Source organism: Haemaphysalis longicornis, unplaced genomic scaffold (genome assembly GCF_048455015.1).
Source record: "Haemaphysalis longicornis isolate Haplotype H1 unplaced genomic scaffold, Haemaphysalis longicornis Haplotype H1 scaffold_6, whole genome shotgun sequence".
Classification (NCBI taxonomy): Eukaryota; Metazoa; Arthropoda; class Arachnida; order Ixodida; family Ixodidae; genus Haemaphysalis; species Haemaphysalis longicornis.
Window position 1 is genome coordinate 88,415,601 of NW_027526407.1, and position 144,179 is coordinate 88,559,779.

General features: G+C 46.3%; 2 protein-coding genes across 2 annotated transcripts in view; both read right to left on the minus strand.

Moving 5' to 3' along the window:
• The window catches only part of LOC144143129 (uncharacterized), a 16,684-nt gene extending 10,879 nt beyond the window's left edge, over positions 1-5,805 (minus strand). Inside the window, exons 1-2 of the mRNA XM_077674935.1 lie at positions 5,418-5,805; positions 1,794-2,457 (exon numbers count right to left, since the gene is read on the minus strand). Of these exons, the coding sequence (XP_077531061.1) occupies positions 1,794-2,457; positions 5,418-5,770 (1,017 nt within the window). The 5' untranslated portion in view covers positions 5,771-5,805. The remainder of the gene's footprint in view (positions 1-1,793; positions 2,458-5,417) is intronic.
• A 39,038-nt stretch (positions 5,806-44,843) lies between these two features.
• LOC144143613 (prestin-like) lies at positions 44,844-119,823 on the minus strand. The gene is made up of 20 exons (XM_077675451.1): positions 119,522-119,823; positions 84,701-84,837; positions 78,505-78,685; positions 75,644-75,754; positions 73,642-73,754; positions 71,318-71,482; positions 70,720-70,875; positions 68,684-68,763; positions 64,890-65,043; positions 60,907-61,020; positions 59,992-60,069; positions 59,354-59,449; positions 58,820-58,926; positions 58,418-58,487; positions 55,099-55,208; positions 52,939-52,999; positions 48,756-48,977; positions 46,879-46,933; positions 45,815-45,927; positions 44,844-45,015 (listed from the first exon to the last, which is right to left on the minus strand). Exons 1-20 carry the CDS (start codon positions 119,550-119,552, stop codon positions 44,986-44,988), a joined length of 2,184 nt encoding a protein of 727 aa, XP_077531577.1. The 5' UTR covers positions 119,553-119,823; the 3' UTR covers positions 44,844-44,985.
• Positions 119,824-144,179: the final 24,356 nt, after the last annotated feature.

The following is a 144,179-nucleotide window of genomic DNA, read 5'->3' on the forward strand; positions in this document are numbered from 1 at the left end:
AACAGATTGCTTTACAATACTAACTGCCTGTTTAAAACTGGCCGGGACAGGTCGCGACTGCAACCTTCGTTTCCATGTGCCTGTCATTCATACGCGCGCTTTTTTAACAAAAAAAAGCAAGACGTATTTAAAAACTATCAAATTTTGCGTCACAGTGACGTGGTATGAGCGAGAATGACGTCATACGGGCCAACAACCCTGGGCTTACTGTGGGGTCAGCGGAAATATTCCGGTGGGAGCAATAGCGCATCAAAACTTCCTAATCGTAGGAGTCACAGTGAAGAAAACTTAACATTCTCACTTTAGAAATCTCACGAAAAAGTCTCACTTTCGAAACGTGCTTTAATGCTATCTAAGCGTTCAAAATATTGGTTTTCACATATTTTAATTTCGACTTTTTGCTTGTTCACGTACAGTTTTTTTCAAAATTTTCCAGGCCAAGGCATAGGTTTCTGCGCCACGAAGGATTCAGAGAATAAGCTTAACGCTTAACTCTGACAAAATTATTTTATGGCAATAGGAAACAAAAGTGTTTTGTCCAGCTTTGCGGTATAAAACATTTCAGCCTCTCTCTCAAGAGGTAAGTTCGACATTTTCGCCGATTATGCACTTTCGCCATTGCCTAGAAAAGTTTGACCAATACTTCACTTTTTGTACATAATAAAAGTACGCTAAGTTCGTTAAATTTAGCCCGGTGGACTTAACATTGTGTTTTTATGCCATAGTTGGCAAATTGGCTGGGTTATTTGACGGTGTGAAGAAAGCGGAGCTTTAAAATGCACTTCTGTTGCTAAAATAGTAGGCAAATGTGTCGGAAAAGCTATGAACATGGCTTGCGCATTGTAGATTATCGACCATCTTTAATACGTTTCTAAAAAAAAAAACGATTGAGTAATAAAATTCCAGACCACTAACAGGAGGTGTCTGGCCACATATACTGAGATTGGCGGGTTAATACATCTTTACAAAATTAGGTACACATCCCTAGAAAATTGTTGCAATTATCATGCCATCAGCTGTATTTTCTTTGGCAGTCCATCATTACTTCGTGTAGCCATTGTAAATGTTACCAAAAAAAGACAAGCGCCTGAATTTGCCGCAACTACTTCGGCAAATGTACCAACGCTGCTTTTCCCCGCGAACGCCCTACGTTTCTAGATGATTAGAAGAGCTACTAGAATGAAAATATCGTGCATGGCAACAGGGTTTAATGAATTCATGTGTGATGTCAGCAAGATGAAAGACGTTTGAAAGTTTTATTGCCTCTACTCAGTGATAAATCTGTACTCATATTCCCTCGCCATTGCAGACGTGTCAGTACAGCAGGACGTCATGTAAGCGAAACTGCACGCAAAGAACTTGTTGCACAATTTTGGCAGATTATCAGAATCATTAGTGATATGTTCAGAAAAACTCTAACTTTGACCACTAAAAATACAGAATGAAAGTTTGACGCCTGCCCCAATGCAGCGATACAGCTACAAAGGAAAGCTATACGGCTTTCTCAGAAACTTCGCAGTTGAAGAAAAATTCCTCTCGGCCCAGGATTCCTTCAACTGCGAAGTGTCTAAATAGGCTGTTTAGCTTTCCTTTGTAGCCGTATGGCTGCATCGAGGTGGATGTCAAACTTTCCTTCGCAGAAACGTACTTCACCTTAGAGATTTCCCCTAAATCTGGTCGATTAACACTGAAAAGACAATTCAGGACAAAATAAATTTCAACTGTGTCCTTACAGGACTTACAAGATAGCCTTTTACAGTCCACGTAAATGTTTAGCCGTCTATTGTACTTACCATATTAATCAAGTTTTGGCTGACGAAGGCCAGTTTCATGAACTCGTACGTGATGTAGGCGGCGTACAGGACAGTGCTTATGCGGTTCAGAAGGACGAACTCTTCTCGGCACACTTCATACATGCAGGAGCAGAGTACCAGCAGCACGCACACGCTGGACACGACCAGCGGCCACCGCCAGACGTCGTTTATCTCTTCTTTCAACTGGCGAATCGTGGAAAGGTTGAGCCGAACAGCTTCTAAGCGTTCCGGGAGGTCAACGCACCGGAAGCGACCAGTTCCCTGGATATTCACGCACTCTCGCAGGACACGCAGTTGGCTTCCGATGTACTCCGCAAGCACCTGACTTGAAGCCCTCAAGGAGACGGCGTGCACGCTGTCGTAGACGAAGTAGAAGAACATTGTGAACACGATCTTGGTCCACATGGAGGCCTGCGACAAGACGCTGCCTTTGGTAGAGGTCAGATCACGGGCCGTCAGTGTGAATACCATGCAGTAGAAGAAGCAAACGCAACCTCGTTGAACGTCGGACCATAGGAACCGCCTCGGGGCGCAGCAGTCACAAGACGCCATACGTATGTGCCTCTCAAAGGTTGATGCTCGGAGGTAGAAGGCTACCAGTTTGGATGAGCCGATAGACATGCAGAAGAAATTTATTATCATCCTGAAAAAAGAAAAAAAAAAACAAAAAACAACTTAGTTCAGCGTACCGTAACCTTGCGAAAAGAGATTGCCAGAAACCTCATATTGTTTCTTTTAGACTATCTCACCCGTTCTGGGAATTATACTAAAACATAATTGGACGTTTTTAGCAACTTTTCAGCCGCTTTTTAGCAACTTTTGTGCAAAAAAAAAGAACCGAACGTTTATTCAGTCCTTGCAAAGTAACAAAGTAAGCAACTGCTCCGGGACGTCATATTATAATTGTGTATTTTGTTTTCATTCTGCACGCAGTTGTTGGTATTGTATATGGGAATAAATACGATTGGTTCGGCCACCTGTGTTCATAGTCGCAGCCATAAGTCTAGCGTTCCTATTGGTCGCTCACGCAATGTTCATCCTTTAAGTTTTATCCGTGTCAACAGCAGACTACTTTTTTGTTGCGCGTGCTCATGGAGTAAAACTGTCTACCAGGCACAGGTCATAATTTATGTCACAAGGTAAGCCCACCTGGCAGGATTTCCTGAAGTTTGCTGAAACTACGCAAAAGAGATTGATTTTTTTTCAAACAAGTGGATGCTCATTCCGGGGTGTAGGTATAGAGGTCGAACTGATTCCCGGCTGGTGGCCGAAGTATAAGCCAAATGTAGGCATACAACTACAATGCACTTCCGCTCTGTGAACAACGATGCCCAGAAAACTGTAATGCCGAGCCTCAACGGGAGCGACAATATTCTTTCACCGGGTGGTAGCCCAAGGGGTGCACGAATCAAAACACGTTTGTAAGTTGCCATTGAGCGTACTTCCTGGTTAATTACCTGAATAAAACTTTGACGAACCAGGCTTTTATTCCAGTGGACAAAGAAAGGGCTGTCGGCTTCCCTCCCGTAGAAGCACATGTATCGACAGCAGGCGAGAATTCCACAATACTTACAAATTTACTGTGAAATTTGTAACTTTGAAAAGTCAAATAAACTCGGCATACTGTTAGAGTCGTCTTAATGTGCTAATGAACAGATGATTCTTTTTCGGACAGTTTCAATACAACACGAGTTAGAGCCACTTTCTGTAATGACTTCCCTCCGACGATAGACGTGCTTTACTGTGCAACTATTTATGTGGGGAAGCCATCTTGTGAAGACCACGCTTACAACGATTACCGTAAAGTTGGCTTCACCTCTAAAACGCAGATGCCTTACCGGGAATACATTTATTCAGAGAAATATACACCATCTTATATTAAAATATAATAAACCTAGAATTTTTTTGATTTTTTATGAACTTTGCTATACGCTGTAGGTGTGGCGCATGGTTTACGATCCAGGGGATCTCAGTGGGTGCCGAAACTGGCACTGCGCTCGCGTGCGATTACTGCCTACGTCACTCTGTTTCCGCAGACTAAGTGTTTCCGGAGTTATAGACATCTGTGCTGTAAAACGAAGGTCAAGAACAGACAAAAGAACACCGTAAGGCTGGCAGTGTCCCATCTGAGTTCTTCGTCCTCATACTCTGTTCAGCCGTAGATGATATTCACCGGAAAGTTTAGCGGTCAATTTCTTCGGTAGGCAACACTGGAAACGGCCACGGACATGGCCGAAGCGTCACGGCGCTGCGTGTGCAACTGCAGCCGCACGCTACAGAAAAAAAAACACCGACGTGCGTCTTCTGCTTCGTTTCAACCCGAATCTCAACGGTGGTGTCAACAGAGATGTTATTAATAGAACTCACGTTGGAGTCGAGGCATTACTGCGCGTTCGGCGGGGTAGAGTTGGGAACGTCCAACACACGCTGTGTGCTTAGCACGGACAAGTACCGCCATCGCGCGGAGCCCGACGTAACCAGTGACGGCGTAGTCACATGGATGCTTGCTGGCGTACCTCGCCAGTGAATACAACCTATATTTACCTAGTCATAACTTGTGCGAACCTACGTGTAGCGGGGGCGAGAAAGCCTTCAGGACTTTTGTCGAGTTAAGTCATTGCTACACTGGAAGGGTCTCATAAATCGCGCTTATTACCTTGGATATTTACTGTGTAGGAACAATGTATTTTGGGTAGGGCAGGACGCCGGTTAAAACGTTTAACCAAATTAACCGGCAGGCTTTATTCGGGTAATTGATCATTTAATGGGATGCATCGTTTTGTGAAGAAAATTCATAAACAACATTATTTTAGGTACAATCATAATATTATAATAATAAAATATTATCCATATGCTTCTCGTCCTGTTCACAGACATTCCAGATGAGGTAAGCAGTCACCATCATGGCGCTGATTCTGGCGAAACGCTTATCACTTCTTCAGTCATTCTCATTATTTCTTGAACACGCAAGATGATCAGCCCCCGCCGTGATTGCGGCATTGCGGGAAGCATCGAGTAAAAGTGGTATACTTGCGCCAGAGGTAGTTTACACAACGTTAAAACCGTGTGCTTGACTGCTCGCCGTTTTTTTGTATGCCGCGTATATTTTTGTTAAGAGCAGCCATATCCGCGTATGGCCTTTGTATCAGCTTCCGTTTTTAATCGCTATCATATCTGAAAATACTTGGTTCATTTCCTGTTCTGACGGAGGGCACGTTATGTGAATCCGAATATGATCCTCGACGCGCTTGCCCACAATTTCAACATTACAGTCTTGTTTCCTTCCGCTCACGTGACTTCAACCGATTAACCCGCTAAAAAAATTAATCGGGACTGAAGCCTTAATTGATCAATCGCCCAGCCCTAGTTTCAGAACATGGTGGATATCTGCCTCGGTTCTTCGCTTTAAATTGGGGGGAAATATGTGAGTGAGGGGGCATGGACTCGGGATGGACTCAGCATGGACTCGGATAGAACTCGATGGGCGTAGCTGGAGATCTTTGGGAGAGGCTTTCGTCCTGCAGTGGACAGAGGCAGGCTGATTATGGTGGTGATAATGATGATGATGATGATGATGATGATGATGATGATGGAGGAACGTACCTGATGAGGAGGATAGCATCCATGAAGACCCGGAGGGATATGTGAAGCTTGTCCCGCTTCCGAACCGCCTCCCGACCATTGATAATCAGCGGGCCTATGTCGAGCCACATGATGAAGGCGAGGCAGCCAGTGGCGTAGATTGTGTACCAGCTCTTCCAGACCACCTTCGGGCTCAGCCGGTCTTTGCGACCGTACAGGTTCTTGATGAAGAAGCATCCGCAGAGGCGACACAGCCACGAGTGGAACCTGAAGCTCCGTGCCATGAGTGAGTGACACTTGGAAGGCCTGTGCCTGCCCTCCTTGGTGCGGATTCGGATATCTCGCACCTTTCGGCCAAAGATCCAGTAAGGCATGCCTGCACTTTCAGCGGCCCCGGACTCCTCTTGGGGGCAATCCCAGGCTGTAACTGCAGATACCAGAAGAGAAAAAAATGAGACCCTTTATACAACAGACGCACGGGGTCGTTTTCGTTGGGGCACAGTGAGGATTAACAAACAAGAAAGTTTTGGTTGCTTCACTGTTTGGGAAAATGCGTAGCTATGAAAAAGTTAGAACCCGCCACGGTGGCTCAGTGGCTAATTCGTTGCGCTGCTGAGCACGAGGTCGCGGGTTCGATTCCCGGCCGCGGCGGGCGCTTTTCTGATGGAGGCGAAAAGCAAAAACGCCCGTGTGTACGAGACTTCGACGCACGTTAAAGATCCCCAGGTGGTCAAAATTAATCCTGAGCCCTCCACTACGGCGCGCCTCATCACCTGCGTTGCGCCTGCGAGTCAAACCCTAAAATCAATCAACCAATGAACACATTACAACCGCGGCGAAACTTTATTGAAGCGGCATATAGCTGTAAAATTGGCGAAAGTAAAGCTCATGTTTCTGACTGCTAACACTACTGCTTCCATAACCATGCAGCGTTTTCAGACAGCAGGAATTGTTTTGCTTTCTAAACGGGTAATAAAGGAAGAGTTTGCGGTCCATGTTTTTTATTGCCGGTTCCGCAATATAGCTAGCATCAGGTCCACGGCGTGAGGTAAGATAGCTTACCAAACATTTCGCTTTTTCCTCCACTTCTTTGTTTGGTGTTACTTTTACGCAAACTTCGCCGTGAGCACGAAGATGAACAGCCACGAATATCTATATTTCCGACAGCTGGTTGAAACAGAAATTTGGTAGCAGATGCATCGCGAAGTGACGGTAAAGGGCACGGTGACATAGCTTTTAGCAGATGTGCCGTCATTGATGTGATATAGCCTGAAGGTTTACGTGCAATCACCGTGGTAAGAATTACGGGAAGACCATAGAGAAAAAGCCTTCAATTTAGGGCTTAGGTCCTCTGTGTTAATAAATTATCGACACACAGAAGGCAAGTAATCTGCTGTCCCAAAGAACGAATTGTCCCTCGTATTTGTCAATAGCCGCTTACTAGTGCTCACGGCAATTCAATAAAATATTAAAGAGGCAAATATAACAAGGGTCATACGCAGCTCATACCGCCAGGCTATAATCTCGGTCTACAGTCTGAAACATGAAGCGTATTTGCCGTTTTACGCTAGTGAATGATTATTCTTATGATGATTATCCGAGATTTTTAAAGCGAAGTATTTTTGCCTCATTATGGCTACCGCCCACACCAACACGCACCGCAGAAAGCCCACTTTCTCTGACGATGATGATGATCTCGGGTGAAGTTAATGATGGTCGAAACTCTAAGCTTTCTCTGGTAGAAAGCCAATGCGTTCAAAGTCAAATGCAAAGTGCAAAGTCCAAATTGTTACACTTAAAAGTCACTAAAGAAAAGCCACCCTACAAAATGGCTCTCACAACAAGCGCTTCAAGAAAAATATGCTTCCCGTTGTAACAATGAAACGTGGGTCCGTCGCGTTATGAAGACGATGTCTATTCGATTACGCCATTCGGACACCCTCGAAGCAGTTTATTTTCTAGTGAATTTCGCTGAGGTTGTACGGGAGAAACCTTCGCGTTTTGACCACCTTTCTCTTAAAAATGGGGTTTATTCTTTTCTGAAACGGTGCATTACTTCGTTTTCTAAGTGACAATGAAATGTTGTAGCCGATACAAAGTATTTCTGCATAGAAGTTACAATATAAGGTGGGGTAATTCCGTACCGTAGGCTAGGTCCTTTAGAAAACTATGCTCTGTTCAGATATATCGTGGCGCAATGTTTTGTTTCCGTTATAACTTCTCAGGAGTTCTTTGCAAAAACATTATCTCGGGAACATCAACGATGGCGTTGAGGCCGAATTGTTTTCATTTCAGGTGTTTCTGAGGAAATATTTGTACACATTTCGAAAACATTTGTCATTTGGTACACTGTTGTAACAGTTTATTAAACTTGCAAAGGTAACTTTATCGACGTTGAATCAATGCCCCCAAACATAAGTTAAACGGAAGGAGATGTGTAATACCCCAAATCTGTTTGAACGAGCACTCACGGTACATTTGGCGTCAAAGTGGACAAATCGTGAACATCAGGCCAGGTCATCAGGTGCAACAGATGCATGAGACACTGTGGTATGACCCAGCATCAAAAGGGGTCGTTTTAGGAGATTAAAGAGTTTGTGGTGACATTTGGGGCCACGAAATGACAAACTCAGGTGTTTTGCGGCTCAGCTGCTTAACCTCTTTTGTTATTAATTTTCTTTTGATGTTCCGGTTTTTTTTTCTTTTTTTTTCCTTATTTAATTTTTTTTATTATTATTACTTTTTTCCCCTCCCACCTCTCCCCCCGACAGCCCCAACCTTGTGATCCACTCCTGCATAACCCGCTAACCAATGTATAATGCATACCTAGCACAACCGCCAACCAGTGTGTAACCCCTTCTCCAGTAGTTACAGTTCAGACTTAGCGACTGTTGCGGCGGCGGCACAGGCGTATTTACCCCCTCGGCTACCATCTGGTCTTGCGCTCGCGCCACTCGAGGCCCTCACAAACCGTCTGCTCACCTTCACAGTGACCCAATCTCGTGACCCAATTAGATTCCGAGTCACCAGATCCAACGCGTCACTAGATCCAACGAGTCATTACATCCATTCGTGGATCTACTGACTCGGTGGATCTAGTGACGCGTTGGATCTAGTGACTCGGTTGGATCTACTGACCTGTTGGATCTAGTGACGCGTTGGATCTAATGACTCGGATGGATGTACTGACCCTTTGGATCTTATGACTCGTTGGATCTAGTGACTCGGTGGGGCGGGCGGGAGAGGAGGATAGTTTGGGCAGAAATCTTTTTGCCTCCACCGCGTATTCTTCGCGCTTTATAAAATGAACAAAAGGGGTGCCCCTCAGCTTACTGCTTTGGTAGCAGGTATGCTTTCTAGCTCTGCACGTCTTTATTTATTCTTTTTCCACATGTCGTGGTGTGTTCGTAAGTGCACAATACACTTTCAAAAGAAAGGGGCAAAGACTTTTGCGAATGACCATGCTGCGAGCGCTCAGCTATCAGTCAGGGAGTAAGGAAAATGTACAAAAGTTAGGAAAAAGGGGCGCTTCTTCCACTTTAGGTTAGTCACGGGAAAGAGCGCCTTGCTACCGTGACATTTATGTCAAAGGTATGGGGGGGGGGGGGGGGGTGCGTGGCACTGCGGGACAGGAATATTTTGTGCACAGGTTCTCGGAAAGCAAGACTTTAAGGGGAAGGGTGCCTTACTGCTAATTTTAGTTCGCCGTGGCAGCCGCTAAGAGGACTGGTCCTGGAAAAAGTACATTCAGCCTTATAACGCAGGAGTCGTCGGTTTTCTCTCTCCTTTTTCTTTTGCATTTTCAGATATGGTTATAATGTTCACAGCTTAGGTTAGTTTTCGGTGTCCTAACTTTTTTTTAATTCGTTAGGTTGTGTTAGAGTCGTTTAACTAACGTTACTTTATTGGAAAGCGATGCAGTGCCAGACTTTTTCATCAAAGCAACGCCGGTGGGCGTCGCTTTAGCGAAGGGCTTATAATACTGTCGGACCGCATATAGACACAGCCTCATATAAATGAGTAAAATATGCTGTTGGGCTAGTTGGTTCATTGCTTAAGGAAAAATGAGCGCTGCTGAGCACGAGGTCGCGGGTTCGTTTCCCGGCCGCGGCGGCCGCTTTTCTGATGGAGGCGAAAAGCAAAAACGCCCGTGTGTACGAGATTTCGGCGCACGTTAAAGATCCCCAGGTGGTCAAAATTAATCCGGAGCCCTCCACTACGGCGCGCCTCATCGCCTGCGTTGCGTCGGCGCGTTAAACCCTACAATCATCAATCAAAAATGAGCGCTACAAACGAGGACAGAAAAACGAAGAAGGACGAGACAGATGCGCTACTTTTTCTTGTGAAATGCACTTTTCTCTTGTGAAATGAACTCGAATTCCTTGATACGATTTTTTGTGTAATTATTTGTTGAGAATCGTTCCTCCATCACGTTTTATTCTTTTTTGGTATCTCCGATTTCATTGGGGAAAAAATGTATTGATCCTGCAGTAAAGTCTGCATGCAGACTTCACACGTGGCCTACGCCGTCTTCTTGACCCCAACCGCGGCCTGAGCCCCGCTAGTCGTTCCCGGTCCGCCGGGCTTTTGATCTATTTCTCTGGAGCAGGGGTCTTAAACACGCTGCCCCATGGCCGCACGCGACCCTCTGACCTCTTGATTCGAACCTATTTATTACAAGTGTTCTTGTTCGCAATTCTGCGTTATTTTAGCCCAGCGGATGGTTATGCGGCATGGCCAAAAACTTTTGTTTATTTGTTGAATATTTGCTGGAATATTTGAACCTTCCGGAAGCTTCGCTTTAAAAACGCAGAAAGCCATAACGAACAACTTCCGCAGCGATGCGCACAGTTGGTAGCAAAAAACCAAATCTTCCTATAAAAACTGACCATCAGTCCTGCTCAGCTGATTAGACGGTGAAGTTGTTAGATAGCAATGAAAATGATGTTACGAAATGAGTTACAAAAGCGCTTTGAATTGCAATTGCGCAATACAGTTGACTACTATTAATACGAACTCCATGGGGACAGCAAAACGCTTCGAAGTAACACAACTTTCAAATAAGCAGAATCCCGCCGTGGTGGCTCAGTGGCTGTGGCGTTGTGCCGCTGAGCCCAAGGATGCGGGTTTGATTCCCGGCCGCGGCGGCCGCTCTTTCGATGGAAGCGAAAAGCGAAAACGCCGGTGTGTTCGAGATTTCGGCGCATGTTAAAGATTTCCATGTCTAATTTAATCCGGAGCCCTCCACTACGGCGCGCCTCATCGCCTGCATAGCGTCGGTGCGCTGGTATACCGACAGAACAGCACGGGACGAAAGGGCACGCGACAGAATAGCACCGACATAACAGCGCGGCGTCAAAAGGGCACGCGTCAAAACAGCACGCGTCAAAACAGCACAGCGACAAGAGCGCACAGCGACAAAACCGCACACGACAGAAGAGCACGGCGCCAAAACAGCACGGCGTTAAAACAGCACGCGACAGAAGAGCACGGCGACAAAACAGCACGGCGACGAAACAGCACGCGACAAAACAGCACACTGCAAGAGATGAGCACTGTAAAAGTTGGGTGCGGTGGCGTTGCTAGGTAGTATGGCATAGTGCACTCGCCGGAACGGAATCCAAATTCTGCGGCAAGTAAGGAATAGAAAAGCACATTCATTTGAACTTATTTTTACAAGACTTATCTGTGCAGGAACATATCAGTTCATGGACATTTAGGCACCCGCATATTCCAGTGGAGGGCGATTTCGGTACAGGAAGAGATTTAGGTGTGCCTGTGATAGGCTGAAGCAACACAACATAGTGAGCCGTTGATATCAATTACAGATTTTACTTGTTCGTATTACTTTCTTTTTCACGCATGGTTATATGTGCAATTATTTCTATGAAACGACTACTCCAGTAATTGCCTATTAAAGGTGGTTCCTCGATCCCGTTGTATTGATTGGTTTTTGGTCATGAATTCAGGGATCTATTTTTATGAAGACGGCATCTGTGCCCTTTTCGTGGTAATTTAACGCAGAGCCATGAATCTGCATATTTCGTGAACACTTTTTTCTGCGTTAATTTACTGAGGATTGTTCCTGGATCCTCTATTATTTAATTACTTTTCTTATAAATGTTGTTTGAATTATTCATTTGCTCATTGACGCCATTCTTTTGAAAACTTCGATGTATAGTGACGGTCTTTTTCACTAAAGTGAAGAATGTGAGCTGCCGGGTCACCAATGAGCCACGATCCACAGTAGCTCATATTCGCGGACGCTGCTTTGACGCGCAATATTGTTGCGGAAATATTTCTTACCCACTAAGAGCTCCTCTGTGCTGTTAAACAAATTAAACCCCCATGTATAAATTAGAATTAAGTGGTGTAGGACTTCAGTAAGAAGCAAATTACCCGTCAGAATAGTAGCGCTTAAGGATTACACTTCGGCTTTTCGCTTCCATCATATTCCAGGTGATTTGGGCTGCAGCGGCTCATGATAACCTGAGGCATGCCTATTTCAACTGGCACTTGTTCTTTTTTTACACTTTCGATAAAACAGCAGAAAAAGAAAACAGCAGCAAGAGAAGATCTTCTTGTGGGAGCCGAAAGATCACGGCCGCTGCAAAGCATGCCTCGGTACCGGGTTAAGGTCTTTTCTTGCCTTGATGCCGTTTTTTTTTGTATTCGCAGTGCGGACTCAATAAAAGAAGCACACAAAAGCTTTCATTTCTCTCATCTTTTTTAGGCTTCACAACCAGAACGCTAAATTTGGAATATGGGATGCTCCGCAGTGACGGACTTCACACTTCTTTCTCTTCGATTCCCGGCCGCGGCGGCCGCTTTTCTGATGGAGGCGAAAAGCCAAAACGCCCGTGTGTACGAGATTTCGGCGCACGTTAAAGATCCCCAGGTGGTCAAAATTAATCCGGAGCCCTCCACTACGGCGCGCCTCATCGCCTGCGTTGCGTCGGCGCGTTAAACCCTACAATCAATCAATCAATCACACTTCTTCGCGTGCATTTAAACGGCGACACTCCGGCGTGTTCGCTCTTCTCCTTCATTTGAAATGCAACCACCATTGCGGGAATCTAACTCGCTTTCTTTGGCTCAGCGGCTCAACGCTATCCGCTCTTTCCAGCCCATACAGGTGGCGCTGCGGAAAACGGCAATAGGAGAAGCGAGTTTAAAACCGGTAGGCGGAGGGCTAACCCGTTAGGGTAATAAAGGGTAGGTTTAATGAGTAGAGTAAGACAGGCAAGTTGGTTGGTGGCAACGGACGTCCCGATACAGATGGAGGGCTTCTAATCATCATCATCATAATCATCATATTAATCATCATGGCGTACCAGACTGTGATCCGCCCTTCATACCAACATGCGCGCCAGCATCAATAGAGGCCCAAAAGCCCGTAGCTCTACTAGAAACAATTACTTTATTAAAGATAAACGCAGGCATATGTTGCTAAATGCGAGAGAACGTTAAATTTGTTTCAGGGTGCCTGGTGCGGCGTAAAAAGAGCCGCGTTATACGCAATCCGCTGTGCATGGCTCCGGCCGCACGGAAGTGGTTCGCGAACACCCGCCTTATTGCGAAAAAAACTGCTATAGGATGCGCAACGCTAATCTCGTGGGGTGTTTGCTGTGTACGTCATCGCAGTGTACGTTAAACTTGAGGCGTGTTTGTTTTTTTCCTGTGTAACTGCTAAGCAGAAGACCATACGCACGATGTGCGGGCGATATGGTCCCGGCACAAATAATCCCGGAGCTACTGGCCCCGGAACTGATAGCCCCGGAACAAATGGTGCCGGAAAACATGTCCCAACTTCAAAGTAGGAAAAAAATGTCCCACCACTACTTCACCTATGCATGAGCGCCTGTATAAGGGAAGCAGGGAGGGGGTCAGTTTATTTGTCTTTACATGTTTGTATTTGTGCACAATGTATTTGCATCGGTCCGTACATAATATATTTGCTAAGGCTGAAATTATTTGAAATAAATGCTGCATGCGAATTTGTCGTCGTACGAGTATGTTCTCCCGTGCTTCCATTGCTGGTATCCTTTCGTTTATTAACGCTTGAGAAGCGAGTATCACGATTCAGGCTGTGCAGTGAGCGCTTTTACAGGCACAATATTATTTAGGTTACACGATGTATCGAAAATGGGAGTGGGCCGGCACCACTGAATATCAGACAACATGAAGCTGTGCTAGCGATCACGCTCGCCGATATCTCGCTATTTAAAAAAACGAACTTTACCCGATGAATGGTTTATTGCGTTACCTAAGCTGCGATACTGTGCTCTTCATCTGAAATGCTTCGATATCTGCAGTTAGAATCAAGCGAAGCGGCACTAAGGTTTTGGACCTTGATACTTTTGCAGCTTGCAGCTTCGATACTTTTGATTTTCCCCGAAAATATGACATATAGCTATTATCTATGACGCCTATTATCTTGCTGCAAGGCTTAGAAGACTGCTGGCTAACATGCTTTGTTCAATTTGCCGGCGTGTTGCGGGAGCCTAACAATTGCTGACGGCAGCAGGTGAGCTCATAAAAACAGGCCACCCACCATAAACAACAAACTCTGTTGTTGGGAACCGCATTTGTGCAGAAACATATGCAGTTCATTCGCTAAAATACATAAACATGTTCGTGTGCATCTTTCTGGCGGCTTTACTTTCCCAGAAATTGCGAGAATCAAAGACTGTCACTTGTCATGGTACAATGAAAAGCCAACGATTGATGCAACGATTGATGCAAGAACGGGTGGACCACGGAACAACCCGAACGCGTTTTGCCTGTTTCCAAGACCCGCTCTCAAAATAAACTGGCACGTGTTCAAAATCCCTCCACTCAATGCGCATGTTAGCAACTGCCCCCTCTAGTTTCCCCTAGACCTCCTCCCTCTCCTCAGCGAAAACGAGGGTTGGGTCGGCTTTTGTTGCCGCCAAGACGAACAAAGGGGCAGTGGCTGCTGTGGAACGCAGAGCGTACAATGCGCACGCGGAGACGTACAATGAGTTGCTCCCCTGCTATTCGCCCCGAGCGCGAACACAGTCGGCCCCTGGCGGCGGCGGTACGAACCGCTCCTAGTGTGGACGGCGCTCTCGCGTCGTCTGCTTTTTCACGTTGCGTGCGGCGCAAGGCGCGTGCTGCACACGACAAAACAACCAATATGTGTGCTCGTTTGGCAGTAAGCAATGACATAGTAACCTCTGCGTCCTCGTTTCCTCTAGAAACGCAATAATCAGCGGCCGTTGCGGGTTTATGCGCTGGTTTAATTCCACGAAACATCTTCGTTGTGGTCACCGTTTGAGTGCGAAACGTGTTATAAACATTGCTTCCACACATTGCACTTTCCTTATTGTTGAGTGCAGTCGTCTGCCGTTTCGGGAACGTCGAAGGGTGCTTTTTGAAGGTGGCGTGGTGATTATTTAAAGGATAAAAGTTTAGTACGCGAAACGGGTAAGAAGCGACAAGAACTGTGCATACGCGTGCAAATTCCACACCCTTGTAAAATTGCGCTGTGTCCTTATAGAAAGAAGAAACAAACAAAAACATTTACAGTGCACACGACCCGTGCGCTATCGCCCATACATTACCGGACACGTATTTTACACCCGCAAGCGTCTGTGTGATCGTGTCCTTCCCGTACCTTTTCTAAAATAAATACCATTTTTGGACCGTCGTTGGTTATACTCAGGAGGAGGAATAAACACTTATTCAACTGTATCGAGTTGCTAATTTTACGTATTATTTAAAATACGTTTCTATGGATGCGCAAGAGTATTTAGGGGGAATGTTTCGGTAAAATTAAGCAGTTGTGAGTTTGCGTCAGTCATGTGGCATTTTGTGTGTCATTTTCATATATATCATTTTCAAATCCGGCATGAATCACCTTGTCCAGAAACGTGTCTCACTCAGCATAACCAAATGCCTAATTTGGTCACGTCTTAACCTCTTAAGGTAGACCTAAGTTTAAAGAAAGAGGAAGAAACGCGTAATATATAATGCACATTGTTGCCCACATGTGTGTGGGGTGTGTGCCATGACTCTCTGGTATTTTTTTTTCCCCACAATGCTTGCTTTCAATACAATTTTGAAAAAGGCATCCCACAATTTCTGGACAATCTCGGACCGAAAGGGGGTTATACATTTTGGAAAATACGTGTACTGCTTTTTCACCGCTACAGAACACGACGCCTAGTGTAGTTTCGATTGTAAATAATACTGATAACCATAGTTTGGCTTTTCGCGCGCGTTACATGCGTTATCTTCTCGCTGCTCTAGCAACGTTGGCAGGACCCCCCCCCTCCCCCTTCCCGAAAAAAAATGAAATGCGCAGAATTTAATTCTTTACCAATCCTCAAGAATTAAATTCCAAGACAAAGGCGATATTCAGTTTACAAAACAAAGTAGTTACCGGGAACCCGTTACGCTGATTTGCAACGATAAATAAAAAGGAAATGTTTTACTACATCTGCAACAGCGCAACTTCATTTATTGCCGTCTTTAGGGTTCGTAAGCGACCTTATACGCAAGAATCCAAACACATCTCGCTGTTGCAGGCCCCTGTTAGATTCTAAAAGAACGCAAATCTTCAACAGAGCAGCCGTCACAGAAAATTTGTGCTCACTGTGAGGTCCCAGAAGCTTGGTTTGCACACTGTAAGCCTGCTTGTCACTTTGCGAAAACCTAGCTAAACATGAGATGTTGATTGTACGGCGTGCGTTGACAATTCAATTCGCAAGTTCACTTGCGACGAAAGCCGTAAATAGGTGATCCGAAACCGTTATTCATGAAACCTTCTTTCAGAGTCGCTAAAATTTCATTTAAAAGACCCGTTAGAGCGGTTACATTTATATCTCTGAGCTGATCAAAATTCAGTAATTTTATGTTGCCTTTTGAACACACAAACACAAAAAATATGGTAAGCTCTTAGAAGGAATTTCGGGGCAGTTAAGTTGTGCTACCATTTCAGAGCATCCCACAAATGCAAGAATGCGTCATGCTACCAGTGAAAGCGATTGAGATTGCCGTTGTAAACTGAATTTCAGAGATCGAGGCTTCCTGATTTCTTTCTATTTATGCTTTTATTGAAGGCTCAAAGCCATAGTCTGGAAAGATCGAGCTTGCTACGAGCCACAGCGTACAAGTTTATTGTCACAATTACGGCCATTCTGAGATTCCCGATGGGTCGTCGCGTTTTTTGGCGTAATAATTAAAACTGACTGCCGCTTCCATGCTATACATTGAACGTTGAGTAACCGAACCACAGCATACCACTCTTGTTTGCACCTGTCGTGCGCACATACGGCAAGAAAAAGGCACGAAGCGCGCCCATAGTGTGCATTCTTACGGGCCGCTCAGAGGAGCATCCACGTGCACTAGCAGCGCGACGCTGTCGCCACCTACATGTCGAGCTCGCGGCGGGGGCGATCAATGTTCACTGATAAGGCATCCCTGGCTTTCCCTCCATCTTAAGGCGCGGGAACACCGGAAACACAGGCTTCAGAGTGCTGTACAGATGAAGTACAGAAGTGACGAAACAATTAGGAACAATAGGATCGCAATAAAATTATTCTTCTTCTTCTTATTATTATTAATATTATTATTATTATTATCATAAAAATTGTAGGGCTACCTAAAAAGGAACAAAAGTTTTACCAAATGTCATCCCTGGCTTTTGCTTCTTTCATTTTGGATATCCCACATGCTGTAATAATTAAAGCCGTGGTATTTTTCCCGAGAAAGAGTAACGAAACGTCAAGAGAACCTCAGAGAGAGCAGTTTGCGCCCACTAAAGTGTTTTTATCCACGTTAAAATCAAAATATTTGCCCATTTAGGCGTTCCATAAAATCGTGCCGTTCTGTCGCTGTGCTGTTTTGACGCTGTGCTGTTTTGTCAACGTGCTTTTCCGTCGCGTGCGCTTTTGACGCCGTGCTGTTTTGTCGCGTGCTGTTTTGTCGGGTGCCCTTTTGACGCCGTGCTGTTATGTCGGTGCTCTTCTGTCGCGTGCCCTTTCGTCGTGTGCTGTTTTGACAGCGCCCCCGGTGCGCTATACCTCACAATCAATCAATCAATCAATCAATCAATCAATCAATCAATCAATCAATCAATCAATCAATCAATCAATCAATCAATCAATCAATCAATCAATCAATCAATCAATCAATCAATCAATCAATCAATCAATCAATCAAACATAAAGTACCAGGAAAGCATTGCCATAACTACGCTACACGTCTGCCTCCTTGATTTTGGTCACAACCTCGACATTCCTCGCCAATTCAAGCGCACGACATTGTTTTTCTGGATTGTTAAGGCTCATCGCTAAAGTTGAAGCCTGAAGCGCCCAGCGCGCAAACTGCTTACATGGAGTTGTGGGCAGCGAAGAACGTACAAAGAACGTGGGGATGCGTACGTTGGCGCGAGTTTCAACGGAACTGGCTGCACGCGGCCTCAGTTGTCATGGCGCCGACATAACACAGTGCTCGGTGCACAGTGCACGGCGCAGCGCACATAACACAGCGCCGAAAAATCTGAATTTCATCGAAAAATGACGGCCACCTGTATGTTTTTATTCAAAATACCTTCCAATTAACCGACACAATTGGTTTTGGCTTCGAATTATCGGTTTTTTTTTTCATTGTATAGCACGTATAATTGCCGAGGGGTAGCTAGAACATCCCTTCAAGTTGACCGAAAGTTCTAATAATGCGACTTTTCATTATTGAGAGTCGATTGTATCTTGTTTACGAGCGTATTCACCGCACGTAGTTCGAACGAGCCAAAGGAACACAATACGATTGTTATTTGTGATTTAAGCTATTTCTCAGTTCAATACATTAATCAAATTTGAAATGGCTGCAGTTTTATTCTAACAGACAAACACGAGGTTGCCTGCTTTACGTTGTTTTCGAGACGCTAATGGAATGTCTTAGGACCAGCGGCTTTAGGTTCGTTCTATCACAACTGCGACTGGTAATTACCCGTGATATCGCCTAAGCTAAAACTTCCAATCATCATGTAGCCGCATCAGCAGTCAGACTTCATTTATATGCTTCGGGGTCTCCTTACCAAAATAAGAGCTACAGCGATTTTCTGTAACCATTCTCATCCCGCAGATGTTCACATGTTTACAGCAAAAGAGAATTCCTCAACGCTTACCATTTTACTGTAGACCGCCTAATGACGAAAAGTAAATAAACTCGCAGTGTTGAAAGATCTGTCAGGCGGCACCGCGATCTTTCCCGAGATGTTTACGCTGGATTTAAAGCTACAGCAGTTTCCCCAATAAGTTGGGGTTTTGTCGCAAAGCGTAATCTGCTGAACGATCCTGCTGACATAACAGGGCAAAGTAGAAATGCACACGGACGAGCGACTTATAGAAAAATAACTTCATTGCCACCTAATCGCAAAAAATTGGGTATAACAAATAGTTGAATAAAAGAAAGACCAGGTGCAGCTTTCCGACTTACCGCAATTCTTCCAGTCGTTATTACTATAAAGTTATTGAGCGCAGTGCAATGACTTTTCGCACAGCCAATGATGAGGGCAAAAGCTTGCTTTGTGCGCAGTTTCAAGTGTATAACTTTGTTCTCCCAGGCTTCATGGCCTTTAGAATATCCTTTTGAAATGTTTGAATAGTAACTTTTGATATTTAATGACAGGCAAGCTATTCGGATTTTTATATCCAAGTCCACTCCTTGGTCCGTGCGAAATATCACTTTTCACTTGTGAATTAACTAGGTTCCCGTCCAGTTATATTTCCAGCAGGAAAGTTGGGGAGCAATCAATAGAGAGTTGTAGCACAGCGGAGAACCGGTTCCGGTACGGCACCCGGTACACCTGCGCATGCGCACAGCCAGTTTTTCGCCTCTCGGCACGCGCCGGTCGCCTAACGGGTAACGTACCGAAACTGGTTCTCCACTCTGCTATAACTCTCTATTAATAACAGAGTTATTGTTCTTTGATATTCCGTCTTGCACTCAAACTGTAGGTTGGGGTGGCTTTGCGCTCTCCGGGGGACTTATCGTTGTCAAAGTAAAATGAGGGCCATGAAGACGAAGTTTGCAACATGACAACGAAATTTATGCACGCATATTTACATTTGTGCAAGATAGTGAAACAGGGGAAAGCATCCATATTGACGACCTGGGATCAAATCAATGTTTGGCGAATCCGATAGTGCAGAGCGCCGTACACAAAAATACCAGAATGCTGAAATATTCGTCCACACGCGGGGAAGGATTTTTCACCTTCACCCTCGCGTCTCTCATCCCCCCCCTCGTCCGCTTCGGCGCGTTCTTGGAAAGCCGTGCCTTGAGCTCCTGAATGGGTTGCCTTTGCTAGCGGACACTGCAGCGCGTACTAAGCGACACGAATGATAGCGGTGTCCTGATCCAAGTGCAAGAGTTTTAGGCGCCGGCGCCACGCGCGCCCCTTCCCCCGTTCCCATGTAGGGAGAAAAATTCGGGCAGGGACAGGTGGCTGACCCTTAGGGCGAACGTCCATCGGGATTCCGAATACAAAATTTGCCGTACAAAAATAAAAAGGAATAACGCATATGTCTTGGGGGCATTTTTACAAGGCTTTTTCGATGAATGAACATTCCATTACACGAACTGTTAAGCGCCCACACGTTCCAGTGCAGGGCGATATCGGTACAAACAGGTGATTCATGAATTCATGATAGGAAAAAAAAAAACAGTGAAGCGTTGCAATCAATCACAGATTTTGTTATGTTAATAATATTTTCTTTATCCCGGCAAAATCATAAGTGCACTAAATTTCTTCGAAACGATTTCTTCAGTAATTGCGTATTAAAGACGGTTCCTCAATCACGTTGTATTTATTTGTCTTCAAGAAAATTAAAAAGAGCGCAAAGGACGAGGACAAAGAAACACAGTAGACGGGACGCGCGTCTACTGTGTTTCTTTGTCCTCGTCCTTTGCGCTCTTTTTAATTTTCTTGAAGCCATGAACCAACTCGCCCAACAATCCATTTTATTAAGTATTTATTTGTGTTTTGGCAGTATCTCAAGGACATATTTTTCTAAAAACGGCGTCTGTTCTCCTATTGTAATATTTACGCATAATTATGAATCGGCAAATTTTTTAAACGATTGAAATTGTAGTTATTTATTAAGGATCGTTCCTCAATCTTCTTTCATATAAAATACCTTTCTTGTAAACGTTCTTTGAACAGTAGCGCTATAAATTGCGAATTTATGACGACTTAGTTATGCCCTCTGTTTATTTTTTTATTGCGAAATGTATGAATATCTAATTCACGGTTAAGACCTAATTGTGGCCTGTACAAAATCAGTACCACTTCAATGATGAAAAAAGCCCCGCAGTCAATTCGTTCTTGGTTTCACACTTTGGAATTTAAAGAGCGCAAGTAGTTCATGAACCGATTATTCGCGGGGGCTAGTAAACAAACGCAAACCTATAAACACAATGACCACCCAATCCCAAGAAGCACAAGCACGCGCGGTTCCTCCCTTTGGATGTAATGGCTCGTTGGATCTAGTGACGCGTTGGATCTAGGGACTCGGTTGGATCTCATGACTCTTTGGATCTATTGACGCGTTAGATCTAGTGACTCGGTTGGATCTCATGACTCTTTGGATCTATTGACGCGTTAGATCTAGTGACTCGGTTGGATCTCATGACTCTTTGGATCTATTGACGCGTTAGATCTAGGGACTCGGTTGGATCTCATGACTCTTTGGATCTATTGACGCGTTAGATCTAGTGACTCGGTTGGATCTCATGACTCTTTGGATCTATTGACGCGTTAGATCTAGTGACTCGGTTGGATCTCATGACTCTTTGGATCTATTGACGCGTTAGATCTAGTGACTCGGTTGGATCTCATGACTCTTTGGATCTATTGACGCGTTAGATCTAGGGACTCGGTTGGATCTCATGACTCTTTGGATCTATTGACGCGTTAGATCTAGTGACTCGGTTGGATCTCATGACTCTTTGGATCTTCTGACTCGGGCATCACGTGACCCAGTGTATCTCCTGACTCGTTGGATCTAATGACCCGTTGGATCTAGTGACCATAAGCGACCCAATTACCGGGGTTCTGATCCCTTCCTGGCGCACCCCTGGGTTCGTGGTGATGTTCCCTGGGCGGGTTGCTGTGTGCCGCGCGTTTCCCCTGTCTGCAGGGACGGGTGCGTGCTACAAGGAAGAGTCGCGTGCCGAATTATTATTCTCCCTCTCTTCCTCCATCCCTCCTTCTCTACTCTTTTTACTGTCCCCCCTCTCGCTTCCGTTCGGCCGGTTGAGGTGTCGGCGAAACGCCAGACAGTTACCGGCCTCTATCTCCCCTTCCCCCACCCCCAACTACCACTTCCTCCTCCTTCCTCAGGTGTCATATTTGAGTGTTATTTTTCGATACACCGCTGTATAATAACAAACCGTTGGAATATTGTTTACGAGCTAAGTTTAGAAGGCTCAAGTATGCGTGTGAGTGATATATTCTACAAAGTGCAACTATTAGGAACACGCTCTGTGTGATCCACAGCAGCAACATACGTGACACATCCTGCCATGCAAAGCCTGAACGCCTGGAAAAATTTCATACAGGGCCGACGGCCTCTTCCTGCCGGAACGTAGAGGGAATTATGTGGGCTACATGGCGTCCGTGTTAAGCAAATCAGCTCACAAGGGGCAAAAGACGATGCTTTAGCGTCTAACTAAACCAGAAACAAGGTACTTTCGATACCAATCTCTAATGTTTTAATGAGGCAAGCGTGATAGAAAAAGTGTATCGTTTTGATAAAATGTGTCAGAAATGTTCCTCGCTTACCGCAGGAAATGGTGACAGCTTATGGGAAGTTTCCACCCAACTCCAAGCGGCCTATGTGAACTGGAGGGAGACGTATTTTTGTTAAAAAGTACGTGCCCCCTTTTTACGCTCCATAATAACGATCATTGCATCTATAACATGACATAAAGGGTCTTCTTTCACGCGCCGTCGCTGGCCATTGTGAATCCCGCTGCATTGTACTCATCGAAAGAAGCCGCGGAAATATTAAATTTCCCCGTTATTATCTGGTTTGAGAGTGCCAGAAGTTGGGAAAGAGGGTACTCAGGAATGCAAGAATGATTTATGCGCAAGGCCTTCACAGATATGTAATTGCCAAAATGCACGACAACCTTAAACCATTCAGTACTCCACCAGTATTATTTTCCAATTTTTAAAGCTTTTTTTTTTGTGGAAGGTCCAATCTCCGTTGAGACCAGAAGCAATTTGCATACATATTTATTGCGGCGCAGTCAATCGATGTACACTTTACGGTCCCATGGTTTAGATCTTATGGAACAGCACGGGGAGGTGTGGTTAAAAAGTTTAACAGTTCCCTCGATACTTTAGCGTTGATGTTACGGGCCTCATTCATAGCACTAATGGTATCAAAGGTAACATCAATGAATGCGGCTGTTTTAACCGAAGAACGTTATGCATTGTGAACACGCGTTTTCGGTCAGTAATAATTTACTCGCTTTTTTACTTTAGCCTATTTCATGCTGCTCACGCTTTCCGTATTGTGCCTCTGTTTCAGTTTAATGTCGGCAAAATGATATCATTGTGTATTACAGTATTTTTCCCCATCAGAGAGCCTGTTGCACGCTAACGGGGCCAGTGAGTGGTGGTACAATCACTACGTGTGAAGTCCCATTCGATAGTCGTGAGTTGCAGCGACGTAGCCACCGCGATGCCTCAGTGGCTAATGCGTTGCGCTGCTGAGCACAAGGACGCGGGTTCGATTCGCGGCCGCGGTGGCCGCTTTTTATATGGAGGCATAAAGCAAAAACGCCCGTGTGTACGATATTTCGGCGCACGTTGAAAATCCCTAGGTGGTCAACATTAATCCGGAGCCCTCCACTATGGCGCGTTTCATCGTCTGCGTTGCTTCGGTGCGTTAAACCCTAGAATCAATCAAATCAATCATTTGCAGTGGCGTGTAATTTAAATTTTAAGAGGGAGAAGACGCCAGCAGTCCCCTTCGTCCCACTTGCCGAGAGGTTTCACGGGCAGTGCCTAAATTGGGGGGGGGGGGGGGGGGTGGGAGGGTATGCTCAACCGACGGTCAGAAACATGAAAGGGCCATGAAAAGAAATAACAACTTTGGTTCATTACAAACACTGCTTTGTCTTGATAACAATGGGGCCCTTTTTGGTGAACTTGAAACAAGTAATAGAGATAAAACTGTGGTTGATTCCTCTGTCATACGAATCGGTAAAACACGAAAGAGAAATGTGCAGCGGAATCTGCAGCTGAGCATGATTTTCGGGTAGGCGGCTGTCTTGTGGGTGTGCTTAACGAGTGACACCCTTCTGGCGGGTCGCTTCAGCAAGGGTGTACTGGCGTCATTTCCGTGACGTAAATGACGTCAGTGATTGGTGTATCCGGGGATGAAACACTGTCGTGTTAAAATATAAAATCCGAAAACAAAAAACTCTAAGTATATTGTACTCTTTAGTACTAAAGGTTGCTTCTCCGCAAGAAGACCCTGTGTGCAGGGGTGCACCCTTTACAGGCTGCTTGCTTCGTTGCACTGGCGTCATTTCCGTGAGGTATATGACGTCAGCGAAACCTTGGTGTATCCGGGGATGAAGCACCTTCATGTTAATAAAAAAAAACACGTTGTACAGTACCGACTCGCTAACCGCTTTCCGGCAACTTTTTATGACGTCCTAAGCATCTTGTTTGTGTGGTTGGCGGTCGCCGACCGAAATCAGCGCTAGGAAACATGATTGAACGGTTGTAGTGGGGCCGTTTAATCGCATGACTTGAACGGAGACATGTAGTAAAGGCTCTTACAATTACGTGTTTAGTGATCGTCTGTATGGCGTCACTCGTTCCCATTTTACGTCGCTGTTGCGCGAAATATGACAGTTTTTCACGACTTTATTGTGTTTTTTTTTCGGTAAAAAACGTTTTTTGTTGCGACGGGAATAAAGCTGAGAGATGTACTGATGCCTAGTCATGTCAAATAAAACAAAGTCGTATTTTGCTTTGATGACCTGTGCGCGAGTTTTGAGAATTTTTTAACTTTTCTTGTGTAACGAGCAGAAGAACACTGCCAGCTAAGATGCAGCACAAATAGTTACAAGCACGAGTGGAAGGATGCTGCCAGATTTCTGAAGTCGTTCATGCTCCGGCCGGAACAAAATTCTTCGCCAATTTGTCACCACCTTAAACAGCGATGTTTGCGGACGGTTTGGCTGACAGCGGTTACCAAAAATTTAAAAAGTCCATCTCTTTATTCATATTGTTTTGATCTAACTGCAAAGAGAGCCCCGGTGACCCTGATAAGAATTAGCTGTGTCTCCGCATGCTCCGCGGCAAAGGACAACGAAAATAGTAGCATCTCTCCAGCGCCTGGCAACAACTCCCCTTTTCCCCCCTCTCCGCTTCTTTTCCTTTCCTCTTCACCCTCGAATTTCTCAAAATGCACCCATTCTGCAATTACCCTCGAATATTTTCTCGCCTGCAGTTCCTCCACTTTCCTACGCCCTCTTGCCCCTCAAAACTTCCTCTCTTCCTCTCTTTTATTCCCACTCACCCGAAATTTTGTGTTCATCATCATCATCATCATCATCATCCTGTCTACTCCCACTGAAGGGCAAAGGCCTCTCCCATGGATCTCCAATAATCTCGGTCCTTTGCTGACTGCGACCGATGTATTCTCGCAACCTTCTTGATCTCATCTGCCCACCTAATTCTGTACCGCCTCCCTGCCACGCTTGGCTTCTCGAGGGATTAACTACGCTGCCCTTAATAACCAACAGTTATCAGTGTGCTCTCTTATTCTTCTCCAACCTGTCCTTATACCCTAATCTCGTCCAATTCTGGTTTTATTTTTTTTTCAATCATTTCTTTCCCTTCCATGATTCATTCCGTCTTCTCTATACAAGCCCCTCTTGTCTTCTCCTCCTCCGCTTCACTTTTTTTCTTACCCTATATAGTCTTTTCTTCCGCTACCTTTCCTCTTTACTTTCCTTCACATTCTCTTCCGGAAGGTGCCCATTCCAATCCATTCCCATTTAAACCTCCTGTTGTGGTCGCTCCCGTTTAAACCCGATACAAAACGACCTACCCGTTTCGCCTGTCCCTGTTTAGCTCGTTCCCTAGGAAACCTACCCAGTTCGACTCAGCTAACCCATACTGAGGCGTGCGAATAACCTTTCCCCCGAATTTCGTGAGCCTGGAAATACCTGCAGCTCACGTGTGTTCAACTTCGAGAGAAGCGGGTCAGAGTCAGCTTGTAATGGCAGCGCTGTTGATAAGATATCACTGTACCAACTCGCCCGGCTCACCAGACCCGTATGGATCAGTCTAACCTCCGTCCCTTCCCCCCCCCCCCCCCTGCACCTCTCACACAAAAGCAATTGCAGTAATTCGGAGAATATTCAACTAATGCGTCATCGTTCTTATGCCGCTTGTTTTCATTATGTTTCTTCAAGTCGGTGGGGCTATGAGTAGCCAAAAAGATGTACATTTGCACTACTATACCGATTAAGTGCCGTAACTTCACCAATTATGTGTATTTGTGGTGGTGCAAGGCGTATATAGCGCAGGATTTATGCATTTTGACCACTTTTCGAGTTTCTGTTGTTACTTTCGGGGATTCCTTATTGATGTCTTCGTATTGTGGGGCAGGTGTATATGATAGACAATTTATATTTCGTTATCTCAATTTTATAACGATTATTTATTGATATTTCTTGTTTTAGTTTTTTATCAGTTTATTCGACCAGTCGTTCCGATGTGCCCCACCGTCACGATGAAGTGTGCTGACTCTGGCAATTATACGCCTTTTCGTGCAAATGCAGGTCGCTACACGGCTGAAGCTGGGGGAGTACTCGGCAAAGAATGTTGCACAATAAAATGTTCTTCCGGACAAGTCCCAAAAGATCTAATACGACTCTGTGGCTGATTTGCTAGCTACGTTGTTTTATTGATAATTCATTGAATTGAATTTTTTTTATTTTGACGCCGATGCTGCATTAAAATTGTTTGCTTAGGTTTTTCCAGAACATGCGTTAATTTCAGTGTCATTGTTGTGTTTCTTAGGGGAGCCATGAATGCACGAATAAATTGATTGATTCCGCACAGAGGTCCAACGACCGGGAAATGTGACTATATTGCCTCTTAGAAAGCTTTGCTGCATCAGCGCAAACAAAGTCACTTCTGAGATGCCTTCGCTTCAGGCAAGCAGGTGTTCTCAGGAAATAGTCAACAGGAAACAAAAGGCGAGCTTGTTGGGGGTTTCTTGACGTGGGTACAAAGTGGCACCCGACGGGACCCCGCTTTTGGCTCGCAGTTGTTCTTGAATTGGACGTACGGAGATGAAAGGGAACAGTCATGGCGGAAAGAATACTCCTTTTCTCCACGGGGCAGTTTCTGTGCTCAGAATTGAACACGGGGTCAAGTACGAACGCTTGAAAATACCTGAGAGCATGGCCCTTCCTACCTTGTTGCCTCATTTACTACAGTCGAGCCAATTGACTCCTTCACTTCTGACAGAATGTTTTCGGTTGTGTACCTCTGTGGGGATTTCCTCCCCCCCCCATTTAATCACAGTTCAGCGAAGTACCTTCTTGTTTTTAATATGTAGCATTATTTGCCGAGTACCTGCACAGCGCCATTTGCGTAACGCCCTACATTGGCACAAAAATGCCTAACTAACGGAGTTAACACATCCAATTGTTATAACAGCTTAAATAAATATAATTGGCCCAACAGAATTAAAAAGCAAAAAATACAAAAATAGAACCGTTACAAAAGTAAACTAACGAAATCGAAAATATGCATCTTTTACTCCGTTCCCGAAAAACGAGGACGGAATAAAAAGCTCAGAAAGGAGTGACGCAGAGACGAATAAAAATTGCCAAGAAGGACCAAACGTGTAACGCTACAAATCTGCCTAAAATGCATAGTTGGCGGACTTAATCTATTAATTCTTTAGAATACCGCGAATGTCCGCCATTGATGAAAAGAAACAAAGGCAAGCTATTAACTAAGAAAAAACCCAACGTGCTTGGCTACTGATAGCCTTATACGGCTATAAAAATCACACTGATGACATTTATCTGCACTTCTGCATATTTTTTTCTGCTTTTCCAGATGCTATTACAGATCACCCGAAGAGGAGTACAAAGCTATGCTCTAAACAATGAACGCCTGGGAGGCCGTTCATTTCAGCCACACCAGCGCTCACCAACTGCAGAAGAAACGAAGACTCTTAGGTATCTGTTTTGTTTTATGTATTTCTTGCATACATTCATAATATCGTAATTCATCATAATTGCATAATATCGCCTTCATACATTCGCAAACCTTTATCTGCCGCAAATATGTGTGGTATGCTCAATTCGCTAGAAGTCAATAGTATACAGAAGTGCAAGATCCGTTCCATGGTTATACACTTAGGGGAACACCTTCAAAAAATCCCCAAATCTCCACGAAGTGAATGATGATAAGAGGGGCGAAGCTAAAATGCTTACTGGTAAAACCGCGAAACGTTCGCCCACAGATCATATAAACACTCGACACGTCAAGCTTTCAACCGCTCCGTTGACAAGACCGTCGACGACGTCGATGTTTGTGGTGATTATGTAGGGCTTGTTTGGGACGATGGGAATCTCCATGGGTAAGTTGGCGAATTCGGTGTGTGACATTTTAACCCCCTTGGCCGTCGCCTCCTGCAGAGCGTCTTGTGTCGCGTATTCCAGGTACGTGTCTTCAGCTCGCAGGCGATGAACGACAATCACTTCTTCTTCCTCTCCTCCTTGTTCAGTAGCAACGAATGCGTTGAACGTTTTGACCTCTTCGACAAATCTTTGGTTGGCCAATCCTTAGGGGGATCCTGCCACAATCATCATCATTCCGCCGTGTATTGCAGCAAAGAGGGACGGGACAGGGCCCGAGCAAGAGTATTGAGCTCGCAGGCGACGAACGACAACCTCTTCTTCTTCCTCTCCTCCTTGTTGGGTAGCAACGAACGCGTTGAACGTTTTGACCTCTTCGGCCAATCTTTGGTTGGCCAATCCCTAGGGGGATCCTGCCACAATAATCATCAATGTGCCGTGTACGGCCGGGACAGGGCCCGAGCAAGAGGAGCTTCGCCCCTAAAATGGTAACGCATATTTTCAGGAATTGGAATGGGTGATCTGATAGCTCAAATGGGAAGGGAAAGTTGCGAATGAGATCAAACAGGGTGCGCTCAAACGGGAAGGTCCTGTTGGGAACGGGCGCGCACGGGACGGGTTAAAGGGGCAGGACGTTTCGGGAATAGGTTCAAACGGGACGGGCTCAAAAGGGAATGAGTTGGTTGGGGCAACACCCTCTCTCCCACCTGCCTCTACCCTCAGTCACGTGATCCACTCGTAGCTATTGGTTTGTGGGTCTCAGGCCACTATATAGTCCGTGACCAACCCGAGAGTCAAGTGTTCCATCAGTGATTCATGGGGGGATAACTAGTTTGCCATCACTGCTTCTGTTCACTTCAGTTCAGTTTTTATTTCCCAGAAACTGGAGGGGTTTCTCTGGTAAAAGCTGCCTTAGCAGCTTGACAAAGCCCTGGAAACCACATACAAGGCAATAGCAGCAATCACAGGAAAGTGTAATGAAATTTTGATTACTTAATCATGTAGAGTAGCACAAGAAGCATATCATACAAACTTTAAGAAAGTACCACGGACAATGAAGCATAAGCTATGCAAGATAACAAAATGTGCATAGATAACAGTGTATCTACATTGTGCCTACAGGTACTGTATAGGAAGAGAGAAATAGTAGTAGCGCGTATGGCATTCACAACGAAACAAAAAGAAATATGAACATAAACATTATGAGCAAACACACAGGACATACCTAAATTACGAGGTAACAATTACAAGTGCAGGATAGCAAAAACATCAACACCACAAAAAACAACTATGTACTTAAAATGCCAGTACAGCTGATTGAAAAAGCTCCGTAGTTTTTTTTGTCTATCTTTGTATACCACATGGAACAACTAAACTGGCAGATTCAGTGACTCACAAGCAAGGGGACAGACTCCTGTCTCCTGTCTTGTGAGTCACTGAATATGGCAGTCCACCAAATCACGCATTAAGGATATGATATCAGTAGTCTTAATGGCTCATTTGGTGGACAGACAGGCAGACCCAAGAAAATAGTCTTCTTCACGTTGGTAAAAAAAAAAAAAAACTCTTCAAAAATGAACGCGTGTTTACTTGTATCACTGAGCGTTCTGCCCAGAAGGGATAGTGTCCGACGAGCAAACGTTCGTGGAGGTCAACATCCGTACCAACCGCCATTTGCGTCCTTTCCGTCTTAGTAGTCGCCGTTGCGATCGCCGAGAGGTGGCATTAGCGGCCTGTAGCGTCTATCGTTGTTCGGCATTCTCGGTATTGCACGCTTGTTGTGCCCTTTTGCCCCTTATATCGTCTTTTGCCGGCTACTCGGCTCTGCCCTCGCTTTACAATCCATTTCACACTGCGCATCGAAGCGTTGAAACAGTCCCGAGTCATATGCTTGCGGAGCCAGCGAGCCACAGCTCTCGCTGCCTTGACTGACGTACTTTACCCCACGAAACTGACCGGTAGAGGCGCGGAAGCAGTGCGAGCTAGCGATGTGGTTTTTGGGATAGGGAACCTGGAGGAGAAAGAGACCCGAAACTGTTACATCCCCACCGCCACCTCAACTTGACATCACTCCTCGCCGCGCCCGTCTTTTAACTGTCTCTCAACTACGTCAGTCACCTTTGCATCAATAGTGAATCGCTCCGTTTAGCCTGTCTGCTCCGCCAGTTCCATGCTTCTCGCACCTTCTCTGTTCACCTCACCACGGCGATTACTTTTGTAGGGCGACACATAGACTGCTAATGCAATGAAACAAAGAGACCGTGGATCCATGGCCGATCTCAACCGATGGGCTACAGTAGTTCTGACGGCGACAAAATCCGGTGATGCCTTTACGAGAATTACTGGAGAAGGCATGTAGCATCTGCTTCGTTCACTCAAGCTTGGAGGAACAAGGTCAAGACGAAATGCGCCGAAGGAGAATGGTGCCGGGCGCCCAAGAAGAATGGTGCCGTGCGCAAAAAAAAGGATGTCTCTTGAGTTGGCGACTGGTATTTTTCAGGTCTTGATCTCATCTGCCCTTCTAACTTTCTACCACCCCCGGCCTCAATTGACTTCGTTAGGGATCCACTCTACTACCCTTAATGAATAACGGTGATCTTGCGTTCGCATTACACGCCCTGCCATCGCCAATTTTTTCTTCTTAATTTAGACTAATATGTCCTCAACAGGCGTTTGTTGCCTCACCGATTCCGCTGTGATCTTGTCCCTTAACGTTACCCCTATCATTGCTCGCATAAATTGGGATAAATTGGTCGCGGTAAGCACAGGACCGGGATAATTGGAGATCTATGAAAGAGGCATTTGCCCTGCAGAACGTAGACCGGCGGATGATGATGATGATGATGATGATGATTCTCCAGGTAGGTCCACTAGGCGAAAATGCACCAAAAGAAAAAAAAATTTCTCCGCAGAACATTAGCTACAATCATAAGCAAAGGCGTCTCTACTGAAAACGCCGCCTTTATAACATTGACTGCTGCGACAGCCGCTCTACAATGGGAGCAGCATGGATCGCTGGGACATGTCCGCCGGTGCGCGCCACACCACGGATCAGCGCAGAAACTAGGCATCGTAGAGTCCCTAAGCATTGAGGCGCAGGACCGCTGCCTTGCGAAGCGTGGGCGAACCCTGTAAATTTTCTTGTTGATTTCTTCAAACTGCGTTGCCCAGCAGATAGGGCTTTGTCCGGCAGCACGCAAAAGGGCTGGCGAGTACGGAAGGGCAGGAGAGAGTAACAGTAAAGTGGTTGTTTCGCCATTATCAGCTGAGGCATTAGACAGTAATATACTGGTTGCGTTGCTAGCTAGAAACCTTCAAAAACTTATAGCGAATCTGAATCAACGTATTCAGCGAGCTCATTTTACAGTCAAGCGATGGGTAGCTGTGTAGAGTTGAATTTTAGTAGCCTGTACTGCACGTACGGATGTGTACATCTATTATTACCCACCTGCCATGACCCACATTATTGAATCGTCAACCGATATTTACGAGCACTCCGTGACTTTCGAGCGTCGTTGGAATCGGCCCCATGAACAAGGATACCTTCAAACTCGTAAATAAAACCACAGGTTAGTCTGCAAATATAATCAAGCTAAACTGGAGCCAAACGAACTTGCCACTAGCTGTACCATTTGTGCGTCGTCGCTCCACACCACTAGCAAAAACATTAAGGTGCTGCGCGCCAATTTACCCAATTGACTGCTGATTATAGAAGTTACATTGATGTTCAGACGAGTGGGATTTCTTCGTCAGTGTCGATTCAGCTTGGAATGCTTACACTACCCCTTTGGATCCAAAGCATGGTCAAAACACTTTAGCAACGCTTGAGATATGTTCGTCGCCTGATGGGCGTAAAGCTTATATCACGCGATGTTCACATTGAGAGCCTGTTCAACTTACTGCTTTTCCGTTCTTGTGCAGGTGTAGGTGCTTTGGGTTGCTTGTCCGACTCCTTTAAGTCCATGGTCATTGAAAAAAGCCCCAGATGTCACAGACAGGCCATTCTGCACTCAGCCGTGCCACATTTTATTCCTGCTTCTGAAAAAAAAATTTTGTATTTGAGTTCATTATTCCTAGTACGCGCCTTAAGTCACCTACTTGAATACAACCAAAGTGCATCTACTCGAAGAAGTTGGGCTTCGCTATTGTCCATTTTTGTTTTTTATTGGTTTATGTGAGCTTCGATGGCGCACAAAATCTCGGACAAAAAGCGCGAGGATATGGGGCGCATTTTGAGTGGGCGAATTTATTCCACTGATAGCCCGTATGCCACGTTGCTTGCAAGAAAACCAAAACACATCTGACCCAAAAAATAACCCAGGAATATGCTGACGCCATTCAGGCGTAATACGATTACAAATTTTTCCACAGGGCTTTTTAAAGCAGGTAAGAGCTCCAGTGCGTCTTCTACAAGAAGTAGGACCATTCCAAAAAACAGTGTTGCTCCTGCCTTTGTAATGACGGTGGGACGTGGAGGCTACAGAAAGGGGCACCATGTGCATCGAAGAATTATGTTGACAGAACTGGGCGAAAGACGTCAGTTGTGCTATATGGGGATACAACACATAAAGTGGCCATGAAGACAAAATACAAGTTCCGTTCCTTGGAAGGAATGCTTTGTCCAGATAATAATGATACAAATTTTACCGTAATTTTCGAACAAACAAAGGAGATATTAAACAAAGACATGTGAAGCAGTCGCGACTTCCTAACCACTTTCGAACAAATTTTCTATGGCATCACAGAATCTGTTTGTGCGACCGGCGGCCGTCGAACTAACGCATCGCAAAGACGCATAACTAGACGACTGTTCGGGTCACTTGATTGATTCGGGTCACTTGGTTCGGGTCACTTGACTGATCGGGTCACTTGAATGGTAATGTGCAGTTAACCAAATCAAAATATTGCTTGTAGAGCTGCCCCATCTGACATCATTCATTCCTACCAGAGGTCACTGTAGCGCTAAATTTGAAAGTTTTGTAATAGTTGCTGCGTTTCTACGCTTAAGGACGTCTTTTGTGGCTGAAATGGACTTGATTGAGGTGCTAAAGTTGAGTTTGTCTTTATGGCCCTTTCAAAAGTTCAAAAATAATGTAAACCCTTAAACCCTTGTGTAGTTTTGCAAAAAAAAAAAGAACATTCGTTGTGCTTGTTTCGGCTTAGTAGAGCTTCATCCCAAACTATGGGCACACAGCAAAACTGTTCAATTAGAAATTGCAGTTTTTTACGCCTCCTGGCAAATGAAAAGTACGATGGGCGAGTTATATTCTTCGGGTGCAGGAAATAACCTACGTCGCTGCTGATGTATGTATTCGGCTGTGGTTTAGTCGAACCGAAACGAAAATACGGTTTCTTTCAGTGCGTTTTCTTCGTGGACGCAATCAGCAAAATATTTTTTTACAGTTGCGGCTTGTTTGGAAGGAACTAAAGAATGCCTATATTTTTACACCAAAGCATTAGAATAAATAGCTTAGGCACAAGTCTTACCCTATTTGTAGTGGATGTGCACCGAAAAAATAAGTGAAGATGCATGCTTGCTTGGGGGCGTGACACCTTGCAAAGACGCTGCATGTTACGTCTGGTCCATGCTCTTGTCTGTAGCAAACAATATTTGAGTTGCGTCACACGTAGAGCAAAGGTAGTGCAAATGACTTGAAGACCATGCTTTTGCTTTGATTCAGATTTGAGGCTCTTGAGACAACAAAACCGATTGAGGTTTACCTCAAATAACTGTTCTGAGACAGCCCGCTACCACTCCATAAAGTGTTTTAGAATGATTAGGGGAAAACAGACATTTAGTATTCGCTCAGAGCAGCACCGACAAATTCAAGGGAGGCTTTACGTTGCATTATATAGGCACACTTTTCCGCAACAGGAGCACGGGATTGTTTTGAGGTCAAGTATTTCTAAAACCAGTCACTTCTGCCGGATCAGCCTAGGAAACTAGGTTTGTCTTTTTCAAAAGTTGGTACTTACCGCTGACCATCTCTCTGTGTAGCGCCTGAATTATTGAAGGCACCAACTTCTTTCCCGACAGGCGTCTGCTGAAAAACGTTAAGTCTGCGTGTACACTATTGTTCACACCCTGTTCTGACCTATATGTATTAGTGCCTTCGGATACACTTCGTCCCCTCAGGGAATAGGTTGTACTCTGCGCTCTTCCGAGAGTAACGAACACCCAAGGCACGTGCTGTCTTATCCTTGTAGCCACACCCTTGTGGACAATATTTGCTTCATGACGATAGAAATAATGGCGCTGGACGCTCTTTCGCGCTCCTAATTGCCCTCTCCCGGGGTGTCTCAACCATCAACTCGCCATTGTAAGTGTCCTTTCGTATGAAACGTTACCAGGTCATCTGGGGCACGGGATACGACAGTCCCATTTGCCAGAAGGTCTTGCACGCCGCCAAGCAATTGTGAAAGTGGCTTCAAGCTTGAATAAAGGACCAGGTGGACCAACAAGTGCGACCCTTCCATTCTCCCAGAAAATTAGCTTACACAGACATGTCGCAATTGCAACATCCTGACATCTGTGCAGACAGGACACCCTTTCAGCATATTTTTCAATTTTTGTGCCTTGCCACTGGTCTCATTAAAGTACTACAAGAAAGACGTGTACTGGCATGAAAAATGAAAATAAAACACAAAACATAAACCAGGACATGCAAAATTAAAAAATTCGTTTCTTTGAGGTTAAATAATGGCGCGCGATTTATACATAGGAAGTTACTTTGCCGACTTTGTTTTTGTAACTAGGCCGCGTGCCTTTTTGACTTGCACATAAAAAAATCCCACTATTTGTGCGTTCTCGCTTATATTTTCGTGTTCACGTCTCAGTCGTCCATTTATGTACATTGACTATCGACCGTACGAGTTGGCACAAGTTTATGCACCCGGAAGGGACGTTGACCAGGGGTGGTGGCTCAGTTTGGTTTATCAGGGAAATAAAACTAGAGTTTTTTTTAAATGCATCTGGACACCACTTTCCTGAGCTCCTTTGTCTTCGCTCTGTCACGGCAGAGCTATTCTGTTGGAGTAAATGCAGTGACGTTTGCAAGCACAGACGAAGCAAAAAGTGTTGTGCTCAGCTGTAATGCCATTTAAATGGTGCCAGTAAAAGCACTGGGCACGCAAACCTCGTATTTATTCCCATTGAAATTCAGAAATTTACAGTTTCTCTTACAGCGCCTTTGTTTTTTTGAAGACTACCAATGCAAACCGACCAAAAATCTCAGCTCCCTTGCTAGGAAAAGTTCCTTCGGGAGGAAGATATTACTTAAGATGCGCACGATAACCGATTAATGACCATGATGACAAAAGTAGGCTATTAACTAACAGGAAGACAATTGTCTCTTATACAGATTTCAATTTTCTCGCTTTTCTAACCGATATTTTGGAAGCTGCAGAAAAAGTGCAGGCAGCTTTCGCAAGTTTTGCCGGCAAGGTGAATAATAGAGTAATTTTAAAGTTAACCACTCATCTTATTATTTGAACTTCAGCAGTAATCCAGGTGACAGTTAAACCAATGGTTTAAAGACAGCACCGCAAAGAAAAGACAGGGACAGAGAAAAGTCGACAACGGCGATGATCGGCGGCTTCCTTGTCTTGAATACGTCCCAGTCTTCTTTTGCTCTACTATCTTTGAATTATGTGCCGACACACCTAATTTACGACGTTACTCAAGCATTTGGTTCTCGGTAGCGTTTTATCCCATGAATCGGGCCTGAATGCGCTGAGCGATCCCAGAAAACTTACCAACATTGTGAAAAAGTGCCGTTTGAGGTTGTTTGAAGCAGAGCCGTTATGGAGTGCCCAAATCTGGGGTCCACTTCCAAACGCGGTCACTGAAGTTGCGTAAATGTAGTACACTAAGCGGGGGTACAAGTAAGTTTAAGAAGAGCTACATGAAATTAAATAGCGACAGAAACCGCAAAGCTATATCAGCGTTCTTTATTGCAATGCAATGAGTGTTCGAAACAACGCTGTTCAACATTGGGTGCTGGAACGATTAAAATGTGCCATCACTGTTTTAAAAATAGGCGATTGCACTGGAGGCATTTCCCGCCGCGAAATATGAAATAGAGAGCGTGCAGGTTAAGATAGCTTGTTTTCCCTCAGTTCGCCTTGTTGTCGGTGGAAATCTGGAAAATTTTTACTCATTAGCAGACTATACCAAACGAAACCACGCAACAAGACCCCCCTACCCTCTGCAGACATCCAACACCTAGAGGACCGGGAATATCCGGGGACCGAGAACATCCAACATCTAGGCATGCAACATCTAGAGGACAAAAAATAAATAGTAACAAACAAAAACTAGTAAACCTGAAATTTAAAAAGTATATCGTGATTAAGACACACTTCTCAAGACACAGTAGCCGCCCTCTACACAACCCTCCGGTTCTTCTCTTTACATTTGTGTTTAGGCATTTCATTTGAATTTGCCTTATCGTGATAAAAGCAGACGTCGAAGTCCCGTAGCCTCAACGCCTTGCTTGTGACGGAAGATGAATGACAGGCAATCTTTAGTTGATGACACATAGAGTCAATATCATCGTCAATTTCACTCGTTAGCATAAAGCGGAACAGATTCGATTCATCGCAAAAGATACCTTTGAAGGCGAGTCCGTGTTGGGTCGTAATACCGAAGTGGAAAAAGGTCTGAACAATGCGGTAGTAAGCAATCGTGGTACTGGACTGCGCCGAAACATCACTAGGGTTGCATTGCACATGAACGACGTCAATACACGGAGTGAAAATCAGCAACAATCAGCGCCAACAGAGATAACAGCTTCGCTGAAACACTGGTTCACCCACGGTGCGAAATCTACATGACTCTTTCTTTTATTACGGCATCTTTTTTTCCATGAGCTCATGTATTCGTTATACAATAAAGCAACTATTACAAGCAATTCGATTAGAGGTTGAGTAAAGTTGATGTAGTGAAAAATGCTCAGAAATATTCCCACCTCATTTAGTAGTTTGCGAGTCTGAGTCCAAGGCAAAACTTTTTTGGAGCCAAGCATGCGAAATAGCTGATAAGCGACCGGGTCTCGAGATGAGAGAGGGAAGGAGGAACATAAAGCCGGCAAACATACGAACGTGCCAGCGGCGCAGATGTCTCTAACCCAAGACATGGCGTCGGTGCGTCGGTGCGATCGTGGGACTAACGCGAGCGGGGGGTCAGACTGCAGCAAAGAGGCTGCAGCATGCGGGCTCATAACACTCATATAATTTATTTTCTTTAATACCAATTTCATTCCGAGAAGACGAGCATGCTGCATCGCTCGATATGAACAAAATGTGAACAGCGAAGTATTTAATATCTCTGTGCAGAGGCATTCTAGACGAAGTTCAAAACCTCACGAAGTTGAAAACTTCGGTTATTGAAAAAGAAGTATTTCACAGAAGAATACTACCAGCTGGAGTTAGTGGTCGAACGAGATAAAAAAACCTCTTCAAGATGCAAATCAACAATCTTTTACTTTGGGAAATACACTCTTTTAAAGTTCTCGTGTGTTTCGTCACGAAACCAAGTCACCATTTAACACAACATTTGTTAAAAAAGACTACCTAATCAAAGGAACCACATCTGTCACCGGCGAACACAATAAATTATAACTCTGATTGACAGTTTACAAAGTACGCTGCAGAAGATTATAACAAATTCTTTCCCCTTCGCCAAGACAATATAAGAGATAAAGACAAAAATGCCTACCGGATCCATGTGGTTTTTCTGCACCCATCAGTTCGGGGTGATCCACCGATGCTTTACCGCTGCTTTTCAACACTTCCGATAGCTTTTCCTTGTCAGCAGCTGCCTTTTCCGCTTGAGGTGCCGCTTTATTTGTCTCCAGGCCTCGCCCCAACTACACATAGAGACATTTTCTCATGCCTGACACGTTAGCCCAGCTACCATGGCTAACGTTGGCTCTGTTACGACATCCCTGGTAGTGGCTCCTCGGGCAGTTCGTGTGGCCGGTGTTGCGGATCTGCTAGCGTGTGCGGCCGTTGGTCTTGAGTTGGGGCAAACATCGAGGCCGAGTAGATCGAAGAAAGAGACACTATGTGCAGAAATTAGCACAGTTCTGACTAAACAGAGCAGTGCGCTCCTGCGAACGAGAGATCAAATACGCAAATTGGGTCAGCCCCCTTTCGTCTATTTTCTTCGCTGTGTTCAGAAACGCCCCAAACAGAAAACCCCATGGCACTGAAATTGACGCCCACACACTCACCGAGACAGGGCAGCTTTCCCTCTTACACAGGTGGACGTCATGTTTGCTACGTACAGGAGGTCTGCCTAAGATCAAAGCCCTTCGGATCACCGAGGCTGAAGCGTCAGGACAGCACCTGGAGCTCCCCTCTCCCCCCTCCCCTTGGTAATGCGGCTTTGGGCGACTCGTTGAAGAGCGGCGTCTCGGACACTTTACGAAGGTTCCCACGATGAGCGGCACACCGCCAAGAAGACAGGAACGCCTACCCTGCCACTGATAGGGGCACACCGTGCGACGCTTTCCCACCCCTCCGGTAAGTGTTATTGGTCATTAGGGCAGCCTTCTCTGGCTGGCGCTTGGGTGCCCGCGAAAGTTGCCGAAAGCGGCATATGTCCACAGCGGCATGGGTTGCCGCCGCGTCATTGTGTATAAAGCCGGGTCGTATCCTGTCGATGAGGGTGGGCACCCGAACGATGGAAGGCTTGGGTGGTCGAACCCTAGAATATCGACGACGGATTTCGCAGCACCGTACGCCGATCCAGAAGAATGTGGAGACCCGGGAAAACAAAGTACAGCCGCCTATTACGAGTGGAGAGGGCGAAAGTCGACCTCCCCATAGGAAATACACGGTTATGAGCAGGATGAGAGCTGGTTGAAGTAGGCACGAGAGAGGAGAAAGACGCGGGAAGAAACAGCCATATTAGAGAGTTTTAGCAGTCCGCCTGTTCCGTCGTTTTACAAAGTTACCGTGCTGACCGGGACCCTACTGCGCCTGCGCGCGCGGAAGGGTGAGGAGGCGCAACCCACCGGGACGAATGCGCAGACATGGCGAGGGCTGGCCAGCGGAACTAATCCCACCACCGCGACGAATGCCCAAGTGCCCAGACGTGCCCCGGTCAAAACGGTAACTACGTACACGACGGAACAGAGGGACTGCTAAAACTCTCTACAGTCATTCACAAAACGACACAAACACAGCTTGGAGGCCGGGTGCTGTTGAAAGAATCCGTCGCTGGGGACGGTCCCACTGATGTTTCATGACGCGCGGCCCGCGGTTCCACGGCGTCGCTTTGTCTGGAACGGCTGCCGGCACCACCGCGGTGTCGGCGCGCTGGCTTGGAGTCCCCGTCAAACAAAATAGATGACTCAGCTAAAGCAGCTACAGCAAACAGGCGTGAGCTGTGCACCCGTCAGGATACCCCTGCACCGAACCGAACCCCACTGAAACCGGAGCTCTCCATTCAGGAAAGCGATCTGTCAGCCAAAAGGACCGAAGTAAGCCAGGCAAGATTTGTTGCCCTTCAGCTGCTGCATTCATGCCCACACAGCTCCATTAGTTTCGCCGAATGTAGGAACAATGACTCCCTCATGTTTCGATGTTGGTAAATTAGCAAAAGATATCAGCCTGCGAAATCATTCTCAACACGTACGGCTAGACGGATTTCCTTCGGTAGGAACCGCAGCGACATCAGGCGTCACCGGTGAACCAAATGAGCAAAATTTATTTTGCAGTGGTTCCGTCGGTGCCGCATGATGCGCGGCTGTTTCTGCACGAGAAGAGCCGAAGCGAAAGAAAAGAATGAATGGCATGAGCTAGTCCATAAAATTCGCAAGCTATTCAACTTTGTGAAGCTGGATGACCAGCGGAGCTGTTTAGCACACGACACAAATAAAGGTCACAAATTTTCTGTCATAGTAAATATAAAAGGCATGCACAACGACCAGAGAAGAGAATCCATACTTAAAATGAAGAACAGCAAGTTCATATAATGAACGTTTATATAAAGCGCGAGTCTAGCCTTAAAAATCATCCCTATGCCAAACATTGTTTTTTTTTTGGCGGGCAGGGGGGGCTTCCCCTTCCCTCTGCGTACGCCAGTGGCTAGTAGGCAACTCTCTTCCTAAAACATTCAACAGATGCCGCAGTACGCGTTACTATATCGCGAAGGAAAAAAAAAAAACTTAGCTTTGCAGGCTATTACAAGTAAACCAACAGATGGCGCCACGTTGTTAAGCCGAGTGCATCGAAGCGACTGAAAACCGACTATCCACAACGAGAATGCAAACCAAAAAAGCGCCCCTGTCGTCCTCCTCACTTCGGTTGCGCTGTCCGCTACACGTTTTGGAGGTAAAGTAAATGGCTGCGCGGCACACTCACATTGTTTTACCACCATCTTACGGCCTGTACGCCGCCGAGATTAACGTACAGAGAGTGGCAGGTAACGGAAGTGTATGCGGGCAAGTTGTTTTGTCGTACGCGCGGAGTGCGCGATCAGTGGCTCCTGCGATTGCGATGGTTTGCTCGCTAGGTTTTAGTTTTCCTACTAGACGAGACCGCTGTCTCACTTGCTTCCGGCAACGGTTGACGTCACGAGAAACGTCATACAATGGTATTAGGAATGAAATGAGTTTTTCAATTGGGAATTTTTCGGCAATTACAAAATCTTTCGCCGCAGATGAAACGCTGAATTGAATGTTCGTCTGAGCCCGACCTACTATTTTCCTTCAGTGTCCCTTCAAGGCGCCGACGCTACACAGGCGATGGGTCGCGCCGTAGTAGATGACCCCGGATTAATTTCGACCACCTGGGGTCTTCAGCGTGTGCCTAAATATCAAACAAACGGGCATTTCCGCTTTTCTCCTCCGTCAGAAAAGGGACCGCCGCGGCCGGGAATCGAACCCGCGTCCTTGGTGTGAGCAGCACAAGGTCTTAGCCACTGAGCCACCGTGGTAGGTTTCCAGCTATTAGGCGAACTAAGAAAATGTAACTGAAAGCTGGTTTGATTGGTTGGTTCAAAAAGTTAAGGGAACGTGAAGCAAGGTGCGGATGATTTCCCTGGTCAAAGTAACGTAAGCGGAGCACATAGTTTGACTACAGCTCGTTTGGCGAGGATATAACAAGGCCGGAACAAAATATTCCCAAAATAAAGGCCTGTTGCTTTATCACATGCAGTTTCTTTATCAAATTGTTTTCCCCTAGTGCTTCTGGTAGGTAAGGTGTTTGTTCTGGGCGTACTATAAAAGTGATTTTCAATCCGTATGGGCCGACACGCCCCACAAGAAAGTGACCACTTTCTGCGGTTGTCCCTGCAATGTAGCCAATGCATATCAAATTGCGTACTTGGCACTTAAGATTTCCCTGTTGGCACTTGAGATTTCGCTGATGTTTAGCCAGGAAAACCTTCCCGTGCAAAAGCTCAGTTTAGTTTTGGTAACACCAAGCAGCATTCCTAAATTCTGCAATGGAGACGCGTAGATGTTTTCGGTTAGCGTTATTCAATGCTATTCAGCAGAAAAGAATGTAACTGAGCAAGGCGAGCCTGCTGTACTGACCCTCTTTTTATGAACAACAAATACGAAGCTTTACTGTCGTAAGGCCTTTATTCACAAAGCGGGAGGCTCGAGGCCATGTGGGGAAGACGGCAAAGAGGAACGTAGGTGTAAGCCCATGCGCCGAATCGCAAGCGCCTTCTGCAAATAGGGAAAATCGAACATAGAGAAGTGTTGCATCGTCTGAGACGCGGTTGGCTGGAAGGCGAAAGCATTGCGTGTATGGAACCCAGGATTCAGAGTAGATTTTTACTGCGCGTATTCCGCAAACCACATTATTGAGTGATTTCGATGAGGAAATCAGAAGCCTCTACTCAGGGGGGTTGCGGTCCTTGGAGGGGGCACAGGAGCCGGTGGTTAAGGTGCGGCGAGGCATGCCGCTCTGCCAGGTGCCCACGGTTGATTTCAGAAGCAATGCGAAGGAAAGTTTGAAATATACCTCCATGCAGCCGTTCGTGTACAAAGGAAAGCTGCACAGCTTTCTCAGAAACTTAGCAGTTGAAGAAAAATTCGTTCTGGTCCAGGAATCAAAACCGGGACCACCGCCTAGCGGAAGCAGTCGCTCTACCAACTGAGCTAACCAGAAGGCTAATCGTTTGTAGCGCGATCGCGAATTGATCAAAACTCGAAGTGAAGGACAGGTATTAATCGACCAGACTTAGGGGGAAACGCACAAGGTGGGGTAAGTTTCTGGGAAGGAAAGTGGTGGTCGCGGGTTGGAATCCTGAACAAGGGACTTAGGGGGAAATGCATAAGGTGGGGTAAGTTTCTGCGAAGGAAACTGGTGTCGCGGGTTGGAATCCTGGACAAGGACAAATTTTGCTTTACTGCGAAATTTGAGAAAGCTGTGCAGCTTTCCTTTGTAGCCGTACAACTGCATTGAGGTGGATGTCAAACTCTTCTTCGCAGAAACTTACTCTGTCTTAGGAATTTCCCCTACACCTGGTCTATTTCAGAAACAATGTACAGGAACGGGTTGCCGTCCACATATTCATGGGTATTTGCAACCTTTTGGTGGCGCAAGCCTTCATCCGTCCTGTTGTTTCCGGGGCCGCAGAGGACTGAATTCGCCGGCTTCGGAACGACTACCTTTAATGTTTGGGGTGGGATTTGATTTGATTCACCGCACTGCGTTCTACTTCAGACTGCCTAAAGACCTTCGAATTTCTAGTAGAAGACGTTCTATGCGTTCTGACCTACGCTCAGGATAAGGTACAGTTGTCGTATCGGTATATCTTGTAAGCGGATCATGGGGAGTGCTAGTTTGGGTTTGTGTGACATTGTAGCGACAAACGATCTCTGAAACTGTCAAGAACGTTGCCAGGACCTTGTGTGACCCCTCGCTTTGCCCTTGTCTTTGTCAGGGATACTTTGTATTTGCCAATGCAAATAGAGTAGTCCCCGGCGGGTGCACTGAGAGTCCACTATGTGCGGCTTGGGCATTTACTTCGACGAGGGTGCAGTACACTGCGAATATATACATTTTAAACGTGCTGTAATACTAAGCATGATCCCCAGTAACAGTGCTGTGGACGAGTAAGTTCACGCTAAAGGTAACGAGTAATATTGCCTGTAAACGTGGGGGGATGAAAATATGCAATAAAGGGGCAAGCACACATGAATGCTACTGCCAACCCTAACAACCACTTATTGCTTCCGAAAATACAAAAACAGACGCGGGAGGTGTGTGCATCTACTTCGCCCACAGTTGTGCCGAAGGCGCTTTGGGTATTCAATAAATAATAATTGGTATTACTACATTCCACATCCTCCCTGATGATGACTTGTGACGTCAATAAAGAGAAATTGAAAGCGAATAGCCCAACCATTCTTAGAAGCCCAAGTGTTCTCTAAGTGTGCTCTAATAAGCGTTACGAAATTAAATTACGACTACATCCATGTGCAGGTCTGACGATCCGAGTCGCGTTTTGGAACGAAACTGCTGCATTCACCATTCATGTCCTCGAAGGGTTGAGGGACAGAAGAGCGAAACAAGCGACAATAGTTTTATACACCGTACCACACGAAAGCTATGTGTCATCAGTGCGAGCGGTGACCTGGGGTGAACGAAACGAAGTGTTCAGGCACGGCGCTTGTTAGAACCCCGTATCCTTTCTCACCCGCCCTACCATTGTCAACGAGCCTACCAGCACGCCTCCTTTCACTGTCGCTGTGCCCGATAGCTGCATAGGCGTGCTCACTTTCCACTGCCGCCGTTGTCGGCGGTGGTGGCATTGGTACCGTGGTCACCTGATGGGCATTGCTGAGGAGCACGGCATCCGCGGACGTCTAGCGGCAACAAAAAAAAAAAAGCTAACTGGCATAGTAACGCCACTGAGTCAGAAATTAGCATGATTGATTGTAGGTTTTAACGCACCGACGCTACACAGGTGATGAGGCACGACCTAGTAGTGGTCTCCAGAATAAGTTGGACCGTGTGGGGATCTTTAACGTGCGCCAAAATCTCGAATGCAAGGGAGTTTTTGCTTTTCGCCTCCACCACAAAAGCGGACGCTGCGGCCGGGAGTCGAACCAGCGTCCCCGTGCTCAGGAGCACAACGCCTTTGCCCCTAAGCCACCACGGTGGGCGAGTCAGTGGCTACTATTAGCATGCTAGTGCATGCTAGTTAGCACGCCACGTCATCAAAATTAGCATGCTAGCACAAGCCACGTTCATGGAAAGCCACGGAGGCTCCGCTGGCTTAAGAGCGACTAACTTCAAGGCAGTAGCGAAGAGCGAGAAGTGTTAGCCCAGTGGTCAGTGTGTGTGATTGCCTTCGTTCACAGTTTACGGCAGCGTTTATAGCAGTTTTTTTCTTTAATACGGAAATACGTTCACTAGCATAATATAAGTGAAATTTATTAATGCCGCTACCACACACTGCGATCTGCAGGCATCACGGAATAGAAGCGCTAGCACGGCACTGTTTTTGCAACATCCTTGGCATCGAATTGGGGCTTGAACGGTGATAACTATCGCATCTTATCAGCTCACGACACCTTTTGTGTATCCTTTCTCAATAAGCACAGGAAACCAGCCTGGAAATTTATTTCGTTGTACTGCATAGGTTTTTATTGCGATAGGCATACAAGGTTCATCTGCATGAACATGTCAATGATGATTCATGCACTAAAATATTTCGATACGACCATGGTAAAATCAACAATATGTACAAAGGATTTATGAGGACATCCTTGCCTTATGAGTGCGCTTACAACTGCAGGAGTACTGCGTCTATTTTATGTGTGCTCTACCGTGCATTGCGAATAGCTTTTTGGTCTTGCTATTGTGAACACATCCTGGGGAAGGGGTGTATGTACAGAGTACTTCGGGGTGGAAGCAACGTCCTAGGCATTTTTCCATGCTTGTCGGCGCCACCTCAAGATGCCGGAACGTCTTCGATTGGAACCTGCGTTTATAAATAGAACAAACCATTTAAATTATCATTTTCATTGGAACCTGCGTTTATAAATAGAACAAACCATTTAAATTACCATTTTGTGCATAAGGAGCCGGGACTTGCAAGGGGTTGGAGTGACGGGGATTTTTTAATTTTGCTTTGTGGCCAAGTGGAAGCCAAAACCGGAATATGCAGTACAACATTGCATGTAATAATTGATTGATTGATTGTCGGGTTTAACACGCCGACGCAACGCAGACGATGAGGCGCGCCGTAGTGAAGGGCTCCGGATTAATTTTGACCACCTGGGGATCTTTATCGTGCGCCGAAATCTCGTACACACGGGCGTTTTTGCTTTTCGCCTCCATCAGAAAAGCGGCCGCCGCGGCCGGGAATCGAACCCGCGACCTCGTGCTCAGCAGCGCAACGCCTTAGCCACTGAGCCACCGCGGCGGGTTGCATGTAATAAATAAATACTTGAAATGTACAGGTACTTATTGCTTGTAGTATAAATAACCCAAATATTGGTGGAGACTGATTTTGTGGCGTACAAATGACGTTGGTTACTTCACAACGAAGCTATTCTCAAGGTAACCAATGTACGCCGGATTCTCACCCATCCGGCACACGTAAACGTGTTTTCAACTGATTTGTGGTTGCTCCCAACGCGGCAATACACTAAAAGCTAATAAAAGCAAGACCACGTCGCACTATTACAAATTTACGTTCTATATTACTTTTTATTGAGTGGCACCGATTGGAACTGGTTGAACAGTAACAACCAGTAAACAATATATAAAACACTCGCCTTTTGCTCTGGCTTGTATATGTGAAGAACAGCGTCGTGAATCGAGGGATAGAAGTTGCCCGCAGGAATCTCGTCGAGAACCTTGCCTTTCTTCAGCATCGAGAACACGGGCGCTGCAAGGCGACAAGCAGGTAAAAACGAAATATTTGCTTAGTCACACTAGTACTCAAGCAATGCAAACAATGCTGTAGACGAGGGTGCACAATAATGTGTTTTTTTAATGTAATGTGACGAACCGAAGGAAAAAGTAATAGCAAGAAACAAATGGGATGGTGCCGGTTTAGGGGCGGTAGCCTTATATAATGGGGACTTGGGCTTGTATTAAGGAGTGCCGTGTGTGAGAAAATTCGAGCCATCTTCCCTAACGTGAAACGACGGGGAGGGGGGGGGGAGTGCGACGCCTGTAGTTTATTAGTAATCTTGGCGTCTTGGCGTTTTTGCCAACGAAGAATGAACCATTGGGGGGTAGAGGTATACACCTTAGCAGTAAAAGTTCCGTGCCTTTGAAGCACGATGCGTTTTACGCGAGGCGATAAAAAAACGAGTGTCGCGGTGTGTTCTTTTAGTGCGCTTTACGTTCTATCGCGAGGCGTTTGAAAACGAGTGTCCCGGTGTTTTAGTACCGTGACTACATGAGACGACGACGACGACGACAGGAGACGCCGACCACCCGAATCTCTAATAAGGGGCTTCGCTCCGAACAATTGAGTACAATGTTGAACAGGGTGTACTATAGTTGGCCACTCGCCTCAGTCGTAGCAAAGACAATTCAATTACAACCTTCGCTCTCACATGGGCAGCAGGACCTGTACGAAGAAATCAGTACACAAGCGTGCTAGGCTGGGTGCACAGTTGGCACCCAGCCGACTCAAGTACGGCCCGTGTACAGCTTGATCAACATTAAGCCGGGGCTCGAACCACCAAATAGAACGCTTTTGGATTCACGACTCGTAAGTGTTTCATGGGAGCTTAATTTATCCTTTGCGACAAAAGGCGTTAACGATGGAGCGAAGCCTGGACACGCAAGCACGGTTACAAACGTAACGTCAAAAAGCAGCCCTTACCTGAACAGCACGCAATGTAGACACCGATGCCGATACTCATGAATTCATTGAATACCTGCAATGAAAAAAAAATGAAGGCAGAGTTACTTTGGTGACTGTTAATGCAGACACCCTACCACTAAGGGAACTTGACTTTCCCTTTTGTCGACGCGAATATAAAAAAAAAATGTCAATGACCTGGAGAAAAATTTTAGTCTAGGAAACATTTGTAACCAAAGCTGCATATTTACCCCTTCTTGGCTGCTCCCAATCACGTTGTTTTGCCGTTTGCAAAATGTAAAATCTCTGAAATGCTACGTTGGCGCACAGAAGTTGATGAGGTGGATATGGCTCTCGTGAAGAGCAGGTGAAAACTTTTGTATTTGGACGGAATTACAGAAGTGATTATCGAAAAGAACTGAAGGCCCGTGTTTTATGCATACCTTAATTTATTAAACTGTATGTATTAGCTGACGGTATTAAGCCCGCCTCCTATGTTTTGGTGTCGTGCGACTCAGCGCGTACATGAATGTCCACTACCTAAACTGCCAAGAACTGAACGTAAGTGACCACAACTCTCCAATTTGTCAAAATCAGGTTCTTCGAACTTCAACGTAGCAGGAATTGGGTGACTTACAACCACCACATGTGTTCTAAGGCGGTTCTTCAGAATGAAGACTAACGAATGAAAGCTACTAGCGGACGGGCTGTATCGAATTCTCTGATAGCATATTGCTTCTTGCGCTCGGTTCTTCAGAATGAAGACTACGGAATGAAAGCTACTAGCGGACGGGCTGTATCGAATTCTCTGGTAGCATATTGCTTCTTGCGCTCGGTTCTTCAGAATGAAGATTACGGAATGAAAGCTACTAGCGGACGGGCTGTATCGAATTCTCTGGTAGCATATTGCTTCTTGCACTCACTCTTGAGTCGCGTCCACTTCAAAAGATCCACAAAGACAAAATACAAGTTCTGTTTGTGACAGAGACTGATTTGTCCCGATAACAATGCTGCCATTTTTATTGCTAATATCCGACAAATATCCGAGAGAACAAAGAAAACATACAAAACCCAGGGCACTCCCCAGCCACTTTTTGGTGGCGTTTTTATGACATCGCAGAATAGGAACGTGACTGGACAATTGTAGTCGGGCCTGTGGGTTCGTTTGATCATATCACTTGAAGGCTAACGCGCAGTTAACACTGATGAAAAAATTGTTGGACCATATAACGTCATTCCTGCCCGTACAACGTCACTCCTGGCTCCAAATTAGAAAGTGGTGCACGATTCCTGGTGTTTAGGGTAAAAAAGCGTCTTACATGGTTGTAATGAAGCTAAGTGGGTTATCAAAGGCTTAAAGTTGTGTTTTCTCTTCAAAGCCCCTTCAATGAACCGCTTGTGCTAGCCGTTAAAAAGGCTCCGCAACACTTCTGATAAACGCTTTCGCTCTTTACTTTGCGTCTGGAAGCACTGGGAAAGCAATAGTTATCACCTGCACCAAGCGGCACTGCATTATTTGCTTGTCACAGGAGACCAGACTTCCCTTTGTGCTTTGCTTTTTTTTTTGCCTCTCTTTCTGAAGTACCTGTCAAATGCGTTCATCGCTGAAACTGGAGGAAAGCCAGCCAATAGCCGCTACACCACTGTAATGACAATTCTAGCGGCCGAGGAATGCCAAGACCGGGGAAAACAAAAATATTTAGAGCAAGTTTCTACGTTATTTGGCGGGCATAGCACAGTAATTTTTTGCTGATGTACGTTTCGACCCTTTAAGCTAAGTACTGCATGTATCGGTTGATTACGTTCGGGAAGCAGTAAAGATTTCGCAAAAGTTGAGAAAAAAGGACTGCAAGGTCTTTTTAACAATAAGTGACTATGTTTCTCCGACATAGTCTCACCTGCTTGAGCACCACGACACTGGAGCCATCGACGAACGTGACTCTCGAAAAGTCCAGCACCACATGGCGTGGGAGCTCAAGGAGGCCGGTCGGAGGCGAAGTTGAAGAGTTGAGCGACGAAGATGAGGATGACGCCCCATCAATGGCGACTGTCGAGGGCAGGCTGTTCATAGAGTCGCTCAGTTCATCGTATGGAGGCGAAGTTGATTCCTGGACGCCAATCTGCGCAGAACATCCGCCTGAGTAAGTGCAACTGGAGCATTGCTTGGGCCGTCGTCTGCCAGACTACTTGCGGAAGGACAGGGCAGGATATGCTTCACAAAAAAAGTCAATAAAATAAACTAGTCTTATTAGATTGAATGATACTACCATGAAACATAAGGTAAGACATAAAAAAATAGTTTTAATTTATTACACCCCCAGAGCCATTTCACAATAATAGAAGCAATGGTGTTCGTTGAATGCAATATGCAGCAGAAGATAAAAATTATGCAGCCCTCCGTCTGACGACGACGATGGTTGGACGCAAAGCTTTCTCGTAATAAATTCTTTGCTTGGCCCATCCTACACTGCGAATATGTGCTACTCTGAAAGTGCGCACCACTATTCTAGAATACCCACAGCAGCTCGCGGGTGTGCACTTCGTAGGCATAACGTTTGGGTTTGTGGTGTACGGCGCGAATCGGTGCGTGCTCCATGTCAAAATGGAGCAATACGATAGACGCCGAATTCATAACGCGAGAGACCCAGGTTCGATTCCGGTTACAGGAAGCGTTTTTTTCCTTCCACTTCACCCACAAGCATTCATCATCACCATCAGAGAAAGTTGGCTTTTCTGCAGGGCGTATTGGGGTAGAACGGCATTAGTGAGGACAATAAAGGTTCGCTTTGACGGCAAAAAAGAACGTTAACATAGTTATAAGCCCCGTCGTCGTCACCGTCATCATCATCATCATCAGCCTGGTTGTGTCCACTGCAGGATGAATCCCCCCCCCCCCAAAGATCTCCAGCCTCGTCTGTCGAGTGATAGCTGAATAAACCCTTTCCTGATATAGGGCTTGGTCATACAAACCCTACATCAGTATACATAGAAAGAAAATACAGAAATTGCTTTAGAGTATATCACGTTATCTACAATCTCGCCCAGACAAAGACCATTAAAAACAACGTAAGCTGGAACTTAGTTTCATCCACAGAATGACAACAAAAAGGACAAAAATGTTTTACGTGTGAGCGTATACGCCGAGGCGTAAGATTTGGGTCGCGGGTGTGCGAGCACGGGGATGTGCTCTTGTCCCTGCTTCGTCGTCCCTAGAGCAGACAATGAAAGGGAAGCTCTTTATCTGGATTTTTGACTGAACGGCGATCTAGGGAGCAGTATGCAACGGAAGCGCACTGAAGAACAAAATTAGTCTACCGATTATGGACTCCCCACCGAATTCCAAGCACGGGCTGAACTTGCTCTCTAAGACATTACGGTATATGTGCCTGGAAGAACCAGAAGAGCATGGAGCTTAACCATGAACAGGAGAAGGCAGGCGCCCTGCCCGGCAAGGTGCCCACGTCAACGCGGATTCAACAGAGCAACAAGACCAGCGTTTAGAGACGTCCCAAGTTGGAAGGGACAAGTCGAGCTTAGTAACATACTCAAGAGCAAAAGTGTGCTGCAATACCTTTAAATGAAAGTTTAGCGACAGCCCCTTCGGCTGCGCTTGCTCCATAAGCTGGAACTGTGTGTAATTTCCATAGACTAGGCCCAAGTGCTGGAACAGAAATTTATTTTCCCGACACCGACTTGAGTTCCTTCTAGGTCCGCAAGACGTACAAGAGCTCCTGTAAGGACGGCTCTACTCCACGTCACCAGGCGAGACAGATTTAGGCGGGAAAAAGTGCGCTGACAGACTGCGAAAATCGCGATCGGAAGACAGGGAAGAAGTAGAGGTTAAAGTATGTGCATCTGCCACTGCTGAAGAGGAACCAACAGCACTAGGAGCTGTTTTTGTTGTGAAATAAAATAGTGACCTAGAAATTCACGCAACCATGTTGTCTCCAAGTAGGCTAAAATATATTTACAAACACAATACTACAAAAATAACAATGCAATGAGGCAATAAAATATAACGGTGGCAGAAGTTAGGAAAAGCAGGCTCACGCAAAATAGAGGTTCACTTATTGGAACGAAGCCACAATTTATTAGTTGATTTTAAGACGACTGTGGCGGTGATCAATACGATGAAACATATACAGTAATGGAAAAGCACCTCGGGGTTTCATAATGTCGTTCCCCTCGTTTCTAAAATGCTATGCGAATGAGTTGAAGATTACTGACTAACACTTCAACCCCAGTAATGCCAGTGGCAAGAAAAAGAGAATGGGCGTGATAGCGAATATCTCGCTACTGCTGCCAAGCAGCTCTGCAATGATTTGATATACTCGTATCAAGAAAAAAATATTAAACAAATGACCACCTAAGCCAGAAAGAATGTTCTGAAAGTTGAAATTAGCTGCCTGAGCGCGCAAGCATCAGGTAGCCTAACGCGACCGCCTAGAAAGAAGTAAAGTCCGCGGCTAAATCTGTGCTAGCGCAAAGAACTGATTACAAAATTGGCTCCAATCCACGCTGTGAAGGTGGTTAGAAAGCAAAGCTGTAAACGACACCCACAAAAATTGCCCATGTGACGTCACTTGAATTCACACACGTGGTTCTACGAAGAGTGAAATCAGAGATTCTGACTGCCATTGCATGAAATTCGCAGGGACGGGGTCCCGAACGCCGAAGCGTCGGCCGCGGCCGGGCTAGAGCGGCGGACGCCGCCGCTGTAGCCCGGACGGGCGTCGGCACAAAGAAAACGGCGAGGAGTGCCATTCGAAGGGTGAGACAGCGGAACCTAGTCATCCAGATGTGCTGCTAGCTCGGGGCTGCATCACCGCGCGACACAAGCGCGGGCACCGAAACAATTCGGCATGTGAGCTCACTGATTCCTATTTATACCGATTTAAACTAGTTAGTTTAGTAAGCTTGAGAATTGCGAGAAAGCTGAGGGAACTCTTACAATCACCATTTATCAGAACCGGTGGCCCCTTTCGCCTGTTGTAATACATCTTAAAAAACAACGGAATTGGTATTAACGAATTGAAAAAACGTAGTCCCATTCGTGGCAAGCAGTGCGTAAAAGGTAGCGTTTCTTTAGCGGCCAGATATCTGTATGTCGTCTCGACATTTTGTTTTCCCGCCCTGCAAACCAATCCTTAACGTATGTTTGCCGTACGACCACTTAATTCCGTCATGTGCGGGTTACCCAGGAGGTGCTGGGGAACAATTTAATCAAGCCGTGCAAAGGAGGCGCGCAATGGACGCGAAGCTGCACCTAAACAGGCCCAGAACAACCGTCGCTAAAGCAGACGACAAAGCCAAGTCGCACTGATGCATCCGGCGGCGTGAGCGTGCCGGCAACGCTGGGTAAATTCGTCGCGCCATCTACACTGGGCTCCGTGAGTGAAAACCGCCCTTCCCTCCGCACCCACGTTGGGAGTTGCTTGTCCCGCACGCCACGAAAGAACCGTTGGCTGGTGAAGGTAGAAAGCTTCGCTTTAAAAATTTTGTGAACACTGGGATTGTAACTCGCACAAAGATTTTATCTACTAAATGTCTTAAAAGCTACGTTTTGGTAAATATAACGCTATGGAAAGAGAATGGAATGCGGTTCATGTTTGATTTCTCTCCGCTATAAATTATCACGGTGAAAAGAAATCTTACCATAGTAATTTATGATACAAACGCTTGCTCATATATTTATTTTTATTTGGTTATATACACTCAAAGCCCACAGAGCATTGCATAAGGCGGGGTACAAAAACCTGGTACAACAGTGTCAACAATAAATTTGGGGAGGGATCAATAACAAAGGAGCCAGTCAGCAACAACATGTAACACACTTGAAGAGAAGCAAGCACACACTGTCAAGGCGCATTATACACTTGACATGAAAAGAGTGGCTACAAGCCATCACCGGCCTCTAAATAAGATAAACCAGATTTGCAATCCGAAAGAGTAAAGCACAATTGGGCACCTAATAGTGTGAAATCTGGTTATAACGCAACACGGGTGGCTTTCATTCGTTCAAATTCTTGCTGAATATCTTACGGTTGTTTGAAAACAAAATGAAGGAAAAATTTTTCTTACCCAGTACAAAGGTGGAGAAATCGGAGTAGCCGCTTCCTTGGCCCTTGCCGCGCGTACCTTGCTGCAATAAAATATGCGTTTATAATTCGTACTTTCCATCCCAAAAAAGCGCCAACATTTGAAGGAATATAACTTGTTAGCAAAGGAAGGCGGTGGCTATTACCACCCCTGCACCAAAGCGTCAAGAAGAGCGGAGTGTGGGACATCAGCTCATGAAGCATTGATAGTGATTACGCTCAATGGTAGGACACTGAAGCGCTACAAGTGTACACCAGGAGGGATTACGACTCAGTAAAGTATAGTAATACACAAGTCTGTTTTTGAGGACCACTACTGGGCGATAGAACCCCACGACCACATACTATAAGTATATCGGTCGTAACCAATGGATAATAAATAATTACTAAAAATACTTGCTGTCGAGGGTGGTAATAACGATAACATTACTAACAGTAACGCCAACATCATAAGCGTGTACTTAAAATACTTAAAGTGTAGGGTGATATAAATGGTAACAGTAGTAATAGTGGTGATAACAATAATAAGTATATTCTAATAGATCAAGCAACCGGCGCTGGCCAAAAAAATGCCCATCTCCCCGCGAGGGGGACTCGAGTAAGTGCGTCGCATAGGGGGTGGGTGTATTGCGTTAACGTTTAGTGCTTGGGGAGTTGGTGGTAGTGAATGCGTTGTATCAGCAGCTTCTTGACGTAGATTGAATGAGTCAAGGATATAAGGCGCGTTCGTAGCCTTTGATTCTGTGTCGGTTTTGTGGCGCAGTGGGAAGAGCACCATGTACCTCGCGTTTCGCCCACATGTAGTGAATGCGTTGTATCAGCAGCTTCTTGACGTAGTTTGAATGCTTCAAGTATATAAGGCGCGTTTGTAGCCCTCCATTCTGTGTCGGTTTTGTGGCGCAGTGGGTAGAGCACCATGTACCTTGCGTTCCGCCCGCAGGGTCGTGGGATCGAAGCCAGACGCCGGTAAGTATTACTTTTTTATATAGTGTAGGGGGAGGGGTGCGGACCTGTTGTTGAGAGCGAGGAGGGTAGTGTGATGCGGGAGAGGAGGAGTGGGGGAGAGGGCACACCTGCGCGCTGAGCTGTTGCGGACGGACGGCGGACGCTACATGCGAGTTAAAGAAATGCTCTGCATTTAAAAGGCTACCACCACGAAGAAGCTTACGGGACCCTCAAGATCCTGCACAAGCAAAAATGATTATAAATTAGAATCAGTAGAAAAACGCCAGAACGCAACCAGAAGGGGACCATTTTTTGGTAGTAAAAACGGTATCAGTACAAAATATCAGCAAACATTTAGTAAGCTACACTCAACTTCGCAAAAAAGAATATTTACTGCCATTAAAAAAAACCTGTTTATCTCCATAAAAGAGACACAATGGACCTAGTACTACGATAGAAAACATCCCGAGGCTGCAAGGTTCGTTTGGATGCGTAGTTGCGGGAAAAACGCCAGTGCTACTTTACAATGGTTGTGCCGGACTCGGAAGAGGCTATTTAGAATGCAGTGGTGTAACATTTACCTCAGAGGTATTACATAGTACAGATTGTCTTTGCCCAGCTTGTATTGTGTCATGGCAGTTTTTCTGTAGTGTTGGGAAGTAGTTTATTTTACAAAAGAGGACAAAATATAATGTCCCGACATCGGGGATAATTTCAACACGTACAGTCCTTGTCAAAATTTTCTAGGCCACAAAAAATTTGTAGCAAAAGCTTAACCTTTATAGCAGACCAAATTATTTCACCAAAGTAAGAAATGAAGTTGTTTTCTCCAAATTTCAGACTTAACACGTTTCATCCTCGCTCGAGAGGTAAGGTTGTAGTTTGGCATTTTTGTGGCCTATGCGCTTTCGGCGGGGCCTAGAAAATTTTGAGAAAGGCTGCACCTTTTAAAAAGCTGGGGCTACACTGATCAGGCATTATACATTTGCCTGGTAACAGAATTGAAGGAAACCAATTAACGAGCCAAGTTGCGACGGCTTTTCGAGTTTGCGTACATTCTCGTCCAAATGCAACAGACAGGTAATCTTCACACGGAACTACTGTGCATGACTCCTCAATTTTTATACTCTAAAACTTATACACAATGACTTCATGACCGCAAACTTTTTAAGAATTTTGCTTCCACCTGTTGCCTTACCAGACATCAACCACCGTTCTCCGAGCGAGCTCAGCCCTGAAGAACTCGGCGTTGGCAAAATGAACAGGCCCGCCAAAGTGAAACACCTTGATGCCGCTGATATTTTGCGCCTGCGGAAAATTATTGATAAAAGAGAGCCAATTTTTTTAACTACCATTTGAAACAAATACACATTTTTAGAACTATAATTTAGAAATACGCACGTAGAAATATGTTAGTTAAAATCCTTTTTTATGCCATTCTCATAATTGCCTTGCAGAGGTTATTTTTCATTCGGAAGCTAGCTCTGCATTAAAGCGTTGCTGAGAATGCTACGTGGCGGAAGTTAACAGGATTTTGATAGGTGAAACAGCAATTTATGAAATACAGTCCTGTAAGTGACTGACTATTCAGTGGGAAATAAACACCAATTGAGAGGGTGTAGGGAAAGCACAGAGTGAGGTGATTTGGTCTTTTAAACTTAACGATAATAAAATCACGTTAGGCAATGCAGTGTTTTATTTCGAAAGCCTCAAAACTTCATAGTTACAACCTGAAACATGATAATGTAGACATCTGTTCGATGTTGCAAGTTTATGACACAGAAATAAAGGAAGACGGGAACGGAAGGCTGAGGAGGCAGCTGCGTTTAAAGAACTTTTATACGTTTGAGTTGTATTCGTTGTGTTCGAAGTTAAATTGCAGAGATATTTAACACTAGCTACAGTGGACCCTAATCCAGCGGTTAGCGTGCGCATGCATTAGCCGAACTTACACTTCGAGCCTCTCGTAAATTCAATGCTACAGTGACAAAAAGCCAAAAACGTGTGGTATTCCTTAGCTTTTTGCTTGAAACCACAAATCATAACTTCCGAAATCGGAACTCCAATACATAGGCATGTACTCGTGTTGGAATGAGGGTGCTCTAATCTGATGAAAACTTAGTTCCGAGGCGAATAAGTCCATGTCTTCGCAGCTGCTCATTTGATTAGCCATAATAGCTTTTAATTTGTTCGAAACACAAACATAGCAGTCGCTGTTGTGGCTCCTAATTTATATCTTAATTTCGTTCTCGAGGTAAATTACGTAACCACTACAATAATAAGAAGGTTAGACTCGACTCTGCATGAACAGCAGCTTGTTACTTGTTTCAGGCACCAGAAATCTTGAAGCTATAGTTAAAGGAGCCATGAAGACAAAATACAAGTTGGGTTTTATTAGAAAGACTGCTCAGTCCCGATAACAATGATACCAATAGCATCGCAATCTTCGAACAAATAACGGAGATATGAAAGAAAACATGTGAAGCAGTCGCGACCCCTTAGCCAATTTCCCGCAACTTTTCTATGACCTCACGGAACCTTGTTTGTGCGATTGGCAGCCGCCTAACTGACCTGTCGCGACGACACATGACTGGACGTCTGTAATGGGGCCTCTAGTTCCATTTGACCGCATCACTTGAATGCTAACCTGCAGTTAACGCACTGAAAGTTATATTTTGTTGTTTGCCCGTATGACGTCATTCTTGCTCATAACACGTCACTGTGGCGCAAAATTTGAAAGTTTTTAAATACTACTTGGTTTTTTTTTATTAAAAACATTTTTTGTGGCTCTAATGGAACTGAGTGAGATACTGAATCCTAGTTCTTTCAAATTAAACGAAGTTGTATTTTCTCTTCATGGCTCCTTTAAGGACGTACAGCTTTGCAAGTTACATTTTAAAACTGCCATATATTCAGTCAGAAATAAATACGCTCAAACGCTTTATTTCTGACCAAATCGCCCAGTTCTCAGTTTTGATGCTGAACTAATGTTTTTTTTTCCTACTAAAATTTGCAGTTTCAGCATGTTCAAATCGCACACCGAAAGGTTTTATTTAGCTGTAATTCACTGCTGTGTTTGTAGCTATCGGCTTCTGTGCGCTTTGTTGTATTGATAGTTACGCTGTTCTAATTCTTCCGCCTTAACACCGGTACTCTCAGCGAACAGGTTGCAAGACACGGTATTTGAGAGAAGAGTAGACGTGTTTTTACGGCGAAAGCTATACTGGCCTAGCCCAGTCAGTTTCGCGGTGTGTGAGAGTGACCTTGAACTGATACCACGTGACTTGCAACCACGCCACCTCCCTTTCCCTCATTCACGCAGCCGCGGCATAAAGGGAGGAGAGTGAGCGAGTGAGGAGGAAGGCGAGTGCAGCCGTGGCGTGAAAAAGGGAGCAAGGACTCTGGTCCATATGTGCCGAAGTTTTGCTGTCAGCTTGGCGCTAGTGGCAAAGCCGCCAATCTGCGTCGATCCATCCTGCAGACACGCTCGGCTTTCGGATGATTTAAAGCGGAAATGTGAGGACCAGCGCGCAAAGCGGCAGGCGGAAACGAGTGAAGAACGTAAACTTGGGCAAGCTAAGGGTGGAAAGAGGGACGTAGAAAGACGACATGCTCCCGCTAAATCGTGTTTTCGTGACGTCAACAATGACGTATTAACAGCAAAGCCTTAAAGGAGCCATGGAAGAGAAAATACAACTTCGTTTAATTTAAAAGAACTAGGATTCAGTATCCCACTCAGCTTCATTACAGCCACAAAAGATGTTTTTTTATGTAAAAAAGCAAGAAGTATTTAGAAACTTTCAAATTTTGCGCCACAGTGACGTGTTATGAGCAAGAATGACGTCATACGGGCCAACAATAAAATATAATTTTCAGTGCGTTAACTGCACGTTAGTATTCAAGTGATGCGGTCAAATGGAACAAGAGGCCCCATTACAGACGTCCAGTCAAGTGTCGTCGCGACAGGTCAGTTAGGCGGCCGCCAATCACACAAACAAGGTTCCGTGACGTCATAGAAAAGTTGCGGAAAATGGGCTAGGGGGTCGCGACTGCTTCACACGTTTTCTTTAATATCTCCGTTATTTGTTCGAAGATTGCGATGATATTGGTATCATTGTTATCGCGACTAAGCCGTCTTTCTAATAAACTCAACTTGTATTTTGTCTTCATGGCTCCTTTAAAGGCGGCAATGGATGGTTCGTCTTCGGCTTCAACGACGGCTTTGGAAACTGGCGAAGCGACGGCAGTCAGTGCTTGCAGTACGGAAAATGTTAATCTAGCCATATCCTGCGGCTGGCAAACTGTGCTTAGACTGCTTTCACTTCAATTACCGGGACCAGCCGCGCTAAGTTAGCACCCATTTTTATCCCGGTAGTCAAACACTTAAGCTCTAGCTAAGCGCAATAAACGAAACATAAGACTTTTTTCAGCAATGTTGGCTACTAGCGAACGCTTTTGCCGCCTAAGCAAGGTTACTTTGTACTAAATTTAAATTTAAAAGTTAAATTTGTACTAACCATTCCGTATTTCTTGATCGGGACGTAGTAATCCGTGTTGGGAATTTGTCCTAGCAGGCATGTACTGGGCCTGCGGCAGGTTTGTAAACAACAAAAAACACCTGTTCAGATCTGACAATTTCTGAATATCAATGTTGAGCAAAGTAGTCTGAGGGGCTAGTTTTGCTAGTAAGACAAAATGGACAAATAAAGGTGGGGTGAACAAACAGAAGACATAACACGCTTTGTGGTACGTTCTTCCTGTTCGTCGCGTCTCTTTTTCCGTATGCTATCTTATCATGCAGCGTTGAAAACAACGAATTTGAAGTACATTTCTACAAGCTCACCAACTGCTGATTCGGGATTATTAGGGGACTCGTTCAACGAATCTTTTCGCATCAAAATGCTGCCACATTTTCTCACCGTTGAATCTTGTAGACCAGGGTGAGCAGCGAGAATACCACGCCAATAACAAGGCCCAGCTGCACTTCAAGAATGATGGTAGCGAAAAACGTAACCAGCCACACTTGCTGCAAAGAAAAAAAGCGAGGACCACGAAGCTTAGAGAAACGTCCGCGATTGGCAAGATTGCGACTGGGCGTAATTATAATAATCATGAGCGGTTCACCGAAGCAGCATACATTTCGTCGCCAAATCTATTTCGCCCGCCATTGTACTCCATCGGCCGAAACTGTCTTATCCACCTTGCTTCTTGACCGTGATGGCAAGAGACTGGTGAAGCGTGCAACTGAAGTCTATTGGCATTAGTGGATAAGCACAACTTAGCAAAATATGCTCGTTAGCGACAAATGCAGACCGAAATACAAACGGTTTGTCAATAACGAGCAACTATAAAATTTAAGATAGTTTATTACCCACAAACTGGGCAATCTGAAGAGGGAAATTTGCTTGGATGAAAGCTGCCCCGTAATAATGCTGTGAGCTTAGGGTACTTACTCCATCAATTTTAGAGATCAGCCAGAAGTTCCAGAAGTCCCTGATTTGCATGAACACCTTCTTGAGTGACACAAAGATGATTGCTGCTAACACGGCCTGTGTGGAGAAGAAAATGTTAAAACGTGTCAATGACTCATACAAACTGCTGCTACAAACTTAAGTGCACAGTAGAAATGTGAAAACGGCACCGTAAGATATTAAACAAGGTGCGTGACCATAGTACGTAGCCGCCTTGTACACAAAGAAACCTCATCGGCTCCACTTGCGCCTTTCTGTGGTCAAAAAACGTAACAGAAGCTTCCAATCAATCAATATCCCAATGCGCGTTGTAGCGAGTGACGCCCTTTGTACGACCATATAGAATTTTGATTTAAATCTTGCGATAAATATATGAAGCATTCTTTAAAGGAAACAATCTCATCAATAACAGGATATGCTTAGCCGAGAAAACGATTTATTTGAATGTTGGTGACGGAGTCCTAAAGAAAGCACGTATTTGTTTTCACAAGTGCTTTGAGTATTGTGCCTACAAATAACTCCACCGCAATCCACACTAGCTGCACATTGAATGCACAGTTTGCATAATGGGCTTAAAAATGAATGAGATGATTGGATATTTTTGCAGTAATCGTACTCACCACAGGAAGTTTTTCCAGGTAGCTTCCCAAGTACAGAAGAACAATGGCAATCAGGACTGAATTGATGATGCTTACAAGCTGAAAGGGGGAAAAACCAAAAAGATAGTCATAATTTATTCGATTTAAAAAATGCGACATGGGATTTATTTAGTATCAACTCTCTTTGTTTAGTCGCATTTGTTGTACGAGTCAAACAGTGCATTACCGACAAATCTGTGCACGGGATGAACGTGGTTATAAGTCACACTGCCACGAGGGAGCGAAAACAAGAGTAAGCCTCCGCAGAAATAAATGCTAAATTTGTAGGCCTCGAATGACTTCGTCTAAAACAAACGATCCGCCACTTACCGGGCCAATCCAAAAAAGCACACAGAAGCATAAATGGTTGTATTCTTGTGGCGCGATCTGTGTTGTCCAAATAACGCAGACTTCCTCTTAGCCATTACGACGTTCCGTAACAAAGCACGAAGTAGCTTAAAGGTGTTGCAGTCACAAAAAAAAAGTTTACTGGATGGTCAGAAAATTTTGCTGCATGGCGTGTATTACTAGCCAAATTAAGAAAACACAAACACGGAATCTAAAGATTTTTGATATACAAAGAAGTCGCCCTAGCTAATGCAAGATAAGACCAGTAAACAGTTTCGCTGAAAAAACGTTCAAATCTTGTTATTACACTGTCATTCTTAACACCGAAATATTGCTTCAAAGGTAGATAAAAGAGAGACAGAGATGCGCCTGCTCTATGCAAAAAATAACTACGCTGAAATCATTTTTGTATTCCCCCATCATACTTAATCCTTGGATATTGCTTTAAACTTAGTTTAAACTGAAATTAAGGACGTGTACCTGCTTTATTTGAACATGATTAACTAGTTAATGTTCACTCCTGAAGAAGCTGTTCGATCGGGAGCTCACCTGAGTCTTACCGCCCACATTGTCTTGAATAGAACTTCTTGGCACTGAAGCTCCACTCGGAAAGCAGCTGAAGAAAGAGCCGAAGAAATTGGATATGCCCAACGCCAGCAGCTCCTGGGGAGAGCATAGCAAGGGAGGTATGTTAAGCGCTTACCCTGCATTTGCGTCTCACATTTATAACCTTCGAGACTGATCACAGAAAACTTGAAAATATCCGTGCTGCACAAGCTGCAAATATGCACTGTCCACAATTGCACTCCTTGGCTCTTAAGTGTATACTTCTACTCAATTTTAAGCCCCCATTTGGATATAAAAACACGCCGCAATATTAGGTGTTGTCTGCGTCACTTTGAGTATATTAATAGGTTATCGTACATGGAAAATAAATGGCGATTTTAACATTAACACTAAAACACCCTACGCGCAATGTAAACGGATGGCATAAATAACGCTCTATTAGCGTCAAATAAGAATGTGAGAGTTTTCCACCTGAAGTAAAACGAATTCATTTCATATTAAAATACAATGGTAGGTGCACAAAGTTAAGGTACGGGCACATGTATGTACGATAAGAATGGCTGTGTACAACTCACATGATCTACTAAGGTTTTAAGCGACAGTGTACTACGTATTCTATATCCAGAAAACGTAGTAGGAATAAATGATAAATTTTCCCGATGTTGCGCCACACACTGAAGCGTGCTGTATAGTATTTATGAAATTCATTGAATACACATTAAATGGAACCAACAAGTTGGTTTCAAACAAGAGTGACCTTCCCATAGTTATGTTAGCGTTGATTCGGAGCCGAAAGATTCCTTAATTGCTTATCAAACGCTGATCAAACGTGACTCAAACAGCGACTGCGCTCGCTGTTTGCGCCACGATAAACCGGAAACACGCGAGGCAGCGGTGAGGTATAGCGGTATAGAATCAAATAAAAGGTTACCGCTTATCGAGCGGTTTGGTTTAGTTTCGGTCATTTAGTTGTGCTTTCTTGAACTCCCACGTCCGCTACAGCTCCAGACCACTACACAAAATGTTCTTTTGTGGGACCCGTGATCAGCATTTACGCTTTGTTGTCAAGGGTAGGGTCCTTTAGAGGCCCCGCGAATTTTGGCGCCGAAACAACCGCTCGTACGTAGCTTGCACGCTTCCTCGGAAACCAGTACCGCCACTCAAGTACTAGAGTTCCTGTATATAGCTCCCGCAGAGAGCTAAGAGTTGCGCGACCCTTTTCCACGCGCCGCCGTGATTGCGACACTCCGGTTATCCATGCCACGCAGAGAAGCCCCCACTAAGGCTGCGCCGCAGCCGCCGACGCGGGCGGCACCACGCCCCGCCCAGGAACAGCAGCAGCAGAAGCGTGAGGCGCCGCCGACCGAAGCACCCCCACCGCGCGTCGGCCGCCGTCGGAAGCGTGGCGGCGAGGCTCCTTCACCCGCGACGGGTGGCTTTCCCGCAGCAATCCGGATAACAAAGATGGCGGTCGGTCGCGCAACTCTTAGCTCCCTGCGGGAGCTATATACAGGAACTCTATCAAGTACGGATGAGTAGCGCCATCCAGCGGCGGCCAGGAAAGACGTTTCGCACTCTAGACAATCTAAACCCGTTCGCTCAAAGCGGCGGTACCACCTGCATTAACGTTTTCCGTGTTCTACTGTACTTTCCGTTTTAGTTTATTTTAAAACTACGCGAGAAAGCCGAATATTCGAGTTCTCCGCGAGCTAATCTATCGATCTAGAGCAACTTGTAGTGACTTCAGCGTCCCTTTAGGGTCTTCGGTGACGGTGTGCTATGCTATGAACAAGAAAAGTTTTGGAAATAAAGGATAGACTTGAACAGCCAAATTTGCGCTGCGCACTGAAACTTGGTGTTTACTATTTATGGCATTCATGATGTATTTAAAAATAATGCCCTCATTGTTGGGCACGGGAGGCCTTAAATTAAATATATTCGCTGAAATTCGTGGCCATGGTAGGAAATATCCCTAGTTTGCTCTGGGGCCACGGCATTTACGGTTGACAAGGAATTCATATATTTTCAACAAACTGATTGAAATAACAGGAAAGCTGTATTACCGGAAGCGGAAATAGGGTCGCAGGGAAAACACGGCTTTGCAGTTGCTTATTCGAATGCAATAATCAGGTCAGACCCCATCAGATAACAGAGTTAGAATTTGCGAGGTAGAATCTCTGCACAACTGGAAAATTAACGTTAATTGTGAGTAGGAGGAGGAGCACTCGGCGTGTTCACTTTAAAGGGACACTGAAGTGAATTTGTCAAGCTCCCGTTTTTGCTTGCACTGTGTAGACTGGCTCAAATTAGCACACTTTTCATCGTTTTTACGATTGACAAATCGGTAATTATTTTACAAAGCGCGAAAGAAGAAAAACTACCATGCGCGGTTTGCGGCGGCCGCACCAACTAAAGTTGTGACGTTAGGAGGAGCGGGCACCGTGATTGGACGATGCCCAAGGTGAGCGACCAAACAAGTTTCGGTTTCGGTTCTGTAAAACACAACCGTTGGCGTTGTTGGATGGGCATTCTCAATAACTCAGTAATGATCGTACCGCGCTTCTGCCATGTTGTCAGCTGTAAAAATGCATAAAGATAAGCCTCCTAGGACGGCTTGGAATCGTAGCATTCACTAGCCGAAACCTACGCAGTGCATGAACGCCCTCCGCGTACCCGCAGACGCCCAAATGTCATGCGCTTCTCCCCCATATTTGGAGCTTGCCTCCCTCATGCCTGTATCGTAAAAAGCGTGTTCGCACCAGGCCAAGGGCCTGTGCCCACTGCCTGCAAGCAGTCGGTGCTTATGGCAACAGCACGCCAACGAGAACTCGCTAGCGTGCCAGTGCCAGCCTGCGCGCGTTTTGTGAACTAGTTCGTGGAGCCATGAACGTTGCGGCCAAAAAAAAGGTGAACTCAATATAGAAAACATCGGCGGAAAACGAAAAAGTTAACTTACAGAAAAAAAAGCTCGTACCCGCGGGGATTCGAACTCCTGACATGCAAAATACTTGCGGTGGCATATCTAGCGCCCCAAACAACTCGGGCACGGAGCGGGCTCCGCTGGTTATGGTAATATAGGGTATATATTGTACAACCATTTTACACTTTTGTTTAGTTTTGGCATTTCAAGCAGCTTAGGTGACTATTTGTTGTATTGCGCTCGTGCAGTAAGCGTCGGCCGAGTTTGCACAATAGCTCACGTCTAGCAATTGCATTTCGTAGACGGAAAAGCGTTCGCAGATGCGTAGTCGTGCTGCTGACCGCAGTGCTTGTTCGCCCAGCGCAAAAAAGTGCTTCCCGCACCCTAGTTTTACGCTGTACGGTAAAAATATCAGTTGATTTTATTTCCTTAGTACCTATATTGACTTCGCTGACTCTTCTCCCGCCTTCAAGGGGCCTTATATTTTCCTACTGGCGTACCAGTCAGCGAAGCGTCGCATGTGCGTTTGTGCAGCGCTTGTGTGAAGCGACCTTGACTTGGAGCTAGATACAGTGTACAAACTAACCAAGTAAAAAAAGGCACATTCTACCATTCACAAACGTGTCCTGGCTTCGTTTCAATTGAGCGAACGAATTGCGACGACCCGTCGGCGGCCGGCGGACGAAACGCTGGGCCGACTGACTGTCTGAAGGCAGGGGAGCCGTGCAGTAGCGCAGCCAATTGCGAGCTCGGCTCCTCTCGACGTCACACGAAAACGCCGCAGAAAATGGGCGAGCGTAAAGAGAGGAGGACAGCGTTTTCGAATTAATTTTTCTACTAAATAAAATCGCGTAAACGCGCCCAGGGTGGTCGAAACATGCTCTGGGGACTCCGGACTACAATTTGCGCAAGTAATCCCGCAATGTTTACATATCACTTCAGTGTCCCTTTAAGGGAGCCAAAACAGAAATTTTGTTCTTCGCCAAACCAAACAATGCTAACGACGCTTTTACTTCAGTCTGGGCTACATGTCAAGTGTACTCACCTGGTTGGGCACAACTTCGTAGCCATGACGGCGGGCGAATATTCGTCCCAGGGAGACGGTCACAGCAAATGCAACTATGGCAATTGTGAGTGCCGGCACAGCTACCTTCGAGACAAGGGTGAGGTCAAGGACGGGCAAGCCTGGCTTCGGAAACCTGAGAACACACATTTTTTTAGCTGTTAGCTGGCTTTCAGAGATCGCTTTGGCATGCAGAGGTCTAGAACGTGTTCCCTTTTCAGTAATCATACGTGTGCGTCGAGGAACGTTTAGGCACGTCCAAAAAGTCCCAGCAAACGACCGATAGAAAGGCATGTCAAAACCAGCGAAACCTCATGCTTTTTTCTAGTGTCACGCCGTTCTGGGTTAAAGCAAATGCAAGTTTTGTAAAATGCGAGTCTATAGGTCCCGTAGAAAGCTGGAAATTTCGAACGAGCCGTCACAAAAATCGTAATGTGTGACCATGCCACATTGAAGGTTTGAACAGAAAAACTGTTTAAAGGGCGACGCAAATCCGCCCGGCGTATACAACCCCGAGCGAACGTGAGCGGGTCCCACACCGCGTCGGATCGCGCCTGTCACAGAGACCTCCCAATGCCACTGCCACTTCTCCCTGTATCTACGATAGAAGAACTGCTGGTGGAAAAGGAATCCCTCCGTCGCGCCACGCGTGCTTCACTTCTACTGCGTGGAACCGACATTCCCAGTGGGCTCGCTCGTTGGGAGGTGGTCGTGCTGCGGAGGCGTCGGGTTGGGGTGGCGTTATCCCCAGCAGTTACACAGCCCGCTATCACGCGCCGTTTGCGGACACTTGCCCCTTCTGTGTGCTTCCTGCGTCGGAAGCTGACGTTGAAAAATTGCTCTGGGCTTGTCCAGGCCTTAGAGACGCCCGAATGCAACACCTTCGAGGCACAGGGCTCCATCCTGGCAGACCCCCGGATCTAAAGCGCTGGATATGGGGGGGGCCTTAAACACCGGCCTCTTGAATTGTTGAACGCTACGGGTGCAGTGTTGAACATATGAGAATATTTTCTGATGTCGTCGGGCAATCTTTCGCCCCCCCCCCCCCCTTAAAAAAAAACGTGAGCGCGTGCATCGCGGCGAGCGCCCGGCGTCGGCAAGGTTTGCGCATTGGTGGTGATGATGATGATGTCCTCAAATTTTTTGGCACGTACCCACAAGGGGGGATTGGCCAGGGCTAAATCGGTTAAAAACGCGGGGACTTCAATATACTTATTTCCGGAAAGAGGCTGTAAAAGGAAACTTAGTTGTTAATGAAACCCGAATTACCCATTAATCAGCACCGCTTAGCAATTCAAACGACCTGAGGCAGAAAGAAAATTTTGAATGCAATTATATATATCCCTTCTTGCAAACCCCAGCTTTGATGCGCCAATAGATAATATAAGTGTTATCGCATTGGCTTTCGCAACATGAGGAGCTCCCGCCATCGTCGTCGTCGTCGTGTTATGACCGGCGTGCCACGGGTCCGCCGCGCCGAAGACGATGACAAAGAATTCTGTCGAAGCCACTCACCGTTTATGATCATTGCTATCAGTGCCTTCCCACGCACTGCCTCTCCAACTTCTCCCCTTGTTTTATTTCTTTACACATTTTTCATTGCTTTTCCTCTCCTATATTTTTTAAGTTTTGATTATATATCGGTTTCAACGCTTCCTGGTGCTACATATCATGCTCGGGCAGTTTATTTTATCGGCGTATATTTCCCCCTCAACGCCTGTGTTAAATGCATTCGTTAAATGTATTCCTTTAATTACTGAGTATATAGTTCCTCTCGGTGAGCGCCCCTTTCCTGGCCAATCCCACTGAGTGAATATGAGTCATATCTCGTGGCACCACTACCACCATCCCTTCAGAGTCCACACGTGGAGACGGCTAGTTTGGGGGCACTAGGCTGGGCCGGCGCCATAGGGACGTGTGCAACTCCATCCACTCCATTTCGGAGACCGCTCGTCTGCAGTGTTAAAATTATTCCGATCAGGCTGGCTTACCGAGTTTTGCTGCCCTTCTGTGTTGTTCTTTCGTGTTTTTTCTCTTGTAGTTGCTACTTATTGAATTGCTACTTAATGTAACACTGTATATGCTTTAATTGTCTGTTTGACACTGCCGTCCAAAATGGCTTTGCACGGCTGTGGTCCGACTGCTCCCTCTCTCTTGGGATCCTCTATCAGCGTGGGGTCGGAACCCACTAGGTAGAACCCCAGCTCTGCTGTTCCTCCAGCCTTGCACCACTAGAGCAATCTGCGCAGATGTGTTGTAGTGGATGTTTTGTAGTATTTTCTTAAAGGAGCCATGAATACAAATAACAAGATTGTGTTATTCGAAACATTTGGTGTTTTATAGTGCCCCCCCCCCCCCCGCTTTTCCGAATGCAAACGATACTTTATTCACTGAGAAATTAGTGAAGTTAAAAGTGTGATTTTCGCGCTAAATCGTACGTCGTTTTCGTTGTCGGCAATGACATCACAGGGCCTTGTTTACAGTTAGTGAACCTAGATGGCGCCACCACAACGCGGCAACCTATGATTCTCCCATCCTTTTCTCCTCTTCCCCCTTTCTTCCATCTTTACTTCAATAAAGTTTATTCAGTCAGTCACACCGTTTTCTGCCTTTGGTTTGTTTGCGAACGTATTCGTGCCCGGCTTGTTTTGTTCATAAAGACAATCGTTTCGTGAAACATGGTGCTCGCTCGACAAATACGGTCACGTAAGACATCGTCGCTTGCGTCAATCGGCCAATGTCGTCTGAAACAACCCCAAAGCCCCGCAGTCCTGTGCAGCTAAACCAAGCATAGTGCGCGCTGTACCAGCAGCAGCAGACGCATGGAAACTACTATGTTTACGTGTGTTTTCATAACTTCCACTGTTTGTCCCACATTCATAGGCTTTTAAAAGAATGTCCCCTACATTTAGGCGCAAATAACTCGTTCGGCAAGCTTATAAGCTCTGCCTAATATGTGTTTGCTTTTGCCGCCCTCCGCAAATCGCAGAGCTGTCTGGTATGAAATCATAGGTTCTGTTGCGGGAAATGAGGTAGTGGGTCGCATGGCCATTCCCTTTTTTTCTAATTATGTAGCTTATTTGAGCGAAGTTTGCGTTAAAAGTGGTGTCAGTATAATTCTAAAGAGGCAATCTTTTGAATGAACCAAACTCGTGTTTTCTCTTCATGGCTCCTTTAAAGGTTGTGCGCCGCTAAACGTGCAGAGATTAAAAAATACTATTCTTTGTGCATGTGAAATGCGGTGGGTCATGTGAGCAAGCATGTATATTCATGCACTTTTCCGATGAAATTCAGTTGCTAAAGGTCATTGTGCGTGTCTGTGTGCGTAATTCTTTTACTCGCACTCAGAATAAACGCAGCAACGCTGATTCGAATCCCGCAATAATGAAGTAGTAACACAAATGCTGCATGCAGTGACACAAAAGAGACTGATATGACTGTAGCAGAGAAACATTAAATAGTGGTGGGAGAAAGTCGTTGGAACGAAAGTGGTTGAAACTCCACCCGAGCCAAGAGTCGCGGTGAGGTTTAATAGTAGACATTCTCTTCCACGAAATTTGTTAAAACTGAATAAAAAATTGTTTTCTGGGTCGAAATTTACGTTTCCTGTACCAGAAATGAAGCCGCAGAGGTTATAACTCCAGCCAAAACCTCACCAGCTGGACAAAAGCTTACAAGAAGGCAGAGACCGACAATAACGAGTGGAGTATCATTTCTCCTATCAATTTCTAATAAGTTAAATATTCACATAATATAAAAATAGATATCGAACTTACGTATTTGGTATGTGCCTAATGACATCGAAGTGTTTGTGCTCCAGATCCATGAAGCGCGACACCAAGGTGCCAGCTATAACCTGGAAGATGAACGGTGCTATTTGTTAGAAATTCTTTACACCGGGAAACAAAGCGGGTTCTCAGCAAAACATTCGCCTGCAATATTGCACGATGACTAAATAGCTGCACTAGACTTGCTCGCCTCGAGTGCAAGTTCGGCAAGGCACAGTTTCTGTCACGTGGCAAGGTAGCTATGAACGCTGGTGCAAAGTTTGCACAACCGGGTATCTGATTCATCATCATCATCGTCATCAGCCTATCTACGCCCACTGCAGAGCAAAGACCTCTACCATAGATCTCCAATTATCCCGGTTCTGTGCTAACTACGACCAATTTATCCCCGCAAACTTCTTCATCTCACCTTCCCATCCAACTTTCCGCCACCCCCCTGCCACGCTTGCCTTCTCTAGGGATCCACACTGTTACCCTCAATGACCACCGGTTATGTTGCCTTTGCATTACATGCCCTGCCCACATCCATTTCTTCTTAATTTCTACTCATACGTCCTTAACACGCGTTGTTCCCTGACCCACTCTGCTCTCTTCTTGTCTCCTAATATTACAGCTATCATCTTCCGTTCCATTGTTTGCCGAGTCGTCCTCAATTCAAGTTGAACACTTTTAGTGAGACTCCGAGTTCCTTCCCCGTAGGTGAGTCCCGGTAAGATGCAGCTATTATACAATTTCGTCTCCAGGGACAATGGTAGGCTGCCTACCATTACGTGGCATCTGCTTACTTTGCTGAAAATGTCGAAAGACTGTAGTCGTCTGCCGCCCATGCCACGTAAACATTTCTCCTCTCCCCCACCCACGTCTCACGCCCTTTCCTTTCGTCTCCTACCATGATAAACACGGTGGTGTTTTGCTCTAGTCCATTTAGTGTTTCCGCGTTCCACTGCTTGCCCACCGTGTACTTGAACATTTAGTTACTGTTGGCCTTCTTAAAATGCCGAAATGAGGTTTAGGCTCGGGTGCGAGCACGTTTTTTATTTGGAGGTCCAAAAATTGAATTCGAATCGTATTTTGTTTGTTGTGAAAAAAATCTAGCAGCAATGCGGTTTTATAAAAGGAAAGTGCACTAAAGTGGCTATTTGGGCTTCTTGGTTGAACATGATTAGGGGACTACAGCGCAGCTTGCACACGGACAGAAGGGAGGAGATCTAGACACACATGAGGGCTGACTGTGTGCCCAGTTCTCCTCCCTCGTGTGTGTCTAGTTGTCCCGTCTGTCAGTCATAGAGTTTCATACTAATACACACTAGAGGGAAATCTGGCGCCCCTGTCTATGGGAGCCGCGTTCCAGCAAGCGTTCCGTCATGTACCGGGCAGGCACGTTGCACTTGTCCTTGGCATGGCTCACGAACAGGCTGAAAAGTTGCCTCTGGTTGCAAAAATGCAACAATATTACTGCAGGGGATTAATCAAATTTGTTTTATTGTTATAAAATTAAACCTCCAGGAAGACGTATTTGTCAGGGAATATTTAAAAGCCTCATGCAAGATGAACAAAAAAATGATGTTACCAGTGTTTATTGATTTTGGCTTAAAGACGAAATAGAAGACATGTGGCTAACCAAACCAAGGAGGCGAAAAATGTCTAGCTGCAATGGCGCCGCCCACGGCGGCCCGCGAATGCAGCGCCAGATTTCCCTCTAGTATATACGAGTATGAAACTATGCTGTCAATGTGCAAGCTGCGATGTAGTACCCTAATAAAGTGCAAATACTACTTAGGTATTGAGGTTTCTCCTTTAATGGGCGTAGTGTTTTGTTTATGTTTTTTCTGAACAACTTTCACAAGTATGAAGTTTGTTTTCAGGTTTCGTGGTTCGGAAAGATTTTTGCTTATATAAACTTGTTTCAGAATTCTTTCATCTTCTGGGCGGGTTGCTGAACCGAGAGGGTGGCTCAACTTACAGATAGACCTAAATTTGTGGCTTTTGGTATTCCGATAAAGTGTCGTCTTCGAAGAGCTTACTAGCAACAGTTCGGTCGGCAGTGGCATCCGAATCTTGCGTTCCACGAAAGGATCGATGGCCAACTTGACGAAGAGGAGAATGAAGATGCAGACTGCTGAAAGCGCCAGTGTCGGCAAATGCGTCTCCGGCAGGAGACTGAAGAACTGGGCGTACAGCTGAAAGCACACAAGCAGCGCTGAACCAAACATACGAATTCACGTCGCCTTCAGTATGATTTTTTATAGATCCCTGGGAAAAGAAAATCTACTTTTGAAGCTGTTTCGAGTACTCGGGTGAAAAGTTACCGCAAAGCATTTTTCTGTAATCGAATTGCATAACATACATTGAGAATAATGTATCGGAATCTGCCAATACCAATTTTTATACGCAAGCTATTTATTCCGCTTATATTTCCGTCTCCCTTGCGGGTTCAGGAAGCATAGACGTTTCCGTAATGGACAGCTTTGCTCATAAAACGTTTTATAAAGGCCAATTTGCATACCCAATAAAACATTTCCCAAGTAAACATGTTATGGGGCAAAACTAGGAGCATGTGCTTTTGCACCTCTGAAAATAAGCGCAAAATAGGCTGTTTAAGCACTGCGAAACCTTGTTTACCCGAATCAGCAGAAACGGTCCTGAGAAGTGGTCAACCTTCAGTCCGAACAGGCTTCCGAGCTGGCTCGAGCCGATGTGGAAGGACACACCAGCGGTAAAGCCACTCACGAATTGTTCGGACAGGAAGACGCTGAGGCCACCAAGGTTCAGAAATCCAAGTGCCAGCTGTGAAAAAAGCGTTCCGACTCCTTGTAGCACAGCAAATTGTTATGATTACTTTTTTAATGCATAACATTAGTTGCCTTGTACCCCTACAGCCGGGTCCACGCAACGCACTGCATTTCATCAAAAATGAAGCTTTCGCGGAAGTCCCACCTTTAATTTTAATAGGTAAACTGGAACGAATTCAGAGACTTTCCGTGCGATTTATATGTTCGAAGTATAAAAGGACGTATTCGGTTACCGAGATGCTAAAACTAAGCGGTTCGGAATCTCTAGAAACCAGGCGACAAAAGCAGCGCTTAAAAGTAATTTTTTCAGATGATGCAAGGTCAAACAAAAATAGGTAGAGGAATTTACGTACACCCCCCGAATAAGCTCAGCAGCTAGATGAACCATGACGCGGCAGTACGCCGCTTCGGTGCTCACACGGACGTCTTCCGTAATTCTTTTTTTTTTTCCGATGTCATTGAAGCATGGAACAAAGTGCCGCGGCATATTGTTGAAAGTTCTGACGTGAAGAAATTTGAATGTTCTCTTGATGTTTACTTCGCCGAGCAATGAATATGCTATCGTGTTATTGTTCCAAGTTGCTGAAAGTATCAACGTCTGTATTTGCTTTCCGTATCTTATGCTTCCCTTTCTGTAACGATCCTCAAGTGAGGGTTGACAGTATAAATAAATAAATAAATAAATAAATAAATAAAGGAGATGATTGTTCGGACAGAATTTTGAAAGAAAAGCAAATTAGAACAAATAAGTTGTTATAAAAAATGACCTGACAAAATCAAAGATGCATCAGAGAGATTTCCCGCAAAAAACGAAGCATAAATGAAGTCTGCGAGACCACGTTCAAAATACGAAAGAAAAAATTGCGAGAAAGGCGAAAAACGGTGTAATGCCCTGCATTCAAACAAAAATGCAGATGTTGCGGAAGCTCCACCTTTAATTGTCATATAATCGCATGGTGAAGTTTCAAAAACCAAGAAATAAGAAAACAAAAAAATAAAAATTTAACAATACCCACCGGGCGAAATAAAAAAAAATGTGCATTTTATGCATCTCCCCAAAAACCTAATCAACAAAAGGAGCTCGGAAAAGAACAATGGAAATACGCCTAGCAGCGCAAACGGAGCAACTCTGCAATGAGCCTGGCATCTTCGGAAAGAAAACATAATTAGCAAAGTAAATGCAAAGCATCACTACAATGGTATATATTTACATTTGCGAAAATGAACAAAGAAAGCTCCACGAAAATTAAGTGAACACTTATAGAAGCGCGCGGAGCAAGACGACATTCCCGTGTTTTTATTTCGCCTACGTCAGTTTTTATTTGACTTTTCGCCTAGTGGTGTTCAGTCAAAAAAATTGGGAAATGTTGGCAGAAATTGGCAACGTCCACGCTCGTATCTTTCCCACAGAGATGACTGCTCAACAGCTCATTTCCCCTACGTTGCTGTCTTGCAACTTCTGGCACTCCAGTTTCCAGAAACTTTCAGTTTCTGGCACTCCATCTCCTTCGCTTAAGTTTTTGAAACAATTTGTTAAGGAGTGGAGACTTCCCAGCCAGTTTCCGGTGACTTTTCCATGACGTCACCGAATCTTGTTTTCGCGATGGGCGACGGCTGACCTAAGGCATCGCTAAGAAACATGAGTGGGCGACTTTAGTAAGGCCTTTATTTCTATTTGATCGCATTGCTTTAATTATGGCGTGCAGTCAGAACACTTAGAAAAATGTTCTTCATCAAACACATCTGTTGGGCAAGTGAGTGAATTATAATTGCAAAACAGAGCGCGACTTGGACAACGACACAAATGAAGAGCGACGGGAGAGCGCTTGTCCCGTCGTTCTTTATTTGTGTCGTTGTCCAAGTCGCGGTCGATTTTTGAATTACAAAAAGGTTTTCACGTCTGGCTCATAACGTTCCTCCTGTTCATAACGCGTCCCTGTAGCGCGAAAGGCTACATTTTTTGTGCCGCCTTGCATTTTTTCGGCTAGAAAACATGTTTCGTGGCTGTAATGGATCTGTGGATCTGAGTGAGGGACTGAAGCGTAGTTATTCCGAATTAAACATAGTTCTAGTTTGCGTTCATGGCTTTTTTGGCTATGGGCAGTGACGTCCCAAACTGCAAGTCTTGGTTGACATTGCTGCTGCTAGTTGTACCTGATACAGGCCCACGAAGAACATCAAAGTTGTGGCAACGTTTGCTGCACCGTACTCCTCCTTGTACTGTTCCACGACGGCGCCTGTCATCATGCAGACGACGGCAAAGGCACCTGGAAAGCGCCGGCAACAGAACAGCTCATGTCACCGGAAGAAGCCTTGTAGTTTGTGCTTTCCCACATAAATTCACATTTTATGCAAAGCCAGTATATAATAGTTTGCTGATTGCATGTTTTATTTACAGATTAAAGGTAGTTAGACCGAGATCTTTGAACATTGACCTCCGCGTAGTGACATGTTCATTGAGCTGTTTCGGACACATACTGCAGTGAGGAGTTAAAACCAGAAGAAGACATTCGGCAATGTGGACGTCCACATTCACGTTACCATGTCAAAATACGGTGATCACAAAACAGCGCTGGAAGGAAAGGGGAATGGAATAATGGAGAAATAGGCCTCAAACACAATAGGACCGTTGGTGCTTCCCTTACACGCACATTGAGTCCCTTCTTAATTCATAGTTGGCTACTGACAAGCTTTAGATATTACCGGGTTAAACGGACACTAGGAGAGAAAAAACAACCAAGACAAACGAAGTGCCACTTCGATCTAAACTTTATTAAAGAAAAAACCAGCATTTATATGTTATCCGAACATAACGTCACCACTGTGTTCGCTTATTAGGAATTCAATCTGTTGCTGAAAGGGCAACAGATGACTTGCTGGTGCACTCACCCGCTTTTTCGATTAAGAACGCTTCGATAATTTCCCTTCCAGCCTATCGCTGGCCCTGCGCAGAAATCTTGTCTGCTCCAACCTTGGTGCACATTTGCATTGCTTACAATGGTCAGACATGTGCCCTCCAGCTTTGTTTTCTGCGCAGATTTCTGCGAAGGGCTAGCGATAGGCTTCAAAGGGAAATTATCGAAGCGTTCTTAATGGAACAAGCGCGTGAGGAGTGCACCAGCAAGCCATATGTTGCCCTTTCAGCAACAGAGATTGAATTCCTAATAAGCGAACACAGTGGTGACGTCATGTTTGGATAACATAAATGCTGGTTGTTTCTTTAATAAAGTTGAGATGGAAGTGGCGCTTCGTTTGTCTTGGTTGTTTTTTCTCTTCTGGTGTCCGCGTGTTTTTTGCGCCTTTAAACCCTGTGGCCATGTCGAACCAACTGGCCCACATTAAGCTATTGCTAGTTTAGATATTAACGTGACGAACTTTCTGCCCTTTCAATGAAACGAGCTAAAATGACAACCGACATTGTAATATTGCTCAAAAATAAGGATAGACCACATTTGTTTGTAGGTGATTGGTACATGTTCCAGTGAGTTGAATAAACAGTAAACCAGAAAGAACTCCAAAAGGATAATGAGTGGTTTTGAAAGTGGAGCTCTATTTGGCTCCCCTCCCGGTTTCCGGCGGTGCCGGTGGAGTTTAATTCTTGCCGGATGCTGACTTCCACGTACGCCATCCGCAGTGCCGGGAAAGCTACTCACGGCGGTGGAGGCGCACGGGAAAATTACACCTGAAAACGCTGGTCTAACCGCGCCCGGTGGCCGTTCACGAAAGCACGGACGGCACAGAGCCCAGTGATGCCTCAGTTACTGGTATATTACGTTCTGTGAGCGTGGGCCTAGTGGCGTCTTCGCCTTAGAGGTTGAGAGGCTGAATGTTTCTCGTTACGTCTCGTATATATCGACGCATTCACCACTACTCACCTTTCCGAAAACTCAGCACTTACGTGAAGCTTGTTAAGAACAAAAAATGCCGCGATGAAAGCTTCGCGGTACGCCGATTCGGACAAAAGTACGGCATCGGCTCATTTTTGTAACAGAGATTAAGGCCGCTTTAGTTGAAAGTTTAGTTGAGTGATCAATTCTGTACCCTATTCCATAGTAAGATCAGGCCTATGGTGATGATTTATTATGCGAAGAAATGCAGCACTGAACTCCATGGAGGAGAGTAGGAAAAAAGCAACTTATTTCAGCAGCAGACTCACCGATGGAAAGCTGCCGAGATGTTCCAAAAATTGTGTACATCAACATTGGAAACATGGCTGTGTAGAGGGCGTTGATAGCTGGCACGCTGGCGAGTAGTGAATACCCGAAGCCTGCAAAAAACAGTTTTAAGCCGAATGTAGGAATTATGTACAATGTAGCCGAATGTAGGCATTATGTAGAAAAACGCACTGCTGACCAATAATTTTATATTATTAAAAAATCTGCATCAGTTGTTTCCGTGTCGTGTGCGACGTACAACAAAAGGATTGATGCTGCCGGTTTGAAAAAAAAAAAAAAGAATCTGGTTTTTCGGAAAATATAGAAGAGCGTCTTTGGGCTGCAAATGAGAAGTATCAATATGGGTACATAGATATGTGGCTTTCCGTATAGAGTTAAAAATAAAGCTTTGAAGCATACATCAGCCGGGGTACGCACGCTGGAATAATGCAGAGTCCGTACTATCCGCCAGTAACAGCGTTTGTACGAAGCGTAGTAGTAGTCACAAGAGACATGGAGAAACTAGTATAGCAAGGCTTGCGACTTCCAAAATTGCAACGCGCGCACTGTCATTGGTTGACGTCATTCATGCTGAATACGGAAATGCAATCGTAGCCGGCCTTCGTTTTTACGTGTATTTCGCGCTCGCCCCACTCTGTTCAGCTACTTCTCCGTCTGTCGACCATTGCATATCGACAGGGCAGCGCAGTGATGTAGGGCCTCGGTGGGAGGGTTTTTGTTGCCGTTGCACACGACGTGTATGCCGGCCACATCTTGAGAGCGTGAAGAAGTCATGTGACTTCCTCCACACTTCTAATGCCCCGGCTGCGAGAGGGGCTTTTTAGTGGCAGCACTTAGGCACCCGCTCCTGTGGTTTCACCGCGCCGTCGTCCGTCGTTGCAACAGAGTGCACCAAAGGGACACCAAAGGGAGACGAGATAAAACAAACAGAAATGCGAAGGAAAGTACGACGAAGGTGTGAGGTGTGTGTGTGTGTGTGTGGGGGGGGGGGGGGGGGGGAGGGGCGGTATGCCGAGTCTGCACGATGCATTGTCTCCGGCGGCGACGCGCTACGTGTTAAGCGAGAGCTACGGCGAGGCATGGCGAAAGGCGCGACCATACAACCTCCTTGGGCGCGACACATTGCGAAGATGTATACGCTTAGGATCGCGTGTTTCTCTTCCAGGGGCGATATAGTCTAGCTGGGTGACAAGAACCACCAGCCTGCAAACACTGGTGGATATCCTAATCAGCAACATGTCCTATGGGAATTTCCTTACACTATTCCCAGCATTCCTCACTTACACACACCGACGCAGCTGCCATATCTCATTGACCCAACCTGGCTGACTCGCGCCTCCACTTTTGAGGAGCAGCCAGCTCTCGTGCAATACATCAAAAACGCACTAGAGCTGAGTTCAGCATTCACTGTAGACGACCTGTAATTGGGTTGTCTGAACCACCTTTGGTTCTAAATAAAGTTCTCTCTCTCTCCTCCAGGGGTGACAAAATCTTCAGCACCGCTTCTCCATGCTACTGCTGTACCGTCTTTCACAAGTTTTATACCAGTCGCCACCCCAGATGACACGCTCACAATTAGAAAAATTGGATGATAATGGCGTGGGCGCCATTATCTGCAGTAGCAAAAATAGCCGTGGGCGAACGCGTGCCGCTTGCTTGGAGGAAAAGCGGGAATCGAGAGAGCATCGGTGCACACAGAATCCTGAATCGCGTGAATGGCGATGCCGTTGCTGCCTCAAATTCAATGTCGTCGAGAAGCTGCGAATCCCTCACGGATGAAAAGCAACTTGCCCGCTGGGAACGCCGACTTAGCCAATAACGATAATATAGAAATTCACTATAGTAAGATGTCACCACAGCAAAACGCACCATAGCCACAGTTTCGCTGCCTTCTACCTTCCCAAAGTGGAAGGGCTCTGAAATTTTTCCCTGTAATTGCTCAAGGTACGTGGCGGTACGGCGAAACTACGCACATATCCTGTATATCGAGAAAGCAGTGACCTCGCCTCGAATGAGAATATAAAGTTCTAGCACTGCGTATGCTCCGGCTGTTCTGGGGTTACCGTGTTGACCGGGACCCGTCTGGGCACTTACACATTCGTTTCGGTAGGTGGTATTAGTTCTATGGCCAGCCGTCACCATGACCGCGCATTCGTTACCTTGGGGTGCACCCTCCTCGCCATGCGTGCTCGCGCAGGCGCAGTCGGTTCCCGCTCAGCACGGTAACCACGGAACAGACGGAGCGCTAATACTTTTAATGATTGGTGGGAGCGGGAGTGGCAGCACGTAGAGTAATAATAGGCGCAAAATTTAAAGGCATAGAGTTTCATACTAATATATACTAGAGGAAAATCTGGCGCTGCATTCGCGGGCCGCCGTGGGCGGCGCCATTGCAGCTAGCGACGTACCTCGCCTCCTTGGCTTGGTTAGCCACATGGCTTCTATTTCGTCTTAAAGCCAAAATAAATAAAAACTGGTAACATCATTTTTTTGTTCATCTTGCATGAAGCTTCTAAATATTCCCTGACAAATACATCGTTCTGGAGGCTTAATTTTATATTATTAAAACAAATTCGATTAATCTTCTGCCGTAATATTGTTGCATTTTTGCAGCCAGAGGCAACTTTTCAGCCTGTTCGTGAACCATGCCAAAGACAAGTGGAACGTGCCTGCCCGGTACATGACGGCACGCTCGCTGGAACGTGGCTCCCCTAGACAGTGGCGCCAGAATTCCATCTAGTGTGCATTAGTATGAAACTATGTTTAAAGGATCCTTCACGCAAGGCTTCCGAGCAGGCTTGATGAGGTCGACAATAGAAAGCGTACACTGAACGTTACTCACTCTGGGGCACGTGGAAGATGGCGACGCTGATTCCAGCGATGATGTCCGAGACCAGCCATTCCTTGAGATTGTAGTGGCGCACCCAGCCGATAATGGGAAACAGCCCGAGGAGCTTCTTCTGCAGTTGCTTGATGTGCAATCTTTTACGGACTGTGCTTGCCATGCGGTCGCATATGGGAACCTGCGGACATGATATTACAGTTATAGCAGAGCCGAGAACCGGATTATGCGACCGGCGCCACTACGCATGCGCACAGGCCGAAAAACTAGTGCGCATGCGCTGGTGTACCAGGTACCTTCGCGAACTGGTTCTCCGCTCTGCCGTATAGCTCGCTATTAACCGTTCTGTACGCAGGTAATGCCCGACTACAAGTTGGTACGGAATACAAAAACGTACGAGGCAATACGTGTTACCTCCTACCGGTTTTATTCAATTGTATTAAACTCGGAAATTCTTAGTTGGGATGCCGGTTGCTGCCGCGACACTATTGAAACCATTCGGCGGCGTTAATTAATGAGAAAGGTAGACACGTTTGTGGAGTAATAGTCGTTGAGCTCGTAGTGTAGCTGTGATAATACAAAACTACTAAAGAGACTTGACCAGTAAATTTCATAGTTTTGAGAATCCGTAGGTAGACTTTTGCTCTCCTACCTATTTCATTTCTAAGCGGATATCTGGCAGAAGTGTTTCGTAGTTCCGGTTGTGATTTTCCTCCCTCCTTCAAATGTCCTCTCCTGCTCACTTGTAAAACGCGAGCAACCCATCTGTGACAGCTGCTTTGAGAGTGAAAATCTGCTGAAAAAATTGCTTTCCTTTTATAGAACACATTCCTCGAAAGCAGCCTAAAATTGAGCGGCGTATTTTCGGCACGGAAGGAAAATGTATAAAAGCGGGAGTGTAATATTAGTGTAATTAGAGAGGCTGTAGGCTCATGTAAAGCAACTAAAATTATGGAGCAAGGACGTTCTTTTTTTTCTGTACCAATTAGGACATAAATTAAGAGGTCGACAGGTCCCTCGCGTATTTCATGAAAATACCTTCAACTACGGAGGCGCCGCACAGGGTGGCAAACAATGGCTCAATTTTAACGCTTAACGTCCTAGCCATTACAAACAAAAGCAAGAAGATGCACGCAGCGTTTTATGAAAGTTTGCCGCAGCTTAAGGTTTCGCTGCTTGCCGTTTAGCAATATCTATAGATGATCCGCTTGCGATGAAGGGAATGCCCAGACCGCCAGCACTTAGCCATCAAGCGCAAGCGAAGCAGGAGTTTTACCCTCGCCTAGTCACGTGGTACCGCAGCGACAAAGCTCAGAGAGCAAAGCGGTAAGAAAAAAAGGGGAAGCATACGAGCCTGCAAATGAAGGCCGCGTGGGACGCTATGAATGACCGTGGGGGATGTAGCATAGTAGAGCTTTCGCCCTGAAAGAGCGCGTGCCTGAGCATGTATCGCTGTCACCTCATCATCATCATCATCATCAGCCTATCTACGCCCACTGCAGGGCAAAGGCCTCTCCCATCATTCTCCAATTACTCCGGTCCTGTGCTAACTGCGACCAATTTCTGCTTTCACCTCGCGGCACAGCAAACCCAGTGATCCAGGGCACGTGCCCGGCGCAGAACACCTTGACGCGTTCAAGGAGGCATACAGTGTGACTCAGTTGCTTGCACTCATTTAGCCTCGCAGCTCATAACAAGTACTCAGGCGCCATCAGAGTTTATCTCCGTCATTAGGGTGAACTTTTAGATGCCTTATCCCCCCGAAAAGTGACGGTTGTCGTCGTCGTCGTCACTGGCGTTAACATAAATGGTACAAAAATGGCCACCGTTGAAAAGAAAACACGAACAATACAAATTTCGAAAGATGTTGATGACTTTCTAGGAATGTGAATGGGAAGGCGAAAGCCTATTTGGACGTTCTGTTAATTTGCTGTTGAAATTTCCGGCGAACTTTGCACCTGCGCCCATCCCCACTTGACAGCGCGTTTCCAAGCTAGTTCAACTTAGACTTACGGTATATAGCTCCCCTAGCGCTACGCGAAATACAGGAACTCTAGTTCCACTTAGGGTGCGTTGATGATCGAGGCAGTCTAGTTCCACTCGCTCGCCAGCGCCACTCCCGGGGCGCACTGCGTCGCTTCCCTGGCTCGCGCCCATTCCCGGCGCGAGATCCCCGGACCACGGTACCCTGCTCGAAAACAATTTTTTTTCTCCCTGCGGTTTTCTAATCTCAAAATGCGCGTTCGGGCCTCAAAGAGCAATTTAAAGGGGTCCCGAAAGATGTTTTGAGCACACTAAATGAACTAGCGCAATCGTTAGGGCTCGATGGTATAACATTTTTACGTGCAGGGGAAGGCTCACACTTTAGTTGCAAAGTTTGTTGTCGCGTTCCCACTCTTTCCTTCATTTTTTTGGGTCATTGCAATTTCCCCGCATGTACAGTCTTTGTCAAAATTTTGTGGGCCATGGCGACCGTAGCCGGAGCAGGCACGCGGCCAAGTATGGGCGCTGCGCTTGCAGCAGTCGGCTGGTTGCGCGGCTAAAGAGAGTGAGGGGAACTTTTGCTCTTGCTATTGCATACCCGGTTACAGCTTAAGAACGACAACGGAAAGTGCCGCTGGGCCTCATCACCGCAGCGGATGTTACTCCGCGCGGCGGAAGTAGTGCGTTAGTTGGAGTATTTTGACCATGGCACGGGCCGTTTTCGTGATTTTTTGGACTTAATATGCTTATAAACTACTGCAGCGACGACAACCCAACTACGTGAGAAAAGGCAGACGATATCACGCAATCACAGCAACTGCTTTCAAAATGCGCGCGCCCGTTGACATCGGGGTCTGTCGCTTAGGCGGAGTGATACCGTACATCATCTATGGCCGTTCTTAACTTGTTACAGAGTATAGTGTGTCCGGCGCGACAAGAGCTGCGCAAAGTGCCTGCCCTGAAGCGAAGTGCGCCTGCTCCGAGAAGCCGGCCTCGCTGCACTTACCGCGCTACGTGAAAGGAAGCGAGAAAGTTCCCCTCACTCTCTTTAGCCGCGTAACCAGCCGGCAGTGGCAAGTGCACCGCCCCTGCTCGGCTGCGCGCCGGCTCCAGCCACGGTCACCGTGGCCCACAAAATTTTGACAAAGGCTGTACGTCATCGATTCTCCGGTGTGGTTCACGAAGCAGAAATCTTGCGATTGGGCGGCTTTTTCTGTCTCTTCCGGTGAAGAGAAGCGCCATCTGCTCAAAGTCGACGGGTCACAGTGGCACCTTTAAATAATCAGCTCTTCTTGCAGCACGTTTAACGCTATGATCGTGTTCGCCCATATCTTTTTACTCTATTACCACGCTTCCCGATAAGCCGCGTTGGCTAGGCCGACACCACGACGGCATGACAGAGGCAGACTTCCGAATTGGCAGCCGCCTTGTCCCACGACTCCGACGGTGACACGAATACGTGGGCTGATCGAAAGTCCGTGTGGTGGGACTGGCTTGCCGACCGTCGGGAATAGATCGAGAATCGTAAACTGCGTCCCGACACCATTCCTGGCGTGATGAATGCGGTTCTGTGCTATTAGTTTCTAGAGTTTAATAAACGTAGTAAGGTCCGTGAAGTTCATGCAGCTCAACACATGCGATCTGTAGGCTTACGACCCTTCGGCTGTTCGCTCTGGCGACAATTTTTTTCCCGGAGTTGTAAATTGCATATTCGTGCGCGACCAGCAACGCTTGTAGAAAATGTAAGCTCAGTTAAGATCACAAGAGGAATTATGGAAGTTGCCACGATTACGACAAACGCGGGGCGTTTATTTTTGGCCAATCGTGGTCAATCTTCCTATATATATATATATATATATATAATATATATATATATATATATATATATATATATATATATATATATATATATATATATATATATATGCTCGATTTGGCCAATCTCCCTAAGCGGCTATTCACGGTATTTTTTTGGTATTTTTAACTGCAGACAAGATTGGCCAAACTCCCTGAGTGGGTATTCTCGGTATTTTCTTGGTATTTGTAATGCAGACACGGAAGATTGCAATTTACTAAATAGTTTGGCTGTTAAAAAGCGAAAAGGAGTTGAGAAAACAATAAAAGTCAACCTCATCCTAGTCAGCCTCGTCACCAACCCCATCCTCATCCTAGTTCTAGCATGTGCGACCAGCTGCCGCTCAAAGGAATGAGTGGACGGCGTGACACACATTTCTGTTGCAGTGGCACCGCCTCTTTGTGCCCCCGAAAGACAAAAGGACTGGAAGAGACAATGGCACCCCCAGGTGTCACAAGCAAGCCTCCCGCAGCCTTGTCCGATTAGAGTTGTTCGTCGTTTCGTCGTGCATACCCATGTAGGGAGACTGGCCCAAAATCAGGCAATCTAAAGGTGTTATTACGGCCGAGTTGAATATAACGAATAAGCAAAAGCAAACCACACAAAATAAAACCTAAACAGAGAAACAGAAGAGCAACGCAGAAAAAGTATAGAAAACCACAGAAAAAGAAAAGAAACAGAAACAAGCAGAAGTTAAACACGAGGTAATCGCAACAATAACTTAGGAGAAAGACTGGCTAATCACTGCTCCGCACTTCCGGCAGCTTTCCGTTGAGTAGAACTGCAGCCATTTTTTTTAAATTACTTCGGCAGCCATTTTGATGACCGGGCAACAACAACTGAGCCTTTTTCGGATAAAATAGCACATGAGCCTTTCGCCTTAAAATGATTCCTGTTTGTGCCGCGTGACACGCGGACGTGACGGCACGTAATTTGAGCAGGTGCATGCGTGAAATGCTCTGACTCGGGCGAAGCTGCCTGCGGGGGTAATTCACGTCATAAGACGAAGACACAAATGCGAAAAAAGAGAACCAAAAACGACCTAGCAGTGAAACGTATTTGATAATCTCTAGGCAGTCGCCTTCACAGCACTTAAGCATACCTAAGTTGCCGAGGAATTTTTTTGCTTTTGCTGCTCGCTTCTTTCAAAACGGCTCCCGCCGAGGAAACCCCAACGACAGGTGTGCAGCGTTTCCGTTCCACATTTTTGATGAGAATGAATCATCTTTGGGTTTGCTGGCGAAAATGAACAAACATTCTCAGCTGTACCTCTGTGACACTCCGGATGGCGTTTTATAGATATCCTGATCGAAATTTCATCACCGAAAGAGAGTGTATTCTGCGTTTACCGACAAGGTTGTTGCTGCGTACAAGGCCCATACAAAGCCCGTATGGCTGAATGCTGCAGTAAAAGCTAACAAGGAGACTCTCCCGTGAGAGAACCTGAAACCAAAAATTCCCCGTGTATCTGCTCAGTTGACTACAGATGTCGAAAGAGGACTGCTGCCCCTACTGAACGTGGGACTCTTGTCCCCCGCCCTTTTCTCACGCTCTTCCCATGCTGTCTAACTTCTGCCATGATAAATACGGTGGAGGTTTACTCAAGTAAATTTAATTTTCCTGCGTTCCACTCCTCGCACGCCATCGATTGGAACTTTTAGTTACTGTTGGATGTAGAATGCCGCCACCACAAGGTATTGATTGATTGTAGGGTTTAACGCGCCGACGCAACGCAGGCGATGAGGCGCGCCGTAGTGGAGGTCTCCGGATTAATTTTGGCCACCTGGGGATCTTTAACGTGCACCGAAATCTCGTGCACACGGGCGTTTTTGCTTTTCGCCTCCATCAGAAAAGCGGCCGCCGCGGCCGGGAATCGAACCCGCGACCTCGTGCTCAGCAGCGGCCACCACAAGGTATGGGCTCGCGCGCGGGCTGTTTGTTTATTTGGACCAAACCATTGCGTTCCCCGCGTATGGTTTGATTATCTATTACAAATACCAAGCGCGCATCTATTTTCACTAAAACGAACCCTGCACGCAGCTGTTATATACTGATGTTCCCCAATTAAATGTTCCCGAATTTTTCTTTTTGCTCAACGTTGACGAATAGTAAGTGTGGCACCAGATTCAGTCGTTCGGAAAAGTTTTGCCCGAACAAACGTCTTGTTTCAGAATTGAACTTTTGACTGGGTGGCTGCATTGAGGGGCGCGCCAGACACAGACAGACAGACAGACAGACAGACAGACAGACAGACAGACAGACAGACAGACAGACAGACAGACAGACCAAACTTTTCGGTTTTTAAGTAGCTTAAGAAAGACTACGGTCTTTAGAAGTAGAAAAGCTGATGCTGCGTACCTTGCCCTTCGGAATGCCTGCGAACTCGCTCTCGAAATGGGGCTGCGTAAACACCGGCCTGTGGTGCGGAGTGGTGGCTCCGGGCAGCCGCAGGTCATACTTGTCACTTTTACTTAGACGCCGGATCATGTTGGGCCCTGCAAAGAAAAGAAAATACACTTTCACAATCAGTTTTGAATCCCTGTGTCTAACGTGGTGTTTGCAAACGTTATGCATGTGCATTGTCGTTTAAACACGCGATTGCTGGGATGTAAATTTCGCATAATTAGTGCCAAAGTGTTACAAGAATCAGCCGCTTTGTCATGTTGTAAACCGCTTGTTAATCAAAGAAACGTACTCGGCTTGCTTGGGGTGGTGCGTGGGTAGGGAGAACGTTAAAGGTAGGAGTTTTTTTAGTACTGAGCTCTGTGAGCTAGTCTTGAGTTTTTTTAAACAGGGTACCCGCTTCACAGTAGACCAGCACTATTCAGCGTTGTATTCACTGGCGAGGCATGCATGCAGGCAACCATGTGAGTGCGCCGTCACTGTTTACACCGGGCTCCGCGGGATGGCGGTACTCGTCCGTGTTAAGCACACGATATGTGTTGGACGTTCGAACTACCCCACCGAACGCAAAGTAATGCCTCGATTGGAATGTGAGTGCGATTAATAACGTCTCTGTTGACACCAAAGTTGAGAAACCGGTTGAAATAGATCAGACGACCCACATCGGATCTTTTTTTTTTGCGTGTGCGGGCCCACTGGCACAAACTGCGCCATGTTCGTGGCCGTTTACAGTGTTGCCGAGTGAATAAATTGACAGCTAAAATTTTTAGTGAATACCATTTATACCCCTCGTGTTACCCGCCAGAAATCCGATTTATAAAGTTTGAAAGATTATGTCTTTTTAAAGTTTGATAAGGTCCACAGGAATAATAGTACCAATTTTTTCTACTGAAGAAAAGCCCTGAAAAAGAAAGTAAAAAAGAAAGTGTCTTGTTCAAGCGATGGTTTATACTGAAGGACCTTCGCTTGGGCGGAGACAGGGACTTAGCCTTGATTTTAAGTTCTTATTCTTTCTGCAACTTTCCAGAGCTATTCCATCCTTATTTCCTAAAACCTACTGTGTACGACGGCGGACAGCAGTTTGTCGGTGCAGGAAACTAGGCGCCTTAGAGTGTGGAGTTCACACACACACATTATAGCGCAGTTCTTTTGGGTATCCAACCGCGGCATCTTCTCACGCAAAGCACGCGTTATACCATCGCGATATCAGTGATGTCAATAACGCGAAAATTTTGCGAACACTAACCCTAACGTTGTGAGTAAAAATGGACTATAAATTTCAGTGTGCGGGTAATTTTATCCCCTATGCACGATATATCCCACGCCGGTATAGCCCGCGTGCTTATTTGAACAAAACAAATTTATACCCATGTATGCGATGCAGCCGATTCGTGCATGCGATGATGAAAACGAAGGAAAATAAGCAAACTAGAGGAAAATACATTCAAGACATGCAGCAGAAAACAGCGGCTTTGTATTTTCAAACGTTGGAAACTTCTAATTCATAATGAGTTAATACATGTGATTTATGTACCATTACTTATTTGCCTGTTTTTTTTCGGCCAAAATCCCTAATAAAATGGGCTCAAAGCCCTTCAGCGTTTTCTCTTTGTACAAGCTCAACTGTATTTCATCATGTCTTGTCTGGTTTTTCGTAATATCGTAAATGCAACAAAACAGGTATTTAAACTCTATAGCTTTTTTAAATACAAGCACCTATGGAATCACCTCTTGAAAAGCGATCTCTTTCAAAACATGACAAAAATTTCACCGATGGTGCACTGTTTACTGTTACCGTACCTATATACCTGAGTACCCATCACATCAAACATCACAAGGTGGCGAATGCTTACGCCGTTGCAACTACACAGTAAAACATGACGCCAATTTGAAATCTTGTCTCCGCTGTTCCTACCCCGCACATTACTGTGACAGGAACAATGCTTTTTGCCCCTACTACAAACCGCACGACTCCATATCACGCACTTCCACTTCGCTGTAAATTTTTCATCGGGAAGACTATAGTGCACTACCACAACTAAAACGTAAACGCCGTTTTTCTCTTTCCCGCCAATATCTCACGCTCTTCCCTTCTCGTCTCTCTCGTCCCACGATAAACACGCTGGAGGTTTTCTCAAACCATTTCGATTTGGCGCGTTCCTCTGTTCGCGCCCCATAAGCTGGTATTTTTAGTTACTCTGCGCTTTGGAATGCCAATATGAGGTGTAAACCCGGAAGCAAGCGTTTTTGTGTATGTTTTGCTAAAAACATTGTTTTCAACTCGTATATTTATTTAATATCGCAAATAAATACCACAAATCCCTCTTCAATTAAAAAAAACCCTGCCAGTTCCAATTATGCGTGGAGTTTTTGCCTCAAGTGTGCCTTTTTTTTTGCTCAGGAATGTTGACAGGTATTAATTCTGTTTCCAAATTTATTGGTTTGGAAAGGTTTTGCCTGTATAAACTTTTCGTTTTAGGAAGGATTTAGCTTTCGACCGGGTAACTGAATCAATGAAGAGACACACAGACAGACACACAGACACACACACCCACAGACACCCACAGACAGACAGACACCCACAGACAGACAGACACCCACAGACAGACAGACAGACACCCACAGACAGACAGACAGACAGACAGACAGACAGACAGACAGACAGACAGACAGACAGACAGACAGACAGACAGACAGACAGACAGACAGACAGACAGACAGAGACAGACAGACCCACAGACAGAGACAGACAGACCCACAGACAGAGACAGACAGACCAAAATGTTCTGGTTCAAGTAGCACAAGAAAGACTACTGTCTTTAAATGAACTGCTCAAGCAAGTGGCATCCGCTTCAACAATAATACTTGTCTCACAATTGAAACCCGGCCTATAAACTACGCGCACATCTCGTGGTGCGAAAAGAATGTAGCTGCCCGCTGCGTGATGCAACAATCGCCTGTTTAACCTAAAGTATAAACAGGAAAATAATAAAAAAAACGCTCGACTTGAAGCGTTTCTTCGACCTATTCATGAAAGCAAGCACAAAGTGTTCCAATCTAAACAATAAAAAAAATCGTGCCTAATATTTTGCAATCAGATAATTACACACTGACTACCAGTACCTGTACGGGTGAAGTTCATGCGGAATGCTGGTAGTTTATTTTAAAAATTCATTTAACATTTAAGGGTTGGTGTGGTTATTAAAATATTTATACTGAATAATTGAAATACACATTCCAATACTTAAAATAGGATTATTTAAAAGTTCAAATCGGGATTTTGCTGACATCGTTGTTTAGAGAAAACTGATGTTCTTAGATCGCAGGGTTCTGACTGGATAAGTTTTACGGCGTATCTTTGACATGGGGATTGTTTCTACGGCAAGGGTAGCTGTGCACATGTTTAACGTACTAAACATATCAAAGCTGGAAAAAGGTCGCTTGGGGAAATATTGAATCCTCAATTGAGTGCAATAAAATATAACCTGGTTCTGAACACCTCCACTTTGTAAATTTAAGATCGTAACTTTCGTTTGAGCTCCATCCCTAACAACCAAAACAAACCATTTACGGTATTTACGAAACGAATTGTAAATAAGAACGCGTCCAGTAAAGTCGAATTTCATAGGCTGCGAGTTCGGGCATGCTGAATATTTTATGACTCGTGCGGTATTACATGGCGAGTGTATGTTGTCACCCTGTATTAATAATGAAAAACACATTTGTGTCGAGCAATGGACTAAACAAGTAACAGATTGTACTTCGTAATTACAAGCCCGCAGCTATAAATGCGGCTGCAAATTTAAAACTTTTATGGTGTCCTTAAGATGTACAGGCAAACCTTGATGTAACAAACCTCTATAACGAATTCCTGGATATAACGAAGTTTTTCAATTCCCCCATTGCCAACCCCACTGATACCCATGTTTTCGTGACCTCTGTGTAAAGAAGGCGTCGCGACGGTTACCTTCGATGTAACGAATTCGCTACGCTGATGAACCATTGTTTTTTTTTTGCACTTTTTCTGAAAAATTGGCTGGAGAAATGAACGAATTTAGCAAACTAGTCGCGCGTCTCCGCTGCTATCTGGTGTCGGTTCGTGGGTGATAAGTTCTGCTGCCGCAAAGCGAAAAGTTCTGCCTACTCAGACAAGCTCGCAAGTTTAAATGCCGTCTCCGCCAGCGAGAAACAAGAACGTCGCCGCCCGGTACAGTATCACAGCTAGCAACCTCAACAATTTTGAGTGCGGAAAATAGCATCAAGCTCCGAAAAGACGCCCTTCCAGCATTAGTTTGGTACTTGACATGGGTTAAGGCACGCATTTGTGAATACGGGCGTAAGGGATCCTGTTTCTTTGGAAGGATGTCTAGTGCCTAACTCGTAGGACATCAGCAGGTGAAATGGCACAGTTTTTCACCTGAAGTAAATCATTTAGCGGTGAGTTCACCCTCTCTGATATCTGGCACCTTCGTTTGGTTTCTCCATTTACGCGAACCTTAACTCAACACCTGCATGTAACGGAAAATTGCATGTAACCAAAAATTTTATGTAACCAAAAATTTTATGTAACGAAGAATTGCACATAACAAAAAATTGCACATAACAAAAAATTGCACGTAACAAAAAATTGCACGTAACGAAAAATTGCACGTAACGAAAAATTGCACGTAACGAAAAATTGCACGTAACGAAAAATTGCACGTAACGAAAAATTGCACGTAACGAACAATTGCACGTAACGAACAATTGCACGTAACAAAAAAATTGCACGTAACAAAAAATTGCACGTAACAAAAAATTGCATGTAACAAAAACTTGCGAATTTTCGTCAACTTCGTTATATTCATGCCTAACTGTGCACCGATAAAGGGAATGTGGAAGCTCTACAATGCAAATGTTGAAGTTTGGGCAGGATAATATTCAACGCCCTCGACCACATTTGAAAATCACGGTTTGGGCTCTGCAAACGGACGAAGTTTTTGTAGTGCATAGTTAACAAGATTAACAAAAAGGGAGCGGGCTAAGAACAAGGGAGCGGCCCGAGGCGAAGAGCCCTCGGGCTGTAAACACTCAACGAAGGACCTGAGACGATGTACACTTCTAGACCGCAGGACCTTTTTAGTTCACGCCATTTTCTGGCTTTGTATAGCCTACCATGCGTCAGCTCTTCAGAGGAGCGTACCATTGGAAGATCCAAGCCCTAACAGCCCCAATGAAATACCCCGTGTTGCTTGTTAGCGTAAAGAGATCTGAAACTTCAATTCTCCTCTGAGTCCAATCCTGTGGTAACTTGATCGATTGATTGCTTGCGGGGTTTAACGCGACGTAGCTACATTATGGGCTGTGAGGCGTAGTGGAGAACTCCGGATTAGTCTTTGACTTCTTGGGGATCTTTAACGTGCAGCGAAATCTCGACACACGGGCTTGTTCGCTTAATGCTTCCATCCGGAAAGCAGCCACTTCGGCCACGATCGAAGCCGCTTCCTTGGGTTCAGAAGCACAGTGCCTTATCCATTGAACCACAAGGGCAGGTTCCCGTGGCAACTCACTTCGGTTATCCAGGGCGTGAGGTTCGAAAATTTAGAACTCTTAATCAAATTATCATCCACCAGTGATCATTGAAAAGTTCAACTTATTTTAAACAATGACTGACACGCAAGTTCTAGGTTCAAAAGAAGGTAAAAATGCTTTCCTGGTATGCACCCAGCCAGGTTGAAGAACGCTGGTGTTCCTGGTGAGTCAAACCACAAACGATGGAACGCATAAAAGGGTGACGGAAACCAGTTGGCCGCGCACAGGAACAAATCTTTCCAAAACAACAACTCTAACGATGATCGCTCTTCGGGTCTGAATCAGGGGGCTGAACAGAGCGTGGTACGCCGGGGACGGCACTGAGTCGAGAACAGGATTTCACGCACATATGCGAGCTGCACACGCTGTAAAGCGATCACATCCTCTACGCAGCAGTTGGAACCCCTGAAAAGACAAACACACGCGCACACGCAAAAAAAAAGAGGAAAGAAAAAACCCGGTGCAGTGCCACCGACAGTGTGCGTGCTTCCAGATATGTTCTATTCGTTTCCGTTTTGTTGTTGCTAATTTGTTTTCAAAGCCTTCCACAGGCAATGACACACTTTGCCCTGCTCGACATAGTGTAGAAAGAGCAAACAAACAAACAAAAAAAAACGATAGCACTGGGCGCACGTTTTAGAAGACCAAGGCTTTTTTTTTCAAACGTTGATAGTGACAAGCGACACAATGCGCGACTATCTTCAGCGCTTGTAGGAGATCCATCTATCGGTGAGATAGCCTTGGAAGTTCGAAGTGCTGCGATCAGCTGACCAGCACCGTATAGACGAGTCCCTGCCTCCTTTCGGAATGTGGAAATAAATCGCACGTGTTCGGACTGCACGACCAGACAGTTGGAAGGACTTACGTAAGTGCGCGGCATAAAATATAATCGGCGGAAACAAAGGGGCAGTGTCAATAAATAGCAGCACGGCGGGGTTTGGAAGCGGATGTTTACACGCGAGCATTTTTTTTTGACAGACTGTTCGCTGCTAGCAGTTTAGCTAGAGCGCATTTATTTTTCTGGATGATGCTTGTGCGCATGAGACCTGGTAGGGACATTGTTTAAGAGTGAAAGCTTTGTTGCTCCAGGTAGAAAACACGAAAACAGCTCATCAATCCAGCCTTCAAACTCCGCCAATGTCAAGCCAGAACCACGTGCTCTTGCGCGGAGTGAAAAAGTCTAATCTCTCGTTCGTTCCACGGGGAGGGGAGCGAAGAGGGGGGTTGGGACGCCTGCCATCAGGAAACGATATAGGCGCTGAGAATCTTTAGTGACAGCGGCGACTGCGCCTGTCAGTGTTTGCCATTTGTCTTGCAGTGACACCGTGTGCGCGTTCACAGCGAGCTTTAGGAGCGAAAACCGAGTTATCACCCCACAATCTCGGCCTACCTGCATTCAACTACGGCAAATTTGTCTTCGCAGCGAGGATGTTCGCCTCTCGGTGGTCGAAAATTCCGTGTTGTAAACAACAACCCAGGCAGGAGCTAGCGGTTGTAGTCCAAGACGAAGAGCGCATGCGTCAGGCTAATCGGGCGTGCAGATTAGAGCTCAGTATTCATGTAAAAAATCCACAAAACAAAACCATCTTCCCGTGGTGAACCCTGATGAGGATGCGAAGCATCATGGGGGTTCCGTGTGGTTCCATTGTGTTGCCGTTATGTTGAGTGAACTGGTGTTTAGTAGCGCCAGAGGGAATTCCGCGTCCGGGTCCACACCGGTGGCAAAGGCACGCAAGTGCTGTTGTGTGACGGTGAGTAGGCGGTGGTTCTCGAGGCACCGAAACTCGTCCATCATGTTCTTGTCGATGTTGTCTCTGTGGTAGAATCGGTAGTCTCCGTCAGCGTTGGTGAGGTAAAGGTTGTGGACGTTGGTGCACCGGCTGGGAGCAACGTACACGCCCTCCTCTTCGCAGCGTTGTCTTCACCTTCTTCAGCGGTTCCCCGACAGGAAGATGACAGTGCTTGAACGCGAAGCTATCTCGTGATGAATTCTTTGGTTGGCCAATCCCTATGGGAATCCTCTCACAATCATCACCAGCGGTGCCTGGCCAGGCATGCGCAGTGGGGGTGCGGACGGCGACAACAACGACAACGACAAGGGAGGGAGGGACACAGCTCCGAGCATGAGATGCTGCGCATCCAATATCAAAACCGCACAATGGATAAGGCGCCTGTGAGCATTGGGTTCCTCCCTCCCACCATGCCTATCTGGTAAAGATTATGCTTGCAGATTATGTTTGTAGTCGTAGGCATAGTGTCACAGTAAAGCAGTTCTTGCCCAAGACGCAGAGCACATGTGCAAGGCTAGGCAGGAGGTAGCATTCGCCGCCAGGGAAGCCGAGCGCGAGCGACACACCCGCCGAGACAGACGAGAAAGGTTTCACACCCTCCCCCGTCGAGAAACGTTTGACACCCTCCCCCGTCTGCATGCCTAGTAATTTACAACTGCTTCGCTTGACACCCACTTTCGCAGGGAGGCGGCCGACCATTTTTTTTTCATTACTGGGCAGTGGTTTATGTGGAGTTGTCACGGCAATCTGGTCGTAATTGTGTCATAAGGCGACCGAACTAACGCGCAAAGCAAATGAAGGACAAAAAGGACAAAACAGTTGCTTTCTATACGGCTTCCAAAAACAACGCCGAAAAAGCACGTTTCGGAATTCGCAAACGCTCCATTTCGCGCGAAAGTGCAGGAGCGCCAAGTTTAAATGGCGGTAGAAAATGTGAAGCCGGAAGCCACGCGGTGCGAAAGCCGGAGGCGTGCATCAAGCAAGTGAAAGTCCCACCGTAGGGAGAAGGCGGTTTGCGTAATAGGATATAACCAGAATATCCGTTCGTGTGGGCGTATTTAGCAAAGTACCGAAATGAACAACTCAGTCATGCTCTTTCAGGAACGCCACACCATGTTCACTAAACTGTAAAGCTGCAAACGCACGTGTACTTGGGTTCGCAACCCGGCAGGGAAGTCTTATTTTCTATAGAGACGAACAAAACACAAAGGTGCACCTTTTGTCAAACTTTTTTGGAGAGAGAGAATTCTCTGTCAGAGACAGAGAGAGAGAGAGACAGAGACAGAGAGAGTATAAATGAATGTATGTGTGTGTATTTGTTTACATATTTATACTTTTTGTGTGTTTGACCAAAGCATGGTAATTGATATGTATTCACCGCTACCTTGCGATACATGTAACTTTCCCTTCTGCCCTCCTGCTTGGTCCTTAGAGGACTGCAGTATGTACTAGATAAATAAATAAAAATAAAATTCAAAAATTAAGTTTTACTTTTTTATGCGAAAAAAATAATTCCATGACAGTAAGAAGGAAAGGCGTTTTGGGAGACCTTACTCTCCAGCTCTGACCTCGCCATTCAGCAACAGCTGGTGGCTCTAGAAGAAGAATTGATTGATTGATTGTAGGGTTTAACGCGCGGACGCAACGCAGGCGATGAGGCGCGCCGTAGTGGAGGGCTCCGGATTAATTTTGACCACCTGGGGATGTTTATCGTGCGCCGAAATCTCGTACACATGGGCGTTTTTGCTTTTCGCCTCCATCAGAAAAGCAGCCGCCGCGGCCGGGAATCGAACCCGCGACTTCGTGCTGAGCAGCGCAACGCCTTAGCCACTGAGCCACCGCGGCGGGTCTAGAAGAGGAATTACTGGACACATATGGGTCCCGGCAGCGAATAGGGAACTACCCCATCTGGTGCCTGCGCGCCCCATTCTTTATTTGAAGCCCAGTAAAAGTTGTTGAATCAAACAATATCTGGCTTTCCAACATAAAACATTTCATCATCCTTCGAAGCGGAAGCCTGTACATTGACTTTTTCGCGTCCTGTGCACTTCCGGCACGGAGTAGAAAATTTTCATCAAGCCTGTTGTACATCGGCGTGAAATGCTACAAAGCCAGAATAAATTTCATGACTTCTCAGCCAATCGAACTGAATTTTACTTCCCCATAACACTCATTGGAATAGTAATGTGCGACTGGTGCGGTTACATAAAGTCAATGTTCGTTGTAACCAGCACTGTAGCGGATTGCATCGCTAGGCGAAGGAAACAGCAAAACAGGGCCGTGTGCAGTACCCGTACGGGCACGTGTATGTCGGGTTATGCAGGGGCATTTCATGGTCGACCGTGCACGTTTGTGGCCAGCCCGTTGCGCATGGGAAGCACGGTGTACTTATTCCTACATCACGAGCGGCAGCTGCTACAGCTGGCGTGAAGGCGACCCACTGCCGCAACCGCACGTGACAAAGCCAAGGGCCAAAAAGGGCGGCAAAACATCCTGCGAAGCGATGGGAACCCAAGGGCGTAGCCAGGGCTCCGTAGGATGAAGGCCCACTATTTTTACCGGCGGCGTAAGCTGTGACAGCGGTTGGTCACGGTCGGATGACGTCAGCTGCCGCACATCCGACGATGATGCGGAGAGTTAACGGCCGCTGAAGGCGGAAACCCGTGTATCTTGATCACTTGCTAGTGCAGTGTCCTGTGGCTCATGGTCGCGTGCGGAAGTGCTCGGTGCTGTTTCGAATGACATTTTCATGTTGACACTCAGGCGTAGTTGTTGCAGAGAGTAGGTTTGCTCTATACGAAGAAGGAAAAACGGACTCTTCTTGCCCGTTTTTTTTTTTCGGTTGATAACGCGGGGTAGCAAAGAACTCAAACGCATTACACTTACACGTTGACAAACAGGGTCAAAAACAGACTGTTCCGGTTTTCGATTTGTATAACCGCGTATTGTTTGTATTTGTGGAGAATATATAAATGTCAATACAGATTTTCAAACATTGCCCCGAACACTGCACTAGCGGCAAGGTTGGCTAGGGAGAAGTAACTACCGAAATTCCGTCTTACAACATTCGAGAAGCTACGACTACAATCTGTATTATACACAGAATCAAGCCGCAAGAAATCTTAAACAATGTGCCTCTCACTATGCAGTACGAAGGGAGCGCGATAAAGGTTCGTATGAGTATGTAACGCATGCTTTGGCCTTTACTGCACCTACTACACGGCATTGAATGTATAGTAGCTCTTTCCAGCCCCTCTTATGCCGTGCACTCAAGTAATAACGGGGTGATGGTGACTTGTGTGTACGGCATGGAGCAGGATTTCGGGCAGTATGAGCAAATAAAAATAAATACAAAAATAGGGTGGCCATTCTATTCTGTGAAGGTGATTCACCAGCGAGATTGTTTAACACACGACACAGAGGCGACACCCAATTTAGTCGAAAGGTATGAGCAGACATCATACCGATGGTACGCGCCTTCACTATCCACAGCGGAGAGGTTTACGCTTGAGCTTTATCCGATGGCGTTAGCGGAACAAACGCCAAGGAAAAAACTGCGCCGCATGTAAACGATGCGCCACAGCATATGGGGTAAAGCCGGCTTTTGCGCCTGCTCGAGGATGACCCCAAGGGGCATGCGTATGCGCACCCCTTACATTTTAAAGGTTATAGCCTGTCTTGGACTACTAAAACGCAGTAAAATTAGAACAGCTTGAACTAGGGGTGCAACACTGGAGACACAGCGGAGCTGGACTCGACCTAGCTTCTTCCACCCCTGGGAGCCGCTGCCAGTTTGGGGGACTGGCGCGACAGCCTTGTAAACGCCAGCTAAACTTGGCCTCACCCCTCAACACTACCCTAGCAAGACTACCCTAGCACTAGCCTAGCCTACCCTAGCAACCTAGCAAGACTACAGTACCCTAGCACTTCCCTACCCTAGCAAGACTACCCTAGCATTAGCCTAGCCTACACTAGCAACCTAGCGAGACTACACTACCCTAGCAAGACCAACGCAAAACCTAAAAAAAACAAAGCGAAGCGCAGAAAACCCAGGAAAACTTAGCAAACCCGGAAGTTAATTCGACCTCAAGCTACGCTGATTTTCTAGCCTTGCCTTGAGCAAGCTGCACCAATCTTTTCCACCGTTGAAGGAATGCGCGATTAAACGCTTTCACCGTGGAAGCGCTCGAGGCGCCAGCTTGAATATGGCTGATCTTGCCCTTACTCTTTCCTGTATTTCCCTCTCCGCACACCTCCCTTATGAAACGAACGAGCCATTAGACGCTTTCACTTCGCACGCGCACGAAACGCTGGCTTCAGCTTGACTGACCTCCGAGGTGAGATTGACGGAACGAGGCGTTTTCTGGGTTTGACCAGCAGTATTAAGCTACTTAGCCTAAAATTGTTACTCCTTTAAGTCAACGCGATGGAGCGAATCGTGCGCACGCCATTATGCATACTATGGTCGCCGTTTCACCCAAGCTGCGGCAAAAAATAGAAGTAACAATGTTGGATTCGCGACATCCTACGTCATTAGTCTTCGCTCACCGAAAGGTGCACCATCATTTCAAAATTGTGCATCCTCCACCGCTTGAACACCGATTGTCAGTGAGCTGTAAAACTACTAAAGCTAAATCGAGAAAAATGCTCGCATTAGTTCATTGCTTATGCATTTGACTACCCAATCATGTGTTAATAAATATTTTATGGAGCGCTTCTTAGTTTAGGCCTTAAAATATGGTGGGTAATAAGTAATTATCCCTAAACTAATTAGCTTTTGCAAAAACGTATCGGATATTTGGAATCAGCACAAAATATTGTACAAGAGTATATAGTCTTAGCAAAATTTGACAAATAAAAAAATAGGTTAAAGACCCTCTTCTTCCCATAAGAAAATAGCGAAGGTAAACCGATCACAGGATTGAATACCAGCACGTTATTGCCAATTAAACTGAAGACCAATAAAAAACTGGCAGTTACAAATTCGCCACTGTTAAAAAAAAAATGAACTATTGCAGACACTGCGAAGGTGGATAACTAACGAGTCTTGAGTCTCGCTACGCAGCATCCTCATTATGACGACAGAAGAGAAGGAAATTTGAAAACGGAGAACGGAAATTGTCCCGATGGCAGGACCGCTGCCCCAATGAGCCGAAGGAAACCAGACGCTCAAACGGATGGAACTCCGACAAAGAGCGGGTGGTGCAAACGTAGACATGGCAGAGGTGGGTTTCACAGCGGCAAACGTTTATTACATACCAGAGACGCTACTGCAGTTGAAAAAAGTGCTTATAAAATCTTATCTACTCCAAATGCATATCCAAGAGAGGCTTTAGGTCTAAAGCAGAAGAACTCGTTGCTGGGCATGTTTGTTACGGTCTAAGAACATAATGAGTATCGCACATGAACGTCCCTGTTCTGTTTCTTGTGCGTCTGTCATTTGTGCTACTTATGCTCTTATGTCTAAATGGATTGTTTGACGGATTGACGGATGGATTGACTGACGGATGAATTGATTGACTGACGGATGGATTGATTGAGGGGTTTAACGCGCCAACGCTACACAGGTAAGGAGGCGCGCCGTAATGGAGGGCTCCGGAATAATTTTGACCACCTGCGGATCTTTAACGTGCTCGGGCGTTTTTTGCTTTTCGCTTCCATCAGAAAAGCGGCCAGCGCGGCCGGGAATCGAACCCCCGTACTTGTGCTCAGCAGGACAATGCCATAGCCACTGAGCCACCACGGCGGGTGATATCGAAAATGGTTCCTATTATATCTGTTCTACCCGAAAAGCACATCGAATTGATAAGAAGCAATTGATAAGGAGTTCAAATCAATGTTTCTTATAGTGTGCGACTTAGTGGTGACCGCCCCCTTCACACACACGTACGCGCACACGCGCGCACACGCACACAAAATGCCGCGTTTACTGGGTAAACGTGTTGCAAGTAGAGAATATTTCGTTGCTCCAAAACGATGTCGAGGAATGTCAGAGCATATCTGACTTCGGCCCACCACGCGCGCCGGGTGATAAGTGTGGCTGCGCGTGTCTAGCAGGTGATAATGAGCGCTTCAGTGCCCTAGAGTGCGCGACCTTGACGCACCAAGACGCTTGACTTGCTAGCCTTTCAAATTTTGCAAACTTTTTTTGAAGCATTTCATGATCTTACTAATGGCATTTTCACCCAGCTTTTGGATTCGGGGTTCATTTTTTGTCTAAACTTCTGAATTCAATGCTTTTCGTGCTATAAATAGTTATGTTATTATTCAATAAAAATGCAAAGAAATTTAGGAATGGTGGATCACAGTGTTTGCGGTTATTTACCACTAATTGTGTGGCTAGATCAATATCCTAATTTCATTTATTTGCCACATTGAGGGCGAATCCCCGAAAACTGCTCGTACCGAGCAGATATTTTTTCACTGTATAAGTGGGAACTGCTGAGAATGATCGCACTGCAGTGGATATGCCGAAAGTAATCCCATGCGCAAATGCACGTTCTCACCCGTTTTATCACTATTATTCCTGTAAAATCTGATGGTGTGCTTACTTGGTTGTGTGCAGATTTCCTAATAGTGAGTATCAAGTAGTACCTATCATAGGTGCTACTTCGGAGCACGCGGTACAACGCCCCGGTGGATTACCGCCCATTCAACCCCCACCCGCCCCCCTAAAAAAAATATATGAATAACAGTTTCCTCCGTTTAATCCAGTTGTGCGGATAACGCTCGTCAAGTATTTACACTTTCAAGGTCTGCGACCGTTTTGCAAATAATGAAATGCAACAATGAGGAACGTTTTGGGTGTGGGCTTTCGCCGTTGAGCAGTGCAGCAATCTCAGCCTGAATGCGCCCGTCTAGTTGCAATGCAGGAAAGGCAACGTCGATGCTTTATATCACCTGCAGGCTACTGAGACACGTTTATTTCGCTCACTCTTGCCCTCTGCACACGCGAGCAGCCGTAACATATCATTGCAACATTTGTGCTCATACCTCTCGCCATTTTGAGACCACGTATAGAGTGTTGATAGCATCGTGATTGCACTAAAGGGGAAAAGTGCGTGACAAGTTGATCTTAAGCTCGAATGACAGACTGAGCAATAACAACAGCTGGCTGAACCGTTTCGTCGTAAACCGGTAACCACTATTTTTTCGGTTCGGGTTCAACGGGCTCAAAAAATAATGGTTCGGGGGCAGGTTCACTTCCGGCAAAAATACCTGTTCGGTTCGGTTCCGGTTTGACACCCTGCTTTAAATAAACATAAATAAATACACACATATTGTTCCAAGCAATTCATTTTTGAACGGGTAAAACGAGAGAAGTATGGGGAGTATTCGCCAATCGTTTACACAGTTATGCGACTACCACTTATCTAATCAAATCCTATTAGAATCTATGGAGTACAAGTTTTATGACGAAGATTTATAGAAGAAAATGGGAGGTATCCCATAAACAAGGGAGACATAACAGCGCGAAAAACTTTATGACTTGAAAAGAACACACCGGAAAAGCGCTGTGTGAGTTTGTTAGGTTGCGGTAAAGCTTTTGCAATGTTTATATTTTTTTAGCGAGGTACCATCTTTCCCAACGTATTCGTTTTTTGCAATAACTAAATATTGTCGACTTTGTTAAAGCCCCTGAACTTGTCTGACTTGAACTATGTACCTTATACGCACAGAAATAAATGCATTCGTGCATTATACTCGACCTTCTGGTGCGCACATCTTTGCATCTCAGGCTTCTATGAATTTGTTCTTAAGGTGGGAAACTTTATTCAAAATTATGGTGTTTACATGTCGAAGATACGCTTGAGCGACAAGGCACGCCTTAGTGAAGGGCTCTGAAATACTTTGCGTTGCAATCTCTGCACACACGCGTTCTCACTTTCCGCGTATATCTGAGTAAGCCACCGCAGCCGTTGTTGAATTTGCGTCCTCGGTCTGAGTAGCGCAGCGCCAAAGCCACTATGCCACTGGGGTGGGTGGGGTAAGCCTTGTTACCCGGCTTAAACTCTGTCACATGAATATGTTGCCCTAGAAGTAGCTTTGAAGATACCCAAGTAATTTTGTCACCGAGTAGCATAATTTATGACTTACTGCATGTACTGACCACTGGGCTGTTCACCAATAACAAACAGAACTGAATTTGCTAATACGTTCAGCACTGAAAAGAAAGGATGGAAGGAAGGGTGTAGAAGGAAGGCAGGAAAGTTAACCTGGCTAGATCCTAGTTTGCTATCCTGCACGTGGGAAAGAGAAAATAGGCAAAAAGAGAAAAGAAAGAATGAAGAGAAGTTGGGGTAGACACGTATGCCCAGCGCTGAAGCACTGACACTTATAGACACTGGAGGCGCTCAGTCTATAGTCTGGTGTTTAAGTTCGTCGCCCGTAGAAAGCGTAAAAGTTCCTTAGTCGCCTTCTGAGCGGATGACAGAGGGCCAGTAGCACTGAAAATAACAGTACGCAAGCAATGAGTGCTGCTGGTGATGACATATGGGCGGACACTCGGCGCCTTACTATACAACTTGAAAGATAACTGACGTCGGCTCAAGGGGCCATGGAATGAAGAATTATAGGAGTAACCCTTGGGGACAGGAAACGAGCTTCTTAGATCAGAGGTAAAACTTGAGTAGAAGATATATTTCAAATAAAGAAAAGGAAATGGGTTTGAGCTGGCCATGTAGTGAGGCAAAATGGCAACCGGTGGACCCCCGGGTTAACAGAGATACTTTCAAGAGACAGGTCTAGAAGAAGGGGTAGGCTAATAACGGGATGGGGGGACGAAATAAGAACATTTGGAGGGAAAGATTGGACTCCGGCAGAGAGGATTAGAGCAGTTGGAGATCAGTGAGAGAGGACTTCGTCCTGCAATGGACTTAAATAGGCGGCTGCTGGTGATGCTTCAGATGCTCCCTATATTTGTATCCATTGTGTATGCATATGTAAACATTCATTTAGCAAACTGGCGGCATCCGAGGATATTTCTTTGTTGTTAAACGGGAACTTTGAAAAACTCTACAGACACAAGCATGCGGGAAACTGAAACTGCGGGAAAATCACAATTTCCCGCAGAATCAAAATCAAGGCACCCGCACAATCGGTATTTCTAAAATAAGGAAATTAGTAAGATAAAGTTTCATCTGTACATGCATGTTGCCTCGAACCATGCCTTCTGCTTTTATACTTTTGTTTTGCCATCCGGTGGCGCCCGAATGTGCTAACAGTGTTTCAAGAAAAGTGCATGCACCCTTTCATTTCTTTCGAATGCCGGGCGGGCTATAATATTTTGATAGGGAAAGTGTTCGGCCCTGACATCACTAGTTTAGAATATTCTTTATCTCCAGTGTTCTCGTAATGCGAAGGTTTGTGAAACAATCACGCCGACAGATAAATACTTCCGGGGCACCTTCCGCGGTATTCGGTCCACCGACACTCGCCTGTGCACGTTGCTTTGTTGACTGCTGCTTCACCTCCTGTATTATTTGAGTTGTGAGGAGAGCACAAGGTCACTCCAATAAATTTGTTTTTGTAGCGCAAGCTACACTACACTACCTCGGGGAGTCTTCGCGAGGAGACCAATTTTGCCCTTGAGTGCTAGAGGTCAAACCACCCCCGTCCCACAAGCGCCGAGCATGGAGCAGCAGCCCGATAACGGGGAGAGATAGGTGGGAGGGGAGAGATAGGCGAGGAGGAAAAGGAGACGTACGCACGTCTTGGCGCAGGAAAGCCAAGAGGCCACGTGCGGCGCAGAACCTTAATCGAAAGAGGAAGACGAACATCCAGCTGTGGTCCCTCGTACAGCGGCAAGGCTTAAACAACGCCGTGAGGCGAAAAAGAGGGAAAAAAAGCTACTGATGTGTACAGCTTCACTACATTTTCAAGTCGTACACATTAGTGTGGGCTTACTTCATTTTTCCCTTAAGACAACGTCGTCTTTGGCATCGTGACAATATATACCTTTGAATCAAACTCGACCCGCTCATAAAGTGCGGGTCATAGGGGCCCTGAGATGGATTTCAAAGTCGTTTTGTTTGTCTCAGAAATCTACTGTAGTTCTTGTAGAGGTAAGTCCGAGAAATAGTAGGCATATTTTCTCAGGGTAACAAAAGCTAGTACTCCAACAAAACGGGACTATTTGTTGCCTCGGCTCCTTGCAATGACGTAGTAGTCCTAAGAGAAACACGGATTTCATAGTTGCCCTCCTGAACTCCCCTAAATGTCTGCGATTTTCGATGCGACACTCCAGCCGATATTTATTAGAGCATCGCCTCGATGATTTGGGGCGTCTATCGTTATCATGGCTACGTCTGCAGGTGGGTCGCACATAGGACGACGACGCGTTTTTTGAGCTAGCTTCCTCGTCCTTACGGACATTGAGCAGGAGGTACTGCGTATGCCATTTTTGCGGGAGTCGAGTGTGCATGCGAGAGAGTTACCGTGAACGGTAACTTACCGACTGAGGTTTTACCGTCGCCACGTAGTCCCCTGCGCCGGCGAAGTGTGCCCTCGCATCTTGATTACAAAAATGCACTACGTTCGGCACTTTATGCTTGGTACAGCCGATAAAAGTCATTTTAGTGGATGTTTTTTTTACAATATTCTTGCTAAATGATGCCCAGGAGCACGAAAAATGACAATTGCCAGATGGGTGAGCAAAATCGCCGCCCCTACTCGTGCTTCGGCTTCCTCAAATGGTTCAGATGCGTTTATGAACTCGCAAAGCTCTCTGACGCCTATAAAATAGTGCTGGGCAAGGTAGTATACTTTCTTCGTAATTTAATTATTACAATACGCTTTACTCATTTTATGCCGAAATAATTATCAGTGGCGTGAAGTATGGTGCGAGGTATTTGGTGCTAATTTGTCCCACTAAATGGTGGCATCGGCATCATGGTTTCTTTTGTGAGCTTCACGGGAGATGTCTACGACTATTTCAAAAGGAAATTAATGTATTGTGAGAAAAATCTGAACTGTCCAAGATTCAAGCCATTTCAAGCGGAAGTGAACACTCCTGGGCAACAAATTTTTGTGTCATTTGCTTCGAGACCAATTAGCCAGATGTCATTAGTTGCATTGCGGCAGCCGTTAAGCCGGAATACGGGAAACTCAAACGGAGTGCCAAAACGTCCTTTCTTTTTCAGCGGCAAACGGAAACTAGTTTCCGGTAACACTAAACAGCAAAGTGCGCTGAGGATACTAGGCAACACGGTTCACTCAGAAGTCCGAGCGGATCCCACCTCGTTTTCCTGCGACCATGACTTGACGGGAAGCAATGAAATGAAACTCTGTGGCAGTAGTTGGCACAAGCACGGGCTATGCATGCTCTTTTCCTCATAACAAAAACAACGTAGAGGCCATGCTCGAAACAGCGAATCACAGAAGAGGGTGCAAAGGTACATTTCTGGTACAGGAGCCAAGAAAACAAATGAAACCGATGAAACCGTTGTGTTAGAAACGGAGGGGGAGCGCTCGCGCAGCGCGCGTCATTATCCTGCGATTACGGTATCCTTCCGCCAAAAAACGGGTAGTGTCGAGACGGGTGTGTCATTGCTTTATACTCCGGTATAACACAAATGTCTTCGGCTATTTAAGCGCAGACACACACGAAATATTTTTGCATTTTTCCGGTGTTTTTACGCTCGTAAAAAATGCTGTAATCAAGTTCGGACCATTACGTCACAGATTAGTTCAATACATAGCAGTTTCACTGCAAAACCCTATACCCCCCCCCCCCTTCCCCCCCCAAAGAATTAGCAGTGGCTTAGCTTGGCTACGCCAGAATATACGTAGCGTGAGCTAAGGTTCAGCAGGTTATTCTTAGCTTTCCTGTTTGTCTATGATCAGCTAGATTATTGTACTTACTGCTGCTTCAATGACACACACACGGTATACGCATTGTGTGACATGTATATTTATCAAGCACCTCCGGTGCAGCGTCACTAATCACCCCAGAGCTAAGCCGATTCCACAGGCGCACGCCGGTGTTGCTGAGACGCACGAACCATCGGTTCCCCACTCGGCCACCCCTCGCATGGTCATCAAGTAGACCGGGCAGCCACGTACGAACGGAGGTCGGCAAAGCAGCTGGGCGTGTGGGGTGTGAGAGAGACGCCGTGCAGCGAGCAACGTTCTGTGCGTCGTGTGACGTCACTGCTCCTCGCGCTTGCGCACATGGCTCTCCAGGAGCCACGCGAAAGTGCTCAACCTCGGACAGTCTAGCTCAAGCTACAAAACCCATCTCAGGACACCTTTAAAGATACAAGTCTCTTGAAAATGCAGGACCTGGTTGGTGGGAATATCTCCTATACCAGAAACTTGTCTTCAGCCGCACCTCGTGAACAGTTTTCTTTTTGCCTGATATTACAAATGCCTGGTTTTACGTGGCTTGATTGAATGGGTGCGTTGATTCAAATTCCTGATTTAGTAAGTTACTTGATATATTTCTTCGAAGGAGCGCCCTTCTCGTAGGGAGGCGTGGGTCACACCACCTAAGGAGCTTCATATCTGTTGGACCAGATTACTAACCCACATCAGAAACATGACGGGACCAGAATAAGCCATCAAGATTGCCAGGAAGCCAAGAAGATGTTCGGACAGAAGGTTCAAAATAAAGTTTCCGTCTCTCTCTCTCTCTCTCTCTCTCTCTCTCTCTCTCTCTCTCTCTCTCTCTCTCTCTCTCTCTCTCTCTCTCTCTCTCTCTCTCTCTCTCTCTCTCTCTCTCTCTCTCTCTCTCTCTCTCTCTCTCTCTCTCTCTCCCCTCTCTCTCTCTCTCTCTCCACGAGGCCATCACATTGTACGTGCACATGGTAACACTGTCAATATATGCGCCTGCTCGCGCATATTGCCACTTACCCTTCTGTGTCGTTTGGTTTGACTGTGACTTTAATCATGTCTGGTTGATGTAGGGTGAGTTTCGAAAAAAAAAACGCTGACAGGCATAGAAGAACACACAAAAAAAGAAATAGCTACTATATATTTTCCTTATCCGAAGAATGCGTTAGCGAACCCCCAACAAGTTTATCACACGGAGAAATAGAAATTGTTGACAACGGCTTCATATGAAGATTACCAAAGTGAATGCATTAAAATTTTTCAGCCCTCTGACTCTCACCAATGCGTTTGTATTTTGGGAATAAACCAGTTCGTTCGCCTTCGTCTTACTCATGTTCCCCGTTCATCGTCCCTCCTCAGAATTTTGGGCACAGGAACAAATCAGGACCCACTGGCCTCTAAGCTTAGCATTGATGAATTTTCCTGTTCCACTACCGTGGTCGCGCAATTTTTCCGCAACGAAATATTTTTTTTTCACTATATCGCCTGAAACTTAGCATTCACGTTTCTCCCCCACGCGTGCAACCTATTTGCCTTTTTAGCCTGTGCGGTTGGCGTAGTTTTGATTCCAAGTTTTTCTGCTCCTTCGGAGCTATTAAGGTGACTTTCTTATTTGGGTGCCCACGCCAATCTTGCCCTTTCGTACGACGTGCTATTTTCAATACCATATACCACCCCTCAGAATACACTTAGCTGTCTACCACCGTAGCCAGCCCGCTCTTACTCTCGCCAATGCAGCGGGGGGCGCCAGGAAATGTAAACACGACCGCAAAACAGTCGCATCTCGGCGGGATTCGCGCTTTTTAAAGCAAAGCTTTCTATGCCTCAATACTGGCGACAATGGCTCAGAACGCCCTACAAAAAAGCCACCTTTCTCTGACGATGGTGACGATCGTGGTTGGAGTAAAAATTGCCTGAAACGCCAAGCTTTCTCTGGTCGAAAGCCGACGTCTTCGAAGTCGAAAGTCGATACGTCCAAATCGTTACACCCAAAACGAACTGCAAAAAAGCCGAATTTCACAATGGGTTTCCACAAAGGCACATCAAGTACCTCAAGCAAACAAAACGCTTCCCGTGGTGGGAGTCGAACCTGGGTCCCTCGCGTTTGAGTACGTCTACGATTGTGCCATTCCGACGCGATCGAAGCAGTTGGGATCTTGGACTGACTGACTCAGGTTGCACGGGAGAAAACTTCCCGTTTTAACCATGTGTATCGTAAGGAAGGGGCTTTGATTTTTAACGCTACGCTTTACAGGGCTCATTGAGCGATTCCCCTTGGGTTGATTGATTGTAGGGTTTAACGCGCCGACGCAGTGCAGGTGATGAGGCGCGCCGTAGTGGAGGGCTCCGGATTAATTTTGAACACCTGGGGATCTTTAACGTCCGCCGAAATCTCGTACACACGGGCGTTTTGCTTTGCGCCTTCATCAGAAAAGCGGCCGCCGCAGCCGGGAATCGAACCCGCGACCTCGCACTCAGCAGTACAACGCCTTAGCCACTGAGCCACCGCGGCGGGTGATTCCCCTTGGGTGCTAGCTGCCCGGTACAGCTGGGGTTATTAGCCATGGAAGTCAGGCGTCTGCGAAAGACAATCACAACCAAACGGAAACAACAACGCGGCCAGAAGCAAGTAAAGTAGGAAGCGTGATGGTAAGATCGGCAAGCATGCTGATACGCATAGAGAGAAAAAAAAGTTGGCATGCTGGCACTAGTGGAGCAAGGCTGTAGAACCAGCGGAGCTGGGGGTCGACCTAGCTTCTTCCGAATCTGCTAAGTCTTGCAAGGATTTGCTCAATTTTGTTACGTTTTGCGATGTTTTTGCTAGGCTAGGCTAGGCTAAGTGTTGAGGGGTGAGGCCAAGTTTAGCCTAATTTTGGAAGCCCGTATCGGTCGGACCCCCACACTAACAGCGGGTCGCAGGCGGAAGCAGCTAGGTTGACCACCAGCTCTGCTGTTTCTTCAGCCTTTCACCACTAGAGCTAGCTGCGCCACGTTTTTGCGTTTTAGCAGTCCAAAAAAGACTATCATCTTTAAAATGTTATAGTAAGGAGTTCGCATACACGTATGCCCCCTGCGGTCACACTGGAGCAGGCGCGAAAGCAAGCTTCACTTTTGTGATACCCTATATGCTGTGGTGCACCCTTTACAGGCGGCGCAGTTTTTTCTTTGAGTTTTTTTTTTTTGCTAACGCCACCGGACCAAGATCCAGCTTAAACAGATCTGCTGTTATACTATACGGGACTTCAGCAAGTGTCGCCCGTGCGCAGTAAAGTTTTTCTTCCCCAACGTATAGGTGCTAGAACGCAGGTCGGCAGCGTGGTCGCCAGTCGTGTCCGGAACCAAATCCATCACATCACTGTGAAGCTTGATTGATTGTAGGGTTTAACGCGCCGACGCAACGCAGGCGATGGGGTGCGCCGTAGTGGAGGGCTCTGGATTAATTTTTCCACGTAGGGATCTTTAATGTGCGCCGGAATCTCGTACACATTTGCGTTTTTGCTTTTCGCCTCCATCAGAAAAGCGGTCACTGCGGCCGGGAATGGAACCCGCGACCTCATGCTCAGCAGCACAACGTCATAGCCTCTGAGCCACCATGGCGTGTGCATTATTGTGAAGCGCCTCTCCCATTGGGAGTGATTCCGACGCCACCATTGCATCACCAGCTACAAAACGCGGTCAAAATGTAGGCAAGGCGATCCAAAGCCAATGCAATGCCTAGATTGTAAACCTAAGTAAACTAAAAGGTGTTCTAATGAGAACCCAGTAGATAGCGTCAATTACAGATTCCCAAATTCTTTTCGAACGTATCGGGGTCCGGCCATAGCAGCAAGCTCTGTCTGCCAAACGATGGGTGCAACAGGCGGATAGGTGGCGGCTCTGCCACAGCGCTCACAGTATACACCCACAAAACACGAAATTTAGCGTTCTCACATAAACTCAGCCGTATAGGCAGACGCACTTTCTCGCAGCCGCATGCTATGCCATATAAACGTACATGTCGTGGGCTTTTTTTAGTAATCTACCTGCTCGTCGAGCATGCGTCCATCCGTCTACATTCAGACAGCCCGCATCGCATCGGCGCAAAAAGTTGCGAAGCGCACGAGAACAAACGCGACACAACAGCAGCGGCATGTCAGCAGTGCGGCCGCCTTTTTTCAGAGAGCTGTCGGACAAACGCGCACGTGGTGCGAACTCGTCAGCTAGAAAATGCGTGTCTTGCGGAAACCTATGCACCCATACACCAGGAATAGAGTCGGCACATGTAAATTTATGGCAGGTCTGTCACCGTTACATTTCTCTTGTTTTCTGGCCTATCTGTTGCCGCTGAGATGGAACGGGTGTAAGCGTTTCTCCCCGTCCCCTGCACTTCCTGGGTTATCAGCTGCCTACCTCGTCGCACATGCGAAACACGAAGGCGGCATGCATTAGCACATGCGATAAAGCCGCCAGCTATTTGTCAGCTATAAAAAGCTCACCACAACTCCACCGAGCACTGCGAACATGAAGGAAAAGATATGCAGAAGCAGTGATGTTCAGTGCGGGGAATTTGCGGCTGTAATTTTGGCCAAAAGGGGGGAAAAAGGAATCCCTAATAGATGCGGGAAATTTTAGGAGTAGTGGAGTAAAAATGAACATTATTGCCAGTACACCGCACCTCGCGTCAATTATTACTCTTTTCTTTTAAACAGCGCTCTAAACACCTCGTCGGATTTATGTTGAAGTATCCGCAGTTATGTTCCCGCAAGCCACAAGCATCCGAAACAGTTTTAAATTCAGTTTATAAAACAACATGGAGCGTAGAGGAGGAATATTCCATGAGAACGAGCTAGTATAGTATGAAGCGGAGGCGGCTGAAGGGCTGAAGGCTGTTCGCATGTGTTCCTGCGCAATACGAAAAAAAAAAGTATTTCGGGTGCGCCTCAGTCGGCGTACTGTCAAGATATGGCATATTCGTTTAAATAAAATACCGCTGATTGCCTCCCAACCCCTGGCATGCTTTCGCGTGATAGACCTCTCTTCTTTCATTATTCTTTTCCTGTCTCTTAAAAACTCTTTTCGACTTCGGTCCCGTTTGTTTCTTTTTAATTGGCGTCACACGTGATACTTATGTGGTACGGGTTGGGCTTTTATTTTACTTTAGAGCCCTTTATTTTGTCTGTCAAGATATGGATCCAGCAGTTCCGGAGCTGTGTTAAATTGCCTCAATTACCCAACAATGTCTTCTTATTCTTTAACCCACAAAGTCAGCATGCTGTGTCGTACAAATTGTGAAATACATAGTCAAATGCTACTGAGCGGCAGATGTAGAGTAATTTAGTGCACGCTTAAGTGCTGCTGAGCCCAAGTACGCGGGTTCGGTTCGCGGCCGCGGCGGCCGCTTTTATGATGGAGTCAAAAAGCGAAAACGCCCGTGTGTTCAACATTTTGGCGCACGTTAACGATTCCCAGGTGGTCAGAATTAATCCGGAGTCCTCTACTACGGCGCGCCTCATCGCCTGTGTAGCGTCGGCGCGTTAAACCCACAATCAATGGTTTACGCTTAAACTTTGATTCTCTGAACGGCGTCTGCGTCCGGAAGGCTACGTAAAATAGACTCATGTGGCGCTGGCTAACACCCAAAACCGAGCGGGAAACCACACAACCATCTATCTGTTGAAAAAAGCGAACGCGAGAAAATTGGCAGGGAATTTGAGAAACTGCGTGGAAAGAGCTAAAAATATGTAAATTCTGAACCTAGAAATGGGCGTTTTTATCCAAAGTTTGGATCATCAGTGGGCAGAAGATTCCCTCACATCCCTTTTTGTGAAGCCGTTCCGCCATCTTAGGACGTCCACCGAACCCACTCACCGAGGGCACCGAACCCACTCACGTGCCTCGCCTTCCCCGTTGATTCGTAGTCAGATTTCATGCACTATCGAGCACTTGACGCGACATTCCGTTTTAAAGTCAGTGGAGGGCGGTAACTTCCTATTACATTTAACGCTGTCTAGTGGTTAGCTTTGAAAGCTGCCGTAATCTGCTCTATAACTGGTAAACCGATTTCACTGTTCGGCCTGTTGGTCCTGCGTTAGCATCGTGCCTTCCAATGTTTACGTCCTATGTTAGCGCTCAAGCAATTCCACGTGTTTTCTTTATTTCTCCGACTTGTTTCTCGTAAAAATTCCCTTTAGACCAGGTCTGCGCATTCGTTTCGTAAGTTGTGGTGGTTTAGGTTAGCTTAGGTGCGATGAGGAGCCTATGACCACGTATTTATTTAAAAGCTCTGCATTGCACCCGAAGTGTCTGGGACGGACTGACTTAGCAACGGAACGTCGCAGCGAAAAACAGGAGGACAAGCTGATTGTTTTCAGTGGTTAGAAGGCCCTAAGTAGCGATTAATATTACTCCATAACATTAATATTAATGTTATGGCGTTCTTCGATGGGAACCCGAGGTGCCGTTTTGAATAATGCCTACGCTCTCAACGAACAGACAATTTATAACAGTATGCCTTTCAATCATTTTAAAGTAATGAATTAAACATTAAAAATACAACAAAGGAACTCTTCCATAAAAATTGCAAATCGCCTACTTTATGGGCAGCGGAGAGCGAGCTGGAATATATGTTCAGTGGCCAAATTACAAAACAAACAAGGCGAAGAAAGGCTCGCTATTCATAGAGCTGGCATTTCGTCGTCGGTAGCGCGGTACCGTGAGACTGCGCTTCGTACGCGCTCCATTCGGGGACGCCGTTCGCAAGCCGCTAGTCTCATCGGCTATAAACGATAAAGCACAAAACAAACAAATAAAACATTGCGCGCAAGTGTTTCTCAGGACACAAGGAGCACTTGCGGTAAAGCCCTCGCAATCGTCACGTTAGGCCTCAAATGTGCCAACGGGAAGAAAGGAATGCTACACAGGCGTCGCTATGCGGTGCTTGAGTGACCATTGCAGCATTGCTGCAGGAAACGAGAAAATTGGCGTGCCTGCTAGTAAAACAGGCACGCGCATGCGCGCCGCGCCGGTCTCGACAACAGGCGCCGGGCCTCCAGAGCGCGCATCGGTGGCTTTTGCCACGCGCTCGCGTGGTCTGCAAAATTAAGTCCCCGACTGTACCTATTCGCCCCGAGCGCGAACACAGTCGGCCCCTGGCGGCGGCGGGACGAACCGCTCCTAGTGTGGATGGCGCTCTCGCGTCGTCTGCTTTTTCCCGTTGCGTGCGGCGCAAGACGCGTGCTGCACACGACGAAACAACCAATATGTGTGCTGGTTTGGCAGTAAGCAATGACATACTTACCTCTGCTTGCGCATTTCCTCTAGAAACGCAAAAATGAGCGGCCGTTGCGGATTACTGCGCTGGTTTAATTCCACGAAACACCTTTGCCCTGGTCACCGCTTGAGTGTGAAACGTGTTATAAACATTGCTTCCACACATTGCTCTTTTCGTATTGTTGAGTGCAGTCGCCTGCCGTTTCTTGAACGTCGAAGGGTGCTTTTTGAAGGTGGCGTGGTGATTATTTTTAGTACGCGAAACGGGTAAGAAGCGAGAAGACCTGTGCATATGCGGGAAAATTCCACAGCCTTGTAAACTTGCGCTGTGTCCTTCTAGAAAGAAGAAACAAACAAAAACATTTACACTGCACACGACCCGTGCGCTATCGCCCATATATTACTGGACACGTATTTTACACCCGTAAGCGCCTCTATGATCGTGTCCTTCCCGTACCTTTTCTAAAATAAGTACCATTTTTGGACAGTTGATACTGAGGAGGAGGAATAAACATTTATTCAACTGTATCGAGTTGCTAATTTTACGTATTTTTTAAAGTACGTTTATATGGATGGGCAAGAGTATTTAGGGGGATTCTTCGGTAAAATTAAGCAGTTGTGAATTTGCGTCTGTCATGTGGCATTTCGGGTGTCCTGTTCATATATATCATTTCCAAATCCGACATGAATCACCTTGTCCAGAAACGTGTCTCACTCAGCATAACCAAATGCCTGTCTTAACCTCTTAAGGTGGACCTAAGTTTAAAGAAAGAGGAGAAAACGCGTAATATAATGCACGTTGTTGCCCACATGTGTGAGGGGTGTGTGCCATGACTAGCTGTTTTTTTTTAAAGTGCGATGCACTTTATAAGCGACCCCGAACCTTCCGCCGTCCGCATTGCTCCTCCTCCTCTCCCCTAGCAACGGCGCGAGGAGCGGAGAGGAGCGTCTGTAGCAACGGCGCAGCGACGTCACACCCCACGTGACCCGCGCGCGCTCCGCCTCCCGCGCCGTGGCTGCGCGCGCCCGCGCCGGCTCCCGCACCGCTCCTCGCGCCGTGACGTCACACTCCCACGTGACCGCGCGCTGGCGCCTTTGAGTCTGCTCCCCCTCTCCTCGCGCCGTGACGTCACATGCTATGCAGCTGGCGCGCCTCTCCCCCCGTTAGGTTTGCACTCACCCTCGGCGTGCGCCTCTCCCCTCGCCTGACAGCTCCCCCTCGCCGGTACTGCGCCTCTCAAGGCGATGGCAGAATTACTACGCCGTGTACTCTCGGCGCAAGAAATGCATTCGCACTTCCTCACGATTCCCTTCGGGGAGGTGGGGGCAATTTTTTAATTTTTTCCCACATGGCTTGCTTTCAATACAATTTTGAAAAAGGCGAGCCACAATTCCTGGACAATCCCGGACCAAAGTGGTGTTAATAAGTTTTAGAAATACGTACTGCTTTTTCACCGCTACAGAACACGACGCCTAGTGTAGTTTCGATTGTAAGTAATACTGATAACCATAGTTTGGCTTTTCGCGTTACATGCGTTCTCTTCTCGCTGTTCTTGCAACGTTGGCAGGACCCCCCCCCCCATCTTCCCGAAAAAAAACTACGGTAAATGCACAGAATTTCATTTTTTAACCAATCCTCAAGAATTAAATGCCAAGACAAAGGCGATATTCAGTTTTCAAAACAAAGTAGTTACCGGGAACCCGTTGCGCTGATTCGCAACGAGAAATAAAAAAGAAATGTTTTACTACATCTGCAACAGCAAAACTTCATTTATTGCCATCTTTAGGGTTCCTAAGCGACCTTATACGCAGGAATGCAAACACATTTCGCTGTTGTAGGCACCTGCTAGATTTTAAAAGGAACGCAAATGGTCAAATTTGTGCTCACTGTGAGGGCCCAGAAGCTTGGTTTGCACACTGCAAACCTGCTTGTCACTTTGCGAAAAGCTAGCTAAACATGAGATGTTGATTGTACTGCGTGCGTTGACAATTCAATTCGCAAGTTCACTTGTGACGAAAGCCGTAAATAAGTGATCCGAAACCGTTATTCATCAAACCTTCCTTCATAGTCGTTAAAATATAATTTAAAAGACCTGTTAGAGCGGTAACATTTATATTTCTGCGCTGATCAAAATTCTGTAATTTTATGTTGCCTTTTGAACACACAAAAATATCGTAAGCTCTTGGAAAGAATTTCTTGGCAGTTAAGTACTGTTACCATTTCAGGGCATCCCACAAATGCAAGAATGCGTCATGCTACCAGAGAAAGCAATTGAGATTGCCGTTGTAAACTGAATTTCAGATATCGATGCTTCCTGATTTGTTTCTATTTATGCTTTTATTGAAGGCTCAAAGCTGTAGTCTGGAAAGATCGAGCTTGCTGCGAGCCACAGCGTACAAGTTCTTTGTCACAATTACGGCCATTCGGAGATTCCCGATGAGTCGTCGCTTTTTTTGGCGTTGTAATGAAAACTGTCTGCCGCTTCCATGCTATACATTGAACGTTGAGAAACCAAAATACAGCATACCACTCATGTTTGCACCTTTCGTGCGCACATACGGCGGGAAAAAGGCACGAAGCGCGCCCACAGTGTGTATTCTTACGGGCCGCTCAGCGGAGCATCCACACTAGCAGCGCGACGCTGACGCCACCTACATGTCGAGCTCGCGGCGAATACTGCAGCGTTTCCCTTGCCTACACACGCCGCAACCGAACGACTCCTAGCCCTAGGTCTACACAACATCGTGCCGGACCTACTCGAAGCGTACCGCACTTCCCAGATCACTCGTCTCTACCAAAACGCCCACCGACCGCATCATTCTTGAACGGGCGCACCTCAACCCACCCAGTCTACTCAATCGCAAGGCTACTATCCCTCTCTCCATCCTCTCCAGCACTCACATCAAACCCCTTCTAAGCACCATCTTTGGTTCTGTTTTTTTAAATCGAAGCTTATTACTCCAGGCACAAACCCAGGAAAAACTTGATTGCGCGTCTGTATCCCCCAAGGTCAGCGAAGCAACCCTTGCTGTTTCGAGGCGGCGACGAAGCGCCATCGATTAGCTCCGGACACCGACCAAACCAATACGCGGCGCCGACGGAAGCGTGTCGTCTCCTTGTGCATCTCGTTTTCCAGCGCAGAGAAGTACCACAAAAATTAAACCAGTTTTATTGAATGTGAACGCTGTAAAATGCGCAGCAGTGATTTGCCAAAGGGGCCGGGGCGCCCTCTCGACTAGTTTCAGTATCAACCTGGCGTTGATACCGAAAGTAGTCTGGAGGGTGCGACAGCCCGTGAAGAAGCCTAGGAAGAGACACTCAATTGAGTTTCCAATAATTTTGGATAATTATTGCGCTAATTCATTAATTTAAAAGCGAAACTGCTTAGCAAATGGTAATTTGTTTCTGCCCGCAGCTAATTACCAAAAAATTCCCAAGCGCGCGAACGTGAGCGAGGACCTTGGGGTGACCGTCAGGCAGTTAAAAAACCAAGCGCCCGCGTGCGCGTGTCTCGACACGACCGCCCCAGCGTCCCCTGCGCCCGTTCGTCAAGGCAAGCATATGCACTTACGGAGATGGGCCAAGATTGGCTAAAAATAAAAATTCCAGCATTCGCCGTAGTCGTGGCAACACTTGCTCGCAACGCGAAAGACACGTCACGGCGTACGCCCCTGAGAGTGGCATCCAATGATGGTCACTTCAAAAAAATGAAAAAAAAAATACGCTTACACTTTTTTGTAACACCGATGGAGTGAAGGTCGTTGTGGCGGCAAAGACGAAGCAAATCGGCTGCAATTGTGGACTTAAACCGCCGCGATGGTCGGGTAGGTTGCATACAGCTTTGCTACCTTCAAGTCATGCCCATTAGCGAGAGCTTCGTTTTTTTCTCATTTTATTTTATTGTGTACTTATTTGCGGCCTAGCAATGACAGCCTCCGTGGCAGCGGCACTGCGCAAAGATCCCCCCCCCCCCCCCCAACACTTTGCCTATGAGAATCGTGCGCCTGCGTGGAATGGGATTGACATCGGCGCCGCAACGCGAAGGGCCCAGGTTCAATCCTGGCCAGGGGAAGCGGTGGTATATTCGAAGTTAGACCTTCTCAGTGGTTCTTTTCAGTTGTTAGACCAGCGGGTGTCCTGTGTGATCTTTTCGAAGCGTCTGTTAGGGTGCGTGACGCCACGTGACTGCAGCGGCTGGATAACGGGACCCCGAACGAGCTACGACGACAAGCCAGACCCCTAAAGTGCTCCGCACTCCACTTTGTGTGGGATGCATTCGGAACGGCATAGAACTTGATCTTCCCTTCACGTTGATTCCCACCTATTCGTGCGATTTGTTACTTTTTTTGCCACACGTCGTCGGTTCTGACATTTCCGCTGCTCGCCAATGCCACAGAGGCTAGACGGGGACCGGAAATGTTATTCGCCGACGCAGCACAATCGATCATCGCCGAGCGCGCGGAATGCTGAGACCTGTGGAAAAACTGCTGATGGATGATACGCTGCACAAGAGCAATGCCTCGTGACACGTATAGGTGTTGGAGTTTTTGCCCACGGACACAAAGTACTTTACCGTCCCTTCATAGAGAAAGGTTCAGAGAAACGCGAAAGCTTTTTCACATCGAAACTGCGTGAAAACCTGCGCTGAAAGTGCGTCCAATCGATCGTCAAACATTTAAAGGCCCAAATATCGAAGAACGAACCCGAGCGACTTTTGAATAACGAACCAATGTGACGATTTTGAGCGCACTCAGTAAACGCATCTACGAACGACCTAAATGTATACCCATACGGAGTTTACGAGATAAAGGAATGCTACTGTATTCCTTCTTCATGATATATGCGTGCATTATCTTATCTAGAACAGTTTCATTGTCGCGATTTTCATGTGTCCGTTTTGGCACACTGGAAGCCTGGTTTCACTCAAGCGCCGTGTGTCCAGAGATCATATCAGAGGTTTTCGGTCGACCAACCGGTCTACGGGGAAATAAATTAGTTTTTATTTACAGGATGCCACCAGTCCCGCTAAGACAGCTTTCGATTTAAAATTCTACAGGGCCCAAGTAGTATTTAACTGCGCTGTAAAAGGATTAATAAAATGCTAGCTCGCCCCATGGGTTGGAGCGCCGGAAACACCGAATTCGGGTGGTTCAACCCGCACAGATCAAGTGGACCCCACCCGTACGCCCTTAGAGGAAAAACTATAATCATGCACCCCTACGTCAAACGAGGGCTATGGTTGAACGGGAAGCTTTCTCGCGATGGATTCTTTTGTTGTTGTCTGAGTGTTAAAGACGCCCGTCTTTCTTGGGCTACTTAAACGCACAAATTTCGGTCGGTGTGCGTGTTTGTGTCTTGATCCATCCACCCCATCAGAGTGAAACAGAAGCTGCGCAATAGTCTTGTAGGTCCGGTGTCAGTGTTTACACTTGTCAACATTGTTGAACAAGGGCAAGACATTACGCAAATATAAAGAAGAAAATCAATACATAAGTGATATTTGCAATGTTCCTTTATTTTTTAGGGTTTAACGCGCCCACGCAACGCAGGCGATGAGGGGCGCCGTAGTGGAGGGCTTCGGATTAACTATGACCACCTGGGTATCTTTAACGTGTGCCTAAATCTCGTACACACGGGCGTTTTTGCTTTTCGCCTCCATCAGAAAAGCGGCCGCCGCGGACGGGAATCAAACCCGCGACCTCGTGCTCAGCAGCGCAACGCCTTAGCCACTGAGAGTGTTCTTTTACAAAAAAACTCACGGATGCGTGGTTTTTGCGATAATAAATGAAATACTATATCAACTGCAGAAAACTATTGCCCGATGTTGCTCGCGCTACTATAACTTCTGGCGGAATTCAAAAATCATACGGCAACCGCAACGAAAGGTTAGATAGGTTCCGCGTTCCGCTTAGAACGCTCGTAGAGTAGGGCGATGTGGTTCTATAAACGTTGTACTAGTATGCTACCTTGATTCACGTGCGTCACCGCCGTGCGGCAGCGCTGGAATTGAGGCACCCGAATTGGCGCAGTGGAACGCGGTAAATTTGGATTGACTTGAGCAAAAATTAACGTGTTATCTTGGAAAGAACGAGAAGGGAAAGGAACAGCGTGAAACGTAAGCGGGAAAGAGAAGGGATGCGTTTACTCGGCAGGGGCGCCAGTTGACTATCGCCTTTCGTCGATATTTGCAACGAAAGGAGAAGATACGCGGCCATTTTTTTCTCGTCTTAGTAGAAATAAAGCAATCGGATTGACGCCGGATACACAAGGCGAGGGGCCCAGGCACTATTCTGGCCACCGGAAGAGTTTATTTCTTTTGTTTCGGTGTTTTCGCGTTACAGACGGCCTCAGTGAGAACACTACAGCTTCGCTTTAAAAGATGAACACCGTGCACTGCCATTTCCCGCACACGCGGTGCTGATAATGACCCACTCCCATATTGACTGCGGTGACTGCCGCACGCCTTTGAACAGTTTAGGTAGCGACGTCCGCTCCTACCTTCGATTGTATTGTACTGGCCATGCGTACACTCATTCGCTTTCCCAATGACGCACCCAGGTGAGATAAAGCCACCACACTAAGCTCATAATGTAGATATTACTGGCTTGTTTCGTCAAACAGCACGAACAGTCACTGTCCTATTCGCATTCCCTGTGTAACCATCAGCGGGATCTTTGACTGAGCAATGCAGCTGCATTTCCCATCAGCGGAATGTCTGATTGAGCAAGGCATCTGCATTTCTTTTTCGTTTAGCCGGGTCTGTTTTTCCGGTTGCCGAGCATTTCAAGTTTGCAATAAAAATGGCACCAGTACAACAAATACGCTTGACTCTCAGCATCATCAATCCTGTGATTTAGACGAGCGGTGACATAACGACCCGTCTACTCTGGCGCGAAACTGGAAAGCTGTACTTTGTCAGCGGCAAACTGTGGCCATAAATTCCTGGATAAAGGACAGCAAAAATGATAGCACACACACACCGTGTGTCGTTTCCACGTGCGTTCATACAGCTGCGCTCCCAAAGGTGAAATTCCGTATTTACGGGATGTAGCCCTGCTAACCGAGGACAGCAAAAATTACAGCACACACCGCGTGTCGTTTACACGTGCGTTCGTGCGGCTGCACTACAAAAAGGCGAAATTCCGTATTTACGGGACGAAGGTACAACTGTGTTGGCTATCACGAGTACCTTATAGTCAAAAGCTACGGATCAGTTTCCACCATCTTACGTTAAAAGGGCAGCGAAACGTCGCACACAGTCGTTATTCCATTTTGTTATTTAACAGAGGAAAAACTCTGAAACGAATATTTCATGCGTTAAAATTTCCAGCATCGAGTCGTAGGTTTTCGCAAAATCAATGCTGGTTAGGTTGTGCCTCGACACCAGAAGTCCATGCCTCGCGGTTCTGGGGGCGAATTGGAAAGCTGTCTTAGTGTTCCAGTCCAAATCGACAATCAGAGCATTCCCGTGCTAAATTTTGGAGCCCAAACGTGCAGCTGTCCGGAACCCTGCCACGGAGCGGATTTTATTTTATTTTTTGTTTTGACGGAAAGCGCGATAGTCGGGCTCTTCCTATCGACAACTTAGGCTACGAAACAGCTGCTGCAGCTACAATTCGACCGCTGTGGACTCGACAGCACACCGCCTTACCCAGTAATGCAATAGCGTTGTTTTGGCAGTCCAAAAGTACAAAAAAAATTAAACCCTTGCCTAGACTGGAATATATTTGCCAAAAACAACGCTTGAATACTTCAGGAGTACGCCTGTTATTGCCATAATCCCGTATCCTTGAAGAAGGGTACGACAAACTACGTATAAAAACATTCTTAGAAACTGTGCCGACAGATCAAGACTCAAGTTAAAATCCCCGAAACAGCTTAAAAAAAAAAAAAAAGGCGGAGCACGGGCGAAGCGGTGCTCTGCCCCGAGAACGCAGTCAGTACATTACGCGGTTCAACGCGCCGACGTTACACAGGCGATGAGGCACGCCGTAATGGAGGACCCCGGATTAATTTCGACCAACCGGGGATCGTTAACGTGCGTTGAAATGTCGAACACACCGGTGGTTTTGCTTCTCGGTCGGTAAAATGGTCGTCTATAGGACCGATTTCTACCTGGAAAGTGCTGACGGAACGTTCTGACGGATATCCTTCAAACAAGTGTTGGGGACTGAAGTGGTCCGCGATGACGTCTTAATGGTGCACCAACTTCCTCCAAACTTTTTCAAGCAAACACCGCAGAATGCCGGAGGTAGAAAAAGCCGTGTCACAGAAAGCATTTTACCGACTGTACTGTGGGCATGCCAATTTCGAAAGCTTCCTTTCTCGACTTACCGTCCCTGTCACCGTCGTCTAGTGGATCCATTGGCACTTCTTGGGTGAATTCCTCTGTCCTGACACCGGATGGATTCACCGCTGTGGAACTGTGTCACTGTTCGCCAGCTAACTAACTAACAAGCGCGCCGGCTGACCGGAGAACCAGCACGCCTGCAGCATTCACTCTGGGCGGGACGAGGACAGTGCTCAGGAATTTTGTGCGCGATCGTTCATAGATGCGTTCGTCAGTCGGGACTGTGCGCAGTGCTTCCGGAGGGCAGGTAGTGGCAGCGCGCAGTCGACCGGAAGGCATAAAACAGCTGCGCAGTGATAGCGCGAGCTGGACGCCTGTGCGTGCATCATTGGACACAGCACGTGCAGCGGAGAATGCAATCATTCTTTTTGCGCTGTGTTGCCGTGTTTTGTTTTTTGCCCGGTTGAAATCAGGGGCGAAGGCCGCCCAAAGCGCAAGTACTCGGTCCGCTCGCGTAACAGAAGAAGAACGTTTCAGTAAAACTGCAACGCAGTGATAAACTAAAATGTGCTTATTCAAGCAGCGTTGATTCACGCGTCTGCTACAGTTAAGAAGACCCTGCAGCACGTTTTTAAACTTTGTTTTTAGAAATCCTAAATGCTTGCAGTACGTAGTCAACCAACACATCCAGTACTTAGATCACGGGGCCGCAGAGTACCTCTGCCAAAAATTACTCCACCTCCACATAACGATTTTATCACAACCGTTTTACACCCAGAACGTTTTTCTTACTCCTTTTTTTGTTTTTACTTTCTCACTTCATGAGCTTCTTGCTTTTCTAGGCGTGGAGGCGCTGACGTGCAGCGCTCCGCCTTCTGTAACGCTTTAAAGAGGGCCTGCAACACCTTTTTCATCTTTTTTTAGAAATCCTAAATGCTTGCAGAACGTAGTCAACAAACACGTCCAGTACTTAGATTACTAGATTTCGAGGTCGCAAAGTACCTGAGCAAGAAATTACTGCTATATGCCAATCAGATCACTTAGAAACTTCTTCAAAAGATTTTTCCCTTTTACTTATACCCGTGCCAAACGTACACGCAAAATGACATTAAGTGCTTAATGCCGTAAGTTTTAATATCATTAATTCGCTGCTACACTCAAAAATCTAAGGCCATTCGCTCTAATGTCATTTTTGGTTTAAGGAGTTCCGCACAACTCATTCGCCTTCATGAATGTCTTAAATCTGCCTACTCTCGAACGCGATGAGCACCAAATGAAACCAGCGAAATTCTCAGCACCAGAGCGTTGACGCGGAAACGTAGCTGAACTTCGAAACAAGACAATTTTTGGTGCACTCTTAGTGGCAAAGTTTTGGAAAAGACGAAGTTCACTAAAACTGCGGCAAAAGGAAAAACATCGTGTTACTCATCGTGAATTCTTCGGATTTGGCTACCGCTGGCAGGCGATCGGCAGCAGCTGCTGAAGCCGCTTTTAGAAACTGCTCACACCATTTTTTTATAAAACACTATTTATCATAACGTTTTCTTTCACAAAAAATTACACCATCTTCCCGTAGGGGAACCCTGAGTAGTATGCAAAGCAGCCATGGGGTCGATTCAAGTGCCCATTAGTTTTCAGTTCGTCGTTACCGTTAGTTTGAGGTACGTAGCTACGGTTATATTTACAGTTTGGTTTCCATGGTAACTACCACACTTTTCACTTACCGGAACTACGAAATGGGAAATTGCGTTGAGCCCATGGCTGTTTCGCATACTACTAAGGGTTGCCCTACGGGAAGATGGTGTAACTTTATTAGATGCGATGGGGCTATGTCCCTCCCTTGTCGTTGTTGCGCCGTCCACACCCCCACTGTGCATGCTCGGCTTGCTGAACGCCCGATGGTGTCTTACCCTTTAATGGCTCCTGGAGCGACAGTGTTACTGGTGTCTTCCTGGGCCGGCCCGAGATGAACCGAGCATGCGCAATGGGGGTGTGGACGGCGTCACAACAAGGGAAGGACATAGCCCCGACCATTAGATGCTGGAGCGACAGCGTTGCCGGTGTCTTTCTGGCCCGGAACAAGACGAGCACGCTTCCCCTTAAAGGGATCCTGGAGCGGCATTGTTGCCGGGGTCTTCCTGGGCCGGTGGATGGACGGACGACGGATGACGAAGCCAAGAGCAAGAGATGCCTTGCATCTAAAAAACACTTTTAATCGTTGTATGACGTTTTCTCTAAGATAAAAGTTTCTGAGATAAGAAACTATTTCTGTTTTTAGTCATTATCACCATCATGTCTAACACATTTAATGCCTTCGCATTTTCGCGTGTAGCACAGCCCGCTCAAATAATGTCATTCAGTATCTTAAGGCCTTAAACAGTTAATGTCATTTTTCGTGCATGTGTGGTGCACGGGTATTAGTCTTGTTTTTCTACCGCTTTAATTACGGCATTGCACCTGTGTAGCGGCTATTGGCTGGTTTTCCTTCAGTTACAGAAATGAACGCATTCGATAGCCACTTTCAAAAGAAGGAAACAAACGCAGAGCAGAAACAAAACGCGTATGTTTTGAGACGAGCTAGTCACGCAGTGCCGCTCCGTGGCGACGATAACGATAGCTTTCGGCATGCTTCCAGACGCGAAGGAAGAAGTGAAAGCGTTTATCGGAAGTGTTGCAGCGTCCGTTTAAAGGAAGGAAGATGGTCAACAGCGCTGAACAATTTGGTTCGAGCGATTGAGGATGGGAAACAGAGACACCCAATATGCTGGCGCAGCATTTTCTCACGTCTTGATCTTTTCCCTAGCTAATACGCATACAGCGTTCAAGAATAGTGTGCACATAGCGCAAATATTTCACGTCTCTTTGAGCACGAACCAAGCACAGCACTTTCACAGTGGGTTGCTAACGCAATAGTTTGCGAGGTCTTGATATGTGAATCATAGCAGTAACGAAAGTCAAGCTAGTTGGTACGGTTGCATTCTTCTAACAGCGCTGAAATTACGTGGACAATGACGTGGACGTGTTTGTCTTTCTTTGTTTGTTCACGTCATTTTAGCGCTGTTAGACGAATGTGAATCATACCCATTCCGGAACGGGAAGGGGCATGATGTCGCCTATTTCGCAACCGAAAGGTATGATCCAAAATGCTGTCACAGCGCCGCCTGTTTACAAGACATCAATGTATCTGTTTGTCCATTTTCTTCCTAATTTCCAATTGAAAAGGCAATACGAAGAGTTAATTACGATTATGAGGATGATAAAGCCGATGTGATGAACCTCAAAGGCCCTACTCAGGCTACGAACATAAGAACGAAGCTACTAATGAGAAGACACTCGCCGAAAAACTGTTAATATAATAAAAGGTAAGGGGCAAATTGCTGAGAACAGTATCTTTGCTCCTCCGTATGAAGATTGAATACGAGATAAGAGATACTATCTCAGTAATGACAATATCCTAGCAGAACTAAAACCCCTAAAACCCCTAGCCATAAAGAATTCCGGAGAAGAATGAAATTAAGAATACCGACAAAATGCAGGTCCGTTAAAAATGAAAATAACGAGCTCTGGGTTTTCCCTTTTTTAGAAAAAACCACGCTTCTACCGCTTGCAGGGGTTGTTTTACACAATTCCCAAGCAATGGTATTCAAGAGTACACATTTCATACGGCTGCCAACGCGGCACTTGTCGCCGGAAGCTGAAACGCTGCTTATGTCGTAGCAATCATTGCACAACATTGATAGATGTTCACTTGAGTAGCACATCCCGTCCCAGCTGGTGCTGCAATACCAGGGCACGCACCTGCATGCGAAAAAAAATGATCAGGGAAACTGACTGACTGACTGACTGACTGACTACTGACTGACTGACTGACTCACTCACTCACTCACTCACTCACTCACTCACTCACTCACTCACTCACTCACTCACTCACTCACTCACTCACTCCCTCCCTCCCTCCCTTCCTCCCTCCCTCCCTCCCTCCCTCCCTCCCTCCCTCCCTCCCTCCCTCCCTCCCTCCCTCACTCACTCACTCACTCACTCACTCAATGACCTGCTGTGTCACCCTAAGAAGATTTGAAGATTTGAATACCTGAATAGCCATGCCTTGAAGACGGAGGTACGATTCACAATGATTCACGTTCTCTTTATCCACATCCACGTCGAGCGTCGACTTATCTATCTTCCTCTTGATGCGTGACTATTTGACCGTCAACCCTTACATTGACGTCCGCCAAAAATTTGCTTTGTTATCTCACCATCATCATTATAATAATAATAAGAATAATAAGAATGTTTATTTCCGCCTTGTAGATAAGCCTATTTAGATCCACTGCGGGACGAAGTCTTGTGCCATTGACCTCCAACCGTTGCTGTCCTGCGCTGACCGAGTCCATTCTGCATTCTCAATTCTATCTACATGCATGTAGACAGAATGGACAATGTTACATTGAACATCCTTCATATGAATAAAGCCATGACGGTCAGTGCCATCATGATGGCATTGACCGTCATGGGTTCATTTCTATAAAGGATGTATGCATTCGACCGAGTCGACACTAAATGCCGTTAAACACGCTGTGGGCTTTCGTGTCACAGGCTCGCATGTGCGTAAAATAATTATTTCCCCTTTTACCCCTACGCGGCCACGTGCCAACCTACCAATGACTTTTATTTGATTCCGTTGTACGTTTCTTTCCCTTTCATTGGTCAGCCTACTTAGCTTCGCTGATTGTATGTTCGTTCGTTCGCTTGGTGACGTTCTTATAAGGAAGTAAGGTTGTAAACAAAACGCAATAAAACAGGAAACAAGATAACATGAACCAAACTGCCATGAGACAATAGGAAGAACCGATGAAGTCAAACAGATCAACAAGAACACACTTGCATTATGCAAATACGGAAAAAAACAAACTACGCCAACCAGGATTGTGCGAAAGTATGGCGTTCAGTAGTATAATTAGAGTAACTCCAAAACTGTACTGAGCATACATCGGAACTGAACCGGTGGGGTGAGCTGTTGAAAACATTGTCCCGAGCAGAATAAAAGTTAGTACGTCGTAAAAAGGATAGACTGCCTTCTAGAGGAGCCGAAAATACATAAAAAAGGTCTATCAACAGCACAGTTGTTTATGCTGACACAAACCACTCCACACAGAGTTTCCTTTTGGTTCGTAGCGCGAACGTTGGCTTTGGACTTTGTCCACGGGTTCTAGCACGTGCTTCCGCGGTCCACTTTGGGAGAGAGAGAGAGAGAGAGAGAGAGAGAGAGAGAGAGAGAGAGAGAGAGAGAGAGAGAGAGAGAGAGAGAGAGAGAGAGAGAGAGAAGCTTTATTCTCTAAACAGCCCTAGTCCGGGCCATCGTGCCACAGTCTCTTCATAGGGAGACGGCTGGTCCGTAGAACTCCCAAAGGTCCGCACTAACACGAAGGCAGTGGACCGTCAAAAGTTCTTGCGTCGATTTGTCATCTACGCCAGGAACCGGGTTCAACCAGTCCTCCCAGGAAGCGATGCGGGAACGCAGGTGTGGTGGTAGGTCTGGCGGATGGTACTCCCAGTAAAGGTGTCGTACAGATGGGTAGGAAGGGCAGTCGTGTGTAGTGCAAGCGGGACGCGAGAGGATGCCATGCATGTGGATACGGGATGGAGTGATAAGATAGGAGATTAGTGCTTTCTGGACCACAGATGCGGCTTCACGGGAGAGGGCGAGGTGGAGGACAGAGAAACACTGCCTGCTTGCGCGTAGCGCGCAGAAATGCTGTCGGCATGCCTGATTTTGTGAAATCTTTTGAGTGCCAAGGTGATACACATGGGGCCACAGCATGGACGGACCCGGGGAGAGTACTCGGGTAAGCTCGTGTGCTCGAGCATTGCCGCCTAAGTTGGCGTGGCTTGGGACCCATACCAGCGTTATCTTGGGGGGAGTACGGGCGCGAAGGGTGAGGGTGTCAGAGGTATGAAGGTGCGTGGTGTATCGAGAAATATTCCGTAGCACCTCCTGCAAATCACTAAACACGAAAATTAGGGTGGCAGGGGGCTCGACTTTCACAGCGCATATTCGACGGCGGCGGCTATAGAGAATTCTTCGAGGGTTGTACAAGTTGGGCGTTTTCGAAGTGGACAATGGTGTCTACGGATCGGGTAGGGCTATGGAGGGCGATAGCCCCATCTCTAGAAGTGGAATCAAAACTGGCGTCCGTGAAGTAGATTGCCGCACCATTCTGTTTAAGCCAATTAATGCGCCTGCCCAATTATTTTGTGCGTTGTTGCCTGCGGACCAAGTTGTGAGCAGGGTGCATGTGGCGAGGAATACGCTCAATTACTAGGTTTGGGAAGAAAGACCAGGGGGGCGGATCGGTAAGGATTGGGGGGAAGACTGTCTGTTAGGTAGTTTAAGAGGGTGAGAATCGTCCGACCTGTAGCCAAGAGCTTTAAGCGCTCGAGCTGGGCCTGTAGGTGAGATGCGATCCGTTCCTCGATGGTATTATGAATTCTTAGGGCTGAGACGCCTTGTGTGGCGGAATAATGAGGTATCTCCAGTGCCAAACGGTACAGGGCACGGAGGGTTCCTTCAAGGCGGTTTCTCTGGGCAAGTGAAAGGCGGAGGTAGGGCATAGTGTACAGGACGCGAGATTTCGCTAAAGAGTCCACAATGCGGAGAAGGTGAGCCTCTTTGATGCCTTGTGTGCGGTTAGAAACGTGCTTGAGGAGATGAGGGACCTGAGAGATCTGGGAGTGGAGTATTTGTAGTTGAGGAACAGCAGATAAATGGCGTGTGAGGGCGAGGCCCAAATTTTTTAGTGAATCCACTTGTGGTGTGGAGGCTGCGCCAATCGACAGCTGTATTAAAGAGTGATCCGGGTCAGTGCCTCGTCAGTTAGACACCACTAAAAGGCCAGATTTAGATCCTGATATTTTAAGCCCGATGGAAGGTGCATGTTCGAGAATGGTGTCGCAGGCCAATTGTAAGGTTTTTGCGATATGTGCCGGACTACCGGAGTTCACCCAACGGGTAATGTCATCCGCGTAGATGGAATGGTTGAGGCCGGGGATATTGTCTAGTTGCGGGGGCAGTGATGACAGGGCAAGGTTAAAAAGAGTGGGGTAGAATATAGAGCCCTGAGGGGTCCCTGATGTGAGATAGAAAGGGGTAACCTGTGAACCGGGAATCGAATAAGCGACATTGTAGTTCGAGAGGAAATCTCAAATGTAATTGTACATGCAGCGGCCGCACCCCGTTGAAGCCAATGTGTCGAGGATGGGGGCATGAGCAACACTTAGAAAAGGCCACTTTGGGAACGATGTGCAGGCCTGCGGGCGAAAGGATCCGCTCCTGCAACTCATAGAGAACTTTCAGCGGCAAGTTCAGAAATAAATGAGAGGGGATGACATATGGAGCGGAAATATGGCGCCTTACTACACAACTTGAAAGCAAACTAAGTCGTATCAACGGGCCATGGAGCGAATAATGATTGGAGTAACACTTAGAGACACGAAACGAGCTCCTCGGATCAGAGAAAAAACTAGAGTAGAGTATATCATAGTTCGTGTAAAGAAAACGAAATGGGCGTGGGCTGGCCACGCAATTAGTCGAAACAATAATTCTTGGTCTACCAGGGTGACAGAGTGGACATCGACAGACGGGTCTAAAAAAGATGAAGGCCAATTACTCGATGGAGGGAATAATTAGGAAAGTTCAGATCCTTGGATGCAAAGATTGGACTCGAGCGGCGTGGGACAGGAGGTTTGGAGGTCGTTGAGAGAGGCCATCGTCTTGCGGTTGACCTAGTTGGCTGCTGCTGCTGATTATGATGATGCAACATCCAGGTCTCCGACTAAGGGATAGGGGCCGCCATCTCGGCTGCTTCTCCATCCTTTCACCCACAGTGTCAACTGCGCCAATTTTTTGTTTGCCTTTTTAAGCGACTGCTAGGCAAACTTCGAAAAAGAGTTCAGCTGCTAGCTTTCTGATCAACTAGGCGAAAACAAATGGGAGGTAACTTAACAGAGTATTGATAGGTAAAACCAATGTAATAGCAGCAATGTTAACCGCCGCACATTTCTACAATGTCTGCAATGCGGAAAGCTAGTCAAGCCAAGCCATAAGTGCTTCCTCAGTGCACTATTTCTCACTCCGTACGAGGCGACGTATAGTTCTATCCTTGGCTGATGCTTTGTTAACCTGTTTTCAAATACACTCACACATACAATGGCCACTAGCGGATGAGGCATACTGGAAAGTTATGACACTTTTCATTTTGTCGCCGGTGTCCTCGTCGGTGTTTTCAGTGCACCTACCACAACAACAGAACCCACTGCCAGATAAAAATAACTCTAAAGTTCAAGCTCCGCGTTCAAAAACAGCTGTGAACGTTTCCGCCACATTTTTCCGCCGTGGCTGCCTGTAACGAATTCAGCTTCGGGCTTTGTAATAACCAACACAAAATTAACCGATGTGCCGGCACGAGCTTGGTTTAATGAAAATATATAAACTAAAAAGCACACCAGCTACTGGCTATAGACCCACGGCAAAAAAGAGACAGGGAAAAAATGGGCAAACAAATGACTTCGCTGACGTAAACGGTGTTCCGCCTGAACTAGAGAATGCCAACTGCTAGTCCAAGAACATGGTTAGCTGAGTGTGAGTTCCGCAGTTCTTGAACCCCGTATAAAGCAGTTCTACGGGCCCTCATTCTCGCAAGATTGCATTGTATTGTATTTATTGTTCCATTTGGGCAGTACAGTGCAGAAATGCGAGGTAAAGCAAAAGGAGGTATACCCACCTGATTAGGCTTCACCCCGCTTGAGCAGCAACAGAAGCGGTTGTAGTGCACAAACAACATACAATATACAAATAGTCTTCAGACATACGAAGAAATAACCAAAAACACATTTCACTTCAATACCCGTATGATAACGTAATATATAGCAACCACTTCATAATAATTAATTAAAAGAGCACACATCAGCTCAGGCAACATAAACCAATACAAGAAATCACGAGGACAAAGATGGCGCTTAAGAAGTACTCGAACATACAAAGTTGCATCACTGTAATGATAACTCATCCGCGGAATGAAACAGGAATCGAGCAGTACGTTTGAACTTGCGAACATTCCTGCGACTCCTGGCAATTCAAATTACGTCCGGGTACTCAATACAAAGATGTTCGCTCATTCCATCATCACAAAGATTTGCCTAGTGGGCGACCGATGCTCTTGTAATTCCTAATTGATTGAGCTGCTATCTGCCTTTTTTGCATGACCTCATTCAGTACACTCACTAGGTGTATCTGAAAGCGAGGGAACGTGGGGCACGCGGGCAACGTGAGCGCGTCGCAGGTGTTCTGGGAGGACGTACGCGTACCGTACTTGACGTATTGATGCATGATTCATAACTCATGTGCCTCAGGTCATCAGCTTCACCTAGCGACCCGATCCGACAGCGGAGGATATGCATCCACGTGGGGCAGCTGGGGGAACGAAAAAGGAAACGGAAACAAAGGTTCTCTGCTATGCCAATAACGCAAACATCTGCCTGACCAACCTGATAGTTGTGACTCACGTCTCCGGGTACGCTTTACCATAGTACATGGGGCTGGGATAAGAACCACAACCCATAGAGTTTCATACCAATATATACTAGAAGGAAATGGGGCGCCACGGTCTAGGGGAGCCGCGCTTCGGCGAGCGTTCCGTCATGTACCAGGCAGGCCCGTTCCCCTTGTGCTTGACATGGCTCATGAACAGGATGAAAAGTTGGCTCTGGCTGCAAAAAAGCATCAATAATACTGTAGAAGGTTCATCAAATTAGTTTTGCTATTATAAAATTGAACCTACGAAAACATTAACTTGTCAGTTATTATGTAGAAGATTCATGCACGATGAACAAGCAAAAAATGTTACCCTTTTTCGCTGATTTTGGCTTCGAGACAAAAAATCAGCCATATGGCTAGCTAAGCCAAGTAGGCGAGGACCGTCGCTAGCGGTAATGGCGCCGCCCACTGCGGCCCGTGACTGCAGAGACCGATTTCCCTCTAGTAAATATTAGCATGAAACTCTATTATGTCCCAACCTACCCCCGCTGTCCTTCCCCTCCCCGGAGCACTGGGAGAGAGCACTGTCCAGCTCAGACCCTGGCGACCAGCCTTGACTGGTGAAAAGAGCCAAAGCCGGACGGTCTCAAGGGGTCCTGGAATAAGGACTTTTCCACAAGGCTAACTGCTTCATAGGGACGTTTATTCCTCCTCTGCATCCTCTATATTTGATCAAGTTCATCTTATTTGGAGCTTCACTGCTACCTTAAACGTCGTACCGCCATCCCTATCAGAGTGCTGTCGGTGTGATCTGTCCATGGAAAAGTAATACGCATTGCATGCTGCCGACAAGCAAGTTCGAGCAGTCTCAAGACAAGATGGGCTCTCCCTTTTTTCTGGGAGGCCCTCCAAAAAACTCTGAAAGTAATTTACTACGGGAGTCACACTGCATGAAAATGTCGACTGTTGAAATCAGGACAGGGTGTTGCTTCAGCTCGTGATGTCGCTAGGCCTTCAAAGCATAGGGTGTTCGCATATGGCCACATGCACTCTTTCTAAGACGGCCCTGATGCAGACCTGCGTTACCGAAAATTCATGTTTTCCCTTGCTGAAGTTTCAAAAGCCGAACATTGTACTATATAATGGTACTATACTACTATACTGTTCAATGTACTATATAATGTGGAATAATTTTTGATGTTGCAACTAGAGCACTGCACGGGCCCGGGCCGGCCCGAAAGCCCGGGCCCGACCCAGCCCGTGGGCCGGGCCGGGCCGCCCGAAGTCGATTATTGGCGGGCCCGGGCCGGGCTCGGGCTTGAATTCATAGGCACGGCCGTTAATAGGTCCGACGTGAAGTGTAGAAAAGAGCATCAAAATGAATATTCTTATTTTATTTTTGCGCGCTTCTTGCTGTTAGTTGTACGCATTGTTTTAAAAACGTGTTTTGCTAGGTCTGATGGTCACTATACTGCAATTTTAATGACATTTCTTGTACAGCATCAAGATTTTCTATTTTGTAGTATAACATACCAAAGATACGATTACAAGGAATGCCCAAGAGGAGAAGGACTTAATTCAGACATTCTGGAGCTGTGCACCTACGTCTATGTATGTACACGTGTGTTTTAGATACCGCACCAATCAAAATGCGGCTGCCGTGGCCGGGAATCAAACTTGCGTTACAGAGAAACACCACCTCTTAACAACTACTGCAGGTGAAGTACTTCAACGCGCGTACATACTCGTTGATCGTTGGTTCAAATGAGGATCGAAAAATGTCAGCAATACCAACTTGTGGCCGAGACAACCACGTGAAGTTGCGAAAAGTCTGGTCATCAAAGGTGATGAAGTCTCTCGTGTAGGAATACGAGCTATTATTAAGCCGATGTGGCGTGAACTGCAGACGGTGCAAGCTAAACTATGTGCACTTTTAAACACTTATTTTTTGCGTTTCAGTTCATGACGTGCTTGTACAGACTAGAGGCTCCGTCTCAGCGCCCGGAATATAATAAACAAACTTTCTTTAGCGTCAAAGACCGGGCCTGGTCATACACGCGCGGGCCCTCCCTAGGCCAAAAAATAAATTACCGGGCCGGGCCGGGCTCGGGCCAGGCTCACTTATGAATGCCCGGGCCCGGACCGGGCTCGGGCTAGGTGTTACGGGCCCGGGTCGGGCTCGGGCTTCGCGAAGCGGGCTCGGGCCGGGCTCGGGCCTTAAAATCGGGCCCGTGCAGTGCTCTAGTTGCAACGCCACTCATATTAAAACTAGCTGCGGGTGTTTGCACACGGACTCTAACCGTATCACTGTTTTGCGAAGTTGACGGGAGCCCAAAGAGAAACAAATATTAGCAGAGGCTTAGCTCGGCTATGCCAGGATATACGTAGCGTGAGTGAAGGTTCAGCTGGTTATTCTTAGCTTTCCTGGTTGTGTAGGATTAGCTTATCATGCTTACTGATGCTTTAATGACACACACGCGGTATGTATATTTATCAAGCGGATCCGGCGCAGCGTCACCAATCGCCCCAGACCTAAGCTGGTTCCACAGGCGCACGCCGGTGTTGCTGCGACGCACGAGCCATCGGTTCTACACCTGGCCGTTCCCACGCATGTTCAAGTGGACCGGCCCACCACGGGCAGAACGGAGGCCGGCGAAGACGCTGGGCGCGTGGGGTGCGTGAGAGACGCCGGGAAGGGAGCCACGTTTTGTGCGCCATGTGACGTCGCTGCTCCTCGCGCATGTGCAGCACGGCTGTTCAGGAACCACGCGAAACTGCTCAATCTCGGCCAGTGTAGCTCACGCTACAAAAACGGCCGCCTGTCAGCTTGCTTCACTGCAAACTTCGTCGAAAGACGACAGCTGTCGACCATCCCTGCCAGGAGAGTTCCCGGCTACCACTCCTCACGCTCTTCCCCTCTCCTCTAGCTGTTTCCTTGATGAATCGAATGAAGATTTGTTGTACGCAATTCAATTTTTCCGCCTTCGCTCAGCTCGCGCACCATCTGCTGAGACAGCACACACGTTTTGCTTTATTTTCCGTTTCTTGTTTTTCCTGGCACATCAGCAGCCCTGTTCTCGTTCTACGTGCTATTTTTCCCGCAATCTGGAACCTATCGGCGTCACATTTAACCCGTCTTGACAGCGAAGCTCTTTAGCAAATCCTTATTTTTCCTGCCAAAGTTAAAACTAGCAAGAAAATGTTGAGAGCACGTGAGCACATGCCTCGAGGCGACTGCCCAGCGTCCCCGACGCACTTTTTCAAGCTAAGCATACCAACTCAAGAAGATTGGCCAAGACTGGCAAAAAAAAACTTCAGCGTTCATCGTAATCATAGCAAAACATGTCAGGAACAAGAAAGACTCCAGCGTTCGCCGTAATTGTGGCAACCCTTTCCCCGAGCGAGAAAGTCACGGCATAGCGTACGCCCCTCCAAGGGGATGTGCAACGATTATCGCTTCCAAAAAAATGAAGGAAGCTCGCACTTATAGCAACAATGATGGAGTAAAGGTCACTGCGTCAGCGAAGCGGAAGGAAATCGGCTGCGGTCGTGGACTTACGCCGTCATGATGGTCGTGAAGGTTGCGTGCACCTTTACTATCTTCAAGTCTTTCGCGTTAGTGTGAGCTTCCTTCACTTTTATTTTTCTCAAAAACAAACCTACGTGTATCCCTGCGTAAGAAAAATGGACAACTTCTGGTGTCGTAACCATGCTGATTTGTTTTGTTTTTTATCGCAGTGATCTTGTGAGGCGGCTGAAATAGGACCTCTCTAACTTTGGGCAATAGTTTTATCGTTTTGAAAATTAATAATTTTTATTCTGTTATTTATTTTTTTTTAATTTCATGCGCCACGATGACTGCATGACGTCATGACCGTGTGGATTACAACTCATGACGTCATCTAGAAGAAGAGGTCACATTGTGTTGGTGTCGTTGCTTGTCCAAATCTGCGTTCGTTGCACATCGGGTGGGATCGACGGCTGTACAACGCCGCTGGATGTGGCGGAGCTTCTCTTATCAAATGGGCTTGCTTGCGAAGCCCCATCGAACCTCACACACACCGACGTGTGGCTCACAATTGAGCTACATCAGTGGTTTACAACCAAATAATTGCCATCATATCTACAATATACCTGCTTAGGCCAAGTTGTGGCCCCGGATTCCAACCATGGGGCAGTGATAATTTGAAGGATAAGAATAGGGATGGAGTTGATCCGGCAGGCATTCTCAGATAATGAATGCCAGTATGCCATTGTCCCTGAAGAAGAAAGTGTATGACAGCTGCATCTTACCGGTACTCACCTGCGGGGCAGAAACTTGAAGCTTCTCTAAAAGGGTTCAACTTACATTTAGGACGATTCAGCGAGCAATGGAATGGACGTTGAAAGGTGTAACAATGAGGAACAAGAAAAGAGCGGAGCGTATCGGGGATTAAACGCGTGTTAAGGACATATTAGTAGAAATTAAAAGAACAAATGGGTGTGGGCTGGACATGCAATTAGAAGGTAGGATAACCATTGATCATTAAGGGTAACAGAGCGGATCCCTAGAAAAGGCAAGCGTGGCAGAGGGCGGCAGAATGTTACGTGGGCAGATGAGATCAAGAAGTTTGCGGGGATAAATTGGTCGCAGTTAGCACAGGACCAGGGTAATTGGAGATTAATGGGAGAGGCCTTTGCCCTGCAGTGGCCGTAGATAGGCTGATCACGACGACGACGTTCACGACGACGACGATAATGATGAAGATGAATTGCCATCAGCACCACTGCAGCCCTCAAATTCGATCATGTGGTGTGATTGCTACGCAGCCTAAACGAAAATGTGGACGGCAGCGGACAGTTGGTCCTCCATGTACATGCAGGGCGGATTTAGCTCATTGCTGCGCCGGCAATCGGGTTCTAGCGCGGACTACGCTTGCGTTCTTTCTACCCTTCAAAAGAGTGCGAAGGTGAGAGAGAGAGAGAGAGAGAGAGAGAGAGAGAGAGAGAGAGAGAGACAACCTTTATTAGAAAAGGATGACCACTGGTCACGAGGGGGGAAAGGAATGGGGAGGAAAGGTAAGAGAAAATAAACAAATTCATGCTGGTCGTTCTCAGTAGACTCAATAACTGGGCCAGTTCTTGGAACCTGCAATTCATGGGCCAGTTCATGGTGATCGCAATAGGGTTTGTGCAAATGTGAAGGAATGCGCACTGCCGTTCATGTCCCCGTGCTCCTTGCACGGTAGGCAGGCGTCCGGGTTAGAAGCCTTACCGGCTACGTGCGCAAATTTGGATCAAAGCTTTCTCTGACGTGCATAGAAACTTTGAAGATTTACAGTGAGGACCAAATTTCCAGTAAGTAGTGTTGGATTGATTTATTGTTAGGTTTAACGCGCCGATGCAACGCAGGCAATGAGGCGCGCCGTAGTGGAGGGCTCCGGATTAAGTTTGACCACCTGGGGATCATTAACGTGCGCCGAAATCTCGTACAGACGGGCGTTTTTGCTTTTCGCCTCCGTCAGAAAAGCGGCGGCAGCGGTCGGGAATCGAACCCGTGAGCTCGTGCTCAGCAGCGCAACGCCTTAGCCACTGAGCCACCGCGGCGGGTTCAGTACAGTTGGAACGGATGAATATATGGAAATGGTCAATATTCTGTACTTGAAAATAGCGATTGCATTGTATTTGTTTGTAATCCGTTCTTGTGTGCTGCGCTTCCTGAAAGATCGCATCAGATTTTTTAATCTTGTCGCCTATAATGCTCTTGCCGAGGGGAAACACAGGCAGAATGGCGCTGGCATTAGGGTGCTGGGCGCAATCCGGAGCCGACCGTTTCATTAACCAAGAAATTTCTACTGATATGAATAAACTGTGTATTAAAACTGAGTTGCGTCAAAAAAAAAGCGTACTTTTAAAGGGAAGGGGGCGCTATTCAGGATGCGGTGCACCGCTTGGAAGGGGATCAGGGGAAGGATCAGGGGAAGCGGGGGATCTCAAACACAGACATGGACGGGAAACAGGAGCATATACAGGGATAAAAATTGCAGAGTTGTACCGTAAGGAAAAGGGGTCGCATAGGCGACGTCGCATACTACTGACGACTTCGCTGCTGGTTCATCTATACCACACAATTTTGGTTAACCCTGAGCTTTCTCAGCAGTGGTGCTTATTATTTATTCATTGCCACAAAAGCCCTGAACCAAGTGACAGCTTTTGCTTAGGAGCGGAGAAGGCCACGCCGAATAAAAGAACGGCATCAGCCAGCAGAGGATCGTTTTTTTTTACTGCACAGCAGTATATGTCTAACCACTTTTCAATTCGGTGAAGCCGATCTACTCAGCGCCGCTCCGGGGCTCTTCCTCGCCACCGCCGACCCCTCTTTTCCCCTCGCCACCAACGACTTCAAAAGTTTCGAAATCGGCTGACAACGGCGCTAGCGCCGTTATCAGCCGCCGCCGTTGCCGCCTGAAATTCCACATCGTCGAGTTTCCTGAATTCCGCATGGTTGAAGAGCAACTTGGCCCGTTGGAACGCCGGCGTTAGCCCATAATTTTTCTTCAGCTTGAAAGTCTTCCCGAGCGGCATTTTCCCCGATATATTTCACGCCTAACTACGCGCCCGTCACCAGTTGCTGGTTCATGTGGGCACAGGTCGGGGGCGGAAGGAGGGCGGCGTGCGTGCACAGCTGGGCTTCATGCCGCTACCGACAACATGCCTGTTGTGGTGGTGGGAGATTTAAAACGTGAAAGTCTAATGGATCAAAAAGCCGTGTCTGCTGTCGTCCGTAATCGAGTGGTTTGGGTCTGGGCTGGTGTATCGCACAGGCAGTAATATGTGTACAACGGGGAAGGGAAACGGAGAACGACATGTTTATCAGCTAGAATAGAGATTGAGGCCTTGCAGGTTTTAACTCGCTATGGGCCGCACGCATGTGTCCGCTTGTAGGAAAAATAGCGGGGTTGAAGAAGGGTCGGCCCGAACAGAAGCGCGAATAAACGCGAAAACGACGGACAGCCGCTGCCACCGCGGTTGCCGCCTCAGGTTCCAGCTCGTCGAGTAACTGCGAAGCTCTCCCTGATGATGAGCAACTTCCCCGCTTGTAACGCAGACGTGATCCAATATTACTTCTTCGTCGTAAAGAGCTTTCAAAGCGACATTTTCGACAGGGTCATTGACTTCTAAGTACGCGCACACAACCGGTTGCCGGTTTATGCGTGCACGGGTTGGGAGGAAAGGGAGGGGTGGGGGCGTGCACGCGCACCTGTATGTTTTGTGCCCTTAGTGATGACATGTCTGTTGTGCTGGCGGGAAATTTAAATGCAGACGTCAAGCAACCCAATATGACCGGTCTGGTGTCCTCAGTGGTCGAGCGTATTGGGTTGGTGTGTTGCACAAACGACCTGGGAGGGAAACAGACAGCTCCATGTCTGAGCGCTAGAAAAAAGCTCGGGTCTTTCCGAGTTTATTTCATGGTTAGAAAGTATGCTCAACAGACCCTATGCAAAATACGCCCCGCCATCTCACGTCGACTCCGGTAACTAGGTCCGCCATTTTAGTACGGTCGTTTGAAACCGAAACCAATTAGCAAAACATAGCAGGCGGGCATTGCCGGCTCTTGGTGATGGACTACAATGCCGGAGCATTGCTTCATGCCGCAGTGCACGAAATGCGGAAATACCGGTCCAGATGGAGAAAAGATACGTGAAGTTCCACGCTTTTGAACGAACTTTCTGACGCGAACTATGCCGGCGCGAGCAACCTTTGTGACACGCTGGGCGCGGTGCGCTGGGAGAGAATATTTGTCGTTGGTTCGCTAAGCGCGGGATTCCGTAGTCGCTGTCCGGATGAAACATACAGCTGCGTTGTAGTTCTGTGGTCCAGCCTTTGTATTCTAAATGGAGCCTGAGCGTGTGCCAACTATTCATGCGACTGACAGCGGCGCTCGACCGGGAAAACAGTACCACACGTTGCCAAAATTAGGCTGTTTCTTTACTCGTCCCTGTGGCTCTGCGCCTGCTTCATTTCATTGTTAAATGGTACCGCTTAGCCCCTACACGAGCCTTTATCTTACCTAGGGCTGTAAACAAACTTTTCTTGCCGCACTACGCCGTTACGGGGCGGTTGAAAATTTCCTCTGTGGCGGGCGTGCACGGTATGGGAGTGTGTTGTTGGTTTCTTTTACGTTGCATTTAGCCGCGGGTCGTTGCAGAAGTGGCGTACACTGTTTTATGATGATCTAACGTTGAAAAATTTGAGCTTTTGCACTTGGTTCCTCATTTTCCGGGCTGACAGGTTTGTTGTTACGTCAAGTTAACTAGGTGCCCATTGTCATTTCAGCCACGATGTATTTACTGTCGAATATTTTACGACTAAAATACACACTCACTCTTCTAGTTTGTCACATGCTGCATGCATGCCTCCGACGTAATGATAGTGGCCATTGATGTAGGTAGCTGAGACAATTTTCAAGCTTTATTCAAAAAATAAAAAAGAAAACGGCCAGAGTTGCATCAGGCCGCCGCGCATCAGCTTGAGTGCTTTTGCATTTTTTGTATCCACAGTGAAAATCCCAGTAAATTCAACTACTTCGCTGATTTATAGTGCGTGCAGTATAGCAAACTGAGGATATAAATGGAACAAAGGGAAGCATTCGCGCACCCCTGGATGCCGCGGTCTAGTAAACACGACGTTGCCCAGCCTCTGCGTGCTCGCGAGATGACCACGGCGAAATGTCGCATGAATGCTTGCTGGTAGCTAATAGGTGATCCTTCAGGTGCCATGCCAGTCCTTGTTTTTGTCACTGTGGAGGGTGAGGCCAGCCCAACTGGGGCAAAAAACCCATTCTCAAGGCTACTAAGTTTTCTCCCAAGCACCTGCACGGCACTTTGTTTCTGCTCGCATTGCTCCTGTACTCGACGTGCATCGAACAGACGCATTGGCAAGGGAAGGGAAGGGCCATTTTCTCGCGGGCTTCTCCAGTCAATGTCTTGGACACTCGCTGGCTTGATGCCCTGCTGTCTCGGACGTCCCCACTGTTGTGGCAGCTCAGTGCACGCAAGCTCCGGTGGCGCCTCTTAAAACCTTCGGCTTGCAAGAGGGCGAGTAGGTGCACCGCAGCCAGGATGTGACTCCATGCTCCACTGCAACCCGCCGGGCACTCGCACGCTGCCTCCACAATCGCCCCACTGTCCGTCTCAAAATTGAGGCACACAACATAGGGCCGGCCACTTTTCTTCTGGGAGCGAAAGCAGCTGCTGAGCACATGAATGAGGCCCAACCTGCAAGAACAGAGAGTAACAGTAAATAGCACTCAGGGAAGAACAGGACTAGTCCGCTACAGTTTATGGTAAAGGGACAGAGCAGAAAGAAGTGGCCGCAAGGAACAGACTCAAAATGACCAGATTTTGTGCCTTGCTTAACACTGTTACAAGAGCAATAATCTACACCTCAAAAAGCAATGATATCAAAACTGTTTGTCAAGTTCGAGCATGCAAGTATCTCTGCATGCTTTGTTAATGCATTTTCAAGAGAAGGAAGTTTAACATTTAAAAACCTCACCGTGGGTAAATGATACCAGTACCCGCCTAATCGTGTTCTTCATAACTTAAGCAAGCAATAATATGATTATCTGGAACTCACTTCCAGAACCTTTCGAGATAAACAAGTAAACATTCGGGCTATACCGATGACCCATCGAATTAAAAAAAATCTTCTAGTTCAGTGAGTTCGAGCTAACGAGGTTTTACTGTATTATCTATACGTGCACACCAAAAACATGCGCTCTAGAAACAAACACAACCACCCCACCACCCAAAAAGGAAAAGAAAGACACACAAACAGATTTTTGCGGCAGAACATGCGCAATAAATAATGAAAACACACAAAAAAAGAAAATTCAAGGCGTATGTGCGCTTTTGTAGTTGACTTCGCCGCAAATCGCGATTGCTTTGCGGCAAACGCGCGGGCGGACGACCATCACGGAAAACGACCTGTACCTCAAGTGTATGCGCGGAGGCGTACCTCAAATTTTACCTCAAGTGTGCATGGGGTTGCCTTTTCATTACGAAATGTGGAGATTTATGACTTGCGCCAGTAGCTTTAGTCGTTTAGAAAGGTTCCACCTATATTTGCTCCTTTTGGAACTATTTCTTCAACTTTTGTCCAGAAAGCTGAATCGAGTGACATTCAGGCAGACAGACAGACTGACAGGCAGACATACCCAACTTTTTGTGTTTAAGTAGCCCATGAGAGACTATTGTGTTTTAAAAAACATGGAATTAGTTGAATGGGCACAAGTTTACGTACCCCTTGAATTTAAGGACGGTGGTTCGAGCGCCACAGTTGCTTTTCTTCTGTTTTTGCGTTCAGATGTTGATCGCTTAAAATCACTTAAATTACAAGTTACTTAAAACCAACTGATTTTTCATTTACGTAACGTCTGGTTGATAAGAAAGGCTGATAAGAAAGTTAACGCCTTCTGCATAAATAGAAACCACGGAACAACTGAGCTCGAAAGTAAGCAGAAGTCATCTGAAATGCTCCGGACTAGCGTACCCCACCAGGCAAGCAAATTACAGCTCACCCAAAGTCGAGAAAAACCACCTAGCAATTGCGGATGGTAATAGACGGGTTGGGCGCATATGTCTTGATTCTTAAAATGATAGTTATCAGTGAAATTGAAGGTGAAGTTTAGTAGCAGGTTTGCAAATATTGCGGTGGATCAATTTGTAAGAAATATAAGAAGAGGTCCTATTGTTTTTCGGAATGCTTGCATTTCCCTGGACAACGTAAATTTGTGCGTGAACAATATGGTCATTTTGTCAGAAACAGGGCGAGTGCGCGATCGCCGACGTCTCTGGAGTGCGCGCCTTATTAAGGAGTAACTACATGCAGCCATTGAATTTTGTGAGCGACGCGAAAAGTGTTACCCAATTGGTACAGTAAACAGATATTACAGAGCTTCAGCAGTCCGTCTCTTCCATCGTGTACGTAGTTACTGTGATTACCAGGGCCCGACTGCGCATGCGCGCCCGGAATGGCGAGGAGGAAGTGCGGGGAGGCGCACCTCACTGTGGCGAATGCACGGGCATGGCGGGGGCCGGCCAGCGGAACTAATCCCCCTACCGCGACGAATGCACAAATGCCCAGACGAGTCCAGGTCAGCACGGTAACTACGTACACGACGGAACAGACGGACTCCTAAAACTCTCTATTGTGAGCGGGCAGTCGAAAAAAACCGTACGCTGTCGCAGGACGCCTTCGTCACTATCGCTCGCTTGTGGGCTTCTTGTGCGCGGCCAGGCGTCAGCGACAGCGACACAGGGGTGAGGAGGCACTGTATTTTTTCGCTTGTCACTCTCGCCCAAAATGCCTGTTTGCTGTACCCTTCAAGATGGGCTTTTCGCGTCACTCACCAAAATCGCTGCGTGTGGTTACCTTGTGTAGGCGATACATGTAGTGGAACAGGGAGTTTATCCACTGCATTGTAACTCCTTCGGTTGGAATAGTGTGCCAATATAAATGAGCGATATGCATGCAGTGACCTTTTACCGCTCCTCTACAGCGCCATCAAAATCAGCCCAGCAAGTACGCTTGATTTGTGTGATCACACTGCTTTGGTAGCTCATAATGAATCGAAGATTTAGGTTGAACCCAAGCGCTGGCACTACTCACAATATCGCTAACAGAGCTCGGTGTCACTCAGTGACGTTCGCAGGAGTGAATCATGAACGAAGGCGAACCTTCTGCGATGCATTTCCAAAAACATTCAGAGATAACGTAATGGGGCGTGGAAGAAAGCGAAAAAAAAACAGTTCCAAGTTAACAACAAAAACTTCGGGTGTGGAGTTGGCATAGCGATTGTTATGTTCCCTTTCGTGTTTCTTGAGGTTCGTTGCCGTATGGCTAATCATCGGGGTAAGAGCAGGTGTCGAAGCTGTGTAAGTATGAGGTATCGGATGCGAGCGAAAAAAAAAAATCGGTAGTCATTAGTTGATACCCAGCGTCTGTGGCCCCGCCCACTCCACCCCGCCTCTACAAGACTATAAATGTTGGGGGAGGAAGAAAGACTTCTCGACGCTCTCCTCCTGCATCTGCGGTGCGCTGAGGTTTATCGAACCCTGCCATTACCGAAAACCCGAAACGTTACTCATGTGAACGCCATCCATAACTCCTAGTTTTATTCGATGCTCCGGAGTGAGGGCTTGAAGTGTCTTTGCCATTTTCTTGTAATAAATGCGTGGTCACACACCAACTCCGCAGAGCCGCTTTGATAAAAAGTGTTATTTCTGAAAAAAGAAACATGTAGTTTTGGCCTGACGGGTAAGTGACAGCCAAAGTAATGTTTATTTTGCAGGTATGCGCAGTTGCAACGACGCTATTTCATTGGACTCCCAGCTCCGCCTTTACGTACTTTACTATAAAGCTTCCCAACACTACATGCACACGCGTAGTCAGCGTCTTTACGAGAAAGAGTCCGCTTCCCCTCTTCTCCGGTATTGCATAGTGCATGGGTCATATGCACTGTTTATCAGCGCCAGCAATTTACTGGTTAGAGATATAAGAAATGTCGTGACAGACGCAACGGGTTACGGATTACTTCTAAAAAATTTACTTTCCCGAAGACACGTTACGCCAAATTTGTGCAACAGCCATGACATTCATGATCATCATCATTTATTTACCCTTAAAGGCCCTGTCTAGCGCATTACATAAGGGAGAGGGCAGAAACGAGTGCTTGCGATGGTCATAATAGATAAGGTGAAAATGCGACAGCAATAAACCCGACAACAGCAAGGACAAGAAGTTTACATAAACATGACAACAGCAATAACAAGTATATTGCGAAAATTTGGGAAGCGAAAAACATGACAGTGCATACATGTTCGGAGAAACAAAAGAAAACAAGACAGGAGGAAAAACAAATGGAACATCAAAGATAAAGAAATCGGCCAACATGTAAAGCAGGTAAAGACGTTTTGGGGGAGAAACAAGAAAGGACTCATCCCAGCAGCCGTTTGACTGCATGGGGTAACAAGGGCTTTAAAAAACCGAGATCGTGTAAAGTTTACGGAGCGTGTAATAAAGTTATTTTCAGTTTTGGGAGTCCGAAGACTAGAGACATCCAGATGCACGATAAATCAGTCTGTTCGGGACACTTTGAAACACCTACATTACGGCAGCTGACGATCACGCACGTGTACTTCAGTGTCCTCGCGGAAAATCACGCCACGCACATTCCCTAGTAGTGTAGGCATCCTGGAAGCGCGTGCCGCTGTCCGGAAAACACGTCTCACAGAATAGGTCGGTGTATACTACAAAACTACCTGCCGCGGTGGCTCAATGTGGTTAAGGCGTTGTGCTGCTGAGCACGAGGACGCGGGTTCAATTCTCCGCCGTGGCGGCCGTTTTTTTGATGGAGGCGAAAAGCAAAAACGCCGATTTCGGCGCACGTCAAAGACCCCCAGTGGGTCAAAATTAATCCGAAGCCCTCCATTACGGCACGCCTCACCACCTGCGTTGCGTCGGCGCGTAAAGGAGCCATGAAGACAAAATATAAGTTGGGTTTATTAGAAAGACTGCTTAGTCCCGATAACAATGATACTAATATCATCGGAATCTTGGAACAAATAACGGAGATATGAAAGAAAACGTGTGAAGCAGTCGCGACCCCCTAGCCAATTTCCCGCAACTTTTTCATGACGTCACGGAACCTTGTTTGTGCGACCTGTCGCGACGACACATGACTGGACGGTTGTAATGGGGCCTCTAGTTCCATTTGACCGCATCACTTGAATGCTAGCGTGCAGTTAACGCAATGAAAATTATGTTTTATTGTTGACCCGTATGACGTCATTCTTGCTGATAACACGTCACTGTGGTGCAAAATTTGAAAGTTTTTAAATACTTCTTGCTTTCTTTTCTTTGAAAAACATCTTTTGTGGCTGTAATGGAGCTGAGTGAGATACTGAATCCTAGTTCTTCCAAATTAAACGAAGTTGTATCTGCTCTTCATGGCTCCTTTAAAACCCACAGTCAATCAATATACTGCAAAATTGCAAATTTTATTGTTGTGAAATAAATTGTAATTTCGATGTCAATAACTACAACATCTTATCTATCGGCATTCTGTTGTCGTTGGAAAAGGGCAAGGATCTCCGAGAGATGATGTCCGCTGCTGAGCGAATGGGACTCTGGGCGGTGGTTTATCTTTAGACTTTATCTCGACTTTAGGCTTGGCTTTTATATGAAGAGCCTGAAAAGGAAAAAAAGTTAATGGATAGTGAGCAGTGTACCGGGTGTTTTAGGAAACGCTTTAAATAATTTAAAAAAGGCTTTCCGAGGTAAAATTGTTTTGCTTGCGCGAAGTGATCAGGGACCGTTACGGATGCAATAAAATGATTTCCAATTGCTAGTTAAGGCAAAAATTAACTATTACCTGTTAATTAGGTTATTTATTATCGCCGTTAGGCGTGTTTTTGAAACGTGGAAATTGCAGGAAATCATCAGTCAACTTGACTGCAGCATTACATTTGTGAAAATGTAATTGCCCGCAGACCTATGGGCTCACTACTTCAGGCCTCTCGACTCCCGCATCTGCAGCGCGGCGGCTGCAAAACTCCACAATGCCATGTCCACGTGTTGACGTCACTCAGAGCTGCACACGTCACACGCACACCGCGATTTTTCACGGCCGGGCTAAAGCGGGTGAGCGCTTCCGCTCTCACCCAGCCGTGACTTTATCTTGCCTCGAACGGAAAGTAGGACGGCGTGCTGAGTGACGTCAATACATTGCCATAGCTATGCGGCACTCTGCGGCGCGTTGCGGCAGCCGAGTTCCAGATGCACGCGTCCGGAGGGATGAAGTACTGAGCCCATAAATTTGAAGTTCCGTCTTTGAAGTTTCTTTATTGGACCACAAAGCACTGCGTGCTCATACAAAGGAAATTACAAACAGAATGGCAACAACGCAATGTGGTGCTTGAAAATGAGGAGAAGAAAGCTGTGAAGATGCAGCTTGACTAAGCCCCACCTTGTAAAAAAAAAACTACTAATGGTCTGCGGGTAATTACATTTTTGCAAATGTAACGGTAGAATTTGGGTTGACTGATTATTCCCTACAATTCCCACATTACAATCGAATGCCTAACTGCAAAAATTAAAAAGTTAATGAACAAGTACTGGTTAATTGT

Coding starts and splice junctions, on each gene's coding strand:
- LOC144143613 (XM_077675451.1), bottom strand. CDS start 119,552: ATGGATCCACTAGACGACGGTGACAGGGACG. Junction 65,044..68,683: donor ATTAGGCACATACCAAATAC/GTAAGTTCGATA, acceptor GTGTGTTCTCAG/GTTTCCGAAGCCAGGCTTGC. Junction 45,928..46,878: donor CTACATTGCGTGCTGTTCAG/GTAAGGGCTGCT, acceptor GTCGCCTTGCAG/CGCCCGTGTTCTCGATGCTG.